The sequence below is a fragment of the Vitis vinifera genome, chromosome 2 (genome assembly GCF_030704535.1).
Source record: "Vitis vinifera cultivar Pinot Noir 40024 chromosome 2, ASM3070453v1".
In the NCBI taxonomy this organism is placed as follows: Eukaryota; Viridiplantae; Streptophyta; class Magnoliopsida; order Vitales; family Vitaceae; genus Vitis; species Vitis vinifera.
The window spans coordinates 976,436-1,116,244 of record NC_081806.1 but is presented as its reverse complement, the minus strand read 5'-3'; the positions used below and the strand labels follow the sequence as shown (position 1 = coordinate 1,116,244).

The 139,809-nt window shown below is 35.3% G+C and overlaps 18 protein-coding genes and 1 non-coding gene across 29 annotated transcripts; 7 read left to right on the top strand and 12 right to left on the bottom strand.

The window, feature by feature from the left end:
• The first annotated feature begins 20,510 nt into the window (after positions 1-20,510).
• On the top strand, positions 20,511-22,146 carry LOC100265543 (ethylene-responsive transcription factor ERF061). Its single transcript, XM_002270525.5, has one exon. The coding sequence runs from the start codon at positions 20,951-20,953 to the stop codon at positions 21,905-21,907; it is 957 nt and encodes a 318-aa protein (XP_002270561.2). The 5' UTR covers positions 20,511-20,950; the 3' UTR covers positions 21,908-22,146.
• A 298-nt stretch (positions 22,147-22,444) lies between these two features.
• LOC100260326 (uncharacterized) lies at positions 22,445-28,577 on the bottom strand. Of its 3 annotated transcripts, none has more exons than XM_002270559.4 (17): positions 28,469-28,577; positions 28,124-28,264; positions 27,668-27,718; positions 27,396-27,571; positions 26,942-27,019; positions 26,730-26,841; positions 26,558-26,642; positions 26,411-26,462; positions 26,252-26,313; positions 26,052-26,167; positions 25,807-25,928; positions 25,214-25,282; positions 24,974-25,031; positions 24,375-24,448; positions 23,970-24,018; positions 23,561-23,640; positions 22,445-22,750 (listed from the first exon to the last, which is right to left on the bottom strand). In XM_002270559.4, exons 2-17 carry the CDS (start codon positions 28,254-28,256, stop codon positions 22,688-22,690), a joined length of 1,380 nt encoding a protein of 459 aa, XP_002270595.3. In that variant the 5' UTR covers positions 28,257-28,264; positions 28,469-28,577; the 3' UTR covers positions 22,445-22,687. The 3 variants fall into 3 exon arrangements, with proteins under 3 accessions (XP_002270595.3, XP_019079968.1, XP_059598404.1); XM_019224423.2 differs by having other exon boundaries at positions 28,472-28,543; XM_059742421.1 differs by lacking the exon at positions 27,668-27,718.
• A 3,080-nt stretch (positions 28,578-31,657) lies between these two features.
• Positions 31,658-34,928, top strand: LOC100852686 (abscisic acid receptor PYL8). Of its 2 annotated transcripts, XR_009467560.1 has the most exons (4): positions 31,896-32,298; positions 32,886-33,101; positions 34,028-34,380; positions 34,658-34,928. XR_009467560.1 is itself a non-coding variant. In XM_010660832.3 (3 exons), the coding sequence occupies exons 1-3, from the start codon at positions 32,164-32,166 to the stop codon at positions 34,244-34,246; spliced, it is 570 nt and encodes a 189-aa protein (XP_010659134.1). In that variant the 5' UTR covers positions 31,658-32,163; the 3' UTR covers positions 34,247-34,614. The 2 variants fall into 2 exon arrangements, 1 of the variants encoding a protein (XP_010659134.1); XM_010660832.3 differs by lacking the exon at positions 34,658-34,928 and having other exon boundaries at positions 31,658-32,298; positions 34,028-34,614.
• Positions 34,929-37,117: 2,189 nt separating this feature from the next.
• Positions 37,118-42,656, top strand: LOC100250089 (probable polygalacturonase). Of its 2 annotated transcripts, XR_787296.3 has the most exons (7): positions 37,118-37,314; positions 37,450-37,927; positions 39,869-39,989; positions 40,260-40,434; positions 40,949-41,019; positions 41,772-42,466; positions 42,503-42,656. XR_787296.3 is itself a non-coding variant. In XM_010660824.3 (6 exons), the coding sequence occupies exons 2-6, from the start codon at positions 37,592-37,594 to the stop codon at positions 42,410-42,412; spliced, it is 1,344 nt and encodes a 447-aa protein (XP_010659126.1). In that variant the 5' UTR covers positions 37,127-37,314; positions 37,450-37,591; the 3' UTR covers positions 42,413-42,656. The 2 variants fall into 2 exon arrangements, 1 of the variants encoding a protein (XP_010659126.1); XM_010660824.3 differs by having other exon boundaries at positions 37,127-37,314; positions 41,772-42,656.
• A 3,015-nt stretch (positions 42,657-45,671) lies between these two features.
• LOC104881268 (uncharacterized) lies at positions 45,672-46,942 on the bottom strand. The gene has a single exon (XM_010660818.3). It carries the CDS (start codon positions 46,698-46,700, stop codon positions 45,906-45,908), a length of 795 nt encoding a protein of 264 aa, XP_010659120.1. The 5' UTR covers positions 46,701-46,942; the 3' UTR covers positions 45,672-45,905.
• A 2,594-nt stretch (positions 46,943-49,536) lies between these two features.
• LOC100852610 (probable inactive receptor kinase At5g58300) lies at positions 49,537-50,800 on the top strand. The gene is made up of 2 exons (XM_003631327.1): positions 49,537-50,011; positions 50,196-50,800. The coding sequence occupies exons 1-2, from the start codon at positions 49,537-49,539 to the stop codon at positions 50,798-50,800; spliced, it is 1,080 nt and encodes a 359-aa protein (XP_003631375.1).
• A 4,386-nt stretch (positions 50,801-55,186) lies between these two features.
• On the top strand, positions 55,187-56,035 carry LOC100258722 (subtilisin-like protease SBT2.5). The gene is made up of 3 exons (XM_002272568.3): positions 55,187-55,446; positions 55,547-55,694; positions 55,815-56,035. Exons 1-3 carry the CDS (start codon positions 55,370-55,372, stop codon positions 55,875-55,877), a joined length of 288 nt encoding a protein of 95 aa, XP_002272604.1. The 5' UTR covers positions 55,187-55,369; the 3' UTR covers positions 55,878-56,035.
• A 1,868-nt stretch (positions 56,036-57,903) lies between these two features.
• Positions 57,904-58,020, bottom strand: MIR477B (microRNA MIR477b). The gene has a single exon (NR_127878.1). It is a non-coding gene; the product is annotated as a microRNA MIR477b (primary transcript).
• Positions 58,021-59,734: 1,714 nt separating this feature from the next.
• LOC100251859 (uncharacterized) lies at positions 59,735-65,169 on the top strand. Of its 2 annotated transcripts, none has more exons than XM_002270813.4 (6): positions 59,735-60,012; positions 60,240-60,301; positions 62,383-62,518; positions 63,063-63,135; positions 64,252-64,317; positions 64,757-65,169. In XM_002270813.4, the coding sequence occupies exons 1-6, from the start codon at positions 59,858-59,860 to the stop codon at positions 64,970-64,972; spliced, it is 708 nt and encodes a 235-aa protein (XP_002270849.1). In that variant the 5' UTR covers positions 59,735-59,857; the 3' UTR covers positions 64,973-65,169. The 2 variants fall into 2 exon arrangements, with proteins under 2 accessions (XP_002270849.1, XP_019072083.1); XM_019216538.2 differs by having other exon boundaries at positions 63,063-63,168.
• A 563-nt stretch (positions 65,170-65,732) lies between these two features.
• LOC100253577 (probable WRKY transcription factor 41) lies at positions 65,733-67,601 on the top strand. Its single transcript, XM_002272684.4, has 3 exons — positions 65,733-66,375; positions 66,466-66,594; positions 66,825-67,601. The coding sequence occupies exons 1-3, from the start codon at positions 66,047-66,049 to the stop codon at positions 67,393-67,395; spliced, it is 1,029 nt and encodes a 342-aa protein (XP_002272720.1). The 5' UTR covers positions 65,733-66,046; the 3' UTR covers positions 67,396-67,601.
• Positions 67,602-67,696: 95 nt separating this feature from the next.
• On the bottom strand, positions 67,697-70,504 carry LOC100246730 (uncharacterized). 4 transcript variants are annotated; one of them, XM_002272759.5, is made up of 4 exons: positions 70,016-70,479; positions 68,571-68,588; positions 68,278-68,465; positions 67,697-68,161 (listed from the first exon to the last, which is right to left on the bottom strand). In XM_002272759.5, the coding sequence occupies exons 1-3, from the start codon at positions 70,377-70,379 to the stop codon at positions 68,278-68,280; spliced, it is 570 nt and encodes a 189-aa protein (XP_002272795.1). In that variant the 5' UTR covers positions 70,380-70,479; the 3' UTR covers positions 67,697-68,161. The 4 variants fall into 4 exon arrangements, with proteins under 4 accessions (XP_002272795.1, XP_010659081.1, XP_019072095.1 ...); XM_010660779.3 differs by having other exon boundaries at positions 67,697-68,187; positions 70,016-70,472; XM_019216550.2 differs by lacking the exon at positions 68,571-68,588 and having other exon boundaries at positions 70,016-70,504.
• Positions 70,505-71,898: 1,394 nt separating this feature from the next.
• LOC100241597 (anthocyanidin reductase ((2S)-flavan-3-ol-forming)-like) lies at positions 71,899-74,118 on the bottom strand. The gene is made up of 5 exons (XM_002270883.5): positions 73,515-74,118; positions 73,274-73,443; positions 72,970-73,182; positions 72,495-72,877; positions 71,899-72,361 (listed from the first exon to the last, which is right to left on the bottom strand). Exons 1-5 carry the CDS (start codon positions 73,630-73,632, stop codon positions 72,217-72,219), a joined length of 1,029 nt encoding a protein of 342 aa, XP_002270919.2. The 5' UTR covers positions 73,633-74,118; the 3' UTR covers positions 71,899-72,216.
• A 2,897-nt stretch (positions 74,119-77,015) lies between these two features.
• LOC100263869 (protein SEH1) lies at positions 77,016-84,100 on the bottom strand. Of its 3 annotated transcripts, none has more exons than XM_019216518.2 (8): positions 83,752-84,100; positions 83,178-83,289; positions 82,762-82,862; positions 81,962-82,039; positions 81,032-81,187; positions 78,213-78,325; positions 77,819-77,945; positions 77,016-77,551 (listed from the first exon to the last, which is right to left on the bottom strand). In XM_019216518.2, exons 1-8 carry the CDS (start codon positions 83,908-83,910, stop codon positions 77,420-77,422), a joined length of 978 nt encoding a protein of 325 aa, XP_019072063.1. In that variant the 5' UTR covers positions 83,911-84,100; the 3' UTR covers positions 77,016-77,419. The 3 variants fall into 3 exon arrangements, with proteins under 3 accessions (XP_019072063.1, XP_019072068.1, XP_059598417.1); XM_019216523.2 differs by having other exon boundaries at positions 83,748-84,093; XM_059742434.1 differs by lacking the exons at positions 77,016-77,551; positions 77,819-77,945 and adding an exon at positions 77,952-78,093.
• A 1,914-nt stretch (positions 84,101-86,014) lies between these two features.
• Positions 86,015-87,803, bottom strand: LOC109121674 (hydroquinone glucosyltransferase). Its single transcript, XM_019216515.2, has one exon. The coding sequence runs from the start codon at positions 87,554-87,556 to the stop codon at positions 86,150-86,152; it is 1,407 nt and encodes a 468-aa protein (XP_019072060.1). The 5' UTR covers positions 87,557-87,803; the 3' UTR covers positions 86,015-86,149.
• A 5,380-nt stretch (positions 87,804-93,183) lies between these two features.
• Positions 93,184-93,962, bottom strand: LOC104881257 (uncharacterized). Its single transcript, XM_010660757.3, has one exon. The coding sequence runs from the start codon at positions 93,818-93,820 to the stop codon at positions 93,359-93,361; it is 462 nt and encodes a 153-aa protein (XP_010659059.1). The 5' UTR covers positions 93,821-93,962; the 3' UTR covers positions 93,184-93,358.
• Positions 93,963-96,877: 2,915 nt separating this feature from the next.
• On the bottom strand, positions 96,878-101,988 carry LOC100248471 (probable GABA transporter 2). The gene is made up of 7 exons (XM_002273125.4): positions 101,720-101,988; positions 101,408-101,638; positions 100,799-100,896; positions 99,171-99,357; positions 98,215-98,345; positions 97,671-97,907; positions 96,878-97,545 (listed from the first exon to the last, which is right to left on the bottom strand). Exons 1-7 carry the CDS (start codon positions 101,811-101,813, stop codon positions 97,156-97,158), a joined length of 1,368 nt encoding a protein of 455 aa, XP_002273161.1. The 5' UTR covers positions 101,814-101,988; the 3' UTR covers positions 96,878-97,155.
• A 6,409-nt stretch (positions 101,989-108,397) lies between these two features.
• Positions 108,398-111,334, bottom strand: LOC100243346 (high mobility group B protein 6). The gene is made up of 9 exons (XM_002273162.5): positions 110,812-111,334; positions 110,267-110,392; positions 109,913-110,184; positions 109,674-109,779; positions 109,505-109,570; positions 109,253-109,423; positions 109,069-109,169; positions 108,899-108,983; positions 108,398-108,803 (listed from the first exon to the last, which is right to left on the bottom strand). The coding sequence occupies exons 1-9, from the start codon at positions 111,274-111,276 to the stop codon at positions 108,678-108,680; spliced, it is 1,518 nt and encodes a 505-aa protein (XP_002273198.1). The 5' UTR covers positions 111,277-111,334; the 3' UTR covers positions 108,398-108,677.
• Positions 111,335-126,786: 15,452 nt separating this feature from the next.
• On the bottom strand, positions 126,787-131,141 carry LOC100265666 (protein trichome birefringence-like 23). Its single transcript, XM_010660740.3, has 3 exons — positions 130,416-131,141; positions 129,706-129,992; positions 126,787-127,960 (listed from the first exon to the last, which is right to left on the bottom strand). Exons 1-3 carry the CDS (start codon positions 130,636-130,638, stop codon positions 127,187-127,189), a joined length of 1,284 nt encoding a protein of 427 aa, XP_010659042.1. The 5' UTR covers positions 130,639-131,141; the 3' UTR covers positions 126,787-127,186.
• Positions 131,142-133,824: 2,683 nt separating this feature from the next.
• On the bottom strand, positions 133,825-138,766 carry LOC100243335 (uncharacterized). The gene is made up of 5 exons (XM_002271071.5): positions 138,035-138,766; positions 135,234-137,649; positions 134,901-134,961; positions 134,572-134,795; positions 133,825-134,069 (listed from the first exon to the last, which is right to left on the bottom strand). The coding sequence occupies exons 1-5, from the start codon at positions 138,147-138,149 to the stop codon at positions 134,015-134,017; spliced, it is 2,871 nt and encodes a 956-aa protein (XP_002271107.1). The 5' UTR covers positions 138,150-138,766; the 3' UTR covers positions 133,825-134,014.
• Positions 138,767-139,809: the final 1,043 nt, after the last annotated feature.

The window sequence follows — 139,809 nt, the reverse complement described above, 5'->3', positions numbered from 1 at the left end:
GGCCAGTCCTAAAGATGATTTTCCTCTCCCACACATCGACATGTTAGTTGACAGTACAGCAGGTCACTCGATGTTGTCCTTTATGGACGGATTTTCCGGGTACAGTCAGATCTTGATGGCTCCAGAGGACATGGAGAAGACGTCCTTCATTACCGAGTGGGGTACTTATTGCTATAGAGTCATGCCATTCGGATTGAAGAACGCAGGAGCCACCTATCAGAGGGCAGCGACCACACTCTTCCATGACATGATGCATCGGGATGTCGAGGTTTATGTAGACGACATGATAGTGAAATCCCGAGATAGATCAGATCACTTGGCAGCTCTTGAGAGGTTCTTTGAGAGGATCAGACAGTTCAGATTGAGACTGAATCCCAAGAAGTGCACTTTTGGAGTGACTTCTGGGAAACTCTTGGGATACATAGTCAGTGAGCGAGGCATAGAGGTGGATCCGGACAAGATTAGAGCCATTCTTGACATGCCTGCACCGAGGACAGAGAGGGAGGTCAGAGGCTTCCTGGGCAGACTTCAGTACATCAGCAGATTCATTGCCAGATTGACAGACATTTGTGAGCCCATTTTCCGACTCTTGAGGAAGAGTCAACCTACTGTTTGGGATGATCAGTGTCAGCGCGCATTCGAGAGGATCAGAGAGTACTTGTTGTCGCCTCCAGTTTTGGCTCCGCCTACACCAGGCCGTCCTCTACTCCTATACCTATCAGTTTCGGACGTGGCTTTGGGTTGCATGTTGGCTCAGCTCGATGATTCGAGCAAGGATCGAGCCATTTATTATCTGAGTAAGAGGATGCTAGATTACGAGACGAGATACGTCACGATTGAGCGCTACTGCTTGGCATTGGTTTGGGCCACTCGCCGATTGAGACATTACATGACCGAGTATTCAGTGCATTTGATATCTCGTCTTGATCCTCTGAGATATTTGTTTGACAGGCCCGCTCTAGTTGGTCGCCTTATGAGATGGCTGGTACTTCTGACTGAGTTTGACATTCATTATGTCACTCAGAAGTCCATCAGAGGGAGCATTGTCGCAGATCACTTAGCCTCATTACCAGTTTCTGATGCCAGAGCTATTGACGATGATTTTCCAGACGAGGATGTCGCAGCTGTGACTAGTCTGTCGGGTTGGCGCATGTACTTTGATGGTGCAGCCAACCATTCTGGATACGGGATAGGTATTTTGTTGATATCCCCTCATGGTGATCACATTCCCAGGTCTGTTCGTTTGGCATTCTCGGATCGACATCCGGCCACGAACAACATTGTTGAGTATGAGGCATGTATCTTGGGGTTAGAGACAGCCCTCGAGCTTGGGATTAGACAGATGGAGGTGTTTGGTGACTCCAATCTGGTATTGAGACAGATTCAGGGCGAGTGGAAGACTAGAGATGTGAAGCTTAGGCCTTACCACGCATATTTGGAGCTATTGGTCGGGAGATTCGATGATTTGAGATATACACATCTGCCTAGAGCGCAGAACCAGTTTGCTGATGCTTTAGCTACTCTAGCTTCCATGATCGACATTCCCACTGATGCCACTGTTCGACCATTGTTGATCGAGTCGAGATTTGCTCCTGCGTATTGTTGTTTGATTGATGATGTAGAGCCAAATGATGGTTTGCCATGGTATCACGACATATATCATTTTTTGAGACTCGGCGTATATCCTGAGGCCGCCACGGCCAAGGATAGGAGGGCATTGAGACAGTTGGCCACTCGCTTCGTGATTTGTGGCGAGACGCTATATAGACGATCACCTGATGGGATGCTGCTATTGTGTTTAGACCGTGCCTCTGCCGATCGAGTGATGAGAGAGGTTCATGCGGGAGTTTGTGGACCACATATGGGAGGGCATATGTTGGCCCGTAAGATCATGAGGACCGGCTATTTTTGGTTGACTATGGAGACGGATTGTTGCCAGTTCGTCCAGAGATGTCCTGAGTGTCAGATACACGGAGATCTCATTCACGTGCCGCCCTCAGAGTTGCATGCATTGACTTCACCATGGCCGTTTTCAGTGTGGGGTATCGATATCATCGGGAAGATTTCGCCGAAATCTTCCAGTGGTCATGAGTTCATCCTGGTAGCTATTGATTACTTTACCAAGTGGGTGGAGGCCGCCTCGTATGCGAGATTGACATCATCTGGAGTTGCCAGTTTCATTAGATCGCACATCATTTGTCGCTATGGAGTCCCTCACGAGCTTATTTCAGACAGAGGGGTGCATTTCAGAGCAGAGGTTGACACCTTAGTACAGAGATACAGCATCCGGCATCATAGATCGTCTGCGTACAGGCCACAGACGAATGGGGCAGTAGAGGCCGCGAATAAGAATATTAAGAGGATATTGCGGAAGATGGTTGAGACTTCTCGGGATTGGTCGGAGAAGCTCCCTTTCGCTTTGTGGGCATATCGGACTTCTTTTCGCACCTCTACAGGAGCCACACCCTATTCATTGGTGTACGGCATGGAGGCAGTGCTACCTGTTGAGATTGAGATGGGATCATTGAGAGTAGCACTAGAGCAGCAGATTCCCGAGACGGATTAGGCTCAGGCTCGATTTGATCAGCTCAATCTCCTAGATGAGAGGAGATTGAGAGCAGCAGACCATGTTCATGCATATCAGAGGAAGATGGCCCGCGCTTTCAAAAAGCGGGTCAAGCCCAGACCACTGCATATAGGTGACTTAGTTTTGAGAGTCATCAGAGGATTGATCAGAGATCCTAGAGGGAAGTTCAGACCCAGTTGGAGCGGGCCTTACTTCATCAGAGAGTTGTCCCCAGAGGGCGCCGCATGGTTGATGGATTTGGATGGAAACCAGTTCTCAGAGCCGACTAATGTGGATCAGCTAAAGAGGTACTATGTTTGAGACCATGGTCGCAGGATGGGTGGCCATCATTTCGGTTAGCCATATCCCTTTGTCCCTCTTCTGATATATATAGTCCATTGCTAGCCCATTTGAGCCTCGCGCGCGCATTATAGCCTTTCTTTCTTATTGCCTTGCTCACACTTTCTCACCGGGATAGGGGCTCTCTAGTGTATGCATGCATTGTTTAGGAGTTTCACGAGCTTTGGACCTAGGGGTGCATTCTCCTCATTATATTCTCTATATGTTTGCATCACTGCATTTTCATCTCACCTCATCAGTTGTGTTATTCGTCTCATCTTATTTATCCTGTCTACTGCTCATTTGCATCATTTTCTCCCACCCTGAGTGGTGATCCTCCTCAGTTCACTACATGGAGGGTAGTCATGTCGTTTCCACTATCTATCCTACGGACGTTGGTCCAGGGATCCTTAGTTTGAGAAAGTCACATCATCAGAGAGAGTTCATGTTACATTGACATTTGAGAGTATGTTATCCTTTTTTGATGTCATCTTTGGGGATTTCTTGGTTGCGTTCAGAGCATGTATACTTATGTAAAAAAAAAAAAAAAAAAAAAAAAAAAAAGGAAAAAGAAATAAAAACATGTGTGCATTGTTATCTATCACTGAGTATGTATTGATATTCGAGGGTCACTTGATTGATCGTGTTTGTTGGCGGGAGTTCGTATGTGAGCTTCTCGGGATCCCTCAGGCTTTGTATTCATTTTGTCGTATATCTTGTGAGCGAGATGAGTGACTTTCTCTTAGGAGCTCTGGGTCATCGTCCATTCCATCATTGCATTCGTTATTGACATGACTTTCCCTGCATATTTGATTTGAGCGGATTATCACTCATTCTCACGTTCAGTGCTTCATCATCATCATCCTTGTTTTCACTTCTGATTCATCATCTTCATTCCACATTTTAGCTTTTTCTTACAGTGACCCATTTTCGGGTTTGATATTCTCTTTGCATCACCATTATACATCTCATTATTAGTTTGATCTATTTCATTTGTCTCCTCATCGACACTATGTTCACATTAGGCACCATTGGGTCCATGGCTCACGGGATTTACTGTACATGTTGCATTTCATACATGAGGGCATGGGTTTTGATCATCGGGTATTTGAGCTTAGTTTCCCTTCGTTTCTATCACCCTATCACCCTAGCCTATGTTACGTCCCGTGTCTTAAGACCACCCTGAGGCCATGGAATCGGATATCGTCTTCTACAGCTTCTACGTGGACAGGTGTTTGAGATTCGGTTGACATTTAGATATTTGCCATGCATCTTCTTCTGGGAGACACTTCTCAGATGTTTAGATCCGTTTCGACCGTGTTTGGATTACCAGGATCACGTGTTTGATGAGGGATGATTCGATGTCACCTGTTTTTCCTGGTTTGTCGCACATCAGATGCCATACTGGGGCATATTCCGTTTCGGAGGATCTTTATGGATTTTCGCAGAGGTCACATGTTCTAGGATAGATGATTCCATGCTATCTGATCTCCGACCTATCCTACATTTCGATGCCATACAGGGGCATATTTCCGTTCGGATGAGATTTACAGATCATGAGGGAGTTGCGTGCTTATTCTTATTTGCGAGATGTATGCAGGGATGATGATATATTCGCTATCCTCGCGATGATTCCTTAGTGGAGCCTATCGTGAGCCATCTAGCCAGTTTCAGGCATAGATGATTTGAGCTCATCTGATTTTTCGACATGTTACATTTTCGATGCCACACTGGGGCATATCCCCCATCTTGATCGAGATTTATAGATCCCCACTGGTTTACATGATCATCCACCGTTATGGGATACACGCCAGGTTGATGATTGATTTCATTTTGTCCTGATACTCCGAGGAGCCTCTCTTGACTCGTTCAGCCAGATTCATACTCTTTGATATAGTCGTGATTCCTGGATGGGGTTATGTCGAGTGCCTATATCCCCACGTCATCATTTCAGTGCGGTACACATCAGGTCTTTTATGCATCCCCATGGTGTTATTCTCGGGGCATCAGGGCGGATCGGGTACATCTGATGCCATACTGGGGCATATTTCCCTCATTTAGCCATGGAGGCGATCGTTCTCTCACATGTCTGTCGCAGTCTCCATCACTCGGCCGAGATATATTATATTCGCCTCACTGACCGTTGTTCCTGAGCTCTTCATTGACATGATCTCTTAGTGGTGCGTTGTTCGAGACTCGTAGAGCCCCTTTTAGCCATTTCTAGCAGTTTGAGATTTGCAGCGGCATGCCATACTGGGGCATATTTCCCCCACATTGTTTCCTTGCAGTCTGGCGTTCAGAGCCGCCGTTCATTCACGGTTTACGACATTCAGAGTCATCATGTCACATTTTTCAGTTCGGCGTTCAGAGTCACTTCGCGGTTTCGGCGTTCAGAGTCGTTATCACTTCTCAGTTTGACATTCAGAGTCATCATCATCACTTCCCAGTTTCGGCGTTCAGAGCTATCATCGGTTTTCAGATCGACATTCAGAGTCACATCCTCGGTTTCGGCGTTCAGAGTCGTTATCACTTCTCAGTTTGACGTTCAGAGTCATCATCATCACTTTTTAGTTTCGACGTCCAGATCCATTATCATCATCTTGCTTAGGCTTCCAGAGTCATTACTATCATCTTGTTTAGGCTTCCAGAGCCACCACCGTCACCTTGTTTAGGCTTCCAGAGTCATTACTATCATCTTGTTTAGGCTTCCAGAGCCACCACCGTCACCTTGTTTAGGCTTCCAGAGCCATTGCTATCATCTTGTTTAGGCTTCTAGAGTCATTATCATCATCTTGCTTAGGCTTCCAGAGCCATTACTGTCATCTTGTTTAGGCTTCCAGAGTCATTACCGTCATCTCGTTTAGGCTTCCAGAGTCATTACTGTCATCTTGTTTAGGCTTCCAGAGCCATTACTGTCATCTTGTTTAGGCTTCCAGAGCCATTACTGTCGTCTTGTTTAGGCTCCCAGAGCTGTTATTTTCTAGCTTAGTTTTTAGAGTTAGTTTTTGATTTGCTTACAGAGCTGTTATTTTCTAGTTTAGCTTTTAGAGTTAGTTTTTTTTTTTTTTGTTGGCTTCCAGAGCTATTGTTTCCTAGTTTAGCTTTTAGAGTTAGTTTTTTTGGTTTGCTTACAGAGCTGTTATTTTCTAGCTTAGTTTTTAGAGTTAGTTTTTGATTTGCTTACAGAGCTGTTATTTTCTAGTTTAGTTTTTAGAGTTAGTTTTTGGTTTGCTTACAGAGCTGTTATTTTCTAGCTTAGTTTTTAGAGTTAGTTTTTGATTTGCTTACAGAGCTGTTATTTTCTAGTTTAGCTTTTAGAGTTAGTTTTTTTTTTTTTTTTTTGGTGGCTTCCAGAGCTGTTGTTTCCTAGTTTAGCTTTTAGAGTTAGTTTTTTTGGTTGGCTTCCAGAGCTATTGTTTCCTAGTTTAGCTTTTAGAGTTAGTTTTTTTGGTTTGCTTACAGAGCTGTTATTTTCTAGCTTAGTTTTTAGAGTTAGTTTTTGGTTGGCTTCCAGAGCTGTTGTTTTCTAGTTTAGTTTTTAGAGTTAGTTTTTGGTTTGCTTCTAGAGCTTTTATTCTCAGTTTAGCATTTAGAGTTAGTTTTTGGTTGGCTTTCAGAGCTGTTGTTTTCTAGTTTAGTTTTTAGAGTTAGTTTTTGGTTTGCTTCCAGAGCTGTTATTCTCAGTTTAGCACTTAGAGTTAGTTTTTGGTTGGATTCCAGAGTTGTTGTTTCCTAGTTTAGTGTTTAGAGTCAGTCTTGTCATGTAGAGTCACAGCTCCTAGCATTCCCATTCAGTGGCATTGCGTGTCTCACCTTCATTGGATTTGCACTTATTATCGTCCTCCTCACTTCGTTACCTTGTGCTTATCGTGTATTCATCATGTAGTCCACATAGGGCAGTCTCCTTTAGACGCATTCTTGTTCGTACTCCAAGGTGGTTCGACCGTTACTCACCTTTGACATTGATTTTTGGGTCACTTTTGGAGACATTTTAGAGGGAGCCCGGATCCTTAGTGTGGCCGCAGAGGCATTTTGTGACATCATTTCTCTTTTAGGATTAGAGCCTCATTGTTCATCTGTTAGGTTGAGTGAGTTTATATCTCACTGGTGTCCTTATGGGGGTCTCCTTGGTTCTTCGGTAGAGTTCACTTCATTCCACTCACTATTCACACTTACCTTTCACTTCAGTGTTCATGTTCCTTGCACTCGTGATCTCTACCGAAGAGGGGCATATTTGTAGACCCCCATTTGGGGCTCGTTTTTGTGCAGCCCAATTTTGCCAAGTGTCACGATCTCAAGGAGCCACGTGTCCATGCATGGTTGGTTGGTGAGGAATCAGGTTAGTGGTTTGGAGGACCAACGAGAGGTTGACACGTGGCAATGAGATTCCAAAGAAAAGCTGCAGGCCGTTGCAAGGGAGTGGGGAGCTGCAGGAGAGAGGGGTGCCTTTTTCTGTGGGAGAGAGGGGCCTAGAAGTTGGAAAGTGGCAGAAAAATCAGGAGTGAGTAGGGTAGGCAGGGCTTTGGTTTGGTTTTTTTTTTGGCGGTAGAGAGGAGAGAAGAGGGATCTACAGAGAGTGGAAGAGGTACCTGGGTTGCGGGAAGGGTGGTTTTTTTTCAGGTTGGTTTGAGAGATATTTTTGAGAGGAAAGAGTCTGAGGGTAAGGAAGGATCCATAGTCTGGAGCAGGGATCTTTGAGAGGGTAAATGAGCAGTGGAGGGATATTTTCAGCGGGTTAGAGAGAGTTCATGAAAGCTGTTTGAAGAAAGACACGGAGGAATAGCCTTGGAAGAGGGTGATACAGGTATTATTCATGTAATCTGAGGTTTCTTTTGTGTTCATGGCATTTTATTATGTTTACAGGTTATCATGAGTTTCTATCTTGACATATCTATGCAAGCAAGTGAGAATCCTATCTATTTTCTTTCAATATTTGTGTTCGCTCACCCTCATCCTGCATTTGGTTTCTAACTTGTTTTCTGGACTCTGTTTTATGAGTTGTCGGTCATCTTGTTTTAATTTCGATCTCTTTGCAAACTATTTGAAATCCCATTTTGTTTTTTTTTTATCCACCTCTGCGTCATAAGCTCGTTAAGTGAAATATGAAACGCAGCTTTCATGAGTCTTTTTTTTTTTTTTTTTTTGTTCTTGCTCTGTGCTCTGTTTTGCAACCCTCCTCTGTTCCTAGTATTTGACCATGAGGAGGTTGCTCCTTATGTGTGAAGAAGAGGGTATTGGCTTTAATATGTCTGGGTTCTCAAGCTGTCCATGGTGGTAGAGGACGTATTCTGGGGATCAGATCCATGATTTTGTTGCGTTTGTGTTGTTGGAGGAGTGACAATTTCCCAAGGGCAAGGATATCGTTTATTTTTTTTTACCCTAAGGCTTCGATCTCACCACTCCTCAATCAATGCACAGAAGAAGGGCAAATAGTTAGCAAACCCCAACTCCAATCACTTGTTCGGATCATGAAAGAGTTCAGACGCTTCCATCATGCCCAAGAGATGTCTCCATGTATGACTGACTGTTAGTATTGCACATTAACTCCGAGTGAGGCAGCAATCAGATTGGACTTGATCCTCATGATTCATGGACAAGGGTAGGCAGAGACTTCCAGTGCGTATGGTGCTCTTCTCAGTGGCTGTGTGTAAGAGAAATCTGTGTAGAAAACAGAAGCCACTATGCAGAAAATGAGAAAGATGAACTTTGCAATGTCATATTTTCCTTACAATATGTTGATCCACGTTTACTCTCAAACTGGAAATCATGGCAAGACTGAGGCATTGATTCAAGAAATGCAAAGGAAAGCAATTCCATGTGATGCATTCACAGTAAGGAATCACGTGTTTGCTTATGTTGTGGCATCTGATATTTCTGCAATGGGAGGGTTCTTGAATCGGATGGGGGAGAATCCCCATATTTCTGTTGATTAGAATATATATTCGGCTACAGCAAGTGGGTATCTGAAAGTGGGGTTGACTGACAAGGCCTTAGAAATGTTAAAGAATATAAAGAGCAACAAGTCACCCTAAGTTCCCTCAAAAGTCTCCATTAAAATCCAAAATTCTTACCTGCTCATGGGTCCCATGTGTACGTGATTATTATGCATGCATCCAAGGCTATCCTGCACGCTCCCATTACCATATCATGCCTACAGTTCATCATCATGTCCCCACCCATTGCTATCATACCCATGCATATACCCATTTCCTATCCCATGCAAACTCACCACCTTCACGTACCCATCCCTCACTTATGCACCCATGGCTGCCCTTCACAATCACCATATCCATCACCGGTCATGCTAATCACTTCATGCCCATTTCATGCCCACCAAGCTGCACATCTCATTACCTCCTCTTATTCATCCAATCTGCCACTAAATGTACCCTTCCCATCACCCCTTCTTACCATATCTCTCACCTCAACCCATCGAAATCATTAAACCCATCACTCATCTACCCGTTTCCCTTTCCATACCCATTTCACAAATAATGCCCACCTCTCTGTACCCATTGGATCCATGCAAATCCTCCATACTCATTCAATCACACCCATCCAACCCATTTCATTTCATACCCATTCCCCTTCATTGCTCATCAACCTGGGTCCCCATGCGAACCTATCACCTCATATGCTCTCCATACTTCCCACACCCATAATACCCACGTTTCCTACTTCATTCTCACCACCCATCCTTCATGTTCCTCCATACCCATTTTCCTTCATACCATTCATCCCCATGCACGGTACCCTTCATACCCTTCTCTCATACCCATCATCCTCCTCACATACCCCTCACCACCTTTTCTCTCTCTACACCACATCATATACTCCCCACCACCTTCTCTCTCTCTAACCACAACTATACCCATTTTCCTCTCTCCCATACCCATTTTCCATTATCTCCATACCCATTCTCTATACCACGCTCCCCTCATGCAATGTCTTCCCGTTAGTCCACTCCACCACCACATTATCCACCCCTTTATACACTTCAGTCTTCACTTTTGGAGTGACTTCGTGGCGATTTTCACCGTTTGGTCATATAAGGAAACGGATGGGTTTGGATCAGACATCCCCTTATTGAAGCATGATTATACTGAGGGCTTTTGAAATTTGACAGAACAATCTGTTGGGAAAGAGACCCTGCTGTTACTCAGTATTGTTAGATGGTTCACGTTTGGATTGCCTTGGACTGAGTGTTTATGGTCAGTTGACTGAGCGGAAAGCTTCCATGTTGTGCTGCACCGCCTTAAAAATGCAAGTCTGAGAAGAAGTGATAGCAAGAAATGTGGAAGGTCTGGGCATCAGAATTGAATCTTCTATTCTCGCGTCGGAGTATTACTATATAATCACGACGTGATTATCATCAATGGTCATTGCAGCCAAACTGTTATCTCTCGTATCGCATTCATTGATATGGACCGTTTGATCCGTGATGCCACCGAGAATCAAATCGCTATGGGCCCCACCCGTACTGTTTCAGATGTAAACTATCTAAATGGTAAGAGATTCCATGTTTCATCTGTTCAAGAATGACGTCAAGTTGCAGCCAAGAGTGTATCTTCAAGGGTGGCACGTGGTGACAGCTTGATAATGGAGGAGCGGGTTTGTGAGGTTTCTGAAGTGTTGCTTATGTGAGAACAGTTCTGATGGGTATAGTTTTTGTGATGAAGCATTTCATTATGCCTCATGCAGAGAAGACTTAAGAGATCCGGGTTTCGTGCCATTCCGCGTGACGCACAGTCATGGTAACAGAGAACAAGGCTGGAAGTTGTGATAACCAGAAGGGGTTTGGTAAGTTCTAACGAGAATGATGTGGTGACAAGGGTGTGTGCTGCATCTGTTATGCTTGTGAAGCAAATACCAGATTGCTTGAAGGCATGCGTGGTTTATATGGTGGTCGCCAGGAGGGGAAAGTCAGAGAATATATCTGCTGATATCATCAATCCCACAAGCTACATCAGTTGCCCTTCGGGCCCACGGGCAAGACATCATTATGCATGAACACCTTTATGTCACGTGCTACCCTTCTATTCTTTCCATCCTTATTTTATTCCTATAAATGGTTTCCCACTCTTATTCCTCAAATAATTTTTCAAAGTCTATTTTGTGAATAACTTTTCAAATTTCGATTTCCAAATAAAATTCAACTCTCCCATTTTTCATCCTTAAGTTTCTTTTAGGTTCCAAAATCCTGTTTTTTAATAAAATTTGTTGCCATTTCCCTTCGGCACGCAACTTGCATAACTCCCTCTGTTTTTAAAACATTTTGAAATAAGCAAGACTCAATTTTCGTAATTCCGAGCGATGGAATTTATCGGAATTGATTCATGCAATAGTGAATCGGGCTTTGGTGGGGGCCCTACATATGAGATTCCATGATTGATTGATTGATTTATTTGTCATGCATGATTGATTTATTCTATTCCTTTATATGCGCTTAATTATATATGTTCATTGTTCGCTAACCATGTTTCATGATAGTGCATTCGTGATTGCCGCCCAGGTACGCATCTATTCATATTTTGCTCATTCTTTATACGCTTTGTTTCTCATATGTGCATGATTGATTCGAGTATTCATTGATTTTCCCATTGATTGCCATGTCAGCTTCATCTCATTAGTAGAGACCCGACTTTAGGGACTTAGAGGGGTGCTACGGTCTTTATCGTACCTTCCCGATAAGTAACCTGACCCCCGAACCCGATCCGGTTTTTCACAGACCGCCTTTTCCGAAATAAGGAGTCACACTTAGGGTTTTTCTTTCTTATTTTGTTTACCCTTTAAAAATAAAACAAAAATAAGTGGCGACTCCAAGTCATTTTCAAATAATCAATAAAAATCAATTTTTCAAATAAAAATCGAGCTCGCCATCGAGTGGGAAACGCATTCGAGCAATTGAGCCGAAATGCGGGGTCCACATATATGGATCGACTTTTTGGAAGCCAAAAGTCTCCATTAGGCTTAGTAAGAGTCTGTATATAAGTTTGGGTTCAATCATACGACATATTTCCTTCTTGGTTTAATAGAAGGAAGTGTTTGAAAAATACAAGCTTTACTAAAAATTACAGTCGTGTGATGATGAGTGTATGCCAGGCTGGACGCATTAATAAACAATAAATAAAACCCTGCCCAACAAGGTAGAGTTGGATTTTGTTCATCTTCTTTGAACATGATATGACTTTAATCAAACATGCCACATGACCTCTGACCCCAACTTCAAAAACAAACCAGAACCCACCTTCTTTATGATATCCTTTAACCTAATACATCCCCATCATATCATCATCATCATCATCATCTTCATCTCCAATTTTCCCCTAAATATTCAATCCACACCACCCGCATTTCCACGTGGCACCGGCGGTGCACGTTGCCCACATGCCTCAAAAGTCAACTTACCCTAATTATAGGGCAAGTAAACGCCATATCAAAAACCCAAAAAAATAAAAAATAAATATATGAAATTCAAAGATCTTAGAAAGGGTGACTTAAAAATGGGAAGGTCGTCGTTGGTAATTTAATGATTTGCTTCAAAAGTCTAAATTTTTTCTTAAAATAATAATAATAATATTAATATTAATAAAGTTTTGATTGATTTGCGAGTGTGAGATGGGATGTGAGTACTACTGAGTAATAGAATGGTCAAACCGACCTTCTTTCCAGAAACATACCCTAATAAGAAGTAATTGGAATTATTCCAAGACCAAGACAGCTCATTTTGGTGAAAATAATGCTTACTCGGTCACACCCACCAATCTTTTCTGCTTATGTGGTAGGCCCCATTTCTGGTTGATGGGAAAGTGAATCTTTGAAAATTTTTTGGACTTATGGATTTGCCAGACTCCCAACCTAACAATACAAAATTTTGAGCGAGGATGAGTTCTGAAGAAAGAAACGCTTCTCCATTGGTCTACATTGAATTTTGCTAACCATAAGTCGTAATTTTTATTGTAATGTTGATGGTAAGTGGATTTAATTGAGAGCTCAGCCTGCTTTATAGTTAAGTCAAATCTTTGTACACCGCACATTCAAATGGTATATACTTTACCATAAAAGCAGTGGTTCTAGAATGATCTTGAATTCCGGCCACTTACAGGCAAATAGATAGAGAATGGAAATAAGAAATTAATTGTATTTTTATCCGAAATAAAAAATTTATTAATATCAAATTAAATCCGCTTTTTACTCGAACTAAAAATAAAAATAATAAAAAAAGAAAAATTTTGTTTGTTATTTAAGAATTCAAGAAACTATTGAGTATTGACCAACTCTTTGGTTTATAAGAACACCTTCATTACCACTCGGTTACATAATTGATTTTTATTATTTCTATGGTGTCTTAAAATAAATCATTATTCTTCCTTAATTCTTTTCAATGGGGTGGGGCATATAGATGAAAACGAATTTCAGGTTTTCCTAAATTTATGTAACATAATAATCTCATTCACTTCCAATAAGATCACAACCTAAATTATTTGGGTCGGTCCATCCATCCATACATACATTTGGCCACCACCATTTATAGTAGTTCATACTTGTATGGAACATGTCACCATGTGTTGCAGTGTGCTTAGGTAGGTGGAAAGTAGTTGCACCAAACCTACTATTAATATATGCATCAAATCATATATATTTTATGTTAGCAAATATTCACAAACACTTGACTACAATATACACTTTTTTGGTATATGCTATAAGCATTAAGTCTCCTTTCCCGTCTTCTCAACTATGACATGCAAGGCCTTGTCATATTTTTTTTCTCCACTGCATGCCAAAGGAAGAAAAAAACAACTAAACTTTTTTTTTTTTTTTTTTAATGTTTGTCCTTTTTATTTATTTATTTTATCATTATTAATTTTTGGGAATCTTGAAGTACACAAGTCTTTTATAATTTAATGGGTGTTTGATAAACCAATTTAATAACTTAAAATGACTTAATAACTTAATTTAAGTCATTAAGTAAATTAAGTATATTTGATAAAATAACTTAAATAATAAGTAAAATCAATTAACTTATTCTTAAATTCGTATCTTTATTTTATCTTTTTATTATCATTTGGTCTCATTATTTTTAGATCTTCTTTGCTACTTCACCACCTTCTCTATTACTTAACCTCCTTTGTTATGATTATAATTTATGAGGATAAATATATCAATTTGATTATTTACAATATGTTTTAAGTTGATTTATCAGACAACCTTAATACTTAAAATAAGAATTAATAACTAAGGTTTAAATTAACAATTTAAGTGTAATTTCACTTAAAATCAACTTCAATGATCATCAAGCAATAAGTATTAAGTATTACCAAACACTCCCTTTGTCAAATCAGTAAGTATGAATACCATAGGTTGTTCAATGTTAAGCCAATAATTTTCCAAAAAGTTTAAAGCTATTCTATACAAAATAACATCAGTAAAATTAATATAACCTCGAACTATGGTACCATATTTTACTATCATTTAAAAAATAAAATAAAATTATAAAGATTTAAATTCACAATATATCATACTATTTTAAATACTAGTAGTATTTAAAGATACAATATAATACTTGAAGATGTTCTCAAATATTAGTTTTAGACTTATAAACATAATTGATCTTTTCTATACAAGGCATACATGTGGCATACATGTTTTTGCAAGTGCAATAGTCAATAGTAAATAAATTGTTACTTAATTAAACTTTTAAATAAGAGATGTTAAATCCATCTAATCACTTTGTGTATTCACCTATTTTTTTTTTTAAAAAGTAAATTTTATATATGAAATATCAAAAACCATCTTCCTCAATCTCTCCATGCACGTCCATATAAAACTCTAATCTTAGTTTAAATGAAATTATTTTTCAAGAAGGTGTTGAATTACCAATTCTCTTAAAAGTTTAAGCTTATAATATTTGAGTTCGATAGCTTTTCCTCATGTACGAGTATGGAATTACAAATTGGAGGGAGAGATACTGAAGACCCTTCGTCATGTGTGGGTATGAAATTGCAAATTAGGGAAAGAGATACCAAAGAATTATAAAGGAGGAGAAGATAAACAAACATGCAAATTATAACCTCTATCTAAACTAAGATATGATTCTACATTGAATTACCAAATTTTCTTTTGATTTAATTTTTTTTGAGATAGAGTGTGGAGAGAGAAAAGACGGGTATATACCATTCAATACACCATCCTTCAAAGAAAGTTTCTTGTACTAATTTATTTGGAGATGAATTAATGAGTTTTAAAAGGTATCCTATGCTGCAATAGATGATTTTAGCTTCGTATGAATTCAATTAACAGCGATGGATAACCATCTCTATACCATTTGTATCATCAAAGGCAATGAGTTTGAATACAAGACCATCATGGTTGGCCCAAACTGTTTGCCCTATATCCAATTCAGATAAGAAGGGGACCATACGTTTACTTATAGCTTGATGGTGACCGTATGTTATGAGAAGACTATTTCTACTGTCTGCGTCTTCTCTTTCATATTGATTCATTGACCAACACACCACCAAATATATATGGTGATTGCATGGGCCGTAGAACATTGTGAGTAGTATGTTTAATAAATTAATTTAATAGAAATCATTAAGTAGTTTAAAGCTTCATTTGGGATGATTTTTCTGTTTTTGGATTTTGAAGTTGAAATTAAAATTAAAATCATAATTTTTTAAGGATGTTATCGGGATTATAGAAGTTTTATTTAATACAATTTTTTTATATAAATTAAAATAGAATTTTTATAATAAACAATATTTTATTGAAGCTCTTTGAACAATGAAACAAACACAAAAGTTTGTATTAAACTTAACAAAGAGTTTTTAGCCTTTTGAACGTTACTTCAAATAGAACCAAAACAAATTTAGTAAAATGATTTAGGTGTTGTTTTTTTTTAAATATTTTATTGATTTATTATTTATTTCTTAAATTTTTAAATAAAAATAATAATATGGTTTTTTTTTTTCCTTCTTAATGACAAACTGCGGAACTCAAAACGACGTCGTATTTTAGTCTTAAGCTGTACCCCGGGAAAACATTTTCCACAAAAGGGAGAAAATCACGGGAATTTTGTAATTCTCCTTCTTTGTCCTGAAGCAATGATAAAGTGACGCGTGGTGCATCCTACCGTAAATGTAAGGATAGTAAAGCAGTGACGTGTCGAGAGGAAGGCGTCTAGACCATGCTCCCAAGTCTACAACTGTGACCGACTGAGATACGACAAAACAGACCTTTTTGAATTTAGTCATGTCACAGATGCTGGATCACACCGTGTTGGTTGAAATGGGGGCATGTCGATTAAGTCGGTTCACAGCCTGTGAAAAGTCAAATTTTCGTATTATATTTTTTCTTTTTCTTTTTCAATAAAAAAAATATTTTTTTCATTATTTTTTATTCATACGTCATTATTTCTGAATGTGACGTACTTGCCCTACAAGAATGTTGTAAACTTGTAATAGGATGTATTATGATTAAATGTATAAAATAAATAATATTTTAATAATTATTTGGACAAATAAAAAATAAATTGTTAAAATTGATCTGCTAAAATCCTACAATTTAATGTTTTCCTAGGAAAATCATAATTGCCATCAAATAAAATAAATTCATTAATTAAGCATGTACTATTCTTAAATTCCACTAAGGTCTCAAATTTTCAAAGAGAACCACCACCGTAAACATTAATTGCCCTGCAAATCAAGAAGAGAACGACTTGTTCAAATATTTTCAATGAGTCATGAAATTTCAAATACAGGTGTTCAGTAATTTAAAACATTTTTTTTATCATAATAAAAAATTTGGTAAAAGTTTAAAAATTATTAAAATCTTATTTCAAATGTTTCTTGAATTTTACCTTTATAAAGCTTATTTAAAGTGAATTTGATTAAAACATTTTTAGTATGTAAAATATATATATATATTAAGATATGTTTGGTAACTGTTTTAAAAACTAGTTTTTGGTAATGATTTTTGAAAATTTTTTATAGAAGAAAAGTTTATTTGAAAATTTAAAATACTTTTAATAGGTTTTTAATATTTTTAAATATATTTTAAAAATAATTTTTATATCTAATATTTTATTTTTAATCATTTTACATATTTATATAATTATTTTTTAAAATAAATTTTAAAAAATAAGTGAAAAGAGGACAAAACAATTAAAATATATTTTTTAAAAACACTTTATTTTTTGTTCATAAAAATAGAAAATAATTTTTGGTTCTCAAATATGTTTTTTTTAAAGAATAAATCCAAATGCAATAACATTATTTTCTTAATGTTTTTTAGAATTAAACATAACATACAAGAAGATATAATAACTCTCATATAAAAGCAAAAACAACAAAGATACCCAAACAACACCTAATTTACTACATTTTGATGTAACATTATTGGAAAGGCAGAATCATAACAACAAAGCACCAAGAAGTAGCCAAAAGGGGAAAAAAAAATATCAAAAACAGGAAAAGAAAGAAACAGACAAAGTAAGCATGGGAGGCACCGATTAATATTGACTTTGTGAGTCGAAAGTTAGGTTCATTCACATGCAAATGAGGTTAAAGTTTTTTTTGCCTCTATTTTTTTTTTTTTTTCCCTATGTGGGTGGGGGGATTTTTTTTGGATGGACTTTGAAGTCTTTGAAGATGGGTCCTTCACGAGCCATGTCTTTCAAATCTACCTTTATGCCTTAAATGAATATTGCTGAGATGGGGGTCCATGTTTGATGTGATGCATACCTTTCTGATTTAATGGCGCCCTACCTTTCTTTGAAGAAAAGGTCTTCTATCCTTCCATCTAGGAATGGCAAACCTTTCTTTGAAGAAAAGGTCTTCGATCCTTCCATCTAGGAATGGCAACGAGCCGGTTCGAACAGATCGCCCCATCCCAACCCCACCCCGTTTAGTAAAACCAATTCCCATCTCTGTCCCGTTTAAAAAATTAAACGGGGCGGGGCGGGGCGGATATGGGAAATCCCCGTTTAGTTTTTTCTTTTTTTTAAAAAAAAAAATACTTTAAAATTTTTTAATTACATTAAAATAAATATATTTTTATAAATAATAAAATTATTATATTTTTTATAACTTATTTTATTAAAAAAATTTATTATTATCTATATATTAAAAATAGTAAAATTAAATTTTAAATTAAATTTATATGTAAACGGGGCGGGATGGGGCAATACCCGAACCCGCCCCGAATTTAAAAAAAAAAAATCTCATACCCGTCCTAAACCCATTTAATAAATTTTAACTCCGTTCCATTAGGATCGGGACGGGAACTCGAAAAAACTCACTCTATTGCCATCCTTACTTCCATCCACTAGTTCAATCTTCCCTTCTTCCTCTTTCTTTTCATGTCTTATTTATTTATTACTTTTTGTTTTGTCTCTTTCTCTTTTACATGACTTTGTGTTTGGGGACATTTCTATTGTACTTATTGACATGGTACGATCTCTATTTACAATCTTACCAATAAAAGTGATAAATTATTTCATGAAAACTTGCTAAAATTTCTCTTAATATTCTCCGTTTTGAAATGACAAGTCACGAATGGGTGATGGTAAAATATGATTTTTCTTTATATTTTTTGTTTTAAAGTTTAAAAATTTAATAAATCAATTTAATAACATAATAACTTAATTTAAATTATTAAATAAACTAATAATATTTAATAAAATAATTTAATAATATAATTTAAAATTTTAAAAAATTAAATTATAAATAAAAATAATTAATTTATTATTAAGTTAATATTTTCACTTTTACATTTTTATCAACGTTTGTCTTAATTACTTTCAAATTTATTTTGCTACTCGTTACCCAATTTTTTTAGTCCTAATAACTTAATAACTAAATAAGTGTTTAATACACCTTAATAACTTAAAATAATATAATAATTTAATGATATGAGTTAAAATAAAAAATAACTTTAAATAATAAATAAAAATAATTAATTTATTATTAAATTTGTATTTTCATTTTTACCTTTTATCTTGTTTACCTTAATTACTTTCAGATTTATTTTACTACTCTATAAACTTCATTAATACAAAACTTCTTGATCCTAATTATAATTTATGAGGATAAATACATTAATTTGATAATTTAAATTAATTTTATGAAATAATCTTAATACTTAAAATAAAATTTAAGTAATAAATTATAAATTAATAATTTAAATATAATTTAATTTAAAGTCAACTTAAATTATTAAGAAATATATATTAAGGTTTAACAAATACCTTCTAAATAAATAAATAAAATTATTTGAATTTAAAAATAATTAGATAGTTTTTTAATTATAAGAAAAATAAATAATTAAAAAATTATGATACCATTTGTACCTTTCTAGCCATCCTTGCTCGAATTATCTCAGGACAAACCCATTTTTTTTAGAAAAAAAGACTGAGGAAGCTTGCACAAGGAGAGGAGACTCAAGAAGCTCGCAGTCGCAACAACATTGATTTTTTTCTCAATATTCGTATAAACTCCAACTACGGATTTGAACATTCATAATAAAAGAGGTTAATAAAGTCGGTATTAGCAAAATATTGACCTTAAAATTGACTTTAAGTTGAGTAAAGCTTGACAATGTCAAAATTCATGAATTTATGAAACCAACCAACAAAATTCTCTAATGTGAGGGAAGGTCAACCATGCAGATAAACCTCCTTCTCATTACCGACTAGCCTTCAAGAAATCCGGCGGTAACCCACAAGGTCAATCTCGTCCCAGTCATAAATAAATGCTCAACTTTAAACATCAATAGTCAACTTTAATATCAAGGTTTAAACCTATTTTCCAATTCTAATTTCTTTTATTTTTTTATTTAAAAAGAGAGAGATTGTTTCAAAATAAAATCCAAATTTTTTAGCAAGTAGTCCCAGTAGTAACATGGATATCAATAGAGTGGGTCGAATAGTGACGACCATCAACTTGTCCTGAACCTACGAATTTTAAAGTCAAACTCTAAAAATGTCAGAAAATAAATCTCATTATATTTTTTTAATTGAATATAATTTTAAAATTAAATCTCAAATCTTTCTTGAATCTAGTAAAACATATTTGAAATGTCGAAATATGAAATCTTTCCTAGTCTAGTTCAGCCCATTCAATAATTGAACTAAAAATTTATATATATAGAATGAAGAGGATGAGAACAAATTTCTCCTGCCACGGAGGAAACGCAATGAAGGGAAATCATGCCCGCGATGAGCCAAGCATGATGAGAGAGAGACGCGTGGGCTTTGAAATTAAGACACTGGTGTTTTTAAAGAAGAAAAAGAGGCTGACTGACTCTCAACCATTAATTGTAAAAGCTATTAACCTTTATAATGGTACGGATAGCGTAGGGACCACACGGAGTCAAATTTTCAACACAAAATCTTAGGAACCCTGTTATATAGGATTTATTTTTAATTTCATATTTTCTTTTTTGGAATATTTCTATAAAAAAATGCTTAATAGTTAGAAAGTGGAGAGGAAAGTCAAATTGGGGGGGTGACCCAACTGTAAAATGGGCAGAAAGGGAGGGGAGAGGAGTGTGGAAAATGTGAACTTAGGGAAATTGGGGGTCTTAAGGGAAAATGATTTACTGCTCTGCAGCTATAAATGCACCAGAACTGACACCAAACTCAGCGTCTTCAATATAAATCCCAGAAATCTCTCAAAGGGGATGATTATATTTCTGCTACTGTCACCTCTTTTCCTTTCATGATTTCATTTCTCACCTTCTTGACCCAGAAATTCTCATCTTTGAAGTCAGTTTCCCCTTCATTTGTTCACTGGTCCGAGTATTTGTAAGGATCACTGAGCTTCTGGTGTCTGATTTTTTGAGGTTTTTCGTTTTGAAATTTTCCTAAACCCATTTCTCTTTTTGGTTTCTGGAAAAGTTTTGTGGTAGATTGGACCATTTTGATTAGTTCCTACTACTTGTTTTTCCCATTTGGAGCGGAAAAAGGGGCCAGTTTTAGAGTACCCTGTTTCCTGCACATTATTTTACGTGCACTCTGCTTTTTTTTCCGAGAAAATTCCTAGAACCATGGAGAAAATGCAAGAAAACAATCTCCAATTCTCGTTCCAACATGGTGTGGACATCAGATCCTCACTATCACAGCTCCTATTGACAAGTGGCTCCAACACCTTGGATTCGATTTTCTCCCACTGTCCGCCATCAACCTCCGTCACCAACCCAGTTCTGGAGCCACTGGGATCTTCTGTGTATCTCCGGCAGAGAGATCTTCTTCAGAAATTCAGCGAAGAAAGCAGAGCGAGTGGGAGAATTACAAGCAATTCATTGACGAGCTCACTTCATCATTCTCAATTTCTGAATCCATGTAAGAAGAAGCTGTACAGGGGAGTGAGGCAGAGGCATTGGGGGAAGTGGGTGGCTGAGATTAGACTCCCTCAGAACAGAATGCGAGTGTGGTTGGGCACTTTCGACACTGCCGAGGCTGCAGCTTATGCCTACGACCGCGCAGCCTACAAGCTCCGAGGCGAATACGCGCGCTTGAATTTCCCCAACCTGAGGGACGCGAGCAAGCTCGGATTCGGAGACTGCGCCAGATTGAACGCTTTGAAGAGCTCCGTCGATGCCAAAATTCAGGCCATTTGCCAGAAAGTGAAAAGGGAGAGAGCCCATAAGACTACCAAAAGGAAGAGCACTAGTACCGGTGGTGAAGGTGGTGGTGGTGAAAGCACTGGCGGTGGTGGCGGCGGTGAGAAGGCGGTGAAAGTGGATTCATCTCCTTCATCATCATCGATAACAGCATCGCCACTAGTTGGTGGCGACACCCACAGTTGGGGTAGCGAAATGCTGTCACCAAGCGTTTCTGAAGATGAGTTCTGGAAAGGTGACAACTCGCGGGCCTCTCTCTCCGCGGACGGCCCGATGTTAGTGGGGGCCCTGGGGGCGGGGGAAACAGAGTCGGAAGGTTGCGCTCTGGCGAGGCTGCCGTCGTATGACCCTGAGTTGATCTGGGAAGTCCTTGCTAATTAAGAAACATCATTTTCTTCTCTCAACCTCAATCGTGAATGTAAATGGTAGTTTTGACTATGATGTAGTAGTAAATTTGCTTTCTTGTCCTTTGTGTGTTTGATTTTGGAGTATCAATTTATGTAGTAGAAGTATGTTATTTACTAGGTGATTGTATGAGTTTTCTGGGGGTTTTTCTTTTGCCCGATGCTTAGTTTGTTTTGTGACCTTTTTGGAATGACTCACTGTTTGCCTTGTGTTGATTGATCGAGTGAGACGAGCTTGTGTCCTTTCATGTATCAGAAAAGACAGGCAGATTTCCCTATTCAGATGTGCCTAGCAGTTGCCCAATATTGACTCTACATGATGGAAGTGGCTCCATTTGCAAAATGGGCTTATAAACCAAATAGATATAAGAGGCCTAAAATTGAATACTGACCCCACAGCATACTCCATAGAGTGAGGGCTTAGAATTCATTTCCATTTCCTCCCAATGTAAATATTATCTTAAGGGTTATGATACGGGCCACCTGAATGTTTCTTCTATCTACTTCAGATGTGTGAGGAAAAATGGACCAATTTAAATTAATTGAACACAGATTCGCTTTGTTTTGTGGATACATAATTGTTAAAATTCCTTCATAATTGGACAGAATTTTGCAAGACATTTCACGTCATAATAACAACCAAGTGTCTAATGATCATTAGCTTTGCACTTCCTGCATCAGGTGAAAGGTCCTAGTCTACTGCTGAGAGGTCTTCTCTGAACAGAAATGGAGGGTAATGAAATAAACAGGGAAAGCACTACCAACTCAGAGAATTCTTTGAGAGCTGAAGCTTGGCGTTGTAAGCACTTTCAATCTCCTCCTGCAATATTCAGGGATTGTGAAGTTCAGTATCATATATATTTCTTTGTTCTCGGTTGTTTTCTCAATTCTGAAAAACAGTTTTCTCAGTTTGTTCTTTGTAAGGCATTTTGATCTTATATCTAATGCAATGTTCCCGGCCTATTCTACAAAATCGCCATGTTTTCAGAACCAGTTATCTCACCACCCCCCCCCCCCCCCCCCCCAAAAAAAAATAAATAAATAAATCTGAAATTTGTCGAATGTATTTTTCCAAATTGGAATAGAATTTTGAAAAACAGTTACCAATCAGACGCCTAAGCTACTATTTTCTTATTCTGTAAGACTACTTTGTTTGATTGAAAAATGCAAACAAGGAAAAGAGTGTATGACTATGCAAGGCTTTTCAAGACGTGAAGACATGATAGAGACACGAGTCTCTCTCTGAAAAGGGCATCCCACCAGACTTAAATAATTGAAGGAAGAAAATCTCCCTTTATTTTGGAGAAATAAGATACCAAGCTTCTGGCGTAGGGAACGCTATAGCAGAGAGGATTTTTCTAAATTGATTTCCAAGGGTAATTTTGTTTGAATAAGAGCCATTGAGGTGTAGGTGGCCGGTCATTAACTTGAAAATAGGCTTCAAAATAAAATCCGACGTAATATAATAGTAAAGCCTGTGGGCCTCTAATCAACAACCTAAAGTTAAATTGTTACAATCAATGGCATGCCAAGGTAGTTCTGGAAAACGCAATTTTATAGCTTCAAAATAAAAAAATAAAAAATAAGCACAAGAATTAAAAGATCCCAATTGAAATAGGATTCAATATACCTTGCAGGACTTCAGTAAAGGCTGCAAGAATGATAATCTGAAAAACTTGACTGATTTTCCAAGTGAGGTTCTCTCCCATTCTGCCAGCGGGTAAACCACATAAGTTAGCACAACATCAGTTAAAGACTGGAAAAACAGTCATGATTTTGAAGATGCACCAAACAGGGCCTTCCAGCATTTCCCAAAATTAAATTTGGGACAATCAAATACAATATTTAACCGTCCACAGATTTTTTAAAATTTTATGTTGCCATACTGAATTAAAAAATCCCAGATGAAGAGTAGGCCTGGCTTTGCATCACTCTAAAGACACCCTCAAATGGATTTTGGACTCATCCAGTACGTTAACATAACAATGGTTTATCAAGGGAAACAGAAAATACAGTAGGTTATAATACTATTAGCATACCATCATCTGCATCTGCTCTAAAACCTCCCATGTTAAGTTCTTCCAAAAGCTGCAGATTTAAAAAAAAAATCAGATAGAAACTCATGGGCAACAGAAGATTATGTCAACAAAAGGAACCGTGACATCATCCTGCAGCCAAGTATATGTATATTTATAGATCATTGTCTTCTTCCTCTTGCAGAAGAAAAGGTTAATAAATAAGTACTATACGGAGATATACTCTGAAAACCAGTATATTTTATTAAACATTTGGAAAAGAAATGGTAAAATTATTTCATTAGGACTGTCTACAAGGCAGCATGGTGACAGAATAGTCTTAGCCAACATGCATGCCAGAATAATAAAAGGCAGATGGATAAGAATGTAAATCTGTGAAAGATAAACATCAGTCAAACACATGCTTACCTTGGAAAGGGTTGGTACACTGGTAGGATCAAATTCCTCACAACTTTTAGGGTCAATAGGAACACACACACGACCTGGAAATATGGAATGAAATTACTCCCCAGTAACATAATACAATAGTAACTACAAGGAGCTCTAGATGGCTCAAAACCATAACAGATTGTTGAAAACAGAAAATATTCAAGGTTTCATAAGGTACACATTAACTTCCAACAATGATATTGATAGGCCTCCTATACGTTATGTGTATAATAGAAAAGGGAAGAGGAATATACTGTCACCTGGCAGTTAGTTGTAACAGCTTTAGTGGAGGTTAGGTCACAGTTGGATACGGGCTGAGGGGAAGGTTTAAATAGGAAAGGAGGGGGAATTACAGAGGAGGGAAATATAGTGGATCTGGTAGGGATTTGAGGACCAGTTGGGACTCTTGTTCTTGAAATTCAATAATAATTCTCCATTAGATACCTATCAGATATTTAATAAAATTCAATCCTTAATATTTTCAAGCGTTATGCTAAACAGAAAAACTTCCCAATAACAGATTTTCCCACATCATGTATATTCATATTTCATAAGTAACAAATATTCTGGACCCTAACCTGTTTTTGGGTGCACACAAAATGGTGCCTTTAGCAAATGGTTCATGTGTTTTGAAACCTGAAGCACAAACAGAAAGGTCAGTGTGAGTTAGTGCACAAAATCCAGATGCAGAATGTTGTACTTGAGTCCCAAAGAATATTGTATCCATTGTCTGGACTCTGGACCGATTGATTACCCCAAGGACAATGTACTCAAGTGGTAAGAAAAAATTTGTTGAGAAGGGCAGAAATTGTACAAACCTCCATATCAAGCCTAGGGTAGGTATAAGAGAACACAATCTCTTCAACACACCTGCGAAGACCTTGTGCCTGAGACATGGACAGGGAAAAATGTAACTTTAGTTCAAAACGTTCAAATGCAGTCTCCAATATTAAATACCTTTTCTTAACACTCTTGTCCCAGGAGAAATCTCATACTTTCGTTGAATATGACAGTCCAATATATTAAGCTGAAACATGCTTGTAAATTTGTACAAATACACTAAGTAGTCTTACAAAACTAAAATGCTTCAGCATTGATGGAGAGTGAATCAAGCATTTAAATGTATGAATAGCGAACCAATAGACTCATGGGGTAGGGCACCTCGTTCAAGAGATAATGATGTTGAAAGCAGCACAATAGGCCGTTTATGGGGTGGGCAATGTCTTAGTCCAAACAATTGAAATTGTAGGGATCCAACCCCTTGTGGATGCCTTAGGGGAAATAAGTGCCTCAAATATCTCAGTTTTCTTCTATTCATCATGCCAGATGTGCTTGGATAGGTTTTCAAAACAAAGTTTTCAGTTTTCTATATCATGAATAGGAGGTTAATGTTGCACAGATTATTTTCTACCTTCTGCTTTCCAGATTGCAGCATATGTTTTAGTTGCTCCCAACGAATGGCATTAATATCTTCTTTTGAAATGGAGGACCGCCTGTTCTCCTGCCACTTTCCCCGAAGCTCAGAAGTAATAGCTGCAAAATTATAACTTGTGTAGTTATTTGATAAACAAAATTTATCATTGCAGGAATTGACAAAGAGCTATGTGTACTTTTTAAAAAGAAAGAAAAATGATTCATAAAATTCATATTTCATACATTCATCAGGAATTATTTTTAGGATCTTCTCATATCTCTCTTCAGTTGAAAATAACTTTTGACCAGGGAGTAACTTCTCCTCAAAGAAATCCTTCAAAACTTCAGTATATGAACGCCTGCAGAGCTTGAATTGTCTTAGTACAGGAAATATTTTCCTTTCTGGGTGTTGGGTTGGGGGCATAATAAATACCAACACTTACGCAAGGAAAGGGTGGAGAGCAGGACCTACTAAAGAAACCTTTTTCTGACTATTTTCATTGCCCTGGGAAAAATACAGAATCAGCAGCTTCCATTAAACTCAATGCCATGAAAAAACTGGAAAATTTTCCTAGAATATTTCATAAAAAGTGATATTCAACCTTGTAGACCCGGAAATAATCAGCAATAGCAGCCCTCTGTTCATTGGACAACCTGGAAATGATGGAAGCATGATCCAAATCTTTAAATGTCATACAGATAAGAAACCAAGGAAAAAAAAGTTATATGTCCAATTATTTAATCATAACCTTCTTGCTCTTCCATCACAAACCCAGCAATGGACACCACGTCGACCACTATACACCCAAAGAATGTGATTAAACCCAAAATCATCTGCAACAAAAGGGATTCATGAAATGTTTAAGACAAGAACACCAAACACGTTATACTCAGTTGAATGCATACACATATATACTCTACCTCTGAGGGCAGTATCAATCACTTTAATAGCTACTGTCATTAGAGGCCAGCAGTCCAAGCAAACATCAGCACCGGAGCAGCAATATCTAACATCATCATAATCTGTTATATCCTGCAGAAAATTAAAAGTCAAAACACACCAAATAGCCAATAAGTCGTTAAACTTAAGTAAAGTGCAATTGTTCACTCTGCTCAGAATATGGTTTGCTTACAATATCAAAAACTAGCTCCCTCTCAACTGGAGTAAAAACATTGTCACCGGATTGTGCATATGCATGCCTCTTAGTAGGCTGCAGTGTAGATGATAACAAACATGGAAAGAGTTATTATGCAGACAGGTATTAGGAAAATCATAATTCAACAAGAAAGAAAACTGAGAAACCTAAGTAATTAATTCATGAATTTGGTGTGCTTAAGAACAACATAAGTCAGTAATAATTCCAATATCATGCATGATCGAATCACCCGATTGCATCATGGTCTGCACTATGTAAGAAATGAAAGAGCAGCATGATATTTTTTATTTTGTATTTTTCTATTTAATTTTTAAAATTTTTGGATGAGAGACATGATAGTTGGTACATATTACTTGTGGAGTCACCAAAGTATTGAGTCTTGGGAGAGAATTAAAAACACATGAGTTTCGAAACTTATATGAAATCTTACATCCACACTATACACGGGCCCAATATCTATTTTGAATGGGCATTTTTCTTTGATGGAATTTTCCATTTCGTGGACGCTGTTGAAAGACTGGAACCGCAAGTAAATGTCATCAGCCAATGTGAAAGAAAATTCTCTTCGGCCAATGTAGGACTGATCGCAGGCAGGATGCTTCCCATCTACAGACAAGCAGTCAAGAGACAAGGTAAGCAAGAAAGTATGATATATATGAGACAGAGAGCGAATGGCCCAGTTCATCAGAATGCTAGAATTACCATTTCCATAAGACATCCACTTAAACAAATCCGAGTGTGGAAAAAGCTTTCCTGTCATAAACAAAATCTTCCCCTTAGATTAAAAGAAATGTTAAAATCCCTTCTTGCTAGATACACCTATGAGATAGAAGTAATAAGGGCTTTTATTTAATGTAAAGAAATATTAAATTCATGACCATCACAAAAAACTTCCTGATTTCGTTCGTACGTGTTGCCAACAACACTATAAGCCATTTTCTCAAATCACTCAGAATTATGTTATTTTATCAAAGAAATCTGATTTCCCTCACAAATTAGATAGAGAAAAAGAGTTTCTCAAATGAAGAACCAACAGAACCTGAAACCCATTTGTTCTAGCAAGCAATCCCAAAAATTTTGAACAAAATCATAGAACATTTAAACTTGAAGAACCCCTAACAACAACCCAAACAAAACCCGAATCATACAGACGTATACCATAGTAGACTTTGAGATAATTAGCGTTGAATCCATCGGGAACGGCATTTTCTCTCATCTTTTCTTGGCCTTCGGGTTCACAGCCATCGATCTCCATGGCATCTCTCCCACTGTCAACTTCTTCCATGGTCATCTTGAGTACTGTAACATTAAAATTCAAGCAATTGAAACAGAAGAATAACAAAGATTGAAAAGAACTGTATCAATTGTGCAGTTGTCGAGTTGAGAGAAATCACAGTAGAGAGTGCTAAAGACAAAACCCTAAACCCTAAAGCGATGATAAATGGAGAGAAAGAAAGGAAGCGAATGAAATCTAGTCTTAGAGAAATGGACAGAGCTGCATACAACGTCGTATCGTTTTCTCAGGTCACAGATCCGGGTGAAGGCGGAGGATGAGTCGGGGACAGAGAAACTTCGAAATGGCGGGAAAAGATGGAAGATGGAGCGAGTTAATGGGCTTTAGGCGGGAGAGTTTGGCGGACTGGGCCTCAATTTCGTTGGTAGGCCACATGTTTTTGGGCCCAAAATTAAAGTGGGCCCCACATGGGGTTTAAAGCAAAAATAATTCATTTAAGAAAATCCACAAGCTATCTCCGAATAAAATAATTCCCAGACCAATACTCTAAATTTTGATTAATCACCGATAGTAATTTTGAACCTAATTTTAAAATCGTAATCATCAATTAGGTTTCGAGTTTAAATTTAAAAATATAATTAATAACTATAGTTTTGACCATTAAATATAAACTCAAAACTGTAGTTGCTAACTATTACTTTAAAATTAAAGTTAAAAAATCATAATTGGTGAAATATTTCCAATGATTTTTTTTTCTAAACTCAAAATTGTAAATTACGATTTTATGATTAAAGAAAAAAATCAGGTCACATGGATGTTTGCATCGTTGAAAAGCACTGATTTAAGAATTATTTTGTTATAAGATCTATTTTTTTATTTTTAATTAAAATTTTTTACCTAAAATTCTCTCATGACATTGAAGGTTCAAGTTAAAAGTGATACAGTATCGATATGAGAAAAATTAAAATGATAATTTCGAGTATAAATTTTTTTAAACATTAACCAAAAACTTTATAAATAATTAAATAATTTAGATAATATTAAAAAAATTAAATTAATAACTTAATACCTTATTTTAAGTCATTTAATGAATTAAATATATTCGGTAAAATAAGTAATATTACAATTTAAAAGTATAAAATAATTTTAAATATTCAATCAAAATATTTAATTTATTTTAAATCTTAAATCTTTCTTATGTGTTTTGTTTATATTTAATAAATTATTTTACAATGATTCCACATTCACATTTTTTTTTTTACAATAATTATTTCGTTATTATTTTACATATCTATAATACTTTAAATATTGATATTTAAAAAATACTTTTATTCTTTTTAAATAGACATAGTAAACATTAATTAAAATTAATCTATGGTTATCATGTGTAAATATAATACATTAAATTTAGATATTTAATAAATAAGTTTATTATATAATGCTTAAATATAGATGTTTAACGAATATATTTTTTTTTAAATATTGATGAGAGTAAATATCAACTAACATTAACAATGAAAAATTTTGGTTAAAATTAATAAGAGCACAAAAATTTGTTCCATGATTTTGAAAAAAATTTAAGTTAGTTTTATCAAATAAATTTTAATATTTAAAGTAAAAATTAAATAATTATTTTTAACATTGGTTTAAAAATAATTTAATTTAAATTATTGAGTACAAAAATATTAAATAGGACCAAATAACTTTTTTGAAGCATAATTCTTATAGAATATGATGTCATAGAGATGATTTGACACTTGCTGGTATTAGAAATATAGTAAAAAAATATATATTGAATACAATTTTTTAAATAGATTTCTAAATAAAAACACATTTGATAAATTTATTTATTGAATACCATTTTTGAAAATTTGCTTTGAGAATAGATTGTTTTTAAAAATAAATATGAGGTATTTTAAAATATTTTTTTTGTAAAATATGTTCACAAACAATTTAAAAAGTCAAAAAATAATTTAAATTTTTTTATATTGTGAATAAGTGTATTAAGATCATTTGTCCAATTTGCAATATTATCACCAAAACAAACTCTTGTATTAAGATCGAAGAGAGGACTAGTTCTAATACTATTCGAATACAAAAAAAATATACTATATGTACATGCGCAATCACATCAAAGTTTTATTCAACATTTCATTAGAGGTATAAACTAAAAATCAACTAGGATTATAAGCAATATTATTATTATATTTTTGTTAACATGTTCTTTGAGGGTACAATGCCTTTGTATATTATATTAAATTAATTGATTAAAATAAACTAAATCGTTCCTCAATTTGTGAATCTAACATTTATTAATTAAAAAACAATTTATTTTTTATATAAATGTCTTTTATCATTTCAAATATTTATATGTAATATTTAAAAAGAAGATTATTTATAAAAGAAAATAACGAGGGTGTTTTTGTCCAAATGAGATCAAAATAGGATGAAGGGTTAAATTTTAAAATTTGGGTTTTTAATGATTATTTTAATCAAATAACTTTTTGTAAAAAATAGTTTTAGAAATTTGTTATTTTATGTACATTTTATAGTCTCATTTCTAAAATTAGAGATAGGAGAACATCATCTTTCGTACGGGTCTTAATCATAATAATGTTTTATTTAAAATCCATAAATATAAAAACAAAAAAAAAAAAACTCTGAGATCAAAATAGGATGAAGGGTTAAATTTTAAAATTTGGGTTTTCAATGATTATTTTAATCAAATAACTTTTTGTAAAAAATAATTTTAGAATTTTGCTATTTTATGTACATTTTATAGCCTCATTTCTAAAATTAGAGATAGAAAAACATCATATTTGGTACGGATCTTAATCATAATAATGTTTTATTTAAAATCCATAAATATAATTAAAAAAAAAAAAACTATGAGATCAAAATAGGATGAAGGGTTAAATTTTAAAATTTGGGTTTTCAATGATTATTTTAATCAAATAACTTTTTGTAAAAAATAATTTTAGAATTTTGCTATTTTATATACATTTTATAGCCTCATTTCTAAAATTAGAGACCGGAGAACATCATCTTTCTTACGGATCTTAATCATAATAATGTTTAATTTAAAATCCATAAATATAATTAAAAAAAAAAAACTCCAATAAAAATTATAAAATTGGGAGCAAATGCAATGACTTTGTTTGAAAATTGTTTTTGAAAACAATTTTATAAAATTAAAAAGAATTTATCAAATTTCTTATGTAAAGTATTTTTTTCTAGAATTTGTTACGAAAACAATGTTAGGTATTTTTTTTAGAATGGCACAACCCATAATTGAAAATATGGATAATTTAAAATTGGTTTTAAAAGTCGTTTTTTTTTTTAACATTCATTTTTAAAAATATATTCCCAATACAACTCAGACATCATTTCAATTTTGTTCCCAAATTTCCACGAAATGGTTTGTTCTTAACAAACATCAAAAACAAAATGAAACAACCTTTTTGTTTACCAAAAACATGAACAAAACAAAAGGGGAAATGCTCATCAACACTACCCAAATCGTTTGTTATTAACGAACTCACCAACTAACCAGCCAGCCGTTTTCTCAACCCGCATTGATGCCTCTAGCCAACCCGAGGAGGCAAAATCGCTAAATGGTCACCATCAAAACGACGCCGTTTCAGCTTACCCGAAAAAGAATTAATTACAACCCCTAACCCACCCAAAAAAAGGGGAAAAAAAGAGAAAAAAAGATAGCAATAAAATGAGATGATGATGATGATGAAGAGAGAGAGTGTCTCTGGACCTTTCGCTATTGGAGCTTCCAATGGCGGTGCCTTTTGGACGCTTCTGACCATGTTCTCTCCGCTTCTACCAGACAACCTCACCACCACTCCCTATCCGTAATCCAAATCCAAATCCAAATCCAAATCCAAATCCTTCCATTCATTCATCCACTCCTCACAGCCGTCGGATTTAGGGTTATGGTAGCTGCAGGACTGGGATGATTGCCATGATGAGCGGCTATGGATGCATCAAGATGGAGGACGAGTACATCCGCAGACACCACAGGCATGAGATCAGAGACAACCAGTGCAGCTCCTCTCTCGTCAAGCACATCAAAGCTCCTGTTCATCTGGTAAGCATTTTTCCTTTTTGTCTTTATTTTTTATTTAGTTTTTTTTTTCAAGTGGCTTGTCTCTCTATTTTTTTAACAATTCAGATCCGGATGTTGTTTGGAGGTGATTTGTGGATGTTGCTCCGGCTTGTGTGCTGCAGAGTTGTGTGGACTGTTTGGGTTTCTGTAATTGTGGAGAAATTTCGATTTGTATTTCGTTTTCTGGAGGTTTATTTTTGTGTTTGTTTCTCTTTGGTGGCTGAGAAATCCGAGGAAAGACGACAGACTATAAACTCTTGATTTCAGCTTCTATTTGAAGCTCACTTTAACTAGTCCAAATACTCGTGTTTGTTGTAGAAAGTTCTAAGATTTAAGGAATCGATTTCTCAGCAACCAAACAGAAGCTACATGATAGGTTGAAGTTGTGGTAGAGACGTTTATATATAAATTCAATTTGGTGGAGTCGAATTGTGGATATGTAGATTGAGAAGTTACAGTTATATGTGATGCAGATGAATGAGTTCACCTTTACATTGTGGATGTAAATTTAGTGGAACCTGAAGTGAATTGGTTTTTTTTTTCTCCCTCTATTTTTGGGCAATCATCAGGTTTGGTCTTTGGTGAGGAGTTTTGATCAGCCACAGAAATACAAACCTTTTGTGAGTAGATGCATTGTTCAGGGTGACCTTGAGATTGGGAGTGTTAGGGAAGTGAATGTTAAGTCGGGGCTTCCTGCAACGACTAGCACTGAGAGATTGGAGCTTCTAGATGACGAGGAGCATATCTTCGGCATGAGGATTGTTGGCGGGGATCACAGGCTAAAGGTATGAACTGATATTTATGCCTTTGTGATTCTTGCTTGTTGTTTTTTATTCTGTTTCCTCTCAAATTCTGTTTCTCGCTTGAACGTAACTTTGCAACGAGGCTTATAATAGAAAGTGTTCCCTAATTTTGTGACTTTTGTGTTCTAAATATCCGTATTCCCTTGAAATTTTTTGTTGTTTTTGTTGTTGCATATGACATCGGTTGTATCAATGTTTTCCTGACACCATAAATTGTTGCCCATATCCCTATCAATAAACCTGAATGGTAGTAGATGACCCACCATCATCTTGTGGTGATTTGTGGCCATGAAATGCTGATAAAGATTGCTCGATGAATGGTCCAGTGCTGCGAGTCATTGCTCCATGACTAATAAAATTCCCGGGACCGACACTATTCCAAAGTCATTCATTGTTGTCAGTAAAATCCCTTCACCGTGAAAGACATCATTAGCTCAATAAGGCGAATTACACCTCACTTGCAACAACTTCGTGCAATGAGTTGTCAATGGAACTTGTAGGCTTTGGGTTGATTGTTGGTGTAATGGGTAAGTTCCAAAAGTGTCTTTATGCAAACATGAGGTGTGTTAATATTCTCAAACCGTTGCTGAGCATCTTCAATGCTGCCTTGGTAATGCTTTGTGCCCCAATGCTAGGCATATTGCTCCATTTTGAAATGGATATAATTTTTCAGTTGTTTCTTTGCCTTTTGTATTTGGAGCCACTTTGGTCACTGGTGAATGGAGGTTTTTAAATCTTATTTATTTGCTTCTATATGATGCATTCACTGCAGAATATTCTGTTTTCCCTCCCTATGTGATTTGGAAATGTATTGTGCTGATGCAATTTCTCATCCAGCTTAAGATTACTCCAACCTTGCTCACCATTCCTACATCAACCTTGTTCACTGTTCTTTCTCAAATATGCAGAATTACTCGTCCATTGTTACTGTCCATCCTGAGATTATAGATGGGAGACCAGGGACACTAGTGATCGAATCATTTGTGGTAGATGTGCCCGATGGAAACACCAAGGATGAAACATGCTACTTCGTAGAAGCCTTGATCAAGTGCAACCTGAAGTCATTGGCTGATGTGTCAGAGCGATTGGCAATACAGGACCGGACAGAACCCATTGACAGAATGTAAGTGCCTTCACTCAAAAAGGTCCTAGCATCAACGATCTGATTGCTGTGAGCTGCTGTGGGCAAAGCATTTGAGGAACATTTGAAGCTTATTGGACACCAGAGTCCAACTATGACTGGTGCTGAGTACAGAGACTGGTACTCTGAAGATTTTCTTTTGTAGTTTGTTTATGCCTGTTTTCCTGTTCTCTTCCTTTCAATGCTACCCGGACATCTGTGTCTATAGTAGCACATGATCAATCTCTTTTTACATCCTACAGGTTTCTGAAATGAAAAAAAAAAAAAAGAAAAAAAACACAGACTAGGTTAATCTTCCCCTATGGATTCTTTGGGTTTTAACCACCATGGTTTGTATTAATCTCTGTTTGTAAATATCCATGCTTGCCCATAACTAGTTTTTGAATATTTTCTCCAGAAAATGATGCTGCCCAGGATCACATACTCACAATAAAGAGGATCCAAGAATGGCTGTTACCATCCTAGTAACAGTGAAAAGGTATCGTAGATTGTAGAACTCTCAGGTTCAAGCTATTGTGACATGTCCTTATCTAGTCGCCATTTCTAGATTCTATAGGACACTTACTGTTACCTTATCAAAGATGGAAGTCTTTTGAGCCACAAAAATTTCTGTGTTTCTATTTTCTGTATGATGTTTATAACATCAATGCTCTTGCCTTTTCTTATCAGTTGGACAAGTTTTACGTTTTCTGGGGATATTTGCTTGGGCACCTCTAATTTTTTTAATGGGGAAAGTTAGGCTCTTTTCATGTCAAAGTGAAAATAATTAAATGGTTTTTTTTTTTTGAGAGCTTCTTAAATGGCTCTCATTGTGGAATTTACACATTTCAAAGTGATTTTTCCAGAAGAGTGAGTTTTAGTTTAATGAAAATTTTAAAAAAATATTACAATTATTATTATTTTTTCTTTTTTTATCTAATATTTTTCACTATATATTGCCACATTTTTACTACAATTTTTTTTCACTCTTACTATAGATATATATAACAATTTATGAAAAATACTTCATGTTAATTTTTAGTTTGAAAGCAAAAATACTTTATATTTTTCAAATCCTCTCAAAAGAGAGGAGTGACGGACAGGGGATCATGCGTCATCAGATCTGTGGTGGATTCGAACCCAACTAATAAACCGTGGAGAAGTGGAACGGCGCATAGGTCTGTGACTCTGTGGTTTTGGCTTTCAGCTTTAACATCAGCCAAGAAATTCAGTCTCCACCTCTTATCCTTAGCTTTATGAAAAGCTGTAAGACAGAGACAAGCATTTAAATATAAAAATCAAAATGGAAATGAAAACAAAACCAGAAAAACTTGAAAGAAGAGTGTTCAACATCTCATCTAAATTCGTTGCACACTATCAATAATGCTTTCATTTTTTTCTTTTTCATACCAACCCCGTACACCCAAAATTTTAATCCTATAGTTCTTTTTTTTTTCAACTAAAATAGTAAGGAAAAAGAGAATAAAAAGAACAAAAAAGTCAAAGAATTTTTTGTTTTTTTAGACAGAAAAAGGAGAAGTGGGATTAGAGTGTTTAGGTGCATCGTGTTGGGATGAAGAAAATAAAGGTATTTTTATCCCTTATTTTTTTAAATAAAATAATGAGTCGGCCGGAAAGACCCTTGGATTGGGGAATTTATCATTTTTCATGACTTTAAAAAAAAAAAAGAACAATAGTAAAACAATAGGAAGAGGGAAAAAAATCCGGTGGTGCCGAAGCCACCATAGAATAGTGGGGTCCAACTTTCTATGACTATGAGTTGGCCCGTAGTTGATTCCATAAATTTGGTCCACTCGATCCGCAGTCCCATTAAACATTTAAACTTCACATGATATGATAGGATGGAAATGGGTCCTCCTTTGTCTTCTTCCTTTTTTTTAAAAAAAAAAAAAGGGATTTGGTGTGTAATTATAAAACTGAAATGCAATTAAATTTTTCATTCTTTTATGAACAATTGCATATGTTTTCTAGAATGAGCTCTCCGTAGCGTTAAAACCAATAGTGATGTTATTCGTTAGGCCTTTCCAAAGTTATAGAATTGATATTATTTTAAATCAATCATACTTTAAATCAAATTTCTAATTTTATTTTAAAATATTAAAATTCTTATTATTTTTTATTTAATTTTTTGGTTTTCAATATGCATCATTTTCTTTAAAATATAGAAACCTTTATATATATGTAAATCTCCAACCTCCTCATACGAATCAAGATAACAAAGCCATGCAATGTTGTATGGGCCATAATGATAAGGTTCTCTTTATGTCTTTGAATGAATTTAATCAATTAGCCTAAAAAGGGTTATTTGAGGGGGATTTTAAAAGAATTATAAACGTTTTTTAATGTGTGATAATATTTCATTATAAAAATTAAAAATTTAATTAATTTTTTAAAAATTTTAAAAATTACTTGAAAGAATTAATGGATGATAAAAAACATTATTAAAGTATTCTTTTAGTTTAAATTTAAAGATGAATTGGTTCTTTTTAGAAGCATTTATAATTTCCAATAAAAATGTTACAATGAAAATATTATGTTAATTTAAAGATCTAAATTTTTATATGGTAAATAACTAAATATATATGCAAAAATTTGAATTATTTCTAGTTTTTTATTTAAGTTTAAAAATAAAGAAAAAGAATGTTATTTGAAAATAAAAATGAAAATAATTAATATCTATTTATAGTAGTAATAATTAATTTTATTTTAATATATTAAATTTGATTTTTTTTTCTATTTTAAAAAAATGTTTGTGAAAGGGCACTTTTCCCTTTGAAGGTCAAAAGGGGAAAATAAAATAATAGTAACGGGCAAAACTGCCCATGAAATGACACGTCACGAACTACTTTATTAACAAACCACTCATCCAGAATTCTCACAGCTCCCGAAGCAAAGAAGCTCTCCACACTAATTTATGGTCTTCACTCCGAAATGAAATCATTCAATTTTTGAGATTTTCTCTCACTAGAATCGTCCCATTTGTTAATTAGTTTTCATTTGGAGCTGTCTCCTTGGCTTCACACTCAGATCTGCCTCATTTCTCTCAATCTTAAAGCAAGTCTCCAACCATTTTCCTTTGTACATTTCCTCATGCAATCACTACCAAATTACTCTCAGATTTCTTGGATTATTTTCTCGTTTTCTTCCATTAAAGATTTTGTTGGATTTTCTTCCTGGTTTTTTCCTCAGATTTCCCCGGAACATTTTGCGGATTTTCCCAGAAAGTGCGTTTCCCCAACCAGCTCCTGCTGTGCTATCTTCTCTCACTGGTGTTTACTGGCTGCTGAAGTTATTCAGGCTCATAGAGGTCGGAGAAGTTGAAGTTGTGAAAATGTGTCGGTTTGTGGTCTGGATTTTCCTGTGTTTCGCGGCCACTGCGCTGTTTCTGACCCGATTGGTGCTGGCCGGAGATGTGACATGCTCCGGGATAGTGCCGATGCGGCACCGGAACGATGTGATCTCGATAAAAGATTTCGGAGGTGTCGGTGATGGGAAGACGCTGAACACGAAGGCGTTTCGGGCGGCGATATATCGGATTGAGCATCTGAGGAGGAGAGGGGGCACGCTGCTTTATATACCTCCTGGGGTCTACTTAACGGAGAGCTTTAATCTTACCAGTCATATGACTCTCTACTTGTCTAAAGATGCTGTTATCAGAGCCACCCAGGTACGCACTCTCTCCCAAATGTCGATCCAGTGTTTGTTAGGTTAAGCTTTATCATAGTGATTGAGCATATGGGAAAAATGTAGATTTGGCTGGGAATCTTTATTTGGATAGAACAAATGGATTGTTTATTGGGGAAATTTGGAAAAGCTGGCCAGTTTGATGTTGCATTTAATCCTGAGGAACTTTTGGGAAATTTGGCCAAATGGCTGGAAGAAAAATAAAAAAATCAAATTATGAGAATTTGCCAATTTGGTTTTAAAATTCAATAAATTGGATATGGGTTTGGACTAGGTCTCCGATTTCTTTTAAGTTCATCACTTATGCAATGTAGTATGGCAAATGTAGTATGCCAACTCAGAAAAGCCAGAAATTTAGTGGGGAAGGCTTTGATTGGGTGAGAAGCACTTTTTTTGGTTGAATAATCAGCATGAAAACCTTTGATGCGATGGAATCCGTGCATTGACTAAATTATTCTGTAACTTGTTTGAGATGTTTATTAATTACGACCTGGTTAGATTGGGTTAATATCACTAGTCCTTGTGCTCCCCACCAAAAAATAAAAAAAGCAAAGAAAAAATACTGTGGGTCCTCTGGATTGAATTGGTAGCACCATTGCATGTGCAAAGGATTGGAGTACCGGCAATTGGATATATTTGGACAGCTAGATAGTGGCCAGTGATGTCATGGTCTTGATGTTTACATTAACTTAGAATAATATCGATGCATATGAAGTGTGTGGATGCAGGTACCCCTGTGGCTTTAGTGAGGATGGTTGGGACCCTTGTATTGAATGTTAAACTCCATACCGTTCTAAAGTAATTGCTGTTATATGCAATTCAAATCAATGGAAATATTTAATTTATATAATACAAATTTAGGATTGGAGACAATTGCTATGATTATTATTACCATAAATTACGGCCAGCTCACTATTTTTATGGCTGAAAATAATGCCGCGTCTGTAGTTATGAGGGCATAATGCACCCTGTCTGATGGAACAGGCTTGTCCTGTACTTGGAGCCCACACGACAAGCCCATCTTGTTCTTATACAATTTGGAGCATTGTTAAAACTAATTGCTCATCAAATGTGGCTATGAACTAGGACCACAAATTGTCTAAAATGTAAAGGTAATTTATCTTATAGATGAACTCAATAATCTAAATTTTCTAGATCGTATTGTTTTGAGTTATTAAACTTAAGGTTATGGAAATGGTAAGTTTCCAAAATGCTTCTTTGAGAGATTTGGTAGCATGCAATATAATTTTAAAAACCAAGGGCTTGTGGGAAAGTCTTGTGGCGATGGTCCCAGAAGCATTTCACAAATCTAGGATTACCTAGAGCTCATTGATTGTTCAAATTTGTTTATTAATAGATTACACAATCTGTTGGTTCTCATGACTTTTGGTCTGCCAGCATTAGTATCGTTGCCTTTAACAATTGATAGGCTGGATGTGGTATTGTACGTCTTTAAGGGAATTTCACATTCAATGAAAATGAGTTAGTGCATTTTTTGTAACAACCATGATAATTCTATGGTGTGGATTTCTACCCTCTTTTAACAACTCCAATTTGCTTCTGTTATGACTTGGCCTGAAATTATAGGTTTGTGCCTTAACCTATTATGAATAACAAAATGAAACCATTTTGGGTGCAGAACGTTGACCATGCAGGGGAAAGAGTAGAAAGTCTGATACATAAAAGATTATTTCTTCAAATACCACACTTTTTAAAATTTCACCATTTGTAGAGATTCAGATTCTTTATCATGCTCTTAGGTTTCATGTCTTTGATTTTGATTTTGAGCCTTTCACTAATTTCTTTTACATATTTTATAAGTATACTGAGCATCTTGCCAAAATAAGAACAACATAGTCCTTGGGTTTTGGCCCTTATCTCATTCATACATCGTCTGAACTTTCCTTCTTGCTTGATGTTTCAGGATACTGGTAGTTGGCCTTTAATTGCTCCCTTGCCATCTTATGGAAGAGGGAGGGAGCTGCCTGGAGGGAGGTATATGAGCTTTATCCATGCAGATGGTGTTCATGATGTGATAATCACTGGTGGGTATCTACAAAAGGAATTGTTGATTATTTGTGATGATCCTCAGACATATGAGTAAATGCCTTCTATCTAGATTAAGCGATCTAAATTATTTTAACGTCTGTAGGAACCATTAATAGAAACAAGCTCTAGATTCAAGAAAAATCACAATTTATAATCCCATGGTTTCATGAACCTGTTGGGATGAGTATTGGTACTGTTCTGTGACATTATAAACAATTTCTGTGCCAAATAAAGTTTTATTAACCTGATCAATTGTTCTTTCATAGGTGAGAATGGGACAATTGATGGCCAAGGTGAAGTCTGGTGGAACATGTGGAGGCAGAGAACCCTTCAATTCACTAGGCCGAATCTCATTGAATTAATAAATTCCAGAAACATTATTATTTCCAATGTGATTTTTAGGGACTCTCCCTTCTGGAACATTCATCCTGTTTATTGCAGGTAATAGTTGAACATTGATTTTAAACTTAATAGATGTTACATTTTAAAGATCGACTCAGTATAAATATCCTCCATTTGAACATATATTTCTCATAATTAAAGTTTCAGGGAGCCTATGAACTTTTAAATTGATTGAGGACCCTTATTATGTGTGATCCAACCAATTGATTTATCAACCAAAGGCCCATTAGTCCCTGTAAAATTATGAGTTCTTTACTAAAAGTTGAATGGCTTTCAATATTTTGAATATTGATAAAGCATATTGCTTGTTGAAAAGCAATTATTTGTTTTACAAAGTTCTAACCCATGCTGCTGTAAGGGGCTTTTTGAAAAGCTGTGGAATTGGCCAAGGTTGGGTGTAATCATGAAGTGTTTGGTTCTCGCACACTATGCTTGTGCAGAACCCTACAAATATGGGGCCAACTGTGCATTGCATTCATGTTATAATGAGTTATGAAGTTTGAGTACACTTGATACAGCCTAATAAATCTAATACTTATTTTTTTATCTACAGAAATGTCGTTGTTCAATTTGTCACCATATTGGCTCCACATGACTCTCCCAACACGGATGGTATTGATCCAGGTATACACTTCTGTAATTCTAGTGTTGGTCAGTTGTTTGCCATTATCTGTGTGAGCTTGTCATTATTTGTGTGAACAAGTTTTTGTCATTATATGTGTTCACATTTATTCGCACAGCACTTACCATTTAGATTTGCCACTTCTTGCATAGGCATTTAGATGCACCGCAAATCACATAGATCAGCACTTTCAACCCCAGTCACTAATTTAAAATTTGCAATTTATTCAACCTGAGACCAATCGTCTTGAGGCTTATCAGAAAGAAACATTGGGAACAGTTTAACAAAGAATATAAAATGAATATGAAAATAGAGGGATAGATGTTTACAAAAGAAAAGAACATCAGAATAATTCAGGCATTAGGAAAGTAAACGGGGATGATTTAGGTTGCATTTATTACATGAAAAATCCACAAGGAACTAAAAGAATTTGCTATTGACCCATTCGATCCAGGGTATGGGCTTGGTTCTTTGGATCATTTTGTAGTTGCCTACAGCAGCTAGGCATCCCAAGTAGGGTCTTGTCAACTGCATGGAGCCTAGCTATGGGATTTTTGTTTCCTATTTATTTCTTCATTTGAGGGGAAAAGATATAAAAAATAAAAAAAGGATGGAGCAAACCAGCCCTAATCCAGTCCTATAATGATTGGGTTCTGTTACTCCAATTCCGTCCCATGACAACCACATTTGCCTCTGGTTTCGGTGGGAATTCGACGATTATGAAGTTTGACTCCATATATGTTGATTGATGCAGATTCAAGCTCCAATGTCTGCATAGAGGACTCCTACATTTCTACTGGGGATGACCTTGTAGCTGTGAAAAGTGGGTGGGATGAGTATGGAATTGCTTATGGACGCCCTAGCTCCGGCATCACCATCCGGAGGATAACAGGATCATCCCCATTTGCTGGAATAGCAGTTGGGAGTGAAACCTCCGGTGGCGTGCAGAATGTCTTTGCTGAGCACATAAACCTTTACAACATGGGTGTCGGCATTCATCTGAAGACCAACATTGGCAGGGGAGGGGTCATAAGAAATATCACAGTGTCCAATGTATACATGGAAAAGGCTCGAACGGGGATAAAAATCGCAGGAGACGTTGGCGACCACCCTGATGACAACTTCAACCCAAATGCCCTCCCAGTTGTCAAGGGTGTGGTGATAAGGGATGTTTGGGGCCTCGACGTCCTGCAGCCGGGTTCAATAATAGGCCTGAAGAACTCCCCTTTCACCGGAATCTGCCTTTCTAAAATCAACCTTCATGGTAAAATCAAACCAGGAACTGCTCCTTGGAAGTGCTCTGATGTAAGTGGAGCTGCCGTTGGCGTAAGCCCCTGGCCATGCTCTGAACTAACCAGTCCCGGCCAAACTGGTTCATGTTCCAGTTTCATATGATTTTTCTACTCTGTTCCGTATCTAATAAAAGGTTTGTCAGTTCTTCAAGTATAGGTGAAAAGATACGGTTTGTCAGTTCTTCAAGTATAGGAGAAAAGCATGGAATGGTCTCTCAATCAAATTCTATCATAGTTTTCGAATCTGTTTGTTTGTTTGTTTGTAACCATGAAGAGATGTATGAAAAAGAGACTCTTTAAGCCTGTAAAAGGTTTCTATTTATTGTATAAGAAAAAATGATTTACAAGCTCTTGAGTGAGAACACAAACTAATAAAGAGGATGGGTCCTCATCGGACTGGTCATGTGGTTGACGTACGCGATCTCACGGTCGCCGGATCTCGGGCCCTCGGGCTTGAAGCGGAGAGCGACGGTTGATCGGCGGACGAGTGAGCACTGGTAACGTCGAAATATCTGTGCCAGATTTGGGTGTCTGATTCACTGATTCGGCGGCGGAGGGGTCAGATTCCGGCAATTTCACTCCGGGGGCGTCAGTTCCCTTCCCGTCGACGAAGGCTGCCGCCTCTGATTCCGGCTTCCCGATCGTTGCCATTGTAGATTTGAAAGGCAGGGGAGATATGGCTGGTATTTGTAGCGGGAAAGTAGGACCGTGTTATTAACTTTTGGTTGATATGGAAATGACAAAATAAATGAAAATGGCGAAGGTAAAAATGGAATATAGATTTGTAAAAAGAAATTATAATTGGTATAGTTCAAATAAGATGGAAATAATTGGTGATTAGGGTATTAAGCAAATTTGCAAATTTGCTTCAATTTCGGTTATGGTTTTACCATTAAATGTAATCATTCCGTTTATCACAAGTTCTCTGACGGTTTCTATAGTTTCACCAAGAATCCATCGCACCTTTCTCATTTTAAAGCAAATTTGGGATATGTGTCCACATGGTTAAAAAGCTCAGTAAATCGTGCACATCATCCAATGCTGCAACATAATATTCATATTGTGGGGTAGTAGGGCTGCCATTTGGGCAGATTGATTAGGTTGACCACTACCACAAATCTAATTTGAATTAAAAAACAATTAACTTGGGTTAAACATTTAACTTGAATTAAGAAATAATTAACTTGAGTTCAATTCAACCCAAACTTTAATATGAGGTACTCAACTCAAACTTAATCCAACCTCATTTTTCCAAAATAGGGGTTGAGTTTGAATTGTTCAAGTTAGACTCAAGGTAATTAGATTAAAGTTGGATTCAGAATTCAAAATTCATCTACAATATTAAAAAAAAAAAAAAGAAGGTATTTATATGAAATTTTAAATAGTAAGTAGGACAAAATTTTCAATAAAAGCATAAATATAAATTTATATATATTTTCTAAAAAATGAAAAATATATGATATAATATAATTTTATATTTTTCTTAAAAATAAAAAAAAATTGAATATTATTATATAAAAGAATATATATTATAAATATTATAAAAATATTAATCGTATTAGACTTAGGTTGTCTGGCTTGAATCCATTCAAAATTCAGCATGGGTTGAAAAAACCTAACTTTCCAATATAAGTATTAAAAATGAATACTTAAGTCTGTCCAAATGTGGAATTGAATTTAGGTTGGATCGGATCATTTTAGGTTGGAATCAAGTTGTCCAAGTTACCCCTAGTTGGTTATGGCCTTCCCATATTGAGTTGTTCTTATATTGAGTGGAACCTCTGTATGGAAGGACATCATCTCAATGAAAAGCTCTCTTGTGAATCTAGACCAAAGGAAACGAATCCTTGAACCACATAAAGATAAAATTATTATTTACTTGAATGTTATGGTTAATAACTATATTCTTTTTAACCATATTTAGTCTCTTTTTTGTTGAAAAAATGTGTTTATAAAGTATTTCTAGTAAATTTGCTATACATTAGGAAGTGTTAGTCACGAAGTTAGTTAAAGTGATTCTCAATAATTTTTTTTGAAAAGCTTTTATTTTATATATATAAATATATATAAATTAAGAAAAATAATGCCCTAGAAAGCAGTTCTTACTCCAATGATGCAATCCAACAATAACACATTCTGAATTTTCAGGGGAAAGTTTGATACCATGACTTTTTCATTGAGCTTCTAATAGTATCATTAACATATTTCATGTCATGCACATTGTGTATCTTGTTAAAAAAGTGAGATAGTGTTAGTGTTAAGTCAATTGGGGAATCAGGTCCGTTTAGCTTTGTTGAAGTCAAACGGACTTATTCCCTTCTTCATGCTCTTTGAGGAGCCCGTTGAACTACATCGGAGATAGACGAACTTCTTTCATGCATAAAAGGATATCCAAATAGGTGGTTCGGGCACGCTCCTTTGAAACTTAAGCGAGACAAGAGTAATTTTAAATATTTTGTGGGAGAGAGTGGGTCTACATATGTTTGTACCTTGTTTGTGTTTTTTGAGTAGTATATATAGCTGATGATACCGTTACTGTAATATTGACTATGCACTCTAACATTTCCTGTAATGATGATTGTCCTTAGGGTTGGGCAATGATATGGACGATTGCTAGGTGTCATTTGAGGATGTGTCAAGATCTCAGATCGTGATTGCTAGGTGCCATTTGCTGATGTGTCAAGATCTCAGATCGTGCAGCTGTATGTCCATTTAGTTTGTCAACATCTGGGATTGTGGACAACAATTAATTATGTTAGGTGTTTACGCCGGCGTTCAAATATCAGCCTTGATTGATCACACATGCCATAAGTCTTAAATACTTGATTGGACAAATCTTCTCATTTGAGAATCCAATGAGCCCAAGCTATCGATTTCGTCTGGCCTTGTGGAAGGAGGGAACCCTCTCTCTTCTGATACCAGACAACTGGACGCCCTCTCTCTTATGATACCAGACAGAACTGGTTACATACTTATCTTAAACGATGAAGGGGTCTTGAGCTTGAAAGGGACACATGGAGGGAACCCCAAGATAGAACCCTAAATTCTCTAGAATCGGAAAGCTTAGAGATAGAAGCGCTGCATGCTCTATGTTGGCCCTTCTCTTATTCGTACCTGTTTTGAATTCTCACCCTTGCTTGATGCCCTAGAACAAAGAGAGCTGGCCTTTGATCGCCCTTTGCCATATAATGGGAGAGGAAGGGAACTACCCGGAGGAAGATTATCCAAGGAGATGGACTCCATGACGTGATAATCTATGGTGAGTATCCACAAAAAAATTGTTTAATGTTTATTTTTTAGTGATGGCTCCTGCGATGAGTAACCCTATGCAAAATCCAATTCACGTTCATCAAACTCATATATAAGGCAAATCCGATCGTGTTTATTGTATAAAAACATACACATAAGATCTATATATATATATATATATATATATATATATATATATATATATCACATCTACATCTCTCATGGATGCAAGATTATATGCCTAACGTAGAAATCAAAACGAGTATATACCATCTCCATGGTCCATACAAACAAAAAGAGAACATAAACAGGCCTACTATCACTAATAATCATTACGAGAAGCCAAATCAGAAGCCGTTCAAGAACTTGCGGAAGCCCTTAAAGAGACCGCCCTGCTCTTGCTCGCCAGGTCCTCTCTCCATATCCTCTCCTTCCACGTGGGGGTATGTCGTCTTGAAATCGTCTCTGCTCAACCCTTCGTGCCCCAGCGGGATCTTTGGGCCTCTGTGGTGTAGCTTCACCCACCGCGCCGGGTGGTGACGTAGTCTGCCGCCTCGGAAGACAGGCCCGATGTTGGTGGGGGCGTCGTCGTCTCTGGCCATGATCATGTCGTTGCCGAAGGGGATCTCGCGGTGGAGGAACCTCGGTCCAATCGGCTTGAAGTGGTGGCGGCACCGGTGTGGCATGCGGAAGGGGAAGGGGCGCCTGTCGTGCATGCGTTGAAAGTGGCGGTTGATCGGCCGGAAGGTGACAACCGTCAGCGGCACGGATTCGACGTTTGATTCTGACTCCTCCGCAGGCTCGAAGACCTCAGGTTCCGGAAGTTTCGCTCCGTCGATTTCGGATTCAAGTTCCGGCGTGATCGCCTCTTTGCCTTCATTCTCAGGCAATTTTCCGATGGTGACTTCACTATCAGGTAGTCGTTCGCTGTTGACGTCGGCCTTCCACTCAAAGTTAGATACGATCTTGCCCTTCGGCTTCTCACTGGGAAGGAGGATCGTTCTTGAGGCCGCCGCCCCCTCTGGATCAGATTCTGTCAAAACCCAGGAATCAGATCTGAGGAAGTCTTCCGTCGGCTTATAGGCCTGAGCGAAAACGAACAAGAAGAAGATAACGGAAACGGTAACGGCGATTCTAGCCATTTCGGAATCAGCAAACGATCTGGAGAGAGATGGTTTCGCTGCGAGTATTTGTAGCGAAGAATGGCGACCGAACAACGAGGGCAACCGACCACGTGATTGGAAGAAACTGAGATCGCCAGCGGGACGAGCCGAGCCGCAAATTAAAGCTTTAGCGTACACGACAATTTAACTCAGTTGACCTGCCTGCGCTCGAATTCTATTTTAAAGATGTAATCAAAATCAAATAATAAATAGGAATTTTTAACATATTTGGTCCTGAAAAAGGTGCGAATAATTAAATAGAAAGAAAAATTATTAAAAAAACATATTAAAAAATTTATAGATTTAAAATAAAAATTGAGGAAAAAATTAGAATACTGAGATATACAATTTTTTTTCAAAGAAAAGAAATCTTCTATTTAGATTTTTTTTTCTCTTCTATTTAGATTTTTTTTTTCTCACCAGTTTTTTAATAATATTCACACGTTAAAAAAGATTTTTCCTTTTAACTTTTCTTTGGCTACGAAGCAACGGCTAAGGGGTAATTTGGTCAATTTGTGTCACGTGTGAAAAGCGTTGGGAGGAAAACGCGTTCGGTTGACCCAAGACCTCGGACAATGACGTCATCCCCTTCGTCATTGAACAGACCTCCTGCAGTCCTACGTGGGATCACGTCTTTCGTTTTCCTTTTATTTTTAAATAATAATAATAATGGTAAGCAGCCAAAGTTGAGCAAAAATGTTAGGTCACGAGCCATATTATATTATTATCACAATAGGACATTCTACCTTGCAAAAATTTGGAATTTAATTATCCCAATATTTTTTTATTCTTTAATTTAAATGTATGTGTTTTTTTAGTAAATATTAAGACTACCTCTTATGCTTAAATTTTTTTATATTAAAATATGAAAACAAATGAAATAAAATAAAATAAATTATAAAAAAATAAAAAAATAAATTTAAAACTAATAAATTATTTTCATATGCTTATTCAAATTTATTTTACTCATTATTTTGAATTATATAAAGATTAAATAATTTAAAATATATAAAATTTTAATTAATTATAATTATATTTGATTTTTTTTTTCCAATGAAACCTTTTTTTGATATGCTTCGAGAACATTTCCTAAAGAAAAAAATTGAAGAAATTTTCCATCTTCCGTCACTCACGAATAGAAGTCATAGTCAGTTGTAAAGACCATTTGGATTGACCATTTAATTCCTACCATAAAACCAAAAAATCAATTGATGATGTTGTCTCATTTACATTTTACTACCAAACAAAACAGTTGTCGCTTCAAACATTACGTACATATTGGGTTGATCATTTGGGCTATCAAACCTTTTATATTAGAAAAATAAGGTACTGTTTGAAAATGTTTTTTTTTTTTTTAAATAAAAAGTAAAAATAGTAATTTAGTCCATAGTTAGACATTATTTATTATTTATTATTGGTTTTTAAAAATAAAAAAAAATATATATTTTTTATATAACCATAAAATCAATTGGTGTATACAAAAAGGGAGACTTACATTATATTTTAAAAATATATTATCAAATTTTAGTAGTTTTTTTTTTTTGAAACTTATATATTTTTTTAGCTATTTTTTAAAGATAAAGTCTAGGCTACCTGAGTACATTTTATCTAAAGTTTTATTATTATATTTTATTTAGAACAAAATCTATCCAAGCTACACCTAGATTAAAGTAATTCTATGTGCGCAAAGGAATTTGGTTTGGAGAAAATGACATTCTATCTAAACGGTTGTTAAATTTTTTCCATGGGAGTGTGGGCCCGGCTTACAAAAACTTGGGCTCTAACTTAGCCTTTGTTTAATTTGTCTTGGGCCGAAAACCCAACTTATATGGGCCTTAGACTTTGGGTTGGTTCTAGTTTATTTTGATTTTGGGCTTGAACAACGTGGATTTAGGTGCTTGACATGGAATGAAGTCTCTCTCTCTCTCGCTCTCTTTTTAAATTAATAAAGTTGGATTTTGAAACTTTTAACTTTTTTTTTTTTTATAAATTAAAATTTTGAAACTTTAAATAATTTATTAATTTGAAAAGAACTTAAAAGGATAAAAAATTCTCTGAAGAATATTTGAAGTTTGAAAGATGGCTTGAAATATGCTTTCAAGGTTTGAAACCTTTTAAGATGAGTCTTAAATTTATTTTTTTTGGGGAAAAAAAATCTCGGGCTTTTTCATTGATTTTCTTTGTAAGAAAGATGAAATTAAACATGATTGAATTTGAAATATTTACAATGGTATGAAATGTATTTCAAATCATTTTATACAGGATTAATTCTTTGATTAAAAAAATAATTCATCCATACCTCATATATCATATATTAAAAATGCTTATACATACATAGTCAAAGAATTTAATTCTCCTCAAATATATCAAACAAATTGAAAATTTTCCTATGACTTGTATTTGTAGAAAGATATAAAATAACAAGCTTGGTGGTCATCCCAATGGCAGCGGCCTTTTTACTCTAAGAAGATTTCATCTTAGTGGATGGCTATGATAGAATTAGGAGGCAAAGCATCGAAGAAACTGTGATTCACTCTCCATTCACTAAGGAAAAAAAAAAGGGGAAAATTCCCCTCTAAACTAATCCATTGCCGTAGAGAATTTCGATGGATTCCATCCTTGGATCTTCTGAACCCAAAAACAAAAACAAAGCACAAAATAAAAATAAATAATAAAAAATAAACCACCCTGGATCAACATATATTCGATGCCACCCAGAAAAAACCCCACTTTAAATCAATCAAAACAGCCAAAAATCCCTCACAATACCCACCACCACCACCGCCGCCCATAAAATCTCTGAATCCGATCAGCGATGTTGTCGAGAGCCTTCTCGAAGCCCAGGTGGAGCCCCAAGAATGGAGAGTTGAGCCACAAATATTCGTCAATGGTGCTGGATCAGTGCGATATCGTGGGATTGATGGAGGGCATGCCATTGTCGTTCTGCGACCACGACCACCGCCGCGACCGCAGTGGCACGTGCATGAAGTGCCCGGCGAAGCCGACTCTGAGAGACGTGCTGAGTTCATCGGTGGGGGTGATGGGGGAGAGTCCTCTGGCGATGACGGAGAAGGTGGTGATGTATCGTGGGAAAAGGGTTTATGCGGTGAAGAGGTTTAGGAAAGTGAGCTTAGGGAAGATGGAGTTTGGGAGGAGAGTGGAGAGAGTGGCCGGCATGAGTAGGAGGTGCGAGTATCTCGTCCCTTTAACGGCTTATTTGTATGCCAAGAGGATGAAGTTTGTCCTCACTGACTATTATCCCATGGGCAGCCTCGCTGACTTGCTCGCCGGTGAGTTTCATTTCCTTCCATCTTAATTTACCATTTATAATTGCATGCAAAAATAATTAAATCAAAATTTCACACAAATTAAATCCTAATAATTAAACCAACCCTCCATGCGTCTAATTTATTTTTATACTCATGAGAAAAACAAGGAAAACCCCTCAGTCGTGTTTCTTTTGAATCTGCTAAGGTGGAAGAGCCCTCGGCCACACCGCCCTGGATTGGAACCAACGCCTCCAAATAATCCTCCACATCGCCCGAGCCATTGCTTTCATCCATTCCCAGTCTCCTCCCGTCTCCCATGACACCAACAAATACATGCAGATGAACGTGCATGGCAACGTCAAATCCTCCAATGTCATGATCAACGTCGACTTCTCCGCCCGCTTGTCGGACTACGGCTTCGTCCAATTGGTCGACCCTGTCGAAGACTGCGACACCTGGCAGATGAAGCCGCCGCCTCCGCCGCCCTCGCCCTCTTCGTCATCGCCGTCGGAGAGTTTCTTCTCCGAGAAGCTGTGCCAGAAGAGCGATGTGTACAATTTTGGAATAATAATTTTGGACACCCTTGGAGGACCTAGGGCAGTGGGCTTGAAGCGCTGCATATTGGAGAATAAAGAAGCGATAAGAGATAGGAAAGCGGACTTTTTCGAGTTCAGTGTGAGGGGGAAGGAGAAGAAGCAAGCTTTCAATGTTTTGGAAATTGGTTTAGCCTGTTTGGATAGCACACCAGAGGCAAGGCCTTCAATAGAACAGATACTTCATAATATCTTGGAGGTTTCTGAAAAAGCATGATATATGATTAATACGGAGTGATGGTTTCGTGTAATTTTTCTATGAATTTGTGTGGAATTGATCAGTAATGTGTTTGTACAAATTTAACTGGTAGCTGTTGATAATATTTCATATTGAAATAATTAATTCAAAATAATTTCTAACAATTTGGGAATTTTCATTACAAAGCCTCATAAATTAATCGCACAAAATTATATATGGTCCATATTTTATGTTATCCTTATTTTTTATCTTGTTAAATAATTTTCAGTTATATATTATATTTTTTTAATAATAATAAATAAAAAAAGATTTTCAGTGTTATTTTGGTGTAGTGTACATTTTGATTACCTCTATAAGTCCATTAATAAACGATCATGGAATAGGTTTAATTTTTTTTTTTACACTTGGAATGCATTCGGGCTTCTTATCGCCTAGTGTACATAAAATATAAAATTAATTGAATTTAAATTTATTTATTATTTTTAATATATATATATATAATTATATATATTAAAAAATTATTTTCAATACAATAATTTATAAAAATATAACATTTAAATTATTTATAAAATATATTTATTTTATTGTAATTAATTTTTTTTTAAAAATATAAATAAAATAGTATGAGAAATTTGTATACCCACCTCTTTTTGTCCTTTCTCTATTTTTAAAAAATTACATTAAATATGAACGATTTCATATAAATTAAAAAGGGGTGTTCTAGAAAAATAAGAATTGTAGTAGATTAATAATCTCTATTTAAATTGTAAATACAAATTTTTTTTATTACATTAAACATAGACAATTTCAGATAAACTGAAAAGGGACGTTCAGGAAACATAAGAATTTTTTAGATCAATCTCTACTGGAAATATAAATATAAATTTTTTTATTAGATTTAAAAAATGAATTTTGACTTAGACAGGCAAACCAAACATGTCCTAAGTCATCCAAGCAATGCCTTTCCCTCTTGCAAGGATCCAACGGTGGACATCTGAAGCTGATTTGGGGCCTGTGGATGATTGCAGAGCAGAATTACTCTTTATCATTTTTTTTTTAAATATCAGTGAACTGTTCCTTCGTTGGTTTCTGTTCAGCTTCTCACGTGTGGGTTTCAGGGGCAGACGACAGTCAGTAACTTTTTATTAAATAAAAAAAAAAATCGAAATGGGACCACCACGTGACTGAAACGTGTCAGTCAGTACCGACCCCAGTACCCTCTGGGCCCTTCCACTTCCTTCCAATCTCTGGAATCTCAGACTGCACTTTAATGACACGTGTCAACTTCCGCTGTGGTGAGTCTGGTGTCCCCCCTCCACTCGGCTTTTGCCGCGTCTTCACCCCCGCCTCCTTCAAAATATTTCATTTTGCCCAAAATAAAAAAAATTTCTTTTGAGTTTCCCAAGGAGCTTTTTGAATGTTATTTATTTATTTGTCACTATGCTGCAAGAGCTGTCATAAGGTTTCTCCCATAGCCCCCTATCCTAATCTACACATTTATATTTTATTTTATGAAACTTTTTATGCCATTGTACGGTTATAACAAGTCCAATCTTAGCCTCTTAGGTGCACGAGGATCTTCTTAGAAAAAATTAAAATATAATTAAAATAAATTTATTATCAAATTATAATAAATCAATAAATTTAATTTAATTATATTAATTAATTTAACTTGTGATATTTTTATCAGTAACGTTTATATTATTAAAAATGCATTTATGAAGAAAACAATACCCATTAAATGCTAATTCAAATGTTATTTCAATAATTTTTTAGGCTTCTAAAATTTATCATAAATCTTAATTTTTGCTAGATAAAGTACGGATGATATAAAAGTAAAACAACAAGTCCACCGAAGGCAGGCTCAGATCTGGAAAATCGGCAGGCAGACCGTAGAGTTTTACTATTTACTGTTATCCAACATAGCTAGTCCACCTTTGCTTTGTTGTTGTATGAATAAATAAGACTGAAACTTCTGCAAAATAAATAAATAAATAATAAAAGTAATAAAATAAAACACATTTTGGATTTTTAAAAAAATTATATATTTTTAAATTATTAACATTTGTACATAAGATTTAAATATGTGAAAAAGTATGAAATAATATATAAAAATAATTTATGACTTTAATTTTACATTTTATTTTTTTTTATCTTTTTTGAATTTTTCTTTAAATTTTCCGATAATCAAATATAATATTAAGGAATCATAGACTTGGCAACAATAGCCAACTAGGGGCAAAGAAGTGGAGAAGTGAGTCACAAGATACAATTTGAAATAATTCTATGGAATAGGAGGAGGAATAGTCACTTGAAGGTTATATTTGGGTGCCCAAAAGTATTAAGAAAAAAAAATATTAAGATAAATAATTTTTTATATTTGATTTTATTATGAAAAATTATATAAGAAAATAAAATATAATTAAAATTATGTAATTTGAAATTATTTAATATTTATATAAAAAAAATAAAAATTATATCAAATGAGTTTAAAGTAATACATAAAAAAAAAATTAGAACTTGTTTGACAACTGTTTTCGAGAATAGCTTTATGTTTTTTAGAATAAAAAAATAAGAAAATATGTTTAACAATTATAGATTGTTTTTTATTTTTTATTTTTAAGAACATAAAATATGATATTTTTAAAATATATTTTAATTGTTTTAACTTATTTTCTAAGAGTTGTTTTAGAAAACAATTATAATATATAGAATGGATAAAAATAAAGTATTGCATATAAAAATTATTTTTAAAACATATTTTAAAATATTAAAAACATGTTAAGTTCCAACCAGACTTTTGTTCTTTAAACATTAGGTAACAATATTAAACAAATGTTCTTAAAAACTATTTTTAAAAATTATTTTCAAAAACCGTTATCAAGCAATGTATTATTGGCTGTAAATCTATCAAAATTTTTTATTTTTATTTTATAATTTTCGTTCACTCTTTTTTTTTAATTTTTTTTTTCTCTAGCCTTTCCTTTCAAAATTTTCGGAACCGAACATAGCTGAAGTGAAGAACTATGGAAAAATCCAAATGTAATTTGATTTATGAGATGTTTTCATGTTTTTGTCCTAGCCATTGGGGGCCGCATGCATTAATAGAGTTCACATGATCTTTGCCCTATTTGCTTTGGACAAAATAGTAATACATTAATTGTGGTCGGTCATATAGTAAAGGACATGGACACTCTTTTGATTTTCACTATATGATAGTATACACAACCGCGTAAATTAAATGAAGCAAAAGGTAGAAATTTAATACTATGTATGCTTCCAAACTTTAGATTCGAATCTATATTCACATATATGTACTGAAAAAAAAATTAGTACTATACTATGGGTTATATGTCAGTGGATTAATTGGTTCACATTGGTAAAAGGTACCCACTTGGCATACAAAAGTATAATTTCTCTAGAGGATTTTACCATATTCAAATTAATGAATTATGCATTGCATTTTTGGCAAGTTGCCCAAAAATGGTGTTATGGTTCTATTTTATCAATCATTTATGCTTTAAAAAGTAGACTTTAACTGAATACGATGACGAATTTGATATAATATGAATGAAAAAAAAATCTATTGTAATATTGAAAATGTATTAAATTAATGAAAGGTCGAATCCAAGACTTGGTCAAATCAAGTATTGATACATGTTAAACTATCAATTTTAAAAACTTGAATTAATAGGATTTTAGGTTCGATCAGCATTTCATATTTTTTTAAATTAATATTAATTATTAGATTTAAAATAGAGTTTCACATAAATGATATTATTCATAAATTTGTCGTATCTTTCGCATTTTCAATCAAACTTTTGATATTTTTAATTTGCTTACGATAACACGCTCATGTTCTTATTTTACACATATTCAATGGCCTTGATTTGGATCGAAAAAATGACAATATATACATAAATTAGTGAGAGGTGGTAAACCCTTTTGGAATTTTGGGTCAACTGAATAAATAAAAGGTGGGCTCAGAGTTTAATTTACACATCCATGGTTCATGGTTGAACCCTTAGGCCAGAAGGTGTAGATGCACATGGCATCTAACTGCAGTCAATATATCTCCCAAACATAGGGTTTTTTTATCAATCCCATCGTGTATTTAATTAAATTAAATAGAACTGTTGACTTTTTCTACTACAAGGCGTGTGGCTAACTTTTTCTAAGATCCTGTTACAAACCCTAGGTGGGGAAACTTCATACAAGAATCAATGAACCATGGACCTTGAGGCTGTATTTTCCCATTTTCTTACTTCATATAGAGGCTGTGTCAGTAACTTAACTGCTTTGATTTAGAATTTTAGAGATATTTTATAGCCTAGTAATATATATATATATATATATATGATGAAGGTAGAAAAAAACCCAGAAGGAAAAAAAAAAAAAAAAAGAAAAGGAAGAAGAAGAAAAAGAAATGTGCCTCTTGTGACTTCAAGTCATCCAGCTGTTTATTTATAAATAGCTACCTTGTGGAGATAGCTAAAAGCCTTTCTATATGCTTTTTTTCGCCAATCAAAACTAGAGGGAGAAGAAAAAAAGAAGAAAAGAAAAATAAAAAGAAAGAAAGGATCAGTGATGGGAAGCTCAAACACTGAGTTATACTTTGTTTTCATGAACTTCGATCCTGAATATGAGCGCCTTAGAGCTGATCGGTGGGTGCTGTTTGCCGTATCTTTATGTTTGATATACCATGTTGTTAGTGAATGTGTAATGCTATTCTCTTTTCTTGAAATGTAACTGTTTGTTTTGTAGAACAAAGAGAGGAGCACATGAGCTTGATTTGTATCTCAGTAGGAAGCATGATCAGCTGCTGGCCAGCGTCCTTGAGCCTGGCAGCTACAAGAAGACATCATCTCTGGTCATTGTTGATGGGTTTGCAGTAGAAATCAGTGACGATCAGGTGGTCTTTCCAAACAATGTCTTAAGACCTTTTTTGCTTCATTTTTTTTTTATTCTTTTCTTCTTTTCCCTGATAACAAACAGTGTTCATTTTTTTCTTGTTTTATTTGGATGAAAACAGGCAAATGTGCTTAGATCTGCAAAGGGAGTGAGGGTTGTGGAGAAGAATCAAGAGCTGGCTTAGTGTAGGAGAGAAGAAAAAGAAATAAAAAAAAAGAAGGCCAAGTTTGATGCTTCCAAGTGCAGAGCTGAGATTGGAGTTTGTATGGTTTTTGTACATGTTTTGTATTGGGATTTGGTTCTGTTGATGCCATTATAATACCCATATATCTGGTTCCAGAAGCTTGGGTTTATCTCTTTCTCTCTCCCTATCTCTTTCTCATTCATGCAGATTTGATTTCTTTCCAACAGGTATGGTCAGAATAATCCCACTAACCAATGAGACCCTTCTGAGCCTCCAAAAGGATCAGAACCCCTATCCAAAATATTTACAGTTTGATTTACTAAATGAAACCACTAATTTACTGTTTTTACGCCCATCATTCTTCACTTTTGTCCAAACCCGGTTCCCTTGTATGCGTGTTTTTGCCCCACATAAAAAAAAAAAAAAAAAGAGACTTCTGAAAAATGGAAAAGTGAAAAAGAAAAGAAAAGAAAGAAAAACCCAAAATATTGGAAGCCAAAGTCATTGATATCCCCACAGGGAAAACACACAGTAATGATACAGCAGAAAGAAGGAATTAGGTTTAGTAGGGTATGGATGGGTTGTCATGGGCTTAGTTTGATAGAGAGACTGGGCCTCAATGATAAAGAGAAACATACATTCACAAACACAAACAATAAGGCCATTGAAATGAACACAGGCTCCTTCTGTATTTTTAGAGTGTTATATATGTAGATGATGGCACATGACATGTGATTTGATACACTACAGAGGCCTCCCCACAACTTTATCCGATTAAGGTTTTGAAAGGAGCACGGCAGAGATGCTCAAAACGGTTCCATTTTTCAACAAAGTTTGAGAGAGCCTGACATGTGGGTCATAAAAGAACTGTCATCACATGCAACATCTCTTGTTAGCATTCATTATTATTGTCCCCACTTATCTCATCTCCCCCTGTCCCCAATCCATTTTTCAGTGGCCCAAACCAAAATATCTCTAGTCACCCATTTCAATTCATGTGAAGCTTGTGTGTCTATAGTTTTCTAGCCAGCTACCCGGCCAGTTTCTGTGTCTTAAGGCTTTGAGGCTCTCAAATGCTTGTTGTCATTGGTTTTTGGTCCCATGGTTACATGGTATCTTGAGGTTGGGGAGCCTTAATCTCAGATGTGATGGACCATCTCTTTCAGCATGATTAGCTGCATTATTCGCCCACTTTTATTGACTTGGCTATTTGCTTCATTGTCCTTTATGTATTCCCACAATTTGTGTCGGTGTACCTCATCGCCCATTGCTGCTAATATGGCTCAGCCTTAACCTTTCAAACAAGGTAATGGTCAACAGTACATATCAAGAAGTTAAAGTCACGAAAGCTTTCTTTGAAGTTAATACAAAGACTTGATAAATAGAAGAAATAGTTGAAGCCAATTGGGTTAAAGCCCTGACACCTTTGTAATGATCTAAGGCTTTAAAACGAGAATACAAAATTAAAAGGAAGAGCTCACCCATCCATGTAAACATGACAATAGATTAGATTAAAGCTTTAACACTCTTTGTAACGATCTATGCTTTTAAAATGTGTTTGTAAGCTTAAAATGAACTCATCTATCCATGCAAACACAGAATCATCACGGATTATAGGACTAAACAGAAAAATCTCTTAGGACTAAACAAACTTTTATCTTTATATGACCAAGCAAACTCACACTAGGGTTTTGTCCTTGACCGAAAGATGAAGGGATCTTCATAGTTTTAAAATAAATTTATAAAGAGGACTCTATTCATACCTAATGTAAAAAACGTTTTTTTTATTTATTTATTTTTTTTATCCAATGTATCACGCCTGTTTCATAGTACTCTTTTTTGGATTTTCAAGTGTGGTCCATGTGGTCATCCATGAACTAAGACTCTTATATCATACTGCACTACTAATCTGCCACAAATGGTTGATACAATACTATCAATTTGACTCAAAGTCTTAAATGATGAGAAGTAGTACTGGTTGAGGGAGGGTGAGGAATGAATGGCATTATTGGCTTCTCCCCGTACTGCATATTCGAGACAACGTTTGTCCACTCTCCCCAAAGACTTCGAGCTTGCCATTTTGTTACTGGCAATGCTAGAAGCCCTTGAGAAAGAGTGAGCAATAGAAATGCCTCGTGTTGGCTACATTGATATATATCATCCCTCCCAAGCAAAGCACAGCTTCTTCAGTCCCCCTCAAGAGCTTCTACCCTCTTTCCCACTTGCCCCACATTGGTATATGGCCATGGCCAAAGTGCAGAAGCCCTTGAGGGAGAGTGAGCAACCAATGCCTTGAAAGATCCACCTGGCTTAATTTTATACCCACCATCGGAGGAGAAGCCCTTTTTATAGGCCAAAAAAATATGAGATGTGGAGAAAACATTAAGATCCATTCCAAATGGTGGGGTCTCCATCTCTTTGGCACTTGACATCTAGTGGCCAAAAACCCAGATTCTACTGCCTCCCATATGAACTTCACTTTGCTAAATCTTACCAGGCTCAACCCCTTCAAACTTGTAAGCCAATTGGCATATATGATTGAAATGCTCTTTGACTTCTGCAGATTCCCACCTATAGGAACCATACACATTTAGCTTTAACATTCATGTGAGATTCATACCATATCTATATATTCGATCGTTGGTAATCTACGAACACGAAGGTTGGCCCTTAAGAACTTGACAAGGCAATCTAAAGAAAGAATAAAGAGCGACCCATGGCTGAGGCATCTCAACCCATATCCCCTTTGACATTCCTCAAGTCTTACTTTCAATGTTTTGCTTTCAGTTTCCCTTTCAAATCTGTGTATCCAATACGAATATTGGATAGTGGGATCTTTCAATTTGGCATTTCATTCAAGTAAAAGCTATTCATTGTTGAGTATGGCTTACTCTCAAGCAGGTAAATAAAACAATAAATTATTTAGCTTAAAAAACAGAAGTCTACACCACAAGTCTTTGGGCAAACTTCCAGAAGATATTATGAGATTCAGGTTTAAAAATGACTGATTCGTGATTCAATAGGGTTTACAAAAGTTTTCTTCCTAATTTCTCTTTACCAAAATTACAATATTTTAATCATTTTTGGTGATTTTTTACCATAGATAAAATTTAAATTAATAAATTATTTTTGAATTCATTTCACTTATTTTTTTATATAAAGATTAAATAATTTTTAAATGCATAAAATTTTAATTAATTTTATACATAAATATTAAATAAATTTAAAATAATAAAATTTTAATTAATTTTACTTTCTTTTATATTTTCTATGATTATTTTTCTTTATTTCTTATTTCTTATTTATTTTTCCTCAAATTTTCCAAGAACTAAATGAATGAAAGAATTGGGCTAAGCTTAGGATTAATTTATGCTCCAATTTTATCATCATTTTTTTTAATCTCTTATTCACAAAAGGTTTTTTTTTTTTTTTTTAATTCAAGTTAAATAAATACTTTTGCATGTCTTTGATATATATATATATATATATATATATATATATATATTATTTTTACCCAAAAAGCCTCCAACTAACTTATCCAAATGGAAACAAGTGTAGGCCATTGTAATGTATTTTGCTTTAGAAAAAATATCACCACTCTTATTATTATGCATAATGGGCCCAGCCCATCCATCCCAAACTCAAGCAGACCATTTATTCTACTGCAAGTCATAACTAAACTCATTTGATATTTTATATATCAAGGCAATTGTACAGCATTTGAACCATTAGTTATACCTATGGGCCCGGGCTTAGACCCATAAAGCCCAAAATAGAACATTGGGCTTGTAGAAATTCTCATAAGCTCGGGCAACCCAAAAGAGTCACGACCCAACTATATAATCACGGCGTTCAGTTTCTTCCTCTCTCATTTGGCGCGAAAACTGCTTGTGATTGAGAGAATGTTAGGGTTTTCACAGAGACCTTAAATCCCATTTCTAGGGGTTTTTGTTTTTTTTTTTATATTTCTTTTTTGAGGGATGGCTTCTTCACCTCCTTCAAAGCGTAGGCGTAAGAACTCCAGCAAAGAAGACGACACAAATGGCTCGTCGTCATCGTCTCCTGAGAAGATGACACCTGTCCTGGTCTTCGCTCATGGTGCCGGAGCTCCTTCCTCTTCCGATTGGATGGTTAGGTATTTTATCTTCATTTCTCTGAATCTGACCATGAAAATATCATACTTCATTGTTTCTTCTGTATACACTTCATGTTAGAAGCTTTGTTGTAGAGGTTGATAATGTTTGAAAACTCTTGTTGGAGGAATGAGAATATGTTTTCTGAAAGCATTAGAGAAAAAAAGGATTTGGTGATACAAATTGCAGACAAGTTTCTAACAAGCTAAATGCCCTTATTTTTATGCAGATGGAAGGATATGTTGGGGAAGGCTATGCATACTGTCGAAGTAGTCACCTTTGATTACCCTTGTGAGTTTTAGTCTGCTTTTCCCGCGTGATCAAAATTTCAGAATTTCAGAAACTGCGGAAATAATCGGTAGTTGGATTTTTATGGAACCATAGGAAGGAAATCTAAAAATAATGAAAATGGATGAAATGAAAATTAATCAAAACTCATAAAAATACTGGGAAAAACTTTTGATAAAAGAAGTAACAACACACAAGTTGAAGTTGTTTTGTTCAAAAAAATAATATATGTATGATATAATGTGACATTCAGAAATAATATACTACATTATAGTGGTTCCTTAAATACCAAAATAAAGATTGATATGGTTCCATGTCATTGGAGGATGAAGGAATCTCATCTTGCTGGAGACAAGATTGGTACCATGATATGCAGTTTGCATAATATTGATTGTAATTATGAATATGCCATGGATAATTCTCTTGACCCTTGCCCATTGATTATCCATGTTGTATGACATTTATATAAAAGGATGGTTAGATATGTCATAGTCAATCATAAGTTGAACTTGAACCCATCCTATGATGTTGAGAACATTAGTCATAATTCATGACATAAGGAGGATAAATGTTAGTCTCATTTAATGAGTCATGGTGTTGAGTCTCTATAATCATGGACTCAAAACTAGTAAAAAAGAAGTCATCATCAAATGTTGTCTTCCTTTGTTGTCTCTTCCCTCCATACGACTTTCAATAGCTCTAGTGCTTGGATCGGCTCTTCTAGAGCCACGGTCTTCATCTTGGTTGTAGTGTGTGAAAACAACTTCACTAGTGAATGGACTCAATAGGTGATGATTTTGGTCTTGTTGTCCAAAATCCCCTCCATCATTTCTAGCATTATCATTATCTCTATCATTATCTCCCTCTCTCCTTGAGGTAGAATAATTGGAACCATAAGCATCAATACTACTACTTTGTCTAGCACTCATAGAGTCAATGCTAATATGAGGAGCTTGTGTTGGTGGTCACATTGCTTGCTCAACTGACTTTCTTTGGACAAAATTCTTTCAACATCAACGCTTGAATCACGAATTATAGATTCATGTTGTAATAGCAAAAAACTAATTGTTGAATCCTTAAGTAGGCTAGTTGATTCCATTATTTGATGTAGGTTAAAGCAAATATGCTCTAATATTTCTCACAAGCTAAAGATAATACAATTTGTGATAGAACCTTGATAGCCAACTTTCTCAATGTAAGGGTTTTGTTCCCCTACATGAACAATCATTAATATTCAAATTGAGCTACAATTTCAATTAACAATATTACTAATTTATTAACGTACTTTAAGTAGTTGTTGACAATTGATTTGTAGTTAATTTGCAAGTTCAACACAAGCCTCAAAATTATGAAATTAAAAAAAAAAAAAAAAAAAAAGAAATGGAGCAGCGTAAGATCAAAAATGTTTTCAAGTGAATCATTGATGGAATGGGATAGAAAGGAAGTATTTATAAGAAATTTGGACGAAAATAGCTGTTGGAAGGCCAAAAAATCGTTGAGAAATGTTTTGGACCATTGGATCACATCCAGATTCGAATCTGGCCATTGGATGGTGCAATAGTTATTGGAAAATGTTTCTGGCTATTGGATTGTATCCGTAGAATTTCCAGCCATTGGATGGAGAGAGACATTGGGGGATAGCTGGCAATTTTTTCAATTAATCACCAATTTAATTGTTGATTTATCGTGAAAGACTGACGTGTCACAACGTGGGCCAAGCATTCCGAAAGATCCGCATATTTTTGCCAAATTTTTTGCTGATTTTTCAGTAAAATCAGTAATTTTCTCTCCTACTGTCTTTCTGTTACATATTTTCTATCCACCCCCTTTGATTTTGTGACCTTTTCAAAGAAATCTTGCCAATGTTTACTGATTTTTTTGTCTTTGGTTTGATTGTTGATGTTGATGTCATTGTTTTTGGTGGTTGAGACCATTACCCTTTAATTTGTATGATCTTTTTTTTAAATTTAACATGTTCAGGACAATTCTGTGTTAAGGGCTATTGATGATTAAGATAATTGACTGGATAATCAATGAAGTTAGAATTATGGCTTCTGCAAATTTGATGGTTTTGATTCTTGCAGATATTTCTGGCGGAAAGCGGAGGGCTCCTCCTAAAACAGAAAAATTGGTGGAGTTTCACTCAGATATTGTCAAAATGACTCTTGCTAAGTACCCTGGTCATCCACTGATTTTGGCAGGGAAATCCATGGGTTCAAGGTAATATTTATTGTATTTTGTGTGGAAGAATGCCCATGTAGAATGTTGGGAATTTTTAGACATCTCTGTGGAGTCTCTATGCATTTAGCTACTGTTGTTTTTGCTTGCAAGTGGAAATGATCATAGCCTCAAATACTGTTATTGGTATCTTACAAGTCAATCAAAGTTAGGAGTTACCTGTACTGCAGCCTACAGAGGAAATGTTGAGAATCATTGGAAACTCATATGAATGTCACCCCCACTCCTCCTTTTCTTTTGAGTTTAGATTTGAGAAATAATTGCATTTAAAATGTTTCCATATTCAAAGAGGGAGGGTTGATACATTTCATATACTTTATTTGTTGAGCACCCATAGGATGTGTTTGTATTCACATTTATGTGTTATGTTTCTATGTGATGCAATTTTCATGTTGATGGAGCATTTGCAATGGTAAACTGGAGCAATGGATACACGATTGTGTGCATATATAATATATAATAGTTGTTCTTCCCTGTTTCTCTCTCTGTTTTTTTTCAGTATTTTTTTGTACATTTATTTTTGTAGAGTCAGTTGCATGGTGGCCAGCGGGGAAGAGATTGGTGCTTCAGCAGTAGTTTGCTTGGGATATCCGCTGAAGGTTTTCTATATAAACATATTTATCTTTTTGTGTGTTATGTTTTTTCCCTTTCCCTTTCTTTTTTTTTTTTTTTTTTTTTTCCATTTTGTTTTTTATATTCAGTACCATGTTTTGGTCTTCTTTTCATATATACATTTTAGAATGAATCTCACTGTTGCAGATAACAAATGCTTGAATTGCTTGTGTGCTTGTTTGATTTTATGCATTATTCAACTCTATTCATTTCACAATTGCTTTCCTAATCAACACTTGTTATGTACATTCATTTTCAAAATATAGTGTTATAATAATTTTGCAACTTAAATAATGTGAAAAGAAGGTGAAGAACCAAATCCAAAAATGTGATATATATTCTCTTAAAATGACACAGTTTGCATTCCTTGGATCAAGTTGGCTCATGTAGTACTTAAGGTTGTAACTCATGTCTACTCATTAAATTGTGTTTCCTCAATTCGGTTGTAAGATAAATGTAATATATGAAGCTACATAACCGTGAGTTCCCAATTGAAAAACTAGCTATACGTTCACAACTTGCTGTAGAATGTCCTGCCTTTGTTGTAGATTCATTGAAGCAGCAGCCCTGTTTCTAGTTATGTTTGGTATCTCTATCACCTGAAGAGTTACTAGATTTTTTGAGACATTTCTAGTGATAGATTTATGAAAATTCTCTCTTAATCTTTGTTAAGTGAATTTGTTATATCCTATTCATTTCAATGCCCTTGCATGCCCATATAATTGTAATATTGATGGACGGTCTCTAACCTACTATTAGAGAAAGGTGCAGTAAATCCCTGGAGCTAACAAAAATTGTTTTATGTGGTGCAATTCCATTTAACTTGATGGGAAGTAAAATTTATCAGTGGGCACAGCACACACAAGGGCACCTTTGGAGATCATCATTCTTGATATTTCTAAAGAGTACTCCATCTTTGCTATATTATGCTAGTTAGCCCTTCCAGTTTATTTTTGCCGGTAAAGTTATGCTTATGCTCTCTGGTGGATTATCATGGATTGAAAAATGCCAGCATATTCTTTGGGAGAATGGTAGTTTATCTTCTGTGCTGAATCATTTCATTTCTGAAGCAATTTATTTAATTCAGTTACACAATATTTCAGGGCATGAGTGGAACAATTCGGGATGAAACACTGCTGCAACTAAAAGTTCCTATAATGTTTGTACAGGTAAAACCATCTGCCTTCATTGTATTATTTTTTTAGAAGATATGTATAGAAATTTACATACAGACACATACCAAGCACACATTAGCATTTCACTGCACATTAACTAGTCCTGTCACTAATGTGATACCTCCTAGGGCACTACTTTTCGTTCTACTTGTGATCATGACATTCTTGAACTTCCAATGATGTTATTGTGAATCAAGTCAGCCTTAGGTTTCACAATTGGTTAAACCTTCTGGTTTCATGAGGTTCTTAGCACTCCTTAAATTGCTCTTTGTAGACTGACCTACCTTGAATGGTTCCATATTACAACTTCCATGGAGTTATCTTGCTGTCACTGAATGGAATTCTCACCCAAGTCTCACTTGAAATTCTTCAATCTGACTTGTAATTCAGCATGCTTGTGCTGCTTGTTATATTGTGGTTTCACTTTGTGAAGGGTAGCAAAGATGGGCTATGCCCCCTGGAAAAGCTAGAAGCTGTTAGGAAGAAGATGAAATCTCTTAATGAGTTGCATGTGATCGAAGGTGGGGACCATTCCTTCAAGATTGCAAAGAAGCACCTGAATTCAGAGGGAACATCGCAAGCAGAGGCCGAAGATCATGCTGTTCAGGCCATTGCAGCTTTTGTCTCCAAGGCTCTTGCAGGAAGATGACACGCTCCTGCACAAGAGACTTGGATGTAATATAATGGGTTGTAGCAGTTCCATCTGTATTTTGCTTTATCTAGGTATTTTGTTGAGGTCTTCCTGCATCAAGTACCATTGAACTGATATTTCTTGCTAGGATAGACCATACCATGTTATTTCCTCTATGGGCAAAGGCTATCAAATACGTTCCTCTTTTCTGTTTCCTCTCTCCCCACTGATCCCAAAAAGAAACCCTTTATAATTTTAAATATAAGACAACTACCTAAAACTCCCATTTAAATCCATTATCCCTGAAAAATTGTTTTGTTTAATGAATCCCCATGTGATATATGCTACTGAATGACTTGGTCTTTGGAGAAGTGTGGGACCAACCTTTTTTTATTCGTTTTTGTTGTTCTTTGAAGGAAAAGGGCCCTTGAAAAGCGAAGGATTCCAAATTCATCATTATCCTAGTACTGCTGATGACCCACATCTCACTCCTAGTTGGAGCAGCAAAAAGCAACGCGGAGTAAGGTTTGAAAGATTCTTTGGTCTTAATGCTCTCCCCCTAAGCTTAATCTCTCGACTTTTCTTTCAGTCATCAATGTGGTTAAGGACTTGTAATTTTAGGGAGAAATGGTCAGCATTTGGACCATCTCACTCTTTCCACGCTTACTATGACCATAGACCAGTCCATGCAGAAAAACTCGGTTTCTCGGTCAAACTTCAACTCTCAAACTTCTCTTCCATTTTCTTCTCTTTGGTCCAAGAACCCTTTCTTTAAATGCCTCAGATTCACTGTCTGTATCTTCACCTTCACTCCCCCTTTCTTTTTCTTATACAATCCCACAGCTCCGGAAATATACAGCCTCATTCCCCAGCTCACCCACATCACATCCTATCTACTTTCATGTTCACAGCTTATTATAGTTCATCTGTCTGGTTTTGCATATCCAGTTTGGGTTCTATTTCTTCTGCAAATTTTACTATCAGGTTCCGGTTATTCTGCGTCTGGATTCATCTGCTCGTCGCAAACTAGAATCACTTAGGTTCAGTCCTCCATTGGTTGACTTTGATTACTGCTGCGAAAGTTGTTATACAATGGACACTGGTTTGAAATGGCAGCAGAAGACTCTGGTCAATGAGCTTACTCAAGGGATGGAGCTGGCAAAGCAGTTGAAGATCCATTTGAGTCCATCTTCAATGAGCCAGACCCAAGAATTCTTGGTACATAAGATAGTAGCATCATTTGAGAAGGCTCTTTTGATAGTCAAATGGAGTGGGCCAGTGGAAAACCCTCAGCCAGTGGCACCTTCATCTGCTCCCCAGTCTCCCCTTTCTGTCAATGGAAGTCCCCGGACTGTGAGCGAGGATTTTGACAAGGGTTGTAAGGATCATCATCAGGAACACAAAGATTTCTCAAAGAAGAGGTGAATTTGAATTCTTAGGTCATGATTTCCATGTTGGTTATAATCTTCAGTAAACTAACTCTTTTCTGTAATTTGTTTTGTTTGTTGCAGAAAGACATTGCCCACATGGACCGATCAAGTGAGAGTCTGCTCTGAGACCGGGCTTGAAGGGCCCCATGATGATGGCTACAACTGGAGAAAATATGGGCAGAAGGACATTCTTGGAGCTAAATACCCCAGGTGAGAGGTCCTCGCCTTTTTATCCAGCTTGGAATCATCACAGCTACTCACTCACTATGGCACTTTCACAAGTGAAAATAGACACATGATGATATAACAATGATGTATATAAAGTGCCTTGGAATCCCAGATTGAGGAATTTGCAGCAACACAACATCATCAGCTAAATTCTTGACTCTTGGCCAAAACAATTGAAATCTTAATATGGGTTTTCCTCCATTAATTTGCAGAAGCTACTACAGATGCACCTACAGAAACCTCCACGACTGTTGGGCAACAAAGCAAGTTCAGCGTTCGGATGAAGATCCCTCCATGTTCGAGATCACATACCGAGGAAAGCATACTTGCACCCAAGGCAGTCATTCAGTGCCAGCACCAGCATCACCTGAAAAGCAAGAGATAAAACAGAACCACCATAACGACAATAACCATCAGCAACAGCATTACATAGAGAACCCCTTGAACTATTCCTCCATGGCTTCAACATCTTACGGATGCATGAAGAGTGAAACCAGCCTGTTCCCACAGCCTTCAGCTTTCAACAAGGACAACTATGACAACCTCTTGGGCTGTTATTCTCCCACATTTATATCCCCAGCGACGTCCGATTCAAACTGCTTCTCACTGTCTCCATGCCAGATGAGCAACTTTGGAGGGCCTCCCAATCTTCAACATTCAGAATCTGAGCTCACTGAAATTATCTCAGCAGCCAATTCTCCAATTCTGAACTTGGAGTTTCCCCTTGATCAAGTGGACTTTGATCCCAGTTTCCCATTTAATACCCCAGGATTTTTCTCCTAGCTCCAATTCAGACGCTAGACATGAGAATTCATTTGGCTTGCAGTTTTCACATAGCTTTTCCTAGATAGTGTGAGAAGTTACATAAGAGCCTCTTCCAGTGCTGGCCATGGATTAGTGATGATATCATTAACAAAATTTCCTGTCTTCTAACTATAGTTGTAAATTTTTTAATTCAGAAAATTCTCTATTAAAATTTGTTTGCATGATTCAAAGGCCCCATTGAGAAAACTTGAACAACATAGAAAGAAAAAAAAAAGGAAAAGGTAGTCATAAAAAAAAAAAAAAAAAAAACAGAAGGTAATGGTTAACAAACAGAGGAACTGTTCTTTTCATTGTTACAGCCAAACAAACTGATTTCATTGCTTGAAGAACATCATAAACTGCTGAATGTGTTCAAGTGTGCTGAATTTTACGTTCCAGAAGGGCAGACCCAACACGAAATGATGTTTTCACCGCACAAAACTGAAAACCCCAAATGCATGTCATTGGATCAATTAATACAAGAGAGGCTCTACAAGAATTTGCTCAGAGGAAAACAATAGCCACAGAAAGGATTGGATGGAATCATTATCATTGAACACGAAGGAAGAGGGATGGTAGAGCCCACTACAGAGAATACTGGGAAAGATCAAAGAGCCAGTTTCTGCTGCCTTTTCTGCATGAAAAACTTGTTGCAGTCATGGTTGTAGATTTCATGCTAAACAGCCATGCTTGTAGTTGAATTGCAAGTGATAATTTGATGGGAAGAATGGAAGCAACAGAGCAACTGCAGAAAAATACAAGGAATAGTCTCTGACATAATAGAGAAGAACATATGATTGAGGAATCGGGGTAATTAGGATGGTGAACAAATAAATAAAACATTGAGCCTTTCCCATGTACCTAGATGGAAGGTTCCTCCTCTTTGATCCCTGAAACTACATCAGATGAGCTTTCTTTTGCATCTCCAGCTTTCCTTAGAGCTTCTCTCAACCCCAGCACAATGAACAAGTTGGTCAGAGTGAGAAGCGACTCGGCCCCACCATGTAACCAATCCACATTAGACAGGGAAGTTCCATAATGCACCTTTGCTGCCTCACCCACATAAACAAAGAATAGCAATTGACAGTTAGGCATCTGTATGTAATTTTATTTTACATAAGGTAAGTGAATTTTGCGAAATGGTGAGAAATTACCATAAATACCAGCCGGGACTACTCGATTGAAGAGAGAGCAGCAAAGATCAATATGAAGGAAATTAGTAGTGTTGAGCGAAAATCATTGATGATAATAAGAGAAACTGACAAAAGCATGGTAAATAGAGCATCTTCATAATGCCGAAAGAAAACATAAAAAAAAAAAAAAAGGGTCTGCGGAAACTTGATATTAGGATCCATGACACGGTGGCAAGAATCTCTGAATGATCACAATATCTGAAGATCATTACATGGTACAAGTGAAACCCAATCACCATCAAACTCAACTCAAGGCAACAAGAGAACCATTTTCTCACGTCTAAAAATGAACAATTGGCAAAAATACTTTTGAGCATTATAAAAGAAAAGTATGAAGCATATTCATTGCAAAGTATCCAATGTCTGGATTCAAGCCCTAGTCAGGATTCCTTTATCTAACTATAATCAATATGAGCCCTGGAAGTGTAGCATAGAAAACAGTACTACCACTACTACACCTCAAAATTTTATTTCACTATCTAACTTCAACACGAAAAATGCAAGTTCCTTAATTTTTTCATGTCTCAGTTTTTTTTGCTTAATTTTTTGCCTAAAACAAGAAAGGCAAACAATCATTTATTCAGCTGGTGAAGAAAGATGAATGGCAACTAAATTTCCTCCATATGATATGAACTATACACACAAGAGCCAAATAAGGAACTGTTAGTAGTAGCAGCCCCATCAGTCCAGATTATGGTCAAATAATCACCATTGTGAGATGAAATAGAACTTGAGATACAATCCGAAGTTCTAGAGGACGAATAGATTAAGGTACAAAAACAAAGGAGTGTATAGCCATTCCTGATAGTAATGATTTTCCCTTTGGGCAAGCCTCCATAGTTCTTACAAAATTGAATCCCAACTACTTCTTAAGGATGCCTGCCAGTGCATAAAGTCCTCTGAATTCTCAATGGATATTAAACCTATTGGTTGGCAAAGTGAAAAAGAAAGATGATATTCCACAACTGGGGTTGCTCAGAATATAATGGAACAAACTCTCCTGAACCAGTAATGAAATTTGCCAAATAGTTGCGGTAATCTAAGTTGAATGAAATTGGAAATTCTAGTATAACTCCTTTCTTTTTCATTTTTTCCACCCTAAAATTACTCAGCAATCAATGAAATCCCATTTCTTCGTTTGATGTCTACAAATGACATGAGAAACCGAGGCCCAGTATGAATTACTTCATTCTCATATATCCCTAAATCCAATTCTCATCTCAATATACAATTTTCACCTCATTTCCAACTCTCCATAACCAACCAAAGAAAAATCAATAACAACAAATCCTGTATATATTTGACCACTATTCATACCCAAGAATCCCTACAAAATCTCTATGTCTACAGAAACAAAATTCCACTCTAAGAAAAGAAAAGGAAAAGAAAAGGGCATGGAAACTCACTGGTGGCACCCACAAAGGCAAGTAAGAAGTAGAATCCAAAAAGGGTGAGCTTTGGAGCAGTCTTGGATTTAGTGATGAAGTACAGAAAACCAATATAGGGAAAGAGAGAAAATGCAAAGAGCTGTGAAGCTATGCTCTGTGAATCAATGGTGGGTGCCCATGGATCAACTGGCAGTGGCAGCCCACACACAATCACTCCTCTCCTCTTCTCTCCAACTCTGCTCCCTCCACAACATTTGAAATCTCTGCTTCTTCTATGGAAATTTCTTTGAAGATTCTGCAATAAAGAAGAAGAAGAAGAGGAGGAGGAACCCAGAAAGGTTGAAGGGAACTTCCAAAGAGGTTGGAGACATGTGATCACCATGGCCAAAGCTCCTCTCCGTTTCCCACTGTAACACCCCGTATACTGAGTGGAGCTTGGTCACCGGTGGACTTTGACATCACCTTATCAAAGTCAAAGTTGTTGGATGGTTTCAACCGTTAGATCTGAATATTTTTGAGAAGGAACTGTGGTGCCAGATGATCATGTGGCAAGATCTGGAGGGGCCTTTGTCGTGTGAGCCTGTTGGGCCTGCTCCTATGGCCCATATATTAGAGGGCTAAACTTTTAGATGCGCAGTCTTATGGGCCATCGAATGGGCCCAAGGTTATTGATATCCGATTAAAAGCACTGCAGCCAGCCGATAACAAGCAACAATCATCATGGGCTTTGGCATGAAATTCAGCCCACACTTTTCAGAGAATTTTCCAAAGTCTAGTCCAATCATTACCCTAGCCCAGCCCAATTCCAATCAAATTCCCTCTGGGGCCGGACTAGAGTTGATTCTTTAAGACTGATCTGGACCGAGAATTGAAGCCGAAGCTCAGCCCGCTAAAAAAATGTGATTTTAGCCCACAATCTTATCCAACCAAATCAAAATGTGATATATTCAAAGAAATTTTCTTACCTTTATAAATAAAATAATCAATATTTTGTTAAATTCTTGCACGTTGGGCTTCGGGTAAGGACTGGGCTAGGAATTAAATTTTCAGCCTCGCATAACCCAACTCAAAAGCGAAAGGCCCATCTTGGCCTACAAGGGGAGCTCGAACCCCAATCAGCGGCCTGGGCTAGGCCAGTCTGCTTACATGCCTAAATTCTCATTCAATACTAAAAATTAAATTACTAAAAGTTATATATATATAATAACATAATAATTCAATTTTTTAATTACTCCTAAAATCAAACTAAATCTTCTTTTTTTATCATTTCAACAACTCTTCTATTATTAAAACATTTTTAAAAAAAATCCCCCAATATTATTTGTGAGTTTGTAACAATTTTTAACGTCTATTTATTTTAGTAGAGGTTAATTTTAAATTAATTTATTTTTTCTTAATTCATATAATTTTTTTATAATTGATTTTGCATTAAAAAAAAGTCACTAATTACTATTTGCATTAAAAAAAAATAATTGAAAATATTTGTTGAAAAGTATAAAGTCAGAAAGCTATTTGCATAGTGTTAGAAAATAGAAGAAAGAAAAAGAGAGAATGTAAGAAAACTTTATCTTAAATATAAAAAATTTCATTCATTTTAGTTTTAATCACTTTTTTTTCTAAATACAAGCAATTTAATATTAATATTAACGAAATGAGGTTAATATAATACTACAAAAATAACGGGAAACTTTAATGCTTCTTAAAAGAATTTCACTATTTTTAAGGAAAAATCCTTGTCAGAATGATTGAAACTAGAAGGCAGCGTGTGTACTCAAATTTGTGTCTTAAAGAGAAGAACCACTTAGGAAAAAAAGACATGACAATTCCCTTTCATCATTAATCATCTTTCATGGACTTGATAATTTAATTGACTTAGATACCATTTATTAAAAACATATGTATAAATGAAAAAAATATCTATATAAATCAAGATAATCCTTATAGATATCTTTTGGCTTTAATTTATTGACCTTACACTTTAAGATAAGACTATATAAATCAAATGAGTTGGCCTCTTATGAAAGAAGTCAACTCTAAACAAACATTCAAATTACAAACCACCCGTCCAAGTTCCTTCGCACTCGACTTCAGGGAATTTTGTCGATTATCACTATCAGTGATGTCAAAAGCTATGTCCTGGTTTCAAATCCCCTTATCAGAAGCTATGTCCGCTCGTGGAGACGACACTTCATATATATATGGTGGTGAGCATATGATTTTTACTCAGAGAAGACTCCTAGCCGCCTCCCAGTCTCCACACTATCATCTACTATCTTCTTCAACTCATATTTATACTCAAAACCCTCCTTCACCAGCTTTGTATAATCCCATTTGCAGGTTGGCCCCTCCACCCCTCCTGTGAACCTAGAACAAATTTTCATAGCCATTACTACGTATAGCAGTTCAAAATATGCAATCTATCACATACTAATCAGCAATTAATATCTCATTAAAAGGAGAAAAAAAAAATTTCAACCAAAGATTAAGAGTTTTATACTCTTCTGTTATCTTGAATTCCGGATAATTTTCGCAGTAGAAGTCTGCGATCTCATTGATGGTGGCATTGACAGCTGAACACAGAAATCTGCCTTTCATCACTGGTTTTTCCATGCAGAAGATGTGTGCTTCACAGACATCATCGATGTGTATAAGAGGAATTGTACCAAGCATTTCTTGCAGAAACCTTAGTCCTTCATAAAGAATTAAATTGCCTGTAAGCTGTGATAAAACACATCCTATGCTTGTTGAAGGATAGTTCTGAAGTGTCCCTCCTGCAACTAGGCCACAAGCAAGGGTAACCACTTCTAATTGATCACTATTTTCATCTACATTATAGCTCAACACCTCCTTCTCTGCTAGTGTCTTTGATTTCACATATGCCTACAACAAGATTTATTTGTTCATAAATTCATGAATAATTCTATGTATGAATAATATTTTTCGGGTATAATAAGAGGGGAGAGGGGACATACCATCATTACGTCATTGCTATGCTGGTATGAGAGATTGAGGGGTGTCCAACAGGACTCATCCAAACAAGACTTAAAGCCGAACCCATCTTCTTTCAATGGAGATGAGGCCATGACAGATGCTGTGTAGATTAGTCTCTTGACGGTTTGTGATCGAACGCAGGAATCAGCTATACTTTTCACCCCAGCAACTGCAGCTTCAGTGGTGTCTTTGTACTGTTTTTTGTTTTTTGGGGGCTTTAAAGTGTCATCAATTTCAAAATTTTCTTAACGGATCAGGTAAATGAAGAGACTGATCATCACTGACCTGTGTACTTTGGGGGCTATGGAGCATGGGAGTAGCGACATGGAAAACAAATTCACAGCCTTTGATTGCCAGCTCAAACTCATCAGGATTGTAGATATCAGCTTGAAATAACACAAGCCTCGCGTCTGCATTAGGAAGAGACTTGAGAAAGCTTACTTTGGAGGTGTCACCTGCAATTCAAATCAAACACAATGAAAAAGCTGTTTACGAAGAAGACAGAGAGAGAAAGGGGGAGAGAGACCCAAGTTTCTTAGTGTTGCATGGACAGTATGGCCTTTCTCCAATAGCTTCTTTACCAGCCAAGAGCCTATATAACCAGAACCTCCTGTTACACAGACCTTTTTGCAACTGCTCTCCATTGATAATCTCAATTTTTTTCTGGCTAGCACTTCTTTTCCTTTTTATTTTCTCTCCTCCTTGATTGGTTTTATTTTCTGTAACATAATGTGGTTGTCATGTTTTGATTGGTTCTCATGCTTCCACGTGGAGAGATCTGCTCAAGTTAAATCTCTTCGCATCTGGTTTGAAATCTAGATACTGTACAACAAAAACAGCAGAACCGATAATAGAAAGTAAAAAAAAAACAAAAGAAACTCTACCATAATTTCTTTCTATAGCCATTCTCTGTTTCATGCTGAAACTACAGCCAACATTTTCAGATCTTCAAACTCCAGTTTTCTACCATGTCTACCGCATTAAATATCTGGATACTCTCACTGCCGTAGCCTAGAACCAATCTAACAAACCATTGATAACTACAGTAGCCCACTTGCTTCAAGAATCGTAACTTTCATCCATGAAAAATAGCATAATGGCAAGAAATAGATTGAATTTTTCTATCTTTTGGTTTCCATTTTGCATAATTACAATCTTGGTGATAAGAATCGTAAGATATGCGTGGGTAACAACTGTTCTGTGGCTGAAGAGATGGATGTGGGCCCATTCATGATGATAAGTATAGGTTGATAGGACATCAACCGTACATTTCTCAACTTGAAAAAATTATTGTCACTTTTAAACAATTGATTGTTTAAAAATTTGTTATTTTTTTTTCAAAAAAATTGAGATTTTTTAAAGAACCTTGTAAAAAAAATAATTTTTAATATCTCATAAATAAAAATCATATCCTAAAGTTATTATATCGTTTTATATATAAAACATACAATTAAAAATTTTGTTATCATAATATAATGAATAATTATTTTTTACGAACACTCATCAATTGAATATTTATATATTATTCAATTGACTAACACACACCTATTAAATGGAATAACTCACAATCATTCATTGGGTAATATAGCACATGAAAAAATTAAATAAAAATAAATTAAATTATGTTGTAATATATTGTAATGATAGTGTATTTATATTGTAAGTATAATGCATTTATGTTGTATCTATATTTAGTTACAAAAGTAATAATTCTAAAAATGTTTATTCATACCTTATAGTATTAACACATCGTATTAATATATTAACAACATTTATTTAGTGTTTTGAAATTATTTAATAATTTTTGTAATATATATATATATATAAACTACGTGAATTCAAATTAGTATTTTATTTTATTTCAAAAATTATTTATGATATAGGTATGTTGTGAAATATGGTATGATCATACAAAATTACCATTTTTATAAAAAAATTCATAAATTTCTTAATTAAGTTTTATTATAATGTAAGTATATTTATATTGTAATTATAACATATTTTTGTTGTGTCTGTATTTTATAATAAAAGTAATAATCTTGAGGATCACATTTTATACCTTATTAATATTCAATATATCAAATATATTAACATCATCCACTCAATGCATTGAGAAAAAAAATTTATATGAAAATTAAAAAAAATAAATAAAAAACTATACAAAGGAAAAAAAATCATATAAATTTTTTTAAATTATTTTATTATAAAAATAAAAATGATTAAACATTCTCTATCGTTTTCTTATTCTTTTTAGAGAATCTGAATGAAAAATTAAATATTTTATCTTCCTTAAATTTAATACAAAAACATAATTTATCAATTTAAAATTATAATATATATATATATATATATATATGAAAAAATCATCATTTTTATTATATAATTATAAAACTTATTTTTTTCTTCATAAAATTAAAAATTAGAATAAAAATAAAAAAGGTAAAAAAACAATATATGATATTTTGAAAATATTTTTTGAAAGTATTTTTGTTTTAAATAGTAAATTTAAATAACAAATTATATATAATTATAAGGGTTAAACCCAAAATTTTGATTTAAAATTTAAATATCAATAATTACAATAAATATGGGACCCATATACCATAAATATATTGACAAATCAAGTGAAGTGCTTTAAATGGTTTGAATTTTAAAAGTTTTAGTTAAAGGGTAGTTTTGATATATTAAATCTATTAAAGTTATTTCCAAGAATTATTAAAAGATATCACCCTTTTTAGTAATTGTTCTGCACAGTCCACCTTTTTGGATAATTCTCCCTTAATATTATAACCTCCCATGACAACATCACCACCATTTCCTTTCTCTACAATATCCCCATATATACCTAAATACACATCTAACTTTTTGATAAAAGGCCAACATGATTAGGTATTTTGGCAATATTTTTTAAAATGATTTTCAAGAAATATTTTTTTTTTCAAATTAAAATTTTACTTATTGAGAACTAAACATGGCCGCTGTTTTTTCACATTTTCAATTATTCTTTGGTCTACTCTAAAAAGCACCCCACCTTAAAACAAATTTATTCTAAAAAATAACTTTCTTTCATAAATCCTTAAAAAAAAAAAAAAAAAAAAAAACACCCTGTTTTCTAGCAAATCCTAGATTAAAGTCTAAGACTCCCATAGGGGCCATGCTAAGCAGTAGGCACTGATGTGCAAGAAATTCTCTTGGATTTTTCATTAAGTAGGTGATGGACTGTCAATTTATGTTCTGTGATTTTGTGAGATGTTTTCTGATCCAGGTTAAATGGCAATGCAATGTAACCTACAATTCAAATTGTCTGTTCATGCGTCCTTCACAAGGAAAAGATTTCAACCACCAAAGGCCACTGCGGTCAGTTGGGACACAATAATATATCCAACTTGACAGCAAAATTGTATTACGTTTTAATACCCATGTTAACACAGGCGGTTCAATTTGTTAAAGATGCCAAGGGTCAGTACGTTTGAAATGCTAAGAAGTTCCAGCCCATCCGCAGTAGGATTCTCCTATTTTCTTTTTCTTTTTTAAGGGAAAAATTAAAAACCAAATCAACCAACCGATTCTACGTGATCAATTTTTATTTAAACCAAGCTTTGTTTAAAATCAGTTTGATTCAATTTAGATGATTGACTGAATGCAATCCAATTTGTTTTTAAAAGCAATTAAAATTAAAATAATATTTATTTTTTTAACTTTTCGCTAAAAACTATTTATTTTCAAAATTTAGGTTGTTTGTTTTTTTATTTTCTCACAACTTATTATAAATTTTTTACTAAATAAAAAAAACCAAAATATGTAACTTTTTTTAAATAATTTTTTTTTACTTTTTAATACTTAATAAAAATAAAATACTATAAAAACAAACTTAATATTTAACATTATTAAATATTAAGATTCTATTTAGAATTAAATAAAAAAAACAAACACCACTTAACTTAGATTTAAAATTCAAAATATACATAAAATTTACAGTCCAAAATAAAATAATTAAAATTTAGAAATTGATTTAACTATAATCTAATAAATCAAACATTCAACGATCATAAATCATAAATCTCAGAATGCCGATTTGGTTTGGTTTTTATAAGTTAGAAGACAAAGAAACCAACAGAGAAAATTGATCTTAGTCGTTGAAAACCAAATCGACTTAATCGGTTTGGGCTGAACTGGATCAACTTTTCAATTCACTTACACCCTTAAAATGAGGAGCTAAGTTTGATATAGATTAAAAAAAAAAAAAAACAATTGCACAGGAAATGGAAGCCAGCCCAATGTTTAGAAAGCCAGATTGGTGAGAGAACCTCCATAGCTTAATCAAATCAAGAGGATAGTGATTGAAGAGCGCAGAGGACGATGGTTAAATATGAAACCATGCTATTGAGACAAAATAAACACAGGAGATGGAAGTGCTGACGGGGGTGGGGGCTAAGAAGTGGGCTCCAGTGCAGCCTGTTCATGCCAAACACCATTCAAGTTAGACTGCCACAGCCTTACCATCCCATCTCCTCCAGTAGTTGCCAAGGTCATTCCGCTCATGTCCCATTCCATCTGCCACACCTAATCACAACAATGAATATATGACAATCAGACCATATTCATTAATACAGCACATCAGATGAGTTCATGCTTACTAAAACCATCAAGAATAAGTACTTTTTGTATTAAATATCCCCAACTTCCTTTCTAGTTACTCCAAATGATAAAGATATTAAACGCCCCCCCTTATCAGTCCATTTCCATCAGGTTTGCAGCTCTAAAGATGTCTCTGGATGAGTAAAGTAGAACAAAATAGAAAGATAAATATGAGTACATCGGTACCATTACCTCCCCATCATGACCAGAAAGCAGGGCAACCCTCTCCACTGAGAGCCTTCCATCAATGTCAGGGTTAAGCCCAAGATGCCATATCGCGATTCCCTTGTGAGTTGCAACAGCCATTACCTCATATGGCCTAAAAGAGTGAGAAGTTCACTTCTAGTTATGCATTGTTTAATTGTTCTTCATCAAGAAAACACAACAGAAATAGGTGCAATAAGAGCCTCAAGCTATTCAGGTCAATTGCCATCAGAGTTATCCTGGCTCCACATTTCAGCAACATTCTATAAAGTATCTACATTGGAGCAAGCACTGATTTACAGAGCACGCTATATCAGATGTTTCAGATTTCCATAACAGCTGGTCTAAAATGTATTTTGAAAGAAAAACATATATGCGTTACCTGCCAATATTAGGTGCCCATGCAACAGTGAAGACCTGATCCCCCTTATCCCCATGCAAAGCCAACTCAGCAACTGGAAGCCATCTTTGGTGATTCTGATCAAATTCCCAGACCTGTGGAAATTTATTACCAAGGTCGGTTAAAATACACTGCTCTTGCACTGAAAGCTCATCTAATTATCTCCCAATCATTTTGGGAAGTCACTCCACGATTGTACAGGAAGCTCAAACTTCTAGCTTCGATTCAGGCATGATACACTTTTTCAGATCCCAAGTACACTCTTTCAGATCCAGAAAATAGCTCTCAAGAGATCTTTTATCCTTTTGGAAGATACATGAGCAAAACAATCAACCTATTGATATTGGAAGACCTAAAAGATTCTTCCAATGCATCATTTTGGGTTTAATGGAATTCACGAGTATAGGAAGAAGCCTCAACAAATAGAGACTTCTCATTTCAACCATATTTTAGTTGTTAATATGATATATGAGGACCTCTACTGCATATAGTACTACACCCTTGATCATGAAATATTACCTGTTGAACCCTATAAATCGTGTGAAAGTAGGATACTTCAAATTCAGGAGTTTAGAGTTTTATTAAACATTCTTGGTGGGGAAAAAATGCAAATGAAAGATCCCATTGAATTGAATTGGGTCCATGAATTTAAGAAATAATGAGGATTCTTGATCTTTCTCAATATCTCTCTCAATTTGAAAATCAAAGATGTGAATTGATGTCCTCATTGATTCCTCCTAAAGTACACCAAGTTATCGTAAAGATTTTGTTTCAATTAGAATTTACTTATTCACCATGTAAGAGGATCCCCACTAAGAATCGATGATTGAATGGTTAAAGCATCCATCTCATAATTGGCAAATCTGTGGGTTCAATCCCTACTAGATGCACACTAATGGGACCTTCCAATAAGTCTATTGGAATTCGCTCCATATCAGTGGAATCTCATCATCCATACATAAGAAGTGTGGTATATTCGTATCATAATATATGAATAGTAAGAACTAGCATTTTTATTAAGAATAGAAGCACAGAAGATCAAGTGCTTCAATTGCCTGATCAATGCTAAATTGAAGTCCACACTGGATGCCCCTTATTATGCTGTTGGGAGGGTCCTGATTGTTGGTGGAAATTGCAAAAAGAAAGCTGAAAGTTGAGATGAAGGATGATTTGTAGCATCTAAAGCAGGTGATTCTCTCCCTCTACATGACAGAAGACCAAACTTCCAAGTCTCTATCTGTTCATTTGTGATTCAAAAGGCTAGCGCTAAGCCCATTTTAAACCATTGAAAATGTGTTCCATTTCTTTTCTACCTGGGGGTGCTTAACTCACTAGGATCATAAGGTAAGTGAAAGACTAAAACTAGACTATTCAACGCATCCAAGACACTTCTGAACCACTACTTGTACTAGTAGCTCATGAGAAGAAAATGGATTTATGGATAGAATCAAATATGTAGTATTTACAAATAAAAGTATTTGGTTATTGGGAAAAAATCAATGTACTTTTAATATCGAATAAATAGAGTATCAAGTCAAACTCTTCTTTGGTGTCAAGGTGATGGCTATGAATAGTCATCTTGTGTAACTTTTTTCCACCATTTTTTTTAGACACTGAATACAATTGATCTTGACCTATAAAAAAAAAAAAATAGAAATCACAATTGGAAATGGTGTATAATTGGCTAGAGTAGCGGGTGTTGTGGCAAAACTTATTGCAAAAGAGAGGAAATTGGCCACATTAAAGTTACCTTCTAGGGAGGTCTATTTGAAATCCAAATATTGGTCGATGACAATCAGATAGGTGAGGAATGTTGGGGTGAAAAAAAAAGGTTTGGGTAGAGCTAGATCTAAGTGTTGGCTAAGTAGGCATCTTGTAGTAAAAATAGTTATGAACCCTATAGAGAATCCATATGGGGGTGGTAAGACATCAATTCCAAATATTGGGCCTAAAATTAAATTTAACAAAAAATATATTTCAAAATGTTTTGATATATGGGATGAATTTTTTTACTTGTAATTTAAATTGAGTTGAGTAGATTTCCATATGCATAAAAGACCATCTATGCACACAAAAACAGTTCCCTTCTATGATTGTTTCGTATACGTAACGAAATATGCCTACAACCATGTATGACATATGTTTGTATCAGTTGATGGGATAGGCTGTATATAAAGGGAGAGAAGCAATTTTTTTAGCTCCTATTTCTGTTTGGCAACATTAGCATGCTTCTTGTATGCCTTGGTGCACACTTTTTGGTTAGTGTTGTTGATAGAAATTTCATTTGCCTATCAATAAATAAACTAAAATAATTTGGTATCTTTTTGTTTTTTTGTTTTTTTTTGACAGACAAAGTGCTATAAAAGAGGAGGGGCAACACCACCACCACCCTCAACAATAAAATAATTTGGTATCTAATGGAGAATTTTATTATATAAGAGTTAAGGTGCTGAAGGAGCAAAGTAGTTTTCACAGCTGCTGCTATTCTTCTGATGAAAGGGTACCCAACATGGTCATATGGATTAAAAATGTTCTTGTAGATGATTTTATCCATTCAATTAATGAATTATTCCTTTAATGTGGAGTTTTTATCCATCCTTAAAATGAAGAAAATAAATTCCTTTAATAGGTTCAACTTGTAAATCTTGAAGGTTTTACCCTGTGTTGGGGCCTCCAATCATCTCATTAATTTTAACATATCTGATGAGGTAGGAAAGGCTGTGCCCTAGACATGTAGCTAGTCTACAATCTCACATAGAAATTTAATGACAAGGAAGCAAGAAATGCAGAATTTAACAGACCTTTGCGGAATTGAGTTGCGGAGTGTCAGAATGAAAACCCAAGACAAAGCTTGATTGCTGACTTTCACCTCTTTGTGGATTCCAAGAGACAGATGCAGATAAGCACAAAGCCTTCCCAAACGTAGACACTGAATCACTAGCATTCTGAAATTCAGCCTATGAACAAAAGGGAATGAATTTTTTTTAAAAATAATTATGGATATATAATATAAATGAGAATTCAGAAACAAAAAAAACACGCAAAAAGATTGGCATTAATTACCCTTAACTCAAATCTATATGCTTGGCCATGATGTCTCAAATATCAAAAGATTCAAAACCATTATTATCCTCAGAATCATTTTCACTGTCTGAGCCATTTAATGCAGCATTCAAAAGCTGTTGGCAGGAGCATGAGATGAATATTCTTCATTTTCACTTTTTAGACATAAACAGCTAAAATAAGGGAGAAACTAATGCCAAAGATGTTTGGTCATCATGGTGCTTCAGGAAGTTATGTCCATATCAAATGCTCCGAATGGCCAAGACAACAACCAAATATATCTAGCAAGCAATGTTGAAAAGTGAAAAATAAGACCTAAAAAGCAACCAAATAGATTCTTTTATATATTTTTATCCATTGTGCTCATAGTTTACAAACTACAACTTCCAAACAAATTTAAAGGGAAAAAATAAAATGAAGATAGAATGAGATAAATTAAGGAAAAGATGAGAATAGGAAAAAAATGGAATCTGTTCATTACATCTTCCGGAAAAAACAAATAATAATAACTTCAACATATGGTATTGGGTGGAAAATTTATTCAAATAATAAAATAATAACTTAAAGATTTATAACTTTCCAACCCACAACTTTTCCATCATTGCCATATTTACAAGTCGAATTGCATCATAATAAGATTAAGAAATGAAAGCAGATAAAATGGTCACCTGAAGTTGCCAACTCTTCAGTTCCAATGGATCTAGGAGCTCATAGACTTTCACGTGGCCATCTGAATATGCACTAACCTGTAAAGTAAGCTAAGTTAATAGGACATACAATTCAATCAAAATGAAAGTTCTTGCTTTATTAATGTTCAAGTAATAGATTACCAATTATAAACAGGTGATAAAAAAAACCATAGAACTTCGATAAACTTAATCTCATTTGTGAACAGACTAGATCATGTCAACAAATGCCCACCCTCAACCCTGCATACCCAGAGACTATCTAAAGCATAAATGGGGAACTGATCTCATTGTTTGCTTTTACCTGGTGAGAAAAGTGACGACAATTTTTTTTCTGGAAACCAATAAAAGCATGAAAATTCACAAGCTCAAAATGAAACAAACAAAAAAATTATCGCTCCACTTTCACACACAAATAAAAAAGTTTTAATCCCTTCAAGAAATTCCATGCAACAGAAATAAATTTAAACAACTATTTCCAAACTGCTAGTAGAAATCTTTTTTTTTTTTAATCAGTAAATGAGATTTGTATTAAAAACGCCAAAAAGGGCAGAACAAAGTACACATGATGTATACAGTGGCAAACTGCTAGTAGAAAAAATGTAGGACATAGAGTGTCCATTCTAGAACAAGTTGGATAGACTTGATATGCTTCGCTGCATAAGACGTAACCGATCAAATGGCACTCTATAACAAATATCATCAGACATTTTAAATTGGCTTCAGCAGTTCCAATAATAAAATAGAGATAAAGGAAAGAAGTAACAATTATCACAGTTCACCATTTTCAAACTTGTTGGTGAGACTCCAAATTGGACATCGAGCACTTTATTTGAATTACTTCCAAAACTTTTGCATAGTTTCCATTGAAGGGGTTGTGCATCTAGAGAAAGGAAATAAAAATTACAAGACAGTGAGATCTTTTCATTCATCTTAATAAAATAAATTGCACTGTAATAAATTAATCACAACCTAGAGGTAATCAAACACAATAAAATTCAGACGGAAGAAATAATTATAGTAATACACCACCGAAAATACTACGATGGAAAATATAATAAAAAAATCACTGAACAACATTCTATAAGCTAGTCCAGAATCTGTTCCTGACCCATTACATAAAAAATTTCAATGGCAGACTAATACACATATTTGTTTGTCATAAATGATCACACGAGAAGGTGAACTTAGTGGGTACCTTCTACAACCTCCTCCCACAATGACAAAGTTCCATCAGCACAAATGCACCCAACTGCATCGCCATATTCCGGAGGGACCCAAACCACTTTCACTACGCTATCCTCATGCACCTAAAACAAGTTGAACGTCAAAACAAGTGTTAAAATACAATACAGAGATCAACGGCCTGAGAAGCGCAAATGAACTCACTGTTCAAACCACCGAAATCCTGATAAATCCCATCAAAGCCAACCCCATTGCCGTCAAAATATTTCGAAGAACAATTTCAATTGCAGTTCCCGAAACAACCCTTATTCAAGTCATAGCAACAAACCACTTCGGCAAAATTTTCATAAATCCACACACCATAACGGTCTCCCTCATCAATCTCGCTTACCCAATCTATTAAGAACCCTCTCCCAACTTTTTTTTTTTTTTCCTTATTGCAAATGAAACCCACTAACATTAGCCCATTTTTCGTTGAAATACTCCTACAAATAAAAGTCAACCAAAAAAATAGAAACAAAAAGAAAAACCCTACAGCAAAAATTTTGAGAGCGTAATCAAGGAAAAGAATAAGAGAACTTACGAACCCTAGATCTGGAGGTGCAAGTGAAGGATGAAGAAGCTGGGTCGATTGAATCGAAGATGGCCAGTGTTCCATCGACTGAGCCCGTTGCCAATCTCTCGCCATTGTAGTTCCAGGAAGAGCATGTGGTGCCGTTGTCGAGTGTCACCAGAGATTTCTCCATTTTCTCTGAACCTCAACCTCTGCCTTTTCTCCCCGATGAAAGTCTCTCTTTCTAAAACCTCTGCATTTGAGGGTTTATCGACTATCGTTCCCTCTGCCACGTGGACATTTGGGGGCTGTTTGGGAGCTTGGATTAAGAAATTTCAATCATCCTACATCAAGTTTGTTTTTGAATTTGTCTGAACCTCTTTTGTATAGAAATTCATACAATCAAATTTTAGATATATTATATTTAAATAAAATATTTAAAAATACAACTTAACTTAAATAAAAAGACTTTTATAATTTAATATTTTAATATGAATTTTTTATTACATACAGTTATAAGTTATAACTATTGTTAACTTGATGTGTAGTACAACTTTCGTTTATTCATAACATAGCTTTTTTTTTTCCTGGCTGGAAATATTAATGGACCCAAACAGACTTAAAAATAAGCCCGTATTATTAAGAAATGGCCCAATAAGAAAAGAAAGCCCATTGGGCTCTTCTAGAAGGTAGGACCGTGGGGGTGGAAGAAGCCGATAAAATTCTTGTTGAGATTTAAAGTACGGGGTTGTTTTTACTTTTTGAGTGAGCTTTCACATGCGGATAAGTCCGACTTTAGAAGGATAAAGCAACTTTAAGCCGACATGATTCATAAATGGGGTCCTTAGTCCTTACTAATTATTGTGGCATTAATTTTGAGAAAATAATAAACGAGCAGTGGGCAAAAAACGCAAAGGTAAGCGCCTTGGCCCTCTCTGCTTTTGAGGGTATTTGTGGAAGAATCTTTTCAGGAGAAGGGAGCTCCAAGCTAGGGGCCAAAAGGCTTTTGCATGAAAACCTTTTATGCTGCATTGGCCCATTCCATTATCGGCCTTGTGCTTCTTGTGTATTGAGGTCATGCCCCATTTTCGTTGGTACTATTTGTTTAATATTTTATTTTTAAAATAATAAAGAGGGTCAACCACTGTCCTTTACTTCATATTGTAAGATTTTGGCCATGTCGTATTTGTTTTTTTAATTTTTTATTAAAAGTAATTTACTTTCAAACTTTAATTCGTTTGTATTTTTAATTTTTTTTAAGACTTATTATAAATTTTTTGTCGAATATAAAAAGTTAAAATATCTGATTTTTTTTTAAATAAAAAAAATAATATGCTGATTTGTCTTTATCTTTTAATGCTTGAGAAAAATAAAATATTACAAAAACAAATCATCTAATACTTAACATTATTAAACATCAAAATTATATTTAGAATTAAGTAAAAGAACAAACATCAACTGAAATTAAAATTCACATTGAGAAAAAGGGTATTCTCACATCCTCTTAGCCTAACTTGTTTGGCTTTCGCCAAATTAGCAAAGTCCTAACATACATTATTAGAAGAAAAAAAGAAAAAAAACCCTTCAAAATCATGTTCTAAAGGTCATAATGTTGTTATCTAATATATGTACCAAAGATCGCAAAAAATGCAAAACTTATGATGAAAAAATTCACAAAGGTCTTACTAAGAAGAAGACTTATAAATATCGTAATCTTTGTAAGATAGAGGGGATGTGTTGAGCTTTTTGATTGAGCTCTCCATTGTTTTTCTTTGTCATATTTTTAGAATTTTGAAGTTAAAGCTAAATATACTTAATTACCATGAATTTAAAATTTTATCGAATATTTTCCTCACTTTAAATCAAATAATAGGATCATCCATTTGAAAGTTAAATTAGACTTATCAGTTCAATCATCTGTTTGATTCTTATGTTTGGACTAGTTTATTATTGGATCGCTCAATAATTGGATTAGCCATTCATGTAACATTGATATAACGGTTGGAGCACAATTAGATTATCGAATCAATTCTATCCATGATTGAATAAATTTTTAAATTGGACGATACTTTGAAAAAATGGATTTTTAATTAGATGTTAAATTTGGACTCAAACCACACTATAAAAATCATATTTTCATTATATTTTTTTAAAAATCCCTAAAATATGATTTTATTTCAAAATACCAACCATTGCACAATATTATCAAATAGCTATTAACCGATTCATTTTCCATTGGACCACTGATTTGATTGGGATAAAAACTATATTCAAGAAGTGCATCCCTCCATTGTCCATTTCTCTAAGTACACCCCTTTATAGATTATAAGTTATAACACATACACAAGACAAAATTTAAATATATAGCCTAAAGTCAACAAAATCCAACCCATACACATTCATCCAATTCTTCCATTTCAACCCTTTTTTTTTCAAACCTTGATATTCTTCCATATCTGAGCCACCTCTGCAAGTGACCTAGTAGACGATCCATCTTGGCTCAGAGCCATTGTCGCAGCGTCCTTGAGGTCTTTGATCTTGTTTCGTATCATTTTTCCTTTTTCTCCTTCGATTAAGCTCTTCACAGTTTTGGCAATTTCTTCGCGGCTCACCAGACCATTATTATTGTTCAACGTGACTGCGGCCTTTAGATCGTTGGCGAGCAGTGTCGCGTTCATTCTCTGCTCGGCGAAGAGGGGCCATGCGATTATGGGGACACCCTGGACTATGGTCTCTAATGTTGAGTTCCAACCACAGTGGGTTAGGAACCCACCGGTGGAGCCATGGCTCAGGACTTGGACCTGGGGTGCCCAAGATGAGACCACAAGACCCAGCCCTTGGGTCCTATCTAAAAAGCCCTTTGGCAGAAAATCAAAAGGGTCTTTAATGGTTTGGGCACTGAAAAATGAGGCATTTGCTGCTGTTTCATGTGGGCTTTTCACAACCCAGAGGAATCTTTGTCCACTCATCTCTAATCCCAAAGCGAGTTCAGTTATCTGCTCCTGGGATAGGGTACCCCCGCTGCCGAACGACACAAATAGGACTGACCCACTTGGTTGATGATCCAGCCATGTCAAACACTCGGATCCGTCGTCCCCGTTTGTTGAACCGGACCGGGTTAGTGGTCCGACGGGGTAAACCGGAGGGTAGTCCGGTTCGATTTCTTTAAGAGCTTTGAAAGCTCCCGGTTCAAGGTCCATGAAGCTGTTCACTATGATTCCAGGGCCCGTTTTGTACCTTTTGGCGTGGTGGACAACCCATTTGTAGGCCTCGTTTTTTCTGTCTTGAAGCGGGTCGATTAGGTCTCTCCCCTGAACCGGCACACAGCCGGGAAATTTGACCGGTTCGGGTAGGTCCCGATACTCGCAAGAGAATTTCTGGTCAAGCTCCGGCACGTGGAATATCAACGACAACACCATGGCGGTCGTAGGGAAGAAGATGTACGGAGGAATACCGAATTCATTGGCAACATCAAAAGCGTCGGTGCCAAAGAGGTCAACCACCAGAGCCACGAGCCGAGTCGACTCGGTCAGTGTCCGGAGCGAGTCCCGCAGGGCGGGAACCGACCGAGTCATGCTGAGCGAGATCCGAGTCTCGATGCGTACGTCCTCGGGAAGGTCATCGAAGGCAACAGGAGGAAGGAAAACATAGTTTATGGATGTGGGTAAGGCTTTGAGAACGGATTTCTGCGGGGTAACGGGAGAGCCATCAGTGGGAATGAGGAATGTGACGGAGAAGTTGTGGTGGAGAACGAGTCGGCGGGCGAACTCAATGAGCGGGATGAGATGACCCATGCCTGGGTTGGGGACAATGGCAATGTGAGGTGTTGGGTGTTCCATGGTGAATAAACCGAGAGTAGCGAAGTTGGAAAAACGAGTGGGTTTTTATGGAGGGGTTTTGCAGAGATTAGAAGAGCTATGCGTAGGTGGGTTATGGTTGTGGAGTGTGTTCTGTACTGTAGGTAAATTTCCAATTTTGGACGGGCACTATGGTATTTGAAGGCGAGATTAACGTGAAATGCATGGTGGGGAGGGTGATATCAGTCAAACGTAATACACTGCAGTCATTCATTTGGGGCCACAACCACCTATGCGGTTTCCACAACCATATAAATTCTCAGTCATGTAGGTCCGATGAGCGTTCACACAGCAAACCAAGTGTGGAAACCGTGTCCAATTTCCTTGCATCTGATGGGTGAAATCAGTCCAACGTCATGCGGAGGACTACCGTTTCCTCCTCTCATTTGTGTCGGGGGACTGGAAGATGCTTGATGGCTCACACAATCACACTTTGACAGCTAGTCTTCTTTTCGATTAGGGGCAGTTAATGGGATCCAATTACATTATTGAATCATTAATATGACTTATTTGTCGGGCTTTCTCGAGCCTGGTTTTATGTGATTCAATTTATGACCCAATCTGAATAATATTGCGCGATTTTTTTAATAGGAGATTTACTGAAACTTAGTCCATGGAGCGAAGGCTTGGGCCGATAGGCATATTGTGGAACGGTCTTTTGTAATTAGGGTTTTTTTTTTTTATTGTTGCCGTGTTTTATATAAAGATAAAATATTATAGCCGAAAGTTATACTATGTATTATTCCCTAATAATAGTGATATCCCTGTAACTCCGTGAACGTAGGTAAATTACTGAACCACGTAAATACTGTCTTATGCGTGTGATTGTTTTTATTTGACGTGTGTTTTCTCTACCGTAGCACCCCTCTAAGTCCCTAAAGTCGGGTCTCTACTAATAGGATGAAGCTGACGTGCCAATCAACGTGGAAAGTCCATGGGTACTCAAATCAATCATGCACATACGAGAATCAGAATATATATAAAGAATGATCGGGATGAGAGTGGATGCGTACCTGGACCACGAGCCACAATACGCTATCAAAAGAGAGGGTTAGTGCAAACTAAAGAGCATAAACATAGCTCACATGTCACTAAATCGAGTACAAAATCATCAAAGGCACGCATGACACTCCACTCAAAATTCATTTTTATTTTAAAGAAATTTTATTTGATGTTGGGCCCCCACCAAAGCCCATTTATTTTGCATGAACCAAATCTGTAAATTCCATCACTAAGAATTACAAAATTTGGTTAACATTTTAAAAAAAAATCAAAAGAGATTCGAAAGTGGCTCGCCGAGGAGAATGGCGCCCAAATTTTATGGAAAATGAGATTTTGGAACCTAACTAGTCTAAAGAAGAGAAAATGTTGAGATTCGAAATTATTTGAAAACCAAAACTTGGAAAACTGCTTGAAAATAGGGCTATGGGGAAATCATTTTTAAAATCAAAGATAAAGGAATGGAGCAATGACAAGTGGTCATAAATTGCATGTCAAAGGTGACCATGCATGATGAAGTTGAAGTTCTGCACGTAGACCGGATGTACCACTAATATAACTCTGTGGGGTGGGTGATTGCAAGAACCTAAAAGTGCCACTAATCTTTTAAGCCGTTATTCCAAACTTTTTAGAACAAGGTCAAATTTCTTAATTTTTTTATTATACATATTTTTAAAGTATTAACCAATTTTTCACCTTATATAATGACTACTTATTCTAATGACTCATTATGGGCATCAACGTTTGAAAGATAAAAAATTGTTATGACCGTAAGGACATTGAGATATCTTTTTAGGGTAGATACCATAGATTGAATAAAAACATATTCTTATCGAGGCTTACTATAAGATCTCCCACAATAAAAAGTCTCAATCTTTGAGCTTAATCTGACAGACATAACCCAAAGGATCTTCGTTTTGGGCTTGAGACTGAGCCTGATCGATGGTAGTGGAATTGGACATTTGGGCCATCATCTATGTGCAGGCCAAGGCCCAAAGTTGCTTTTTTAGTTTAGAGTCACAATTGGGCCCAATGTTGGATAATAAATTATGGCATTTGAAAAGTAACTTAGTTCGCTAATTTAATTATGTTTAGAAAATAATTTAGCCAATATAAATGGCCTAAGCCCATCCATAGATAATCTAAACATTAAAATGTAAAATATTTTGGTAATATCTTGTGGTTCAGTTTTAAGAAAATAATTAAAAATATCACATAAAATATTGAATAAAAAATATTGATGAGACGAAAATTAATCCAAATTCTTTAAAAATATTAAGGAAAAATATTGGATAAAAAATATTTACGAGACGAAAATTAATTAAAACGTGTAAAAATATTAAGAAAAAATTTAAAAGATAAAAAATAAAAAACACATTTACTACTAAAATTGTAATCTATCTAGTTTGGATTTATTTAAGAATATAAATAAATAATGATATTTGTATAATTATTTTTTACTTAAAAAATTTATAATTTTATTTGCAAGTTTATATTTATCCTATATTTAATTACTATACAAAAGATATAAAAAAAAATGAAGACTAATATTTTTAATATTCAATTAAATATCTTTGAAAATAAAACATTTTAAATAATTAATTTATTAAAATTCAATTTTAATATTTTTTTTTTTTTTATCAAAATTAGAAAGGCCATGTTGGTAAAAAAAAATGATGAAGTTGGATCCACCTAGTAGCTTTCTTTATTCGCATCAAACCTCAAGAAATATAATCAAAATTAATCTTTTAATTATACAATATAGTAAGCAATTAGCTTCAATTATGATCATATTTGGAAGGTAATTTAGTTTAATTATATAATATGGTCACATTGAGAAGTGACATGGTCATATATGGGCAATAATTCAATCCAGTTACTTTTTAATATGACTAATTTGAATTTAACAAGTAAAATTTAGATACTAGGCTTAGAGTGTATTGTAACGCGACCTTATTCAATGGGTCCAATTAATAAGACCAACCTTGCAGGGAAACCAACCAAAATTTAATTGGCAGCAGAGAGATTTCTCTTTCCATCATGGGCCACCAGCATCAATAATACGGTACCCGATTTATTACCATGGCCCACAGTGATCAATAATGGATCATTTACTCAGATGAGATGGGTTGGGCTCACCAAAAAACATACGGTTCAGTTGGAGTCCCCTACTTTATGGCATGATTTGGATCGACTCTTGGAGAGCTATAAATATTAATTAATGTTTCAAGTTTGATTGAAGTTTTTGCAACTGTTTGGCTGATTTCATTGAAAATGTTATAGCATAAAAAGAAAAAATAAAGGAAAAAGGAAAAAGAAAAAAGAAAAAGAAAAAGCGAAGAGAAATAGAAAAATAGATTTAATTTAAGAATGTGCATGTTTTTTTACTAATCTCAACTATATTTAATTTCATTTCACATCTTTCATTTTAAGTCAAATATGAGAAAATCATTTTTCTTATATTGTGTTTGGATCTTGGTAAATTTATAGGAAAATATAATAAAAGAAAATATAAGGAAAGAAAAATGATAAATAAATAGATAAATATATGTTTTAAATTAAGAAATTATTTTTATATACTATTTTAAACTTATTTACTTATTTTTCCAATATAATATAAAGATTAAATAATTTAAAATGCATAAGTTTCCAATACTATGTTTGGTTAGGAAACTAGTATGGAAAAAAAAGAAAAAAAAAAACCTATGTAAGGAAAATGTGAAGAAAATTAATAACAACAACATATTTGATTTCTAAAAGAAATTGGAAAAGTGAATGTAGGAACTAAAAAATAAAATTTTAATTGATAATTTATTTTTTATATTTTACTTCAAAGTTTTTTCTAATTATTCTTTATAAAATTTAAATAATTTGAAATTGAATAATTTCTAATTAATTTTAATTATATTTAATATCTTATTTAATAAAATAAACACGAAAAATATTTTATCTTAATATAACCTTAATACTTTCTTAATATTTTATCTTATTTAACTCATTTGTATTCTTTTTTTCCTTTTACAATACTTTCTTGCAACTAAACGGAACCTTAATTTAAAACACAGGTGGTACCTATATTTATGATCACCTACTATTTTTTGGTGCAGATGTAAATGGTTTGTAGCCCTCAAGTGACTACTGGCCATGATTTAACAGGGGCCTATTTGAAAGAGTCCTTGTCATGCTCCCACTTCTAGCTTACATAGGTGTTAAATGGGGCCACTCTAAAATTTTTATTGTGATATTATTACTTAAAGTAAAAAGTAAAAATTTAAAAATAAAAATAATTAATTTATTTTTAAGTTCACATATTTATTTTATTTTTTTATTTTTATTTATCCTTTACTATTCCATAACCTCTATTATTACTCAATCTTCTTTACCCTACTTATAATTTATGATGATAAATATGTCAATTTGATGATTTCGAATAAAATTTAAATTAATTTTATCAAACAATTTAATACTTAAAGTATGAATTAAGTAATAAGTTTTGAAAATCAAATTAAGTGTTAGGTCTAAATCTTTAGTTTGGTGGAAATATATGTGTATATCTTCGATTATTTATCTCATTAAATTAAAATATATATATTCTAATATATGATTTTCAATAGGATATGATATCATTGTATGTTAAATTAAATTAAATAAATATGATATTTTAGGATAATCCGTTGAGATGTGTTATATTATAATTATATTTAGTTTGTAAAATGAATAAAATAATAAAATGAAATATATATTATTTTTCATTGTTTAAAATAAAAATTATGTTGTAATGCAACATTTTTTTTATTTAAAAGAATATGAAATCTCTCTTATATTAAACAATACATATATTAATATAATTTTACAATATATTTTATAAATACTTTTTTTAGTTTTTTTAACCATAAATTTAATTTGATAATAAAAATAATTTAGTTGGCAAAATAAGTCATATAAAAAATAAAATATATATATAAGGGATAAAAAAATCAAGGCTGATATATCTCATTACTTATTTTATGTTATCTCGACCTCTGTTGTCTTATATCATATTATATCCGATCAACCAAATATAGTTTTATAAGTTTTATACAATTACTTAAATAAAAATAGTAAACAAACAAATTACAAAGAATAAGGAATAATTTAATACTTGTTAACAATATTTTGAAAAATATTTTTTATTTACTTTTAGGAAGAAAATTTTATTTGAGAAATTGAAAATGAAAAGCAAATACATGTAAAAGTTTTTAAAATATTATTAATATTTTTAATTATTTATCATAATAAAACAAATTTTCAATTCTCAATAAAATTTGTCAAACCTAAACTTCAATTTTCCTTCTAATTTTTATTTCATTTTAAATAACAAAGCATTATGCCACAAAGAGAACTTATGGGCTTCATCATCACACCACCATTGAAATGGCCACAAACAAATTGATAATTCCATGGCACTAAAACTTGGAATTCAAAACCCTAATGACATCTAATCATACAACAGAGCCACAATGATCCAAAAAAAAAAAAAACACAAAAATTGAAAGATTAACAAATCTCCACTGTCAAAGATTCAAACTTTTAGGTATGGCAGGTTTGAATACCAATTCATAAAACCCAGGTTTGACTGTGCATCAAGTCCAAATCTCCATTAAGAAGTCAAAGTTGAAAACTCTAAGCAACATACTAAAATACAAATATATGATCTAACACAGAGAAAAAAAGTAGCTGTCATCCCATACTATAAACAAAAATTAATATCAATTTTTACATATTCTTTAAGCCTATTGTTTTTAACTATGCACATGAAATACCGAGAGAACTGGCCGAGAAGCGATCGGAGGTTGATCTCTTTACCAGCGAGTTAACGTCCGGCGAAACTCCCGCATAGTCAATCTCCGACGCCTCAGGAATAGTCGAAAGTGCGTCGGATTTGTCGTAGAAGAAGAAGGGCTCCTGCACCCGGAATAAGGAAGTAGGATGCGGTTTTGACCGGAAAACAGATCGGAGGAGCTTGTTAAACGATCGAGAGAACTTGGAGGGCTTCTTGGAGGGGGCCACCTGCGGCGGCGGAGGCGGGCGGCGATCGGATAAATGGGGCATGGAGAGGGTTCTTGATGATGAGACTATGGCGGAGTCGAGTTGGCGTTTGAAGGATTTAAGCTCGAAGGAGTCGTAGAGCGAACTGTCGCAGTCCCATATACGGGACTTGGCTTCTTCTTCGGATTTGTCTCTCTTCTGTTCTTTGGGTTTCTCCATTTCTGGAAGCTTTGAAGAGAGAAGAGAGAGAGAAGAGAGAAGAGAGATGCGTGGAGTTTTCTGTATCCTGTATTTGTCTTTCAGTCGTTTCTTTCCTTTTGTAGTGGTTGATGAAAGATGAAACGCGTCGTTTAGTAAACCTAAAAGGTGTCTGTGGGATCACGTCCGCTTCACGTGGACCATAAAATGCCATATCCGCGTATGAGCTTATGACTAGGGGAAAAAGACCTCATTCATCGACAGAGCTTAGAGCCTCTGGACTTTTGGATTGTCACCAAGGAAAATTATAAGGTATCCTAGCAATTTGGAAATGAATTTTGACCACTTATATGCTTAGAATTTTATAAATAATTAAAAATAAATATTAATTTTAATTATTAAACATAATTTTCAATTCCTTCATGATTAATTATAAAAGATAGAAATAATTTTATTACATTTAAATATTTGAAAATTAATGCTGATTGTCCAATTTCAACAATCAAAATTAATTTAAATTTTTTTTTGCAATTAGAGAATTAAAGATATGATATCTTCATTGAATCATGGAATGACTAGTATAAATTCACACTCAAGTTCTGTATAAAGTAAAAAATTGCTATTGGAATTGAGCAGATTTTCTCTGATAAGATTAAATGTGGTGGGTCCGTTTGATTTCCCCCAAACTCAAGTTGACATTTCGTACGTCAGAAAATTTGTTCGTTTAAAGAAGAGAGAGAGGGTCTCAATAATGCAAACAGTATATTTTTTTCCCTATTTATTTAGGCCTAATGAAAGTAATATTATTTATGAAGGTTATGTCATGTTTGATTATATTAAAAAAAAAATCGAATATAATTAAAATTATTTAAAAATTTATGTATTTTTAAATTATATAATTTTTATATTAAATAATTAAAAAATATGAAATGAGTTTAATATAATATTTTAAAATAATTTATTTATTTTAATTTTTTCTTTTCATAGTAAATTTTATATTTAAAATTATTGATATTTTGTTTTGTGAAAAATCCACGAAGGTAACAACAATGATAGATAAACAAAGAGGTTGGATAAGAACAAAGAAAGGCATTGTTGGTCATGGAGTATTTGTAGATGAATTAATTTAAATTATTGATATTACTTTTAATCCGCCACGTTGCACATTCACGACTTGAATAGTGGGTATCATGTGAATCGCATGTCATCATCATCTATCCATTCTTCACTTTTTTTTTTTAATACAAATATTAAAGTTGTGGTCATTTCTTTAATCCATTTTTATTTTATGTTATGGTCCTCACCAGAACATTCACACCCGTACCTTGCCCTCGAAAACACGGCTTACATTAACGCCCTTTCCACACGCTAATGAAAATATCAATGGAGATATTTATATTTTTCTAAAAAAAAAAAATCTTAAAAATTAATTAGCAAAATAAGAAAATTTTGCATGCTCGTACGTAAATATTTTAATTTCTTCTCATAATTTATTATCTTCATAAGGAAAATAAAGCAAATTATGGATATTTTGAAGAAATCTAAAAAAATAATAATTATGTTTTGGATCCAATTGAGTTCAAAAATTAAGATTTGGTATATATAAATTCACTATTTAAACCCAAAACTCAAATGATGTGTGAAAATTGAGAAGAAGGATATGAATTTTTTATCTTTTTATAAATGACCTTTGCTAACTATGAAAAAAAAATATTAATTTAAATTTTATTCATTTTATAAACATCAATAAAATTTAATATAATTTAGTGACTTAGAAAAAAAATAAAACCTTTAAAAAAATAAAAATAAATTATTATTATTTAAAAATCAAACATTGAAAAATATATATTTTTAAATTTGTGTATATAAAAAATAACTAAAAATTTGTCAAATTTATTTATTTTTAAAATAAATTTTCATAATAATTATTAAAAAAAGATTTAAGATCAGAAAATTTGTTAAGTATTGTGGTAGAAAATAGTTTTAAAGGGTATATTGATCTTTTTATATTTTATATCATCCCAATCAATTATACAACTTATATAGACCAAAGATAAATTTTTGGATCCATCTAGGTACAAAACACGATTGTAAAAAAAAAAAATTATATTTATTTACCCATTTGTAAGATTGACTACCTTATTTATTACCTACAAAATTCTAACTATTTAAAGAATTTTTTGATTTGTTTACTTAAAATAAAAATAATATTTAAAAGTTTTTCGTATGAGAAGTTGAATTTATAATTTTTTTTCTATATTTAATAAAATATTTCCTATATAAAATTTATTAAAAAAAAAAAACATTTTAGGAAGGGAAAGAATTAGCTCTATCGCGTGTTAAGAACTAAGAACTATAAATTCTTGAATGACAAGATTACATTAACTCATTCAATTTAATACATTGAAGAGACTCTAATTATATAGACTTGATTTTTAAATAGTTTCTACAACCCTACACCTGACACAAGAGAAAATGACTTAATTCTTAATTTTTTCTCACATGTTGATCATGTCGCACAATGAAAGCATCACCTTGAAATTCATCACATAACCCGGAAACAACTGAGGAATGAAATGAATGGTATGCTAGTGGTTGACGAGATCAACTAATAATAACCCATTAGTTTTGATTTTAGCTTACACTTGAAAAAGGCTCAAGACCCAGCCTCGAAGGCTGGCTCACATGGCAAAGGATTTGAGTTAATGGGAAAGGAGAAAGGTATCAGGTTTGATTTTGGGTCTATATTAAGGTGGTTTCTTGGGGAAAAGGAAAGAGGAAATGATGGAAGAAAGGAAAAGGAAAATATTTTTTAAAAAAAAAATAATAAATTCAATAATTTTCTTTCTTGTTTCACCAGATTTTGTATTTCTTATTTTATCTTCTGTGTTTTTAAAAAGCCAAGGGTATAAAAATACATAAATTTGTAAATAAACAAGAGAAATGTGATTCTTTCTTCTTTTACTTTCTGTGATTGTGTGATGATCCGAAGAGTGGTGGTTGAGGGAGGAGAGAGAGGTAGGGAGGGAGAGTCCGAGAGAGAGACTTTTTACTTTTTGTGATCCAAATAGAGAGAGGTAATTTTGAATCATCATCATATATAACTTTGGAAATCATGTAGAGTACAAAAGGTTAATGGCTGAGCCCCATGTTTTTCATTGTCTTCCCTTCCATATAAACTACACAAAGCAAGGATCAAGCCAAAAAAAAAAACAAAAAAAGTCTAGAATACATATCTTTCAGAGTAGTCATTTGCAGTTAATGCTCCACTCCATGAACTTGTATACTGTGGTACAGGTTGACTAATTGCCCTGCATATTTGAGACTCAAACCACACGATTAGTACGCACACAAGGTCAATCAACTACATCGCTGCTAAAGAGCTTAAACTTGTAGGCATCAAGAATCAACTTCCTTATGGAAGAGAATGCGCCCATGATTCCTGCATCCGTGAACACAATGATGATGGAGATGTTTATCCAATACATCAAGGACGATCTTGGGGGCTTGTGAGTCATGTTGTAGAGAAGCATTGGGAGGATGAAATCTAAAGGGATGAAGCCAATTGCTCCAACAACGCCATTGATGTCTCCGAAAAATGGTAGCATTGCTGCCATAAATCCACAGAAAATCATGTAAAGTGTTCGAAGAATTATCCTGGGGATGAGGTTTCTTTTAGAGAACAGCCCTTGATTCACATCTGCCGATTTCTTTTCCATGATCTCATAAGCCACTTGAGAATAGACCTGTGTTATATTCCAAATTGATTAATTAAAGTAAACAATGTTTTTTCCACTGAAGAACATCATGTGAAACAAAACTTTGGAAATCGGTTTCACCAAAACTTTATTGATAGAGAATTTGAGCTTACCAGCCCAATGGCCAATAGCTGAAGCAGAACAAAGATAACTGCCAGGCCTAGAACCCATGTTGGAGCTAAAGAAGGTCCCTCATCAGGCATTAGGCTCTTGAGAATGTTAGAACTTGATTTATTTCCGAATGCCCAGTATCCAGCCACTGAAGCTGAGTAGAAAGTAACGAAGATTACAGCGTAGCACATCAAAAGGCCTTTCACCATCTTCCCAGTAGCAGGTGGTGCAAGAGTTGCCTATGTGGATGACACGGCAAAATTCAAATGCATGAAGGATAAATCAGGGAAAACACAGCTTTAATACGCGAAATATGTGATTTGGTTGGGCCGTGACCATCCAGCCGCTCTGATTTCTATGCAGAAAGTACAGGCATACATTCAAAACTTCATTTTCAGCAGTGTCATTTAGACATTAATCCTAACCATTTGTTATGCATTCTGTCTCTAATAGTAACTGTAGTATTATTTGGCCACAAGAGAGACAGAAAACAGAGGAAAACTTGAATTAACAAGCATAGAGGTTTTATCAAGGTGATGAAATTACTTGTATCTCAGGTAGAATCCCATTCCCAAAAATGGCAGCTATAATGGAGATGGAAGTGAAGGCGCTGAAAACCCTCGCTGACTCTGAAGTCTCTAAGGAATAGTCTCTTGGAGGAGGATGTTTCGAGGTACCTACAGAAAATGTTGAGATAATTTAAAACCACCACAAGGATGAAAGAGCACCAAGAGAATATATAAAAGCTATTACACTCATGCAGATAACCTGCATAGCTTGTTAACTGAGTTTGCTCAATTAAATTTGGAAGAACCATAACAATCTTCAAGGAGCTCAAAGATTAGAATTCACCACAAGATTCAAATTTTGTTTTTTGTTCAAATAGTTGAATTCACAAAATCAAAAACCAAAAGCTCAATTTCGAAGTGCTTCCCCTGTTTTATTGTCTTTGATACCACAACCCATTTGATGGGAGCAACCTAATGCTAAAATGCATTCATATTCGGGCCTGCAATTTCATCATTCCGATGTGTATTGCAGATTAAGGATCCTAAATTAAATTTTTGTTTAGTAAAGAGGAGAACCCAAGAACCCCAAAATGATGGCATGGATGTAACTTCCCTCTGTTGGTCTGGGAAGCCTCGTTGCTATAATTCCAATGAGAAATCCAAGAAGAAATTTACCCCACAACAAATCCACCAGTGAATTTTCGGTGTTTTCCAACAAAAGGGAGGAATAAGATAGAGAATGGCTCAGCATAATTTTGGTAGTCTCGTAAAAAAGGCATCAGCTTTTCCAAATTCAGTGTTCATGTGTGAAGTGCATAGCCTAATATAGAGCCCTCTTTATCTCTTTTGTTGGCATTAAATAATTGCTTCTAAAGAACCACAAAATAATAGATGCATTTTTCATAAGTTACTCTTAAACCTTCTCAGTAACATGGAAAAGTAAGGAAAACAGAAACAAATAAGGATTGAAGGAAAAAGTTCCAGTTTCCAGACCTGCATGAATGCAAGCACCAACCACAAGGAAAGTATAGCCTAAGCTGAGAAAAAGCGAAACAAGGTTGATGTGCCTGAGGGAGTGGAAGGTTGGAAGCTGAGAGAGGATGATCATTACTGCCGTCACCATAGCTATGAACTCATACAATTTCAAGGATCCATTGGGAAAAAGGTCCGAATACATGATCTTGTGCAGCCCAAAAAGAAGGGGAAAAAGAAAAAAGAAACACAGTTTCAGAATTACAATTATAATAAGACAAAAAGACATGTATTTAGATTATAAAACATAAGGCCTCTTGGTTTTAAACATTTGTCCACACGAGAAATTCGAAGTTGATCAGATGGCACCAACCAAAGGTCCTTCCAACATACAGTTTCAGTTTAAGTGTATCATTGTAAATCAATCAAAGAGAAATTTCAAACAAACTCAATTACATGACACCAACTAAAGTTCCTTTTAAAGTTGCCCAAATTCAAAAGAGTGGTAATGGGAATTCCCAATAGAACTTCCCAGCTTGAAATCACAGCATGATAAAGACAAAAGCTAATCTTTTTTTCTGTGTGGGGGTGACCAAATCATGTTTCCATCTCAATTGGGCTCTACAAGTAAAGGTGTCATCCAAATGGGTGTGGACGGACAAGTAGCAATTATCTGACTCACTAGCAAATATCTCAGGGCATGGTCAAAGTATTGTGATTTGTGGCCCCTTACCTGTTTGGTTGCTCTAGGTAGTTCTACTTTCTCTCTTAGTACATGCTCTAAGGCAACTGAAATTGTGAATACCATGAATTTCACTCACACCTACCCAAAAAAGGAAACCGATTTATAGATGGGATATCACCATTGATGTTTATGATGTCTGCATTCCAGCATAAATCAATTTCCTGCCCATTTTTGCTAGGTAGATGGGGATTTCCATCCCTTATAGCGTGCCCTTCGATTAAGTGGTTGTGAACTAAAGGTCACCATCTGCAAATCAAACCAGTGGGTGCCTAGTCTTGAGAGGCTGCAAGAATGGACCAAATAAGCATATAACCTATGGCATCACGTCTTTATCCTTATCCGTAGAATAATGACTACAGATCTATGACTACTCATCCCCCCACCAAATCCGGGAAATCAATGTAGCACATGTCCATTAGAAATAAAACTTTGCAAGCTATTCAAAGAACATAATAAACTTTTGACCAAAATAACTGTTTTTTTTTTGTTTTTCAAATAATTTGCTCTGAAAAGAAGGTTTTTTAGAACGAATTTCAGATGTATTGAATTGATTTTGTTAAATGAAAAATACTTGTAATTTGACTAACTATTAAAAATATGAAAAACACTTTAAAAACTTTTATATTGTACGGAATTGAGTAGCACAAAATAAATAGATAAAACCATTTTTCATATTTGAGTTACACTGTCTTTATGAACTATTCACAAAAACAATTCTTTAGGAACTGTTTTAGAATTCGTCTCCAAACAGGCGTAACGTCACCCACTTCCATCATAGATAAAAGTAGAACCCATCCTTCTCCATGATGGAACCCCTACAGTTTGGTGAGGGAGCAACACAAAAGATTGTGGAGGATAGGTTAAAGTCTTAAAGACGTATAAATCAATGAGGGAGCTTTCATACCTGAAGGCACTCTCCTCCAAGCAAAATAGCTCCTATTCCCACTCCTGTGTTGATGGCGGCTTGGATGACTATTACAAAATAAAACATCCATCCAGACCCTGATCACCAAAAAAACAAACATTAAATCAGCAACTGTGACTGAGCTTTCATAGTTCATATGAAAATTAAAATCTTCTTGAGAAGCAATTATAAAGAAAGCAAGTGAAAAGTCCAAAAAAAACATCATTGCCTCATTTCACATCAAAGTCAAAATCCTAATAGATTGCTTATTCACGCTCTACAGAAGTAAAATAAATAATACAGAATTGATAAAGATGTTAATTTTTAAAACGAAATGACATTAGATCATGTATTATACAAGTTTTTTCTTCCTAGAAACTTTGCTCACCAACAAATGGGGCCTAACATTTACAATGTGCGGTCCAAAACGCTGCGTTTAGAGGGTGGAGGGAAAGCCACGCGTCTCGATGCAAGTTTTGAAATTGTCGGACCACTTACATTTTCCAGGTAATCTTTGGATTCATCACTGCTCGATACACCAAGAAAACTACCAAAACAGACCTAATAAAAAAAGGAAAAAAAACTGAAGCGAGGTTCGCTGGCGCTTACCTAAAACGTCGGCGGCGAGCTCCCGGAATCTGATGTGGCGCCGACCGGCCTTTTCGCAGTGGTCGAGAACTTTGGACATGAGATAGTAAGAGTAGAACGTGACCAGACCCATCGTTGTTAAGCAGAGGAACCCTAGGCCCCACCCTAGTCCTCTGAAAGCGTACGGTAGCGTCAGTATCGTAGGTCCGACGATCGCCGTCGTCAGGTGGAAGCCGGCGTGCCACCAAGTTCCTAATTTTATTTTTTAACATTTATCACGAAATTGAAACAAACCGGAAATACGAAGACCAGTAGGTGGAGGTTGGATATCACCTTTTGACTCCAGCACGAAAACTGCTCCTGCATCTTCTTCTCTATTCTGCTCTGGAAATGGATCCACGTGGAGAGGCTCCGCTATTGATCCCATCGAACAGGTTAATGATTTTCAAGTTCCAGGCGCAAGTTAGCAGAACGGAGAGCGGTGAGACCGCCGCGGAGCCGATTCCGATGACCGAAGCGAGGGAAGGGTCGAACAAAGTCTAACGTGCACGGGGCAAAGGATATATTTATAACATTCGTTTTCGTTTTTTAATCGGCAATGATGACTGAGAGGTGCAACAAATGAAGACCGTAAGGTCAAGCATTTTGTTAGATGAAATTACTTAACTACCCTCGCACTTTTAATCTATGAATAATTCCTAGTAAAAATATATTCCATTTATAAAATTAACTTTTAAAGATTCACAATTTATATGCTTTTAATGTTGTGGAAAAACATCAGTGCTGGAAGATATGATATTAAAACGGAAATGATTGGGTATGGAGTAAATAATACATCAAACTTCATATCTCTTTTATTTGTACTTATAAATAAATATACAAAGAAATAATTATGTATAATTAAATTTGACATAAATTTTAAAAATAAATTGGACACAGCTTTAAATAAATGAGACATAAATTAAATTACAAGCGTATTGGATTAATTTTTTTATTTATTTATTTTTTATAATTTATTTTATTTTATTAGTACAAAATAACATTTTTAAAAATCATTAAATATATTTACTAAAAATAGTTTTTATTCATTAATATGTTTATATAATTTTTTAAAATAAAAGTGAAAATAAAAAATTTATTAATTCAAATTCACGATAAAATGAGAACCTAAAATTCCTTTTTGGATATTCCTTAATATCAATGCTTCAACTATTTATAGAATAATGAAAAATGGATAATTATTCATTTGCTTCCATAAAAAATTGAAGAATTTTTTGAAAATCTTATAAAATTCATTTGGTTTTTTCTTTGAAAGATCGGTATTTGGGTTTAAATTTTATTGAGAGGTCCATTAGAGATTAAAAATTGTTGAAGAAATAACAAGATGTTTCTTTTGTCTTTTCTAGACGATAAAAATAAATAAAAAAACGATTAATTTTCGAGATAATTACATATTTACAAAATATTGTCTCAAGTCATCATATTTTATTAGATTTAACATATGATATGATTTATCAAATTTGGGATGTGATATGATTTGGAAGGATGAATCAGATATGAGTAGTTCCAATAAGAATGAAATTATATTAAGATTTTAATTGATATCTTTTTTTACACGATACTAAGGTTTTATATGAAGTTTTCGTTCATTTCAAGTTAAGAAGCAAACCATAAGTTATAAAAAAAGGTAATGAAAACTGAAAAGCAAAACAGAATACAAAAATCCAACATTTAACTCATGGGCGCGTGAGCAGGAGGAGGATGGATTTCGTGTATTGTCTCTCACACGTCAGACTTGAGTCTCGGCCGTTTTAATACGAAGAACATTTTTTTTTCTTGCAAGAAATTGTGAGATGTGTGTGATACGAGTTTGAGGTTTTTCCGACGAATTTATGGTACTTAGAAATTGGAAAAAAATGATGTGGCGAGAATATTTTCAAAATGATGCCAAATTATGTATATAAAAAATGTCATATTTGAAAAAATGATTTTAATGAAATAATACAAAACATTTATGAGAAGCTATTTGAAGAAATAATTTTTAAGTCCCAATCATTTCAACATCAAGAACATTTTTCTTCCCTAAAATTATGAGATGAGTACGTGGATGATACGGGTTGGAGTTTATTTAAATTTCATTTTTTTATTTTTATTTATAGTATTTAAAAAATGATGGGCTGAAAATATTTTCAAATGATTGGGAGACGCAACATAATACAAAAATCATATTTTAAATGATGGTTTCATGTTGGAAAAATTATATCAGAAAATTATATTTTAAATAACTTATTTTTAAGGATTATTTGATTAAAAGGGTAAGTAAAACCTAATTTTAGAAATCTATGTTTTTTATACTTTTTTATAGCATTTGGACTAAATTGTCTTATATTCTTTTTTTGTAAAAATAATATTTTACTTTAAAATTTATTATAAATACTTGAAATAATTAAGGGTATTTATATAAAAAATGAGTTATGCTTTAAGAAAAAACATAAAAGAGTTAAAATCACAAATATAAGAATTATTTCATCCCTTTAATTAATTAATTTTATTTTTAATGAAAACTCCACAAAGATAGAGACAATTTAGGTTGTTTTCCAACTTTTTTCCACGAAATTGACAAGAATACTTTATCTAGATATTCACCCATATAACAGAAAATGACATGAATTCAATCATAGAAGAAAAAAATGAAAAAAAGAAGTTTTATGATCATCTTTTAAAAAATATCATAAAGTACTTTCATTGTTTAAATGTTGTCATAAATTTAAGGGAAGATAATGTTAGCAAAAACAAATCTTCCCACCAAGGAAAGCAAAACCAAATCGGAAGATGATTCTCCAAGGAACCTCGATTGATTTCTAAATTTCTATATTCCAATTCCATGTGCATTCAAATTTTCCTGGATATTTCAAATACACTAGAAAATTTCACACCTCCAACCGTGAGCATGTGATTCTATCTGAAGTGTCTGATTTCCACTTTTCATTGGAAATAAAATTTCAAACACCTACTTTTTTTCTTTTTATAGTTTAAGCCAGTGGGGATAGTTGCCATCTTAAGTCACCTTATGCTATTGTCAAGAAATGAAAACGACTTTGGTTGAGCATCAAACTTTAGTATGGAACTTATCCTCTCCTAGCAGTACTTTTCCTAAAACCATTTGTTTGGTTGTTTGGCAAGCAAGAAAATATAAGAGAACATCAAATTATGTCGACATTGAACTTATGGTCTAGTTGCTTTTTTGGTCTATGAAGTGATGATTTCCTTATTTGAATGAATTCCTGGAAAACTTTTCTAGAAGGTCTGCTGCCCACATCTTGGACAAGATTTCTAGGAAACATAATCCCAAATCCCTCCCCACTTCAGTTTATCTGTTTGTGGTCCATGGATTGATGATTTCCCCTCATCTTGAACGATAGTCAAGAAATCCCAGATAAGATTTTCTGGATGGGTTGCAGAAACTCGTGTATTTGGACCATATGCTCTGAAAATATCATAAGCTCTCCACTTCTTTGCGTCAGCATTGACTTTTTTTTTTTTTTTCCTTAAATGATAGCTTCCTTACCTTGAATCATCCTGAAATTTTTCTCACCAATGTTGATAGAAAGGAGGCAAGAAAATAAAGTCATGAGTGCCAGAAGATCATCTTCATGGTTGTGGGTTTTTAGGTGTAAATTCATCTTATCATGCGTATCCTGGGCAAGATTTGTATCACACAGAAGATTGATAAATAAGCATCATGGCAAGATCATACTTTAGAGCCTTTTTCTTATTGGAATTTGCTTTTCCTCAGTAACAAGAGTCTCAGCATGTATATTCCCCTTATTGGTTTGTGGTTAGTAAGGAACAAATATCCTAAAAACAGTGTTTGATGTTTCACAGAAGTACTTGAAGATCAGTGCTTCAAAGCTTTCATTGCTGTGGTTTATCAGCCTGTTTCCTCTAATTCCCCCTTCTTGTATGCCTCCCTTTGAAGCTTCTTCTGCAGATTTGGAAGCTCTCATTCTAACTATTCCTTCTCAGTTTCTACTTTCTGGAGAAAATTCCATATTTAGATTGTGTTTGGTTCGAGAGATTACTAAGGAAAAAAGAAAATATAAAAGAAAATAATTTTTTTCATATTTAGTTATCTTATGAAAAATATAAAAGAAACTCAAATCTAATTAAAATTAATTAAAATTTTATGTATGTTTAAATTATATATTGATGAGTTAAAATGATCGGAATGTTCACAAAAGAAATTTTTTTTAAAAAAAAATAACGTCATCAAAATTTAAATAAAGTAATTACTATACAATAAGTGTTAGTGTAAATAAACATTTTACCTTAACAAAAAGTGAACTAAATCTTTAACCAGGTTTTTGAAAAAATCATGAACAAAATTCTGCAAGACACATGGGTTATGAAATAGTGGGGTTTTCTCATATGCCGTACTCCTAGTCTCCTAATGGATTAACTGTTCCTTCTCCATCTGAAAATGATTAGTTTTTGGAACCAATAACCATTTGTGAGACTGCCATACGTTAAATGGGAAAGAATGATTTAAATCTTGTATTTGGCATGCACTACACACATTCTCTGCATTTTTCCACACCATCATGAAAATTTTGAAAAGCTTTGGCTCAGGAAGCAAGCCAGCAAAAGCCCAAATGAAGGTGGAAAGTGGAAACTAGGAACTCAGAAAGCAAGCCACCATGAATCCAGATGAAAGTGCGGGGAGTGGGGAGAAATAAAAGTACTGCCACCCACTAAAACAGCCAGAGGACAGACTTTGCTCTGGATATTGAGCTTTGACCAAAATAGTGCGTTTTAAAAAAAAATTCCAAAAAGTAAAGTTGTTTTCAAAATAATGCCCGATCTAATGCGTCTATGCCACATAAGCTGCCATGTCATAAAACCGTAGTTGGTGACTATGGTTTTATTTTTCTAAAGTGGTTAGAAACCGTAGTTACCAACCACGGTTTTAACTTTAAGTTTAAAGCCGTAGTTGGTGACTACGGCTTTGACTTTTTTTTAAAATGGTCAAAGCCGTAGTCACCAACTGCGGTTTTAACTTTATATATATTTATATATAACTTTAATTTTTTTAATAAAAATTTTATATTATTTTGATTTTAAATATACTTATTTCATTATTTTAAAAATAATAATATATGAAATTAAATAATTGATATTTTTAATTTGATATAAATATATTTTTAAATTTTATTAAAATAATATACTCTATATTTAATATAAATATATTTAGTTAATTATATTTAAATATAAATAAAATATAATAAATTATGAAAGCCTATCAAAAAACAAATAATATAAATTATTATATTAATTAATAATTTTTTATATACTATATGTAAGTGGTATATAATGTCATATGTATATAAGTTCAATTAAGTTTAAAATTTATCATATTTTAATTTAAGTTCATAATATTATATCGATATGATAATAATTTATTTATATATTTAAATAAATATGCTAAATTTTAAACTTAAATTAAACTTTTATATATATATATATATATATATACTACTTACATATAATATATAAAAAAATTATTAATTAATATAATAATTTATATTATTTTTTTCTCCAAATAGGCATTTATAATTTATTTATTTTAAATAAACATAATTTATTATATTTTATTTATATTTAATTTTAATTAAATAATTATATTTATATTAAATATAGTGTCAATTGTTTTAATAAAATTTATTTATATATTTAAATAAAAATGTGATAAATTTTAAACTTAAATTAAACTTTTATATATATATATATATATATATATATATATATATATATATATATATATATATATATATATATATATATATATATATATATATATATATATATGTGTGTGTGTATGTGAGGTATTATATACCACTTATATATAATATATAAAAAATTATTAATTAATATAATAATTTATATTACTTTTTTATTTTTCTAAATAGGCATTTATAATTTATTTATTTTAAATAAATATAATTTATTATATTTTATTTTAATTAATTAATTATATTTATATTAAATATAGTGCCTATTGTTTTAATAAAATTTAAAAATATATTTTTATATCAAATTAAAAATATCAATTATTTAATTTCGTATATTATTATTTTTATTATAATGAAATAAGTATATTTAAAATCAAAATAATATAATATTTTTATTAAAAAAATTAAAGTTATATATAAAGTTAAAACCGCAGTTGGTGACTACGGCTTTGACCATTTTAAAAAAAAGTCAAAGCCGTAATCACCAACTACGGTTTTAAACTTAAAGTTAAAACCGTAGTTGGTAACTACGGTTTCTAACCACTTTAGAAAAATAAAACCGTAGTCACCAACTACGGTTTTATGACGTGGCAGCTTATGTGGCACAGACGCATTAGATCGGGCATTATTTTGAAAACAACTTTATTTTTTGAAATTTTTTTTTAAAACGCCCTATTTTGGATCAAAGCTCCTGGATATTAGTTTTCTGTTTTCTGTAGCCCAAACCAAACATCCCTCATTGGACGCCACCTCAACTGATTCAACACGGGTGCCCACATGTTGGGATTAAGACTTGTCAGTGCAGTGCTAACCTCATATGCTTTATATAAGCTTATGACGCATCTGGACAGCACATATTTGTGTATAAAAGAAAATCAAATTAATTAAAATTTTATCTATGTTTAAATCATATTATATATATATATATATATATATATATATATATATATATATAATAAGTTCGAAATAACAAATAAAAATAATTTATTGATTTTTAATCTATTTTTTTTACGTTTCTTCACTTTTTTCCTTTTCTTCTACTTTTTTCCTTACATTAAATTTGATGGGAACAAAACATTGCCTTAGAATGTCTGGAGAATTGGAAAAGGTCAGATCTCCTCCTCCAAGGGGGGGTATTGAACTATTCGTTCAATTTCTTCTGTTCTTTGCTCTGTGGATGGAACAAAATGAATCTGGAAAAATGAATCATGGCATGAAAGAATGGAAACGTAGGCAAGGGCCATTTAGATTTCATTAATGAAAGGGAAAATCCAGAATTGGAATTTTTGGAATTTGCTTTTTCCAACAATCAGTCAATCTCAAGACTCGCAACATGTGAGAATTTTTTGCAGATTTTCCATCAGTTGGCAACAAAAACATCCTAAGAAATTGCAAGATAACAGAATACTGATCAACCAAAAAAGGGCCAGTGAACTTGAAGGCCAGACGTTCTACTTTATGTTCAACATAACCACTTGAACATCAACAGCACTTCACATTCTTCATTGCTGTGGCTTGTCAGATATGGTTGCAGCAGACTTGTTATATTCCTCTAGTTCCTTCTGGTATGCTTCCATAGCTTCCTTAGCTTTGTCATTCCAGATTTTCCTCTCTTCCTCATCCAACTCCTGTACAAAACGGCCCAAATGGGTAAATTTGCAAATAGAAACTTACAGAAATTCTCAATGTCACACTCCAAAAGAGAAAGGAGAAATGATAATACCTTCCATTTCACTGAAATCAGAGCATTGAGGGTGGAATTGTTTATTCCTGGTCGCTCTTGCAGGAAACTATTCCTTGCTTCTTTGCTGCAGAGAACAAGAACAATTTCCTTATTGAATCATAATCTAAAAAGCCAGAAAATCCCGAAAAATATCCCTGATTGATATATACCTGAATAGGAGGAATGAGGATGCCGGCTTCTTAGGCTTGTTTGGATCAGAGTTGGCCTTTTCCTTCTGCTTCTTCTTCTTCTGGCGATTCTCCTTGGTTTTCTATATTCAAACCACAGATTAGCTGCTGAATAAGTTTTGAAACCAACAATACCCACAAATTTATGGTGACAACGTTGAAGAACCTTGATTATATTTTCGGTTTTTTCTTTCTTCTTGAGCAGTTGTAATGCTTCATGTTTCTGGATTTTCATCTGCTCCTCCTCTCCCTTCTTGAGATCTTCAGCTTCTTCATCCTTCTGCTGTTTGTACAACTCCATTTCTTCCTGATACTTTGCCTTATTTTTCTTTGCAATCTGCAAGTTTTCGATGGAAATTGTAAGAGACCAAGCTGCAGAGAGAAACAAAGACAGAAACAGAGAGGTCATGAGATGAACCTCTTCGTAAGGGCGTTTCTGCTTCTCCGTCATGTTCTTCCACTCTTCACCAGCAATCTTGGCAATCTATCAAAATACCCAACCTTCAAATTAGCTCAAATCAGTAGAAACGAATTCCAAGAGAGAAAAAAAAAAAAAAAAAACCACCCAGATTCTAATCATCAGCTACCTCTAAAACATTCTTATCCTCTCCAAGCAGAGCTGCTCGCCTTTCCTTTGAGAACAAAAAAAATGCTGATACAGGATGCTTCGGTTTCAATGGGTCCTTCTCTTTCCTGTAAAAGAGTTGAGAAAAAAATTAGAGAGAAGCAGAGAGGAAGCGAGGGAGATTAGCGGGTCCTTTTCTAAAAAAAAAGAGAAAATTTTCAGAATGGAACAGAGGAAGGGGGGAGATTAATGGGGCTTTACTTTTTCTTCTTGTTCTCCTTTTCTGCTCCCTGTTTGAACTGGAGATATTGCTCAAGCAACTCCATAGCTGTCTTCTGCTTCTGCTCCTCTTCCAACAGCCTCATGGCTTCATTTTCGCGCTTCTCCTTCCCCACTATCTGCAAATAGGCTTCCTTCTCAGCCTGATACTTCTCCTCATATGGCTTCTTCTCTTCTGCGCTGATTGTCTTCCATTTAGCCCCCAAAATATTTGAGATCTCCTTGAAGTCTGCATCGGGGTTTGCTTTCTTGGCCTACGTTCAAAAATACAGATGAATTTCTAGGTTTTGGAGTCAAATTCAATTTCTTCTTCGGAACCTATTTTCTCTCATTTACCTCATTCCACTGATCCTTGCACCAGAGTACATATGACGGAGATGGCCTTTTCGTTTCTGGGCAGCCCTTTTTGTTCTTCTCCTTCTTTTCTTGTTCTTTATCTCTCAGAGAGTGAAGTGGAAATGTCTGAAAGAAAGATCAGGAAAGTGAAATTAAAAGGGAATATCCAAAGAAAGACCGATAAAAATCAAATCAAACCCTTGAAAGCAGAAATCAAGAATCACAATGGTCTGTTTGGTTGCTAATAAAATGGAAGAAAAAAAAAACTAACAAACTTAAGAAAGAATCTGAAGAAGGTCAAGAAAATGAAATCTAATACTTAAAACCCAGATATGCAAAGGAATTAATAGTCTGGTTGTTTGCTAGTAAAAACGCTGGAAAGAAAAGGAAATTAAAAAGAATATCAAGAAAGATTCCAATAAAGAAATATCCATTAAACCATAAAATTCAAAATTACTTTTTCCACACTTCAATATTCTTGGACACCAAACACAAAAAAAGGGGGGGGGGGGGGGGGAATGGAGAAAGAAATCAAGAAAACGAACCACGGTGGGTTTGAACTCCTTCAACTTCTGCAATTTCTTCAACTCCATCTGAAGCTTCTCCTGCTCTCGACCCCTTGTCTCGAGCTCTTCCTCCTTGATCTTCAACATCTCGTCTCTAGCCTTCAATAACTCCTCCGTCTTCTCCTTCTCAAGCCGCAATTGCTCAAGCTTTTCCTGCATTTCTTGCAAGTCCCTCTCAAACGACTGGGACTCCTTCGATTTCTTCCCTTTCTGAGCCCCTTTACTCTTCTTCTTCCCGGACAGAGGCTGTGACAGGCTCTCGTGGTTCTCCTTTCCGGCGTCCTCAGACGGCGTCGGAACTGGCGCCGGAGAGGACTCTGAGATCTGTCCGGCCAAGATGTTTGCCTTATTCGTTGAAGAGCTCTTCTCCTTCAGCGCCTTCCTGCTGGTCCTTGCCTTCTTTATCGGAACAGCCATGGGGATTTCAATAACAGTCTCAGCCATGGTTAAATGAGAGAGAGAGAGAGAGAGGGAAAAACCAGAAAGATGGCTGTATCGAGGCTGTGAGATGTGGCAGCGCTTATATATACGCAATACAGAGCACATAGGGGGTGTAACGGTTAGAATTTTCAAATTCAAATGGAGCCTTTGGATCGAAGAGTTGTTTGGGTTCCCTTGAATGGATTTGACCGTTAAAAGGTTTGAATTTGTTGGATAGAATCCATAGATTGGATTGAAAAATAATTGTCAGAGTAACACTTGTGAGCCACGTGGACAGCCACATAGATAGGAGTCCTTGCTCGTTTAATCTTCCCACAACTACCATTAATAGTTTTAAGATTTTAATATAAAGTTGAATAGAGCAAAGAGGCAACATTGATTTTAATGCACATATATAAAACCGCATTTGAGAATTACAACCTTGAAGACAATATTAAACTATATCTGCCACGTAGACACATGTATCAAGAGAACTATTTTGGGAATTATTTTGCAATCCAATCTAATCCTATGGTAATTTTTTTTAATATTTTTTTTTCATATTTGATTGTCTCAATAATTTTTTTTTTGAAAATAATTAATATTTTTTTACAACTATTTCCAAAAGAATTTTAATAATTTTTAATATTTATTTTTATGGATTTTTTAAAAATTAATAAATTAACAACATGTGTGTGTCTTACAGCCACATTTATTAGCTTCTATGGAAGATACTGTTATCTCGCAATTTATACCCTTCTATTGTAGTAATCTATTTCAATTAATATGAAAACCGCAATTTTTAAATGCAATGTCTAAATTTATACTAAAATTATAGTTTTTAGATGTAATTTTTAAATTCATACCTTAACTATAATTTTTAAATTTTTTTAATTAAAAGTCTCAATTATCAACTAAAGTTTTAGTTAAAAAATAAAGTTTCAATTATCCATTTGTGGACCCTGCATTTCGGCTCAATGCGTTTCCCACTCGATGGCGAGCTCGATTTTTATTTGAAAATGATTTTTATTTATTAAAAAGAAATGACTTGGAGTCGCCACTTATTTTGTTTTATTTTTAAAAGGGTAAACAAAATAAGAAAGAAAAACCCTAAGTGTGACTCCTTAATTTGGAAAAGACGGTATGCGAAAAACCGGATCGGGTTCGGGGGTCAGATTACTTATCAGGAAGGTACGGTAAAGACCGTAGCACCCCTCTAAGCCCCTAAAATGGGTCTCTACTAATAAAATGGAGCAATCATGGCAATTAATCAGGAAATCAATGGATACCCGGAACTATCATGCACATATAAGAATCAGAATATGCATAGAGAATAACCAAAGTGGAAGTGGATGTGTACATGTTCAGCAAACGGCAATGCGCTATCACAAAATAGGGTTAGTGGACAAACACAGGTTGATTATGTACATATCATGGAACATAGCAGATCAATCACGCATGACAAATAAATCAATCAATCAATCAATCATAAAATCACGTATGTGGGGCCCCCACCAAAGCCCGTTTATTTTAGCATGAATTAATTTCGTAAATTCCATTAATTGGAATTACGGAATTTAAATTCATGTTTATTTTAAAACGTTTTAAAATCATGAAAAAATCGAAAGTGGCTCGCCGAAAAGAAAATGGTGGCCAAATTTTATTGAAAAACGGATTTTTGGAACCTAAACGAAAAAAAAAAACTAAGGATGAAAAAAAATTAAAGAGATTTTAGGATTATTTTAAAAAAAAAACAGAATTTAAAAATTATTTACAAAAAAGGGTTTGAGTCGAAGATGTTGAAACAGTAGATGACACGTGGCCTAAAAGGTGGCCATGCAATTCATGCATAAGTGGAAAAGAAATACGATAACAAATGATTTATTAAGATTGGATTTTAGTAAATTAGGAATGCTAAGAATGAATTAAAAGAAGTTAAAGAATTAAACATTAAAGTAAAATTTAAAATCGATCTTTAAAAGCAAACCAAAGTCACTCGAACAATTTTCTATTAAAAGAAAAATTAAAATATGAAAAGCAAGTGAAATTAATAAAAACAAACCAAAAACTGTGCATCCGGATTGCCGACTCACTAGTTGATGTGCACTATCAAATGCCTTGAATATTCATCATTGAATTTCCAAAAACCCACCACGTACACCCGTTTGAATTTCAACCATTAATTTCTCCATGTACAACCACTTTAACTCATTGACTTTCTTTTGAAAAATTTCAGCCATTGAACAGCCACATGTGAGTTCTCTCATTAAAAAAATAATTCCTCCATTAAGGCACACCAAAATCAAAGGCACGGAGTTCCATGGCTGCATGTCATTCAACTGTGCATCCTATTCTCCTCACAAATCCTCTCGGCTGCTACTGCTAAACGATATTCTCGACCGTCTTTCCTCAATCAATATCCTTCGCCCTTAGAAATGAAACCCAGATTTTTGAATCTCCGTGTACAAGGCTTTGAGGCACATATATTAACCCAACGAAAACCCGGCATTTTCAAGTGAAAACACCTGATCTCACACACACCCCAGATGGATACCAAGAGCAAGGAGGTATAAAACCAGGATTATAGACAAGAGAAAAAAAAGTAAGGGAACCCTATAGGACGTTAAATGAAGCCTTGTTTCATGAGTCATCCACAGGCTTGTAAGAGGGTTGAAGGGCTATGGGTTCGTACAAAAACAGAGGAGCATACAGTGGAGTTAAAACAGAGCCAAAACACTCTTCAGTAAAGCCAAGGAGAAGAAAATGATTCAACAATAACAACAAATCCACAATTAAACCAGAGATCAATGAAAACCAAACCTGATGGTTCAACGTTCATGCACAAAAACAAACAATGATGTGCGGAAACAAGGTGGAGGAGATGATGAACAGAGTCCGTACCTGAAAATCCCTCACACCAGCGAAGAGAAAAGAAGAAGAAATGCCTCTGGCCAAGTCCTCCGTTTCTGGCTTGTTACTTTATCTCGAGGACCCTCCCCCGAAATCTCTTCGGTTGCTCCCTTTCCCAGCTCCTCTAATATATATAAAAAAAACTAAATACCCCTTGGCTCTTCAAAGGGGGTCTACAAATATGCCCCTCTTCGGTAGAGTTCACGAGTGTAAGGAACATGGAACACTGGAATGAAAAGTGTGAATAGTGAGTGCAATGAAGTGAACTCTACCGAAGAACTAAGGAGACCCCCATAAGGACACTATTGAGATATAAACTCACTCAAGCTAGCAAAATGAACAACAAGGTCTCTAATCCTAAAAGAAAAAGATGTCTCAAAATGCCTCTGAAGCCACACTAAGGATCCAGACTCCTTCTAAGATACCTCCAAAAGTGACTCAAAAAACGATGTCAAAGATAAGTAACGGTCGAACCACCCTGGAGTACAAGAAAGAATGTGCCCGAATGAGACTGCCCTATGTGAACTATACGAGAATGCCAAGTATAGGGTGCCCAACAACATGACTGAAATAATGTGTCGTGAACTCAAAGGACTATGTCATGTGCAATGGGAGGGGAAGCCTAGAAGAGTAATGATGAATAGGCGATAAGCATCAAGTGACCAGGTGAGGAGAATGACTCTGAATGCCTAAAATGGAAATGTGACCCTGAATGTCATACTGAAGCAAAGGCCTGGACGCCGAACTGGCCTGATAGGAAGAATGAATGACCGATCTATATGGGTGCGGTCCCGACTCAAACTAAACACAAACTGATAGGGAAATGGCCGATCGATATGGGTGCGGCCCCGACTCAAACTGACAAGACAATGACCGATCGATATAGGTGCGGTCCCGACTCGAACTGAACTGATAGGAAGATGGCCGATCGATATAGGTGCGGCCCCGACTCGACTGACACGATGAATGACCGATCAATATAGGTGCGGTCCAAACTCGAACTGAACTGACAAGGAGATGACCGATCGTATAGGTGCGGTCCCGGAAACTGAACTGACATGACAAAGAGATGACCGATCGTATAGGTGCGGTCTCGACTCAAACTGACACGATAATGATCGATCGTATAGGTGCGGTCTCAGAAACTGAACTGACATGACAGGAAGATGGCCGATCGATATAGGTGCGGCCCCGACTCAAACTGACACGATAATGACCGATCGTATAGGTGCGGTCCTAGAAACTGACCCGTCATGACAAAGAGATGGCCGATCGTATAGGTGCGGTCCCAGAAACTAAACTGACATGACAAAGAGATGACCGATCGTATAGGTGCGGTCCCAGAAACTGACCTGTCATGACAAAGAGATGACCGATCGTATAGGTGCGGCCCCGACTCAAACTGACACGATAATGACCGATCGTATAGGTGCGGTCCTAGAAACTGAACTGACATGACAAATAGATGACCGATCGTATAGGTGCGGTCCCGACTCAAACTGACACGATAATGACCGATCGTATAGGTGCGGTCCCAGAAACTGAACTGACATGACAAAGAGATGACCGATCGTATAGGTGCGGTCCCGACTCAAACTGACACGATAATGACCGATCGTATAGGTGCGGTCCTAGAAACTGAACTGACATGACAAAGAGATGACAGATCGTATAGGTGCGGTCCCGACTCAAACTGACACGATAATGACCGATCGTATAGGTGCGGTCCCGACTCAAACTGACACGATAATGACCGATCGTATAGGTGCGGCCCCGACTCAAACTGACACGATAATGACCGATCGTATAAGTGCGGTCCCAGAAACTGAACTGACATGACAAAGAGATGGCCGATCGTATAGGTGCGGCCCCGACTCAAACTGACACGATAATGACCGATCGTATAGGTGCGGCCCCGACTCAAACTGACACGACAAGATGACGAATAACCTGACCAAGTGACCCAAAACCAAATGATGACCCAGATAATGATGCAAGTAAACTCGGGAGGGGATATGCCCCAGTATGACAACTCATAAGGATCGACGACTAAGTCGAAAGATAATGAAGCCTGTGAAAGGTCCGATGATCTTAAGGAAGGAGGGTATGCCCCAGTATGCAACTCTCGGGGGTCAACAACTGGATCAAATGTGAATGAAACCTGTGGAAGGTCCAATGCTCTCGGAGAGGGGGTATTCCCCAGTATGTAATGATGAACAGACAGAGATACAAAATGCCTCAAAACTATTGTACTCTGAGATATGTTCATCTATCATGTAATGAAAATGTCCAACCTCAAATAGGTAATGCCAAACAGGACCATGCATCGTGACACCATGCTTACACTACAAGACTGACTGATGAATACCAACAATAATCATGACCAGTGCCCGAAATGCGAAAAACAAGCAAATCAACACTCAACATGCCGACTGTCAAAATGAAAGCATCAACACTAATAAGTCAACAATCTGTCAGGCCCTGCCGTCATGGAAGATGTTGAACCTAAAGTCCAAAAGATATATGAAAGCACAACCAAGGTGATCGATGACTGATCTACATCTCCTCATAATCGAGAAAGGGGTGAGGTCATGTGTCACGGTGTGATGTGTAGGGTAAAAGAAGGTGATGGTCAGGCTCTGGTATGATAGAAGGCATGAACGTATCCATGGTGAAATGTCTGAGTACGAAATGAAAGGCATGTAAGTATCTGAGATCATCCAAGTATGCCGAGAAGGCTAAACCTAAGGTGTCAATAGCTCCGTAATCCATCAGAAGTAATAACCATGAACGAAAAGTCAGATCTCGATATCAAAACATCCGACTAGGTGGCTATGCCCCAGTATGCAATGAGGACAACATGAAATAATCCAATGATCTCCATATCACCCGTCAGATGCTCCAATGTCAAGAACTAATCTGATCTCCCTCCAAAAGATGGACATGCCCTAGTGTAAAGGATCTGATAGGGTGACTATGCTCCAATGAAAAATTCCCTCCATGCCGGCTATGCCCCAGAGTAAAGCAATGCATCCGAGTCAACAAATCAATCAATCTCTACTCCTGGTGCTAAAAATGGAAACCTCTCAACATAATCCATATGCATCAGAATCCCCGAGCTCTATGAGTACGAATGAACTGGCTATGCCCCAGTATAAACCATCTGAAGTGACTATGCTCCAATGAAAAAACAAAGTCCATCACCAATGAGAAGGTCACGCCTCAAAGTAAATCGTCATCTAAAAAATCAACTATCAATGAGTGGAACGCGTCCCAATGTAGAGCATCGAGTAGAGTGACTGTATCTCCAATAAAAGCACTCTCTGAAATGGCTATGCCCCAGTGTAGGGTCATCCAACAACTCCTAATCCATCATAACCCAAGTGAAGAAGCAAACTGGCTATGCCTCAGTGCAAAGCATCATCCCGAAAGAAAATGTCATCAATGAGCGGGGTATGCCCCAGTGTAGATAACGGCGCCTATGAAAATCCATCACTGATAAGAGGGGTATGCGCCAGTGTAAATCGTCATCTCAACTCCCTATCCATCATGCTCCGAGGAATAATCTCCAACCAAGCTCAAGTATTGCCCACGTGTGAGCTGTCAAACACAATGTGTGAAGTAATGGCCTCAGGGTGGTCTTCAGACACGGGACGTAACGTAGGCTAAGGTAATAGGGTGAAAGAAATGAAGGGAAACTAGGCTCAAAAATCCCAATGATATAATCCTCATACCCCTTATGTGTAGAAAACGTCATGAGTCCCGGACCTAGGGGTCCCCACACGAAAAGTGATGATAAATGAATGGTCATATCGAATAAGCAAGCATGAAGTGCGGATGCTGAACTCAAGTCAAACATCAAGAAGGATGAGAAAAGAAAGAAATCGGGTGAGGTATGGTAAAAATGGAGTGATAAAACAAAGATAAAAGAAGGTAAAGAGATAGGAAGGTGAGTGATGGTCAACCTGCATCAAAGCATGGAAAGTAGTCACATCCAAAACAGATGGGATGATGGATAGAGCAAGGATCCAGAGATACTAAAGAAAGACCACTCGCCTCTCTCACAAAAATCGAATGAGCGACTCATACTCTCACCCAAAATATATATCAAGATGAATCTCAAGAATAAGCTCCCATACGAGCTCTCTCTAACACATAAACTCAATAAAACAACCTGACACGTCCATACACATGCCCAATGAAGAACGATAAAATGAACAATGCGCTATATATATATATATATATATTTTTTTTTTCATCATTTTTTTTTTTTTTGCGCATACTCTGATCAATAATGAATGAACTCCCATGAAAATACATACCCAAATGATCAAACCCTCTCCACATACGAATGTAACATGAATCCTCACTAATAAGACAACCTCTCAAAATAACATCTCTGAACCACTGCCCATGGGATGAATGATAGGAAAGAATGTGACAATCCTCCATGCAGTGATGTGTGAAAAACCACCACTCAAGGTGAAACACGGATAATGTCGAGTAAGCAATGATGAAAGAAAAGACAGAGAACGAATATCACAAGTGGTGATATATGATATCAGAAAATAGTGATGAAATGATGTCCAAGTGGAAAATACCACAATGAAGAGTGAAGAATGAGGCTCGAATATGTATGTCAGGCCCGGAACTCATGACGTATCTAAACATAGCATGCAAGCACTATAGGGTCCCCAACCCGGTGTAATAGGTAAATGAGGTGGTGAAAGAAAAGGCTATGATGCTCGTGCGAGGCTCAAAGGGCTAGCAATGGATAACTCTATATGCGAGGGTGATAAAGTAAATAGGCTCATGAAATGATGGCCACCCATCCTTTGACCAAAACCTCGAACATCGTGCTTTCAAGATCTCACGTGGCCAATACTAAAGACCGGCATCCATCTAACAAAGTCATGTCAACTCCTCCAAAATCACGTGAAAGCTCCCACCGAGGCTCTGTGATAATCATCAATGTCCTCCGACAATCACCTCGCCCTATCGTCATATGCCACTCACCATCATCTCATAAAGTCACCATGTCTAATCATCCCGACTCTCTAAAGTCATGTGCAATGGCTCAAATCTGGATGCTCCATGATAACCCCTCTATCTCAACAATAGCATCAAATAATCAAGCCACTCTCTCATCATGATCCATCTATCATCGTGTAAAGCTCACCTCGGGTCTAACCATCTCGAACTCTACCTGGTCAGATCAAGGAAATGATGGAAAGAAACAAAGAATGGTACTGTAATATGCTAAGGCGAACAAGGATGGTAATGTAGTATAACGGTACCATGGGTAGTGTCATGTCAGGCTCAAAATGGGTAAGTCAACAAGTCCACAGAGTCAGGGTATGGATATGGATATAGTACTGCTCTGAACGGAAGGTGAAATGGGTCACAGTCTCGAACTCCCTAAGTCGATATCCTAATCCTAGGTCAAAAGGCTCAATATCCTCCATGATAGGTCAAGCTAGAGTGATCATGATGTATAAGTGAAAATATGTCTCAAATCAAAAGCATATCACACATCAACGCAAGATATGCAAAACATACTCATTAGAAAAGAGAATAACACATACTCAAAATAAAAAGATCATATCACTAAATGAACCAAATGAGTACATCATGTGTGAAGCGATAGAAGACTACAAAAGACTAGACTCTCAACATGAACTACAAACAACGACTCTGAACCAAACTGGACTCGACAAAGCGACTCTGATGAGCTAAACACTGGACCCGACAGATCGGGAACGACTCTGATGACGACCATAAATCAAAATGGAAGGTGCTCTGAGCTAAATCGCTGCAAAATGATGTACCCACGTCAACTGAAACAAAGTCCCCAACCCGAGGTGTCCCAAAATACCATGCGACCATCAACACCATCAACATCCAAATCAATCTACTGAAGACCAGGAGGAGGAGGAACTGCATGTGTAGAATGTGCAGGCAGGGGATTAGTGGTCACACTTGGCCTAGCCAAGTCAACCACCCCTGAATCGATCAAATCCTGTATCGCATGATGGAGTGCTGAACAATGCTCAGTATCGTGCCCCGGAATCTGATGATACAAGCAGTGCTCATGTGAACGAAAATGGGGAGGAATAGGATGGGGCAAAGGCCTCGGTGCCAAAGGAACAATCACTCCAGCGTCTCTGAGCTTCTCAAAAGCTCTAGTCAAAGTCATGCCCAAGGGAGTGAACTGCCTCGGGGGCCTCTATGCATATGGTCTAGGCGGTGGGTGAGTAGCGGCTCTCGGATGTGGTGGTCGCGGCTGCATGCTAGTCTGAGCAATGTAAGGCTCCTGAGTATAATCCAACTGATACTGATACTATGGAAGAGAGAAAGGAGCTCTGACTGTAGGAGACCTATAAGCTGAGTGATGCGCGGGCCTCCGGTGCTGATAGCTAATAGCACCAACCTCTCCAGATCTGGTCAATGGTCCAATCAGCTTCTTCCCTTTACTGTTAGGGGAAGTAGCAGTATCTGTCCATAATCCTCGAGCCATAGCCTCCTCTACACTGAAAGCAGCATGAACCAAACTCCTAAGATCCTGAAATGGAATGCCTACCAGACGTCTAGCGAACCTCGGCTGTAGGTTCCGAAGAACCATATCAATCTGATCCTGCTCCTTAGGCCGGTCTACCATACCAGCCACCTTTGCCCTCCAACGAGTGACAAAGGACGAAATAGACTCCTCTGGCCTCTGTCTAGTGGCCTCCAACTCTCATCTGGATACATCAATATCGGCGCTGAAAGCAAACTGAGTCAAGAACTCATGAGCCACGTCCTCCCAGGTGCGAAGTCTCGAAGGCTCAACTGAAGCAAACCACCTCTGAGCTGCTCCACTAAGTGACATAGGGAAAAGGGCCACCAACTGCGCATCATCTATCCCATGTGCTCTCATGACTGTGCTGTATAGTCTCAAATGGATCTTGGGACAACCAATCCCACTATAGCGTTCAATGTCTGGCATGCGAAACTTGGCGGGCAAGCTAGCTGCCGGTATGCCATCTCTGTCATCCCAAGTCAAACCTCCGTCCTGCAATCTGATCTGTCTCATCATGGACTCGAGCCTCTCAACCTTGGCCTCCTGCTCGACCAATCGAGTATCCCCAATAATAGGAACCATGGGAGGCGGCACTGTGACAGTAGGTGGTGGAATGGTCTCATAATGATCTGCCAGATGGAATGGAGTACTAAGTGAAACCCTAGGTGGACGAGTCTGTGCTGTCTGAGATGCATGAGGAATCGTCTCGTCAGTGACCACGCCAGCCGGATGAGGATCCTGGCGAGAACTCTCTAACTGATCCAAGCGTCTACTGACTCCGGCCATGAACTCTTGAATGGAAGCAAGTGTGGAAGCTAGCTCGTCTGACATCTCAACTGAACTATCTGAACTCGGATATGAATCTGCTCTGATCAATCGTCCTCGAACTCTCTTCCAAGAATGTGACTCCAGACTCAACCGACTCCTAAACTGACTCCCTACAATGCAAACAAAACGGATGAAGGACACGAGATAAAACTCTAAAAGGCGACAATACAACATGCAAGCACATGGTCCTGAGATGGCAATCCGAAATCTGGATGTTTGACGAAAACTCTAGAGTCACAAAGGTATCCACTACGAGATGGCTACAAATGTGACCAGAGAATCTCCATCAATAATCTGAGATAAAGAGAGGTGTGAAAAACACGCTATCACGAGATCGGTACTCCATCAATAAACATATATCTTTAACTCAACTTTTGACTCGAGCTCCATAAGAGGAAAATAATAAGGTGATCAAGGCGACTCTCTCGAAAAAAGTGTGAATATGAAAACGTGTCTTTCACCTTTCCGTAATGAAAATATGAGCATCGAGTCGAAAATTGAATCAAGGATCAAACAAAGAATGAGGTATCGGGCCCGTGATAGGTGTACAGTGCTAAAATAAGATGATCATGAACATATCCCCGAAGCATCAAGTGAGTGACAACCAAGTGAAGAGGGGGGTCGAGCCAAGAAAGAAAAACGAAAGCCCTAGGGAGAAAACATGACAAACTCATCGAGTGAAAAACATAATCCAAGGTAACATGACAAAGGTGGTCCAACCGATACTCAAACTCAAACAAATCTCCGAGCACTCTCAACTGGAGACTAAAAAGAGGGAGTGCTGGATCCGAACTGTAACTAAAGAGGTTCTGAAGGCCCTTAGATGCACCCATGTGTAGGGAAGGAGTCCTAATCGAAGGATCTATGGCTCAACCTACGAGGTCATGGTAGCTCTAAATGGATATGGGTGGATTTTAAAAGATCCCTAGCAGAAGCGATCATACCCTCCGGCGGTACGCAACCCTCTGCACGTCTCCGAAGAGACGGGGTGCTTCCATGCAAGGTGGTCATCACCTCCACACATGCACTACCTCGACATCCCAGGGGGCTCCTATAGCGAAAGCTCTCACACTCTCAACACTCAATAGTCAACTAAAGTGCACAGTGAGCGGTGTGGGTGCATCCGAAACCCTAAGAAGCTAAAGCAGGAGATGAAACACACTGGTCACACAAATATCCACGAAACCTAGCTCAGGGCTATACAGGTCTTCAACGATCGGACTCCAATCTACATCAAAGTGTCGCTCTCCTCCAGAATGCTCCCGTGCATCGATATAGCCCTTCGCTAGACCCTACTCCTAATCACTAGCTCGGTCGAAGAGCAAACAGAGCAAACAAGTCCCGTATCAAATATGAGACCAAGGAAAACGATGTCGACCGAGACTAGGGATTTGGAGATAAGGGGATAGGTGTGTGTCCCACATAGACATGCAACTCACGCAGTCACATCAGAATGAGAGGTGTCATGCAACATACAGTCATGCAAAACAGGTATACATCATCCAAATCTACACACAAGCTAATCAAGAAGAATATCTGGGAACAATAGCATGCTCCATGAAAATCAAGATAATATATAACCGAGAGAATCAATCATGTCAAATCAAATGATATACAATGTCGAGTCTATACATATGAAGTGATCAGAACAAAACATGGCAAAAACAAAGTCACTATGCTAAGCAAGGTAAGATGAGCAATCAACATAATCAGCATATCAATGTCTCAAACAAATATAGCAATGAAGCACGGGAAAAATCGCCACAATCGAAATCCACAATCAAGATAAATAATCATCAAAATCAACATATCAATGTCCCCAGCAAAAACAAACACCCAAGCATGCATCCAATAGTATCGGGAACTCTCAATGTGCAATCAAGAAATAGTTACCCACTGATTGACCTATCAATCACCACGTTTGCTTCACCTTAAGTTCAAGCTTGACCCTCTAAACGATCCCCAGTGGAGTCGCCATTTTGTGGACCCTGCATTTCGGCTCAATGAGTTTCCCACTCGATGGCGAGCTCGATTTTTATTTGAAAATGATTTTTATTTATTAAAAAGAAATGACTTGGAGTCGCCACTTATTTTGTTTTATTTTTAAAAGGGTAAACAAAATAAGAAAGAAAAACCCTAAGTGTGACTCCTTAATTTGGAAAAGACGGTATGCGAAAAATCGGATCGGGTTCGGGGGTCAGATTACTTATCAGGAAGGTACGGTAAAGACCGTAGCACCCCTCTAAGCCCCTAAAATGGGTCTCTACTAATAAAATGGAGCAATCATGGCAATTAATCAGGAAATCAATGGATACCCGGAACTATCATGCACATATAAGAATCAGAATATGCATAGAGAATAACCAAAGTGGAAGTGGATGTGTACATGTTCAGCAAACGGCAATGCGCTATCACAAAATAGGGTTAGTGGACAAACACAGGTTGATTATGTACATATCATGGAACATAGCAGATCAATCACGCATGACAAATAAATCAATCAATCAATCAATCATAAAATCACGTATGTGGGGCCCCCACCAAAGCCCGTTTATTTTAGCATGAATTAATTTCGTAAATTCCATTAATTGGAATTACGGAATTTAAATTCATGTTTATTTTAAAACGTTTTAAAATCATGAAAAAATCGAAAGTGGCTCGCCGAAAAGAAAATGGTGGCCAAATTTTATTGAAAAACGGATTTTTGGAACCTAAACGAAAAAAAAAAACTAAGGATGAAAAAAAATTAAAGAGATTTTAGGATTATTTTAAAAAAAAAAACAGAATTTAAAAATTATTTACAAAAAAGGGTTTGAGTCGAAGATGTTGAAACAGTAGATGACACGTGGCCTAAAAGGTGGCCATGCAATTCATGCATAAGTGGAAAAGAAATACGATAACAAATGATTTATTAAGATTGGATTTTAGTAAATTAGGAATGCTAAGAATGAATTAAAAGAAGTTAAAGAATTAAACATTAAAGTAAAATTTAAAATCGATCTTTAAAAGCAAACCAAAGTCACTCGAACAATTTTCTATTAAAAGAAAAATTAAAATATGAAAAGCAAGTGAAATTAATAAAAACAAACCAAAAACTGTGCATCCGGATTGCCGACTCACTAGTTGATGTGCACTATCAAATGCCTTGAATATTCATCATTGAATTTCCAAAAACCCACCACGTACACCCGTTTGAATTTCAACCATTAATTTCTCCATGTACAACCACTTTAACTCATTGACTTTCTTTTGAAAAATTTCAGCCATTGAACAGCCACATGTGAGTTCTCTCATTAAAAAAATAATTCCTCCATTAAGGCACACCAAAATCAAAGGCACGGAGTTCCATGGCTGCATGTCATTCAACTGTGCATCCTATTCTCCTCACAAATCCTCTCGGCTGCTACTGCTAAACGATATTCTCGACCGTCTTTCCTCAATCAATATCCTTCGCCCTTAGAAATGAAACCCAGATTTTTGAATCTCCGTGTACAAGGCTTTGAGGCACATATATTAACCCAACGAAAACCCGGCATCTTCAAGTGAAAACACCTGATCTCACACACACCCCAGATGGATACCAAGAGCAAGGAGGTATAAAACCAGGATTATAGACAAGAGAAAAAAAAGTAAGGGAACCCTATAGGACGTTAAATGAAGCCTTGTTTCATGAGTCATCCACAGGCTTACAAGAGGGTTGAAGGGCTATGGGTTCGTACAAAAACAGAGGAGCATACAGTGGAGTTAAAACAGAGCCAAAACACTCTTCAGTAAAGCTAAGGAGAAGAAAATGATTCAACAATAACAACAAATCCACAATTAAACCAGAGATCAATGAAAACCAAACCTGATGGTTCAACGTTCATGCACAAAAACAAACAATGATGTGCGGAAACAAGGTGGAGGAGATGATGAACAGAGTCCGTACCTGAAAATCCCTCACACCAGCTAAGAGAAAAGAAGAAGAAATGCCTCCGGCCAAGTCCTCCGTTTCTGGCTTGTTACTTTATCTCGAGGACCCTCCCCCGAAATCTCTTCGGTTGCTCCCTTTCCCAGCTCCTCTAATATATATAAAAAAAACTAAATACCCCTTAGCTCTTCAAAGGGGGTCTACACCATTGTAACTTCATTTTTTAACCTCAAACTTAAATTGTTAATTGATACCTTATTTTTATAGAAGGATGATGTAGTACTCACGTGATTGGAAAGAAATTACATTGAATATAATTTTTAAAAATAAGTTAAAAGGTATATTTTTTTTATCAATCGAATGATTTTAATGTAAAATTCAAAATGTCAAATCACTATAAATTATATGAAAGAAAAATGTAATTAAAATTTTAAGTATTTTTAAATTATTTTATTTTATATAATAAAGAAAAATAAGTGAAAAGAGTTTAAAGAAATACATAAAAATAATATTAAACTTTTTATTTTTATTTTCCTTTTTTTTCTTTTTTATTTTCTTTTCTTTGCACTCTGTATTTTCCCTCGAATTTATGGGCAAACATAGTCTTGATAAAATGTCTTTTTTATTATTCATTTTATGTCAAGCCTTTATTGAATAAATGGATGGTATTTTTAAATCAATTTTTTTTATCAAAATCTAAAATACACTCAACTTTAAATCTTGTTTTGATTACGTTTTAAAAGTTAAAACCTCTTTTTTTAACTTTAAGAGCTTTCCCACCCATTTGAATAATTTTTCTAAAAAATATTTATAACTTAAAATGGTGGCTTATGGCTAAACTTAAAAACAAAATATCATTAGAAACGTCCTACAACTACATATTAAAAAAACACCACCATAATTTTGAATTCATGATCTATGGGAAAAAATTTGTCAACCTCCATCTTTTCTCCTTTTTGGGTTTTTGAAGACTGTTCTTAAAAATATTTTTCTATTATTTAAAACAAAAAATAATTTTCTAACTTGAAAAATACTTTTTAGCAATTTTTTTAAGAACCAGGACAAATGGGCTGTGGTCACAATCATCAAATTCACTGGAAGCCTTGAATGTTTGATTTTGCTTTCAACCATTAAGGCCATCCAAAACCCTGAGGGGTAGTTTAGTTAGTCAGACCTTGGGTTTGCTCCCCAATGGTCACCAGTTCGAGTCCCCTCAGGGCCACTGGAGGTTTATCCAGTCATTAACTTCAGGGCCCCGTGGGATTAGTCGAGGTGCGCGTAAGCTGGCCCGAACATCCACGGTTATCAAAAAAAAAAATTAAGGCCATCCAAGAACTGAGAAATCTACATAATAGATCATTACTTTAATGTTCACTGCAGTACTATAATTCTATAGAGCTCTGCAAATCTGAATCAATCACAGATAAGCTACAACAACAAACAACAATATTTACCAAATAACCTCAGTTTCCTCCTCAAAAATATCCTGTAATTTTTGCCTCAACAGGGATATAATTCCATGGCGAACCAGAAGACCCCAACAGCAAAGCACTCGTGGGAAAGACGGTCTGATGGGAATTCTAGAGTAATCTGGAGAAGTGGAGAAAAACCATTCTACTATTGAAATCAATGGGTGGTTCAGCAAATTTGTGAGAAAACATCATCTGGATTCTGACATGCTGTGTAAGAATGATATGAATATGTTGATCTGACCTTGTTTGGAGCTCTCATCCATTCACCACCATCTCCATTATCACGTCGTTCCAGGAGTCTATCGGCCCAGGCAGGCACCAATGCAGGCAGTCGTTCTGGACTGTGGCATTCTTGTCACTGGCGAATGGATAGAAGAACCTGTATGGACCCGGGTGGCCGTCAGGTCTCAGTAAGGAAATTTTTGACAGATCAAGGAGTTTAAGGTTCACCCCATTTTCCTGAGCTTTCTTCTCTGCCTTAGCAAATTCCTCTAACTCAATGTCGCGGAGAATGCTGTGCAAGCCCTTGAACTCAATTTCGCCTTCTTTAACTGGTTCTGCTTTCGGGCAAACCCCACCACTGAACCATTCCCCACTCTCAAAGTGATCTGGAGTGGCCGTCCTGAAAAGTATCATCCCCTTATGCTTGGATGTTACAATGAAATTGAATACAAAGCTAAGAGCCTTCTGATAAGCAAAATCAAACCCCAACACGGTTAGATTCTTGTTAGAACAAGAATGGCAGCCAACTACTGTGCCGTTCTCATAGTAAATTGTGTTCTTCAGAAACCATTTCCCAGTAGAGATGATCATGTAGTTCAAGTTCTGGTATTGATCTACCCATTTCTTATCAAGTTGGTCAAGATGCAACTCAACTTCAGATGTTGACACCCCATTCATGTCTTCAAAAATAGCAGCTTCTACCAGGAAAGGGGACCACAAAACGGAGATAGTGAAGTTGTATGATGGGAAAACCCATCTTCTGGATTTGTAACCCTTGTCGTGGTAGACGTGGTCAGGTTGTTCCACCTGCACGGACATAACAGTTCAAAATCAATGTTTCGGTGCAAACACATGAAGGTTTTGCTTATTAAAACACTGGTACATGCAATATTATGCTATCAAGAAAGCCACAGGGGGAGGAATTTTGGAGTTACATTGTGAGAATCAATGGCACTACAATATTTGCGGACGTTATTTTATGTCTTTAGAGGGATGAAGTTGAAAACAGATACCAAAGGGAGTCTCAAGATCACTGGGAAACTAGAGTCCAAATCAGGAACTATCAAACAAACAAAATGAAAGGAAAAAAACAGAAGCAATCAAAATCGTTCATATGATAGTTGGACTGAAAATCAAAGATAATTATGAGAATGGAAGTCATCAAACTCTGTAAATGATGGCCCAAGTCATAAATGCAATTTTGATCAAGTGCCTTAAACAGCATCTCAGGATGAAAACTGAGATAATCCTGTTCAGATACAGCAGATGAACACATCCCCCCATCCCCCCCTCCCTCTTGAGAGGGGCTAACAACGGATAATTAGAGCATACAGTGATGGGCTCCAAAAACCAATTCATGAAAGAAAAACCTAAGGCATAACAATAAATTGAAAACAACAACAATGGTTGATATGGTTTGTTAACCAACCTAGACTCTCAGACACCAATTGTATCAATCACTACATTCGTAAACCATGAGCCAAACATAGGCAGATTCATGAACCACAAGAAAACAGCCAAGATGATGATGATGATAATTAAGGCTGCTAACTGTTGCATGTTAATCATGTAAGAGAGAGGATGTTAATGAAATTGAATGACAGGAGGAAAAAAGCCAATTCACCCCTTCATAAAATTACGACAACTTTGACACATTACAGTAACCATCCTAACACAACCACCTAGAGTGCTAGAACATTCTCTTACAGAGCTGTTTCACACTCTTGAGAGTAGTAGAAGCCCTATGAACCCCAACCATGTTTTTATTCTCATAATCTAAGACTAAAATCTCAAGGGACAAGGAAAAACAGCACAAGTCAGTATGTTCTAATAGCTAAACTAAAAGTTGTTACTGCTATCCTATAAGGAGAACAACAACAACCAACACATACATGCACACGCACACGCACAAAACAAACAAACAGAAGCTAAGGGTTATGGCTTTCACACCTCTAAAACTCCTCTAACACAAAACACAAATTCTATTAGTGGCCGTTCCATACAAGTCCTTCAACCCTTTTACAGCATTAACATAAACCACAAAAGAATAAGGGAAAATATCTACCCTTTCGGCCTCAGATAATCAGAGAAATCAGGGAACAAAACTAGATATTAAAATGCAGAAGATCGTGATGACTAGCAAATACAACACCTTAAAATGGCAGAAGCCAGGCAAATCTCATGAGAATGCTAAAAGTACACTGCTCTGGTAACAAGGGTAATGAGATAACCCCCTGAAGGAACAGAACATAACAAGCAACAATTATCTAGGAAAAGAATCCCGCAGACATTCTCATTATGAAGATAACTACCACATGGCACAGCACTACCTCTTCCCATAGATGATCACCAAAGGTGAATTTAGAATTGTATCACAGGTTAAAAATTTCGTTCATTGGTCCTACCAAATAAATTGCATGAAAAATGATAGAGTAATTAACATATATAGGGAGAGAGTTGGAAGGGGATACAGAAGCAAGGGAAAGGGCTAGAATATCTGTCCAAGTAGCCAAAGACAACATTTAATATGGTATACCAATGCCAACAAGTACCTTTGACAGAATGCAGAGCAAAGACTGAACATGGTTTCGGGTTATTGAATCACCAATTAAAGCCCAAGCTTTATTCCTCATCAGCTCAAGAAACCTATATGGATCAAATTGGGGCAACTCACAATCCCTTGGACTCCACCTCCAGTAAAGATACGCTGAATCAGGCCGTCCATTTTTCATACAATTCTGATGAGTTTCAATCAACTGGCAGCTCTCATTAGTGTAAACTGGGCCCGATGGATTCGGGATCCAATCCCCAGTAAAGAGATCACACTTTTCTGCAACAACTTTGGTACAGAGAAAGAATAATTTCAGTAAATCACCAAGTTAATAATAATCTGAAACAAAATGGCAAGTGATGAAACCTGCAGTGGAGCACATTATCATAATACCCATCAAAATGCAGAGTGTTCTACATATTGAATAATTAAACACGAAACATGAGCTAATTGGAACAATATCTATCAAAAACTTCAGCATTCTAAGCTACTAAAACCAATTTAGAACCATATTTGTCAAATTTTTCAGATGCATTCTAAACTACAAAACCCATTTCTTGGTTTAGATCTCAAAATTACGCTTAATTGCCAACACCCAACTCCTATCAACAGTGCATTTTTCTCCTCTGCTGATTTGAATTTCCTGTGCATGCAATTTCAAAAAAAGTAGAGAAAATAAAAACCCAACTCACAACAGCCAAATTTGATTACCTTTCTCAGGAATCGGATCTCGAATCTCCGGAACATCCTCAGAAACAGGTGGGTTTGGAATTACAGGCTTCTCAACAAAAGGGGTTTCTGGAACTGTGGAATGAACGAACAAGAGCCGAAAAGCAAGACCCATCAAGAGAATCGACACAGCGACCTTCACAAGCAAGTGATTGTGCTTGTGAAGCGACCATAGCCTCCAGTTCAACCCCATGTTCTTCACCATTTACTTAGACTCTGACCCTCCCCTCCCTCCTCCTCTCTTTCTCTGAAGCAGAAATGGCCCTTCAGCTACTCGCCCTTGTGGGCTCCTCAATCTCAATAGCCAGATACAGATGCACAATGACCAAGATTCGAGACTGCTATTGGAAATAAAGACGAAATAGTGGTGACCGACAGCCAAGCCTCTCACTTCATATGTATGGTCTGACAGAGGTAAGAACACAATCAAAATGAATAGAAAAATGAGAACCAAAAAATTTAGTGTGATCTTTCCACAGTGGGGTGTTCAAAACTTCTGGTGTGGGGTAAAACCATATCTAAATCAGCGGAAAACACTTGTCCGAGCATGTGGTCAGAGGATTCGCTTACCCACTTGAAGCGGGGGAAAGTGGGGGAGAAAAAGTTGATTCTAGTATTAAAATTTTTTCTTTCCATTTATGATTTTTTTTTAATAATTCATTACTAAAATAATTTTTTTTGTAAACATTTCTTATTTTCTCCAAATTTATAAATTTTTTTTTTTTAAGGAAAATTAAGGCATCTTAATGAGCTACAAAATTTACAAATTTTGGATTTTTTTTTCTTCTCTATTTAAGTTGACATGTTAAAAGACTTGCCGATGGTAACTTTTAATCAAACTAAAATTTTAATTTAATATCTAAATAATAAATAAATAAAAATAAAAATGAGCTTAGAAATTGAAAAGAGTAAAGAGAAAGCAATATTACACTTTGTCTTGATGATTTGCTTTTCCCCACTCATCTCCTAATCATATAACTATTTTTTTCACTAATTAAATCATTCAAATAATAAAAAATATTCCATCATAAAACAATTAAAAAATCTTTTTTTTTTTTTTCATTTTAAACTTTTTTACTTTTCTAGTCATGGATCATGGGCCACCTCTTCAAATAGCTCATTGCCTTCCGTGCCCTTCAATTATTGATCTGGATTCTGGATGTCGTAGCCAATCCCAGATTTATTTTTCAATGCAGTTTTAAAAAAAAACATATTTTAAAATTGATTTTAAAAATAAAATTCTATTTAATGAAAATATTCTTAAAAAAAAAACCAAAAAACCAAACATTTCATGTTTATGATAAATTTATAATCAACTATAATAAATACCCATGTTTAATAAACTCCTTCAGTTAATAGATCACATCATTGCCATTGCCTTTTTCAAATCATTCTGCATTCAAATTTGGACAAACTTATTATTTTTAGTAAAATAATTAATAAAATATGTGTGCTTCCATGATTTTCAGTTTATCTATCAGAAGACTCCATTTATTATTGTTGTGGATTCTGGATGGTTGCGTCTTTGACTCGTTCCGTTCGTTCGGTAAAACGGTGCCGTTGCGACAAGGACACCTGGATGGCAGCAAAGGGCTGCTGAGCACGTGGAGGGAGGGGCCTATTGCCATTAGTCACACTCAAGTGTCCAAACCGTACTGTGTTCATCTACACCCATTTTAGAAAGAAATTCATAAAATTTTTATAGATTTTTTTCAGTGGGATGATTGTTGTTTTTGTTGTAAGCGGACAATTCAGGGGGGTTCGGTAAAACTTAAGTATTTTTATGGTTGATTTTAAGTTAAATTTTACATAACTTAAAATTTATTATTTAATTTTTATTTTAAATATTAAAATTAACTTAAAATTTATTTTAAATCATTAAATTTATATATTTATCTTCATAAATTATAGTTAAAGCAAAATTAGTCTAATAATAATAGAAGTCATTAAATAATAAAATAAATTTAGAGATAATTAGGATAAATAAGAATAAAAAAATAAAATAAAATAAATATGTATATTTAAAAATGAATTAATTGATTTTAATTATTACATAAAATTATTTTTAATTTTAAATTATATTAGCATATATACTTAATTTATTTAATAACTAGTTATTAAGTTATTTTAAACTATTAATTTTGCTTACCAAACTCCTACTTAATTTTTAGATTAACCATTTTATAAGGTTTTAACAAATGAAAGTTGCTAATGAGGGTTATTATATTTATAAAAATAAAAGATAATGTTCAATATTTAGTTGATCTTATACATAAAAATAATATTTTATTTTTTAATTATTTTATAATGAATTTACAGTGAAAAAAAAGTTATACCTAAAGTCAAATTAATTGAAACTAAGGCTTTGATATTATATCAATTTTAATTGACTTAAAAACTTAACCCATTAAGTCTTAATCGGCTAATAATATATATTAAACTTATTTAAATACTTACTACTAGTCCTATAACAATCTTATTTAAGAGTCCACATATAAAAATAGTGTCAATGAGAGACATAAATGAGACAAATCACATACTATTATACTAATTAAATTTGAATTGTTGAGAGAATATTGTTCTAAATTGAATTAAAGTTGGAATCTAAATCATTTTCAGTAAAAATTAAAAAATTCAAATTCAAATTAAAAAAAATTAAAAATAAAACCAAAGTAACCCCAATGCTCAAAATTTTCTAAAGCCTACTTTTCAATTATTGTACTGTGATTTATCATCTTGTGAAATCTTTTCTTCCAAGTAAATTGAGCCTACAGCATTGCTATTGCTTTTCTTCTCGGCTCTTATCATAAATCACGTGGTACCTTTCGAAAAGCTTGTGTGTATAGTATAAGTGTTTATTCCAACATTAGATAATAAAAAGCGTTTTTCATAACGGTTTTTAAATTTAATAAACAATTTGAAGATAAAAAATAATTTTTTAAAAATTTGTTTTAGGTAATTCAGTTAATTTTTTATTGTTTTTTAAATAATAATTCAAAATACGAAAAATATTTTTAAATTTCTTCTACTGTATATATGTAAATGATATTTTTATTAAAAAAAAATTGTTTTTTTATGTATAAATTACTAAACAAAATTCTATTTTTAAAAATTGCGAATGCCCTGCCCCACTTGGTGTTCAATCAAAGCAGATTTCACAAGGCTCCGATTCTTTCTGGCGGATTCGAAGGTATGAAAACGTGGATCTCATTCTTGCATTTTTCCTCCACGCTTCAGAGTTCAAATCAATAATGACAGTATCAAATCAGTCAAAAGTCATAGTTCAGAATAACCGTTCCGACCCTGCCGTCAAGACCAAGACAAAAACAAAAAGTAAAAGTCCGTGTACTGGTGGAAAATGGGTAACAGGAAAAACGGAGGACCAGCAACAGATCCAAAAATATGAACACCTAACTAATTTCATGGAAATAATGTTGTTACAAAGGCCAAAGACACATTTGTTACAAACAAAACAAGGATGACTCCAATATTGGATGCAGAGATCATAAACACAAGGTTACTCACAACCAACGTCAAGCATCTAGTTATATTAGATGATTGCCTCTAATCAAGCTCATTCATCAGACAACTGCGCGTGGAACCTTCATGCCGAATCCGCACTTTAGTTTCTCGACTCTGATAGAAAATGTGAAGTTAAATCAATAATAAGTCAATAAGAAAATAAATTTAATGGGTTCAGCTAGTTTTGTTGTCTAATAAATATTTCTATGTAAAAAATTCATTTCCTCCTGTGCAGATATTGGAATAGAGACATAGTTGATATTGGATATAACAATCACTCCTTACACAGATCCGATGTCCTTGTTATATCCTATGGGATTGTGTCACCACTTAAAAAAACCAAAATTAGATGACCACTTCCTCATCCATTTTGGACCCGATAAACCCTCATGACTTTAAAACTCGACTATACAATTAAGAGAAACCATATATATATATATATATATATATATATGGTTTCTCTATATTATATATATATATAATATAGAGAACTCTTTCCTTCTAACTGATGTGAGATATCATAACAAAAAGGGATTGGATAGTAACATTCTTCATCAGATCGATTATAGAATGGAGTCTAAAACAATATCTAATGGTAGGAAGAGGTGGAACTTACGTGGGAGCAAGTTTGCCGAGGCTATCTAGTTCTTCACCAGTGTCTTCATCAAGAACTCTCCCGGATATTTCAATAATGTAGGACTTGTCTCTGGTGGTTGGTAGTCCTCGGCTTGCCAGCAAATCCAGGTCTTTCTGATGAAGCTCTCGGCCATTTACAAAAACACCTGTGTTTCCAGAGGAACAGTCCTCAGGCATGGAGCAGTTGAATTCTTCAATAAATGGCTGTAAGGCAACAATGCATCATCAACATATCGCCAATGATTAAAGTGTTTCACCAAAAAAAAAAAAAAAAAGAGATTAATGTGTCAAACAGTCGAGTGATCTCACAGGAATTATGCCAAGGCAAGGCTGCCCCATTACTCCCCAGAATCCAGCACGAAAATCATACCTGGTTGAGACAGAAACAAGAATTGCCCATTAGCATATGGTGTTAAGAAGACTACATATGTCATGCTCCACCAAAAATTAATGCATCAATGAAAAAATTATCCCTTACTTTTAGGAAAAATAGAAATATTTGCCTCAAGATTACACAATGGTGTTCTTTTTTTTCATGCCCATTTCTGCTTTGAGTTGCTATCATCTAAATGGAAATGTTCATGACACAACAAACCATTCAACATATGCTTATCTGTGAGGAGAAATATAAAAGCATGTTACCAGTATTCTCCAGGATGAACTGGGCCAGCTTGCTTTTCAGCCTTTTTAACAGCACGCTCTGGTATGGGTTGTCCATTCACAGAAACCTTGGGTTTGGAATTGTCCATACTGTGATTAGACCTTGTGAAGTCTCTGAAGCTCTTCTTGATGAGACCTGCAAAAAAGGAATCGCTTCCCTTGTTGTTCTTAGGCCGATCTTCATCTTTGCTCACCTCTACAGATTCTTGAGACAAACCAGTATTTAGATATTCGTTGAAACAAACTTCCATCTCAGTTGCCACTGCAGCATCTTTCACAGAATTCTGTCGAGAGGTGGCCTTATTCAGGATCACCTTCTCTTCATCTGTACGTTTACTCTTGTTTCCCTTCCCATGCCTGCTCATTGCATGGTTAGAAGAATAATCAAAATTCTCCTGTAGGGGTGAAGCCAGAAGTGGTGGGGACACATCTTCTTTCAAGGGCAACTCAGCAGAGCTGGAAATGTCTCTCTGACCAATCATGCTATCCGGGCTTTCCTCATCCTCAGTAGAACTGGGAGATGAAGAAAGAAGACCCTGCCTCTTTGCTGCTTCACCTATCAATATACAGTCCTTTGATGGTAGATTGGGCTCGGTATCAATGGACTGAAAGTTATAACCAGAAGTATCAAAATCATCGGAGTTTGTGCCACCAACATTCAAATGGGCATGAGAACTTCGATGGTAATGATCCAGTACTTCACAAGAGCCGTCATCAGCATCAGGAGATCTCCGCTTCATTTGTGTTGGAACAGAAACAATAACCTTCTTGTTCTCAACCTCGAGAAAGTTTACACAAGAGCAGGCTCCACACTGCAGTTTCCGCTGATTCTTATCCATCAGCATAAATTTTCTAGGCACTTTCAGCAACTCAAAGCAATTATAGCAGGTTATGAATGGGGCACCACCCACTATGGGATGGCAAAGCCGTCTATTCCCATGAGCTACCACCACTCTTCTTGGACGGTACTGAGAAAAACCACCAATGTCTGAATCAATGTCACTTGGCCATCTTGTGTGGGGCTGTGGATCACGAGGATGCGATGGAGGATTGGAGCCTCTAGGATTATAACCCCGGGAACCAAATGTAGGAGGATTCACATGATGGTAAAAATTGGGATTTTTTGATTCAATCGGAAACCTTCTTTTCCCGAAAGTAGTGGGTGGCACTTGTGGAGGGACTTGCCAATTCTTGTTGCAGCAGCGTACACAAGAGCATGCAGGCTGGTGAAAAAAGGTCTCGTGATATGATGCAAAGGGATCTTGATTGTATTCCATGTACCGTCCCGAAAAGTATTCATGATATGGTCTTTGCAAGTATTGGTGCGGTGGCTGATGGGTGGTAGCCCTCCGCAGCACTTGTGGCTGAAACGGATCCTCATACCCAGGAATCTCATCAGGGACATGCCTTGCAGGAGGATAAAAGCTCTGCATATCCATATCATGACCATTCATAAAAGGAACAGATCCATGACCATGACTGAAATAAGGTGGCTCCCTGACATGCTTGTCTGGGGCAAAAGGCTGCATCAAACCCCGACTCATTCTAGAAGGGCATTCTGGAGCATAAGCATCATGCCTGCCATAAGGATCCAGGGGAGCCATCCTTCCATCGATAGGAACCCTTTCCCTTGGTTTGTCTTCCACAGCACATGATCTGCTGAGTTGATCCTTCAATTCATCCAGCTTTCTCAGGAGCTCAACCCTATCCTGCTCTAAATTCTCAGCTCTATTAGGGCCACCAATGTTGTCATGATGTTTCATAGGCTGACCATAACCATAAAAGGAACCCGGGTGAAAGTTTGAAGGCCCCTCATCAGGATATGGTGAAGTTGAAAATCTCCCCTGTTCCCTGGAGTTCCTTCGAAATGCCCCCAACTCCTCTCTGCCCACACCCCATCCATCTGCAACTACACTTGACTTCAGCGACCCGGCTGCATTCCCATTTCGACTTGCAGTTTCTTCAACTTGTTTTTCTCCACCCAACTTGCTCATTTTCTGATTCCTGTCCTCATCACCTCCATGAACCCACTTATCAATTGGGGGTTTTGAAAATCTTTGATATTTCTCAACATAATCCACCTCCCTATCTTCACTGCTTCGATCAACCCTCAAACCCATGGCTTCCCTTTTCATATTCATATCATGACCATTCACAATCTCTCTATTTTCTGTCCTTGATACGGAAGAACTAATTAAATTTTCGGGTTTTTCCCCCAAAACACTCTCTTTTTTCCTACCATGTTCAACCCCATCACTCTCCTTCTCAGTCTCAGAGCAGCTACCTAAACTAACAGCCCCCTTCTCTGACAAACTCTCCAATTTCTCAGAAACCCCCCTGCCATTCTCATCATCAGATTTCTCAGATAAAGCATCATTTGAAGGTGCCTTCTTCTTTGCTGTATCGTATAAAATAACAATAATACAAAGTCTTAAAAATTACTGAAAACACCCATTTGGCTACTAAGAAACAATGAGAAAATAAATTAGTACATTCCCTTCTCTAGGCAGATTAATTTATACTTTTGAGCATGTTAACTATGATTTTCTTTTTCCATTTTTGAGCGTATTGGGATGGTTTGTACAACAATTTTTGACGTAAGGATGTGCCCTTTCCCACAGGGTAAAATCAGATTTTTCTTAGCATTCAATCATCCTAATACGCTATTCAAGTATGACCCATAAATTGTTGGAAAGACTTAACGTTTCTTCTCTTTTCCTTTGATTTCTCGCCAACCAAACACGCCCAACAGGAAAAAGAAAGTACAGGGAAAGAAAGATTACCACGAAGAACAGCACCACAGCCACCACACTGGTACACGGGGTAATCTGGGAGCTCCGGCAGAAGATTTTCGCACTTAGGGCAGCGAACTACCCTCACTTTCGACCCCTCAGCCATTTCCAAAACAACCCAAATCGGGGACACAGCTAAATTTTCCCCTTTCACACCATAAGGAAAAACAAAAATGCCTTCTCTTTTTCGTCGCCAATAAAAACAAAAAACTTTAAAAAAAAAAAAAAAAAAAAAAATCACATTCACGAGAAGCACGACCAGAAACAGGACTTAGCCCTAGAAATCTAAGAGGCGTTCGAGTGTCACTTCGACCTTCGCCTGTCGTAAGCTCAGAGGTTCTGAAGCTCACACATTTTTCTCGCGGAACAAACAAACAAACAAACACGCAAACGAACAAACTTATATTTTTCCTTCTTTTTTTTTTCAAGATAGAGATAGTGGAGAGAGAAAAGTTACATAGCCTAAGAATCTGCGATTCCCGATAAAAGGGAAAGTTTGGAGGGAAGGAATAAGGGAGACTCGATTTCCGACATTTTCCTGGAAAATAAAGAGAAAGATCACAGTGCTGACGGGAAAATGAATACAAAGCGCATAACAACAATGCTGTTAGATTTGGGGGAAAACTTTGAAACGTCGTCGTTTTCGCTTTCCACCCATTGTATGTGGAGTGTGAACAGGCTTTAGCAAAGTGAAATGCTAGCTGGTTTTTGATAAAAGTAAAGTGATGGCTTTGACGACTGAGCAGCCTCAAATCAACCACTGACTGGATTGAGATTGTGAATTACAAAATTACCCCTTCAGGTGCTTCAAAGTAATTATGTCGTCCGATTTCCCATAAAACCAAGAGAGAAATTTATTTAAATTCAAAATAATTTTCTTTAATTTGTCTTTTTAATTATAATAAAGGGATAACTTAATTTTACATAAAATTAATCTAACTTATTTATTACATTATTATTATTAGCATGTATATATTATGGATATAATTTTGAGCCTCAAAACATTAAGGTGTTGTTTATTCTTTTAATTTTTTTTAATGAAAGTAACTTATTTTCATATTTAAGATCCGTTTTTTTATTCATTTATTGTTTATTTATTTAAATTTTTTATTGAATATAAAAAATCAAAATATTTGATTTTTTTAAATACTAAAAATAAAATATTGATTTTTTTTACTTCATAATGCTTAATTAAAATAAAATATTTTAAAAAACAAATAATTTAAAACTTAATACGATTAAGTATTATTTAATTTTAACACCACCTGAATTGATACCCTAATTTGATATATTGCATCTTATCCAATTATTTACATTTCATTATATAACTTAAATGGTCAAAATTCGATAGATACTAAATCAATACTTTAACATTTAATACAATATTATAGTTTTAATTGATTTCTCTTTTTCTTTTTCTTTCATATATTTATAATTTATAATTTATAATTCATGATTTATGTCGTGAATTATTATTTCTAATTGGTACCTCCATATTTCCAATTTTACGCAATTCAATCATGTAATGTTAATGTTTGAAATTTTAACATGGGTATGAAAATGAACACTCAAGTAATCACAATGAGAAGACAATTAAACATCCACGTAGGATGTCTTAACGGGTTGTGTTCACTCGTACGGATCTTATTAAAAAAATTTAGTTACATTGAGAATCAGACCAATGAGGATGTGACATGTGGATGACTCAACAAATATATATGCATATGGAAATATTATGGTCTCTATTATTCAAATATTTAAAATAA

What these genes read in the sequence shown, in the direction of transcription:
- LOC104881257 (XM_010660757.3), bottom strand. Translation starts at nt 93,820, where the DNA reads ATGGAGAAACCCAAAGAACAGAAGAGAGACAAATCCGAAGAAGAAGCC.
- LOC100251859 (XM_019216538.2), top strand. Translation starts at nt 59,858, where the DNA reads ATGGCTTCTTCACCTCCTTCAAAGCGTAGGCGTAAGAACTCCAGCAAA. An exon ending in GGGAAATCCATGGGTTCAAG is followed by an intron (nt 62,519 to 63,062) that starts GTAATATTTATT and finishes TTATTTTTGTAG; the next exon opens with AGTCAGTTGCATGGTGGCCA. An exon ending in ACATATTTATCTTTTTGTGT is followed by an intron (nt 63,169 to 64,251) that starts GTTATGTTTTTT and finishes ACAATATTTCAG; the next exon opens with GGCATGAGTGGAACAATTCG.
- LOC100250089 (XM_010660824.3), top strand. Translation starts at nt 37,592, where the DNA reads ATGTGTCGGTTTGTGGTCTGGATTTTCCTGTGTTTCGCGGCCACTGCG. An exon ending in ATTCATCCTGTTTATTGCAG is followed by an intron (nt 40,435 to 40,948) that starts GTAATAGTTGAA and finishes TTTTATCTACAG; the next exon opens with AAATGTCGTTGTTCAATTTG. An exon ending in CACGGATGGTATTGATCCAG is followed by an intron (nt 41,020 to 41,771) that starts GTATACACTTCT and finishes TGATTGATGCAG; the next exon opens with ATTCAAGCTCCAATGTCTGC.
- LOC100243335 (XM_002271071.5), bottom strand. Translation starts at nt 138,149, where the DNA reads ATGGCTGAGGGGTCGAAAGTGAGGGTAGTTCGCTGCCCTAAGTGCGAA. An exon ending in CTGTGGTGCTGTTCTTCGTG is followed by an intron (nt 137,650 to 138,034) that starts GTAATCTTTCTT and finishes TATACGATACAG; the next exon opens with CAAAGAAGAAGGCACCTTCA. An exon ending in GTTCATCCTGGAGAATACTG is followed by an intron (nt 134,962 to 135,233) that starts GTAACATGCTTT and finishes TGTCTCAACCAG; the next exon opens with GTATGATTTTCGTGCTGGAT.
- LOC100852686 (XM_010660832.3), top strand. Translation starts at nt 32,164, where the DNA reads ATGATTGCCATGATGAGCGGCTATGGATGCATCAAGATGGAGGACGAG. An exon ending in TCAAAGCTCCTGTTCATCTG is followed by an intron (nt 32,299 to 32,885) that starts GTAAGCATTTTT and finishes GGCAATCATCAG; the next exon opens with GTTTGGTCTTTGGTGAGGAG. An exon ending in GCGGGGATCACAGGCTAAAG is followed by an intron (nt 33,102 to 34,027) that starts GTATGAACTGAT and finishes TCAAATATGCAG; the next exon opens with AATTACTCGTCCATTGTTAC.
- LOC100241597 (XM_002270883.5), bottom strand. Translation starts at nt 73,632, where the DNA reads ATGGAGAGCAGTTGCAAAAAGGTCTGTGTAACAGGAGGTTCTGGTTAT. An exon ending in ATAGCCCCCAAAGTACACAG is followed by an intron (nt 73,183 to 73,273) that starts GTCAGTGATGAT and finishes AACAAAAAACAG; the next exon opens with TACAAAGACACCACTGAAGC. An exon ending in ATAGCAATGACGTAATGATG is followed by an intron (nt 72,878 to 72,969) that starts GTATGTCCCCTC and finishes ATCTTGTTGTAG; the next exon opens with GCATATGTGAAATCAAAGAC.
- LOC100243346 (XM_002273162.5), bottom strand. Translation starts at nt 111,276, where the DNA reads ATGGCTGAGACTGTTATTGAAATCCCCATGGCTGTTCCGATAAAGAAG. An exon ending in GCAAGGATCAGTGGAATGAG is followed by an intron (nt 110,185 to 110,266) that starts GTAAATGAGAGA and finishes TTTTGAACGTAG; the next exon opens with GCCAAGAAAGCAAACCCCGA. An exon ending in AAACCGAAAATATAATCAAG is followed by an intron (nt 109,170 to 109,252) that starts GTTCTTCAACGT and finishes GTTTGAATATAG; the next exon opens with AAAACCAAGGAGAATCGCCA.
- LOC104881268 (XM_010660818.3), bottom strand. Translation starts at nt 46,700, where the DNA reads ATGGCTAGAATCGCCGTTACCGTTTCCGTTATCTTCTTCTTGTTCGTT.
- LOC100263869 (XM_019216518.2), bottom strand. Translation starts at nt 83,910, where the DNA reads ATGGAGAAATCTCTGGTGACACTCGACAACGGCACCACATGCTCTTCC. An exon ending in CTTGCACCTCCAGATCTAGG is followed by an intron (nt 83,290 to 83,751) that starts GTTCGTAAGTTC and finishes AACTTGTTTTAG; the next exon opens with GTGCATGAGGATAGCGTAGT. An exon ending in CACCAACAAGTTTGAAAATG is followed by an intron (nt 82,040 to 82,761) that starts GTGAACTGTGAT and finishes CTTACTTTACAG; the next exon opens with GTTAGTGCATATTCAGATGG.
- LOC100253577 (XM_002272684.4), top strand. Translation starts at nt 66,047, where the DNA reads ATGGACACTGGTTTGAAATGGCAGCAGAAGACTCTGGTCAATGAGCTT. An exon ending in AAAGATTTCTCAAAGAAGAG is followed by an intron (nt 66,376 to 66,465) that starts GTGAATTTGAAT and finishes TGTTTGTTGCAG; the next exon opens with AAAGACATTGCCCACATGGA. An exon ending in CTTGGAGCTAAATACCCCAG is followed by an intron (nt 66,595 to 66,824) that starts GTGAGAGGTCCT and finishes ATTAATTTGCAG; the next exon opens with AAGCTACTACAGATGCACCT.
- LOC100265666 (XM_010660740.3), bottom strand. Translation starts at nt 130,638, where the DNA reads ATGGTGAAGAACATGGGGTTGAACTGGAGGCTATGGTCGCTTCACAAG. An exon ending in AGATCCGATTCCTGAGAAAG is followed by an intron (nt 129,993 to 130,415) that starts GTAATCAAATTT and finishes TCTGTACCAAAG; the next exon opens with TTGTTGCAGAAAAGTGTGAT. An exon ending in TGCTCTGCATTCTGTCAAAG is followed by an intron (nt 127,961 to 129,705) that starts GTACTTGTTGGC and finishes ATGTCCGTGCAG; the next exon opens with GTGGAACAACCTGACCACGT.
- LOC100258722 (XM_002272568.3), top strand. Translation starts at nt 55,370, where the DNA reads ATGGGAAGCTCAAACACTGAGTTATACTTTGTTTTCATGAACTTCGAT. An exon ending in GAGCGCCTTAGAGCTGATCG is followed by an intron (nt 55,447 to 55,546) that starts GTGGGTGCTGTT and finishes TTTGTTTTGTAG; the next exon opens with AACAAAGAGAGGAGCACATG. An exon ending in TAGAAATCAGTGACGATCAG is followed by an intron (nt 55,695 to 55,814) that starts GTGGTCTTTCCA and finishes GGATGAAAACAG; the next exon opens with GCAAATGTGCTTAGATCTGC.
- LOC109121674 (XM_019216515.2), bottom strand. Translation starts at nt 87,556, where the DNA reads ATGGAACACCCAACACCTCACATTGCCATTGTCCCCAACCCAGGCATG.
- LOC100260326 (XM_002270559.4), bottom strand. Translation starts at nt 28,256, where the DNA reads ATGACCATGGAAGAAGTTGACAGTGGGAGAGATGCCATGGAGATCGAT. An exon ending in ATTATTTCCGGGTCTACAAG is followed by an intron (nt 26,314 to 26,410) that starts GTTGAATATCAC and finishes TATTTTTCCCAG; the next exon opens with GGCAATGAAAATAGTCAGAA. An exon ending in TAGAGCAGATGCAGATGATG is followed by an intron (nt 23,641 to 23,969) that starts GTATGCTAATAG and finishes ACCCGCTGGCAG; the next exon opens with AATGGGAGAGAACCTCACTT.
- LOC100852610 (XM_003631327.1), top strand. Translation starts at nt 49,537, where the DNA reads ATGTTGTCGAGAGCCTTCTCGAAGCCCAGGTGGAGCCCCAAGAATGGA. An exon ending in CCTCGCTGACTTGCTCGCCG is followed by an intron (nt 50,012 to 50,195) that starts GTGAGTTTCATT and finishes GAATCTGCTAAG; the next exon opens with GTGGAAGAGCCCTCGGCCAC.
- LOC100265543 (XM_002270525.5), top strand. Translation starts at nt 20,951, where the DNA reads ATGGAGAAAATGCAAGAAAACAATCTCCAATTCTCGTTCCAACATGGT.
- LOC100246730 (XM_002272759.5), bottom strand. Translation starts at nt 70,379, where the DNA reads ATGGTGATCACATGTCTCCAACCTCTTTGGAAGTTCCCTTCAACCTTT.
- LOC100248471 (XM_002273125.4), bottom strand. Translation starts at nt 101,813, where the DNA reads ATGGGATCAATAGCGGAGCCTCTCCACGTGGATCCATTTCCAGAGCAG. An exon ending in GCTCGCCGCCGACGTTTTAG is followed by an intron (nt 100,897 to 101,407) that starts GTAAGCGCCAGC and finishes TTTGGTGATCAG; the next exon opens with GGTCTGGATGGATGTTTTAT. An exon ending in AGCTATTGGCCATTGGGCTG is followed by an intron (nt 97,546 to 97,670) that starts GTAAGCTCAAAT and finishes AATATAACACAG; the next exon opens with GTCTATTCTCAAGTGGCTTA.